The 141,011-nt window shown below is 56.9% G+C and overlaps 1 protein-coding gene and 2 long non-coding RNA genes across 5 annotated transcripts; all 3 read right to left on the bottom strand.

Moving 5' to 3' along the window:
* Window positions 1–21,535: 21,535 nt before the first annotated feature.
* On the bottom strand, window positions 21,536–33,001 carry LOC123330984. Of its 2 annotated transcripts, XR_006547357.2 has the most exons (5): window positions 32,602–33,001; window positions 31,613–31,685; window positions 31,001–31,121; window positions 24,035–24,269; window positions 21,536–23,700 (listed from the first exon to the last, which is right to left on the bottom strand). It is a non-coding gene; the product is annotated as an uncharacterized LOC123330984 (long non-coding RNA). The 2 variants fall into 2 exon arrangements; XR_006547356.2 differs by lacking the exon at window positions 21,536–23,700 and having other exon boundaries at window positions 23,758–24,269.
* Window positions 25,228–29,023, bottom strand: LOC123330985. The gene is made up of 3 exons (XR_006547358.2): window positions 27,681–29,023; window positions 26,709–26,776; window positions 25,228–25,856 (listed from the first exon to the last, which is right to left on the bottom strand). It is a non-coding gene; the product is annotated as an uncharacterized LOC123330985 (long non-coding RNA).
* A 2,177-nt stretch (window positions 33,002–35,178) lies between the features above and the next one.
* Window positions 35,179–127,354, bottom strand: NUP210 (nucleoporin 210). 2 transcript variants are annotated; one of them, XM_044934250.2, is made up of 40 exons: window positions 127,305–127,354; window positions 111,230–111,366; window positions 109,220–109,351; window positions 104,814–104,910; window positions 100,524–100,674; window positions 97,832–97,964; window positions 92,455–92,613; window positions 91,835–91,903; window positions 90,799–90,905; window positions 89,742–89,882; window positions 88,786–88,923; window positions 87,676–87,831; window positions 85,536–85,734; window positions 81,994–82,139; window positions 79,621–79,842; window positions 78,955–79,128; window positions 75,931–76,123; window positions 75,346–75,452; window positions 74,687–74,791; window positions 74,496–74,597; window positions 65,941–66,069; window positions 63,741–63,868; window positions 63,507–63,642; window positions 61,928–61,990; window positions 61,592–61,771; window positions 59,814–59,894; window positions 57,950–58,081; window positions 56,592–56,750; window positions 52,829–52,920; window positions 50,906–51,080; window positions 48,943–49,118; window positions 46,731–46,951; window positions 45,411–45,547; window positions 43,211–43,334; window positions 41,726–41,872; window positions 40,058–40,308; window positions 38,589–38,805; window positions 37,936–38,031; window positions 37,772–37,855; window positions 35,179–36,557 (listed from the first exon to the last, which is right to left on the bottom strand). In XM_044934250.2, the coding sequence occupies exons 1-40, from the start codon at window positions 127,316–127,318 to the stop codon at window positions 36,457–36,459; spliced, it is 5,511 nt and encodes a 1,836-aa protein (XP_044790185.2). In that variant the 5' UTR covers window positions 127,319–127,354; the 3' UTR covers window positions 35,179–36,456. The 2 variants fall into 2 exon arrangements, with proteins under 2 accessions (XP_044790185.2, XP_025128545.3); XM_025272760.3 differs by lacking the exon at window positions 127,305–127,354 and adding an exon at window positions 125,496–125,739.
* Between the last annotated feature and the right edge of the window lie 13,657 nt (window positions 127,355–141,011).

Below are 141,011 nucleotides of genomic sequence, written 5' to 3'. Positions count from 1 at the left end.
CGCCTGCACCCTCAGCGGGGTCGCTGCCTCCGCGAAGCTCCAAACCCACACAGCAGCCCCGAGTCCCGGCCGCGAGAGCCCTGGGAAGCGAGCTGATAAGCAGAGCGGCGGAGAGCCTCCGTCACCGTCCGCCTGAGGGCCTGGCGGGGCGGCTGTGGGCTCCGGGACGGGGCGCCTTCTACGGGGGGTGGGTCTGTGACCCTTGATGGCGCAGGTGGGGTCAGGCTGACCAGATCCAGCAGGGAAGGGAGAGAACACCCAGCCACCCACCGTGGGTCACTCAGGAAAACTACCCAAGGGCCTTCTGTGTGCTGGCTCTGGGGGCTTCAAGACGGAGCCGATGGGAGGAACAGGCAGGGGATCCACACGCGCCCAGAACAGGCTGTGTGCAGGGCCGTGCAGGGGACAGCAAGGTGCAGGACGGGCTGGTGGGTGCTGGCGTCTTGGGGCCCTGGAAAGGCAGGGAGGGACCGGCCACACACTAGTGGGGCTCAGAGCTGCCCGTGGAGGGGGGCATTGGGCTGCCCTGCCATCCCCCCGGTACTAGAGAACCAGCACCTCCCCCGCCAGTGCTGTGGGGCTGAGCTCCTGGGTCTGAGAGTCCACGTCAGCACACGACCCAGCACCGCCACCGCCAGGGGGGAAGCAGGGCTTCAGAGAGTCACGCGCACCCCGCGTCCACGGCTGCGTTATCGCAGCAGCCAAGAGGAGGAAGCAACCCCAGGGCCCTGACAGATGGATGGATGGACAGGGTGGGGTCCAGGCCGACAGCAGGAGGCTAGGCAGCCTTAAAGGACGTTCTGACCGCTGCTACGGCACAGGTGGACCCGGAGGACGCCACGCTCCGTGAGACGAGCCAGTCACAGGGGATGTGATCTGTGCGGCTCTACTTACAGGAGCTCCCTGGAGGAGTCAGGCTCACAGAGACAGGACGTGGATGGTGGGCGACCAGGGACGGGGCGGGGAGTTGTTGACTGCGGACAGAGCTTCATTTTGGGAAGAGCAGGGTCTGGAGGTGATGGTGCGGATGGTTGCACAATGTGAGTGTACTTACCGCCACTGAAAAGCATACTTAGAAATGGTTAAAATGTAGGTTTTCTGTTATGTACATTTACCACGATTTTTTTTTTTTTTTTAAGATAAACAGCCTCCTTCAGGAGGAAAGGGCTTCCCTGGTAGCTTAGTTGGTAAAGAATCCTCCTGCAATGCAGTAGACCCCAGTTTGATTCCTGGGTCAGGAAGATGCCCTGGAGAAGGGATAGGCAACCCACTCCAGTACTCTTGGGCTTCCCTTGTGACTCAGCTGGTAAAGAATCCACCTGCAACGTGGGAGACCTGGGTTCGACCCCTGGGTCGGGAAGACCCCCTAGAGAAGGCAAAGGTCACCCACTCCAGTATTCTGGCCTGGAGAATTCCATGGACTGTATAGTCCATGGGGTGGCAAAGAGTGGGACACGACTGAGCGACTTTCACTTTCCTTTCGGGGGGTGGGGGGAGAAAAGTACTTTTGTACATAGTAGGTACTCAAGTAATACCTGTTTCCTGCCAGCCTCCCCTCGCCCTAAGGACAGAAACAACTGCCCGCCGCAGAGACCCAGGCCTGGGCTCGCCAGCCAGCGGCACTGGTGAGCACTCAAAGCCCGTGTGGGGGGTGGACAAGGAGGCCCTTCAGGCCAGCCCTGCTCTGCATTCAGCCCTCGTCCCTGAACTGCTGGTCAGCATGCAAGAGGCCAGCACGACGCAGGCTTTGGAAAGGATCCTTGAGATCAGAAGATTTGCTGGAGTGGATATAAATAGCCCAAAGCTCCCAGCCCAGCTGCTGAGCCGGCGATGCAGGCCAGGCGGTCAGGGGGACTCCCTAAGCCTGGGTCCAAATTCGCCTTCGTGGAGCGGCCGCCCCGCAGTCTCCTCTGCCCTCTGGGTCCTGTGCCCCACCCCGACCCCGCTGTCTGTCCCGGTTCCTCTCTCCAAACGGAAACTGCTTCCGAACGAAGGCAGAATCATCCGCGGGCCCCTGGTTTGCTGTGGATGGACTCAAGGAGCCAAGGGCAGGGGGCACGCATGGGCAGGGACGCCTGGGGTGCTGGGGGGTACAGAGCTGTAAAGACACGCCCTGGTGTCTGTGACCCCAGGCCAGGGCCAGTCTTGCTTTCGCCCGATCCCTATAACAAATCTCACTAGTCCCAACATCAAACTGCAGATACAGCACCTTCAACACCAGTGAAAGGCATTTTCTGACAGGTACACAGCACCCCTTCTCCTCCCAGTGCCCGCCCCCACCACCTCCCATCAGATCTGCGTCCCCCTGGGGGGGCTGACCCCCTGCGTCCCCCTGACCCTAGCCTCTCCGCTCCAGCATCCCCCGCACTGTATAGGCTGGCACTTATGAGGCTTGGCAAATACTAGTTATATGAATGAATAAACGATGAGCCTCTGGCGAATTCAACACATGGGGGAGAGAAGAGACGGTCTGTGTCCCCGTCTGTCCCTCTGTCTTGTCTGTCTCTGCCTTGTCTGCCGGCAGCCCAGGCAGTACCCTATCTGTCACAAGACACACACCATCCCCGGGGCTCATAGTCCAGGGGCGCTTGCCCGACCCACCACCTCTGTACCTCACACTGTAAGAAGTAACCAGCCCTCGTGGCCCATGTAGGAGTCTGGAGGTGAGCAGTCCAGGCCTTGTGGGGCAGTTCTCCCCACGTGTCAGGGCCCTGGCGCCTTCTGGCTCACTGGCCCTGCCCTCCCTGCCGTGCAGCCATTGTCCTCATGGTCCAGAATGGCTGCGTGTGCTCCAGCCATCACCTCCTCATTCCAGCCAATAGGAAGAAGAAGCAATGGGAAAAGGAGCCACCTCTTCCTTTTAAAGACACTTCCTGGAAACTGCACACTTCTGCTTACCTCTTACTGGCCAGAGCAGTTACACAGCCATATCTAACTACCTGGGAGGCTGGGAAAGGTGTTCTTTATTCTCCCTGGCATGGTGGCCATATGAAAACACAAAACACACCAAAAATGAGAAGTTTTAATAAAGAGAAAGCAGATACTGGGAGGCAGCCATTTAAGTCACACATCCTCCCCATCCAGGCCAAGGTCACCCCCTTTCCACCTCCAAGACCTCTTTCACCATCTTCCCCACAACCTGCCAAATAATAAGGCCTGAGAAGTCCTGTTCAGGGAGCTCTCCCCGTCTCCCATGCTGTGCTGACCAGCTCTGTCCCATGAGAAGGCCTCTCTCCTTAGGTCCACTTTTCCAGGTGAGGAGGAAACCTGCCAGCCTGCTAGGATGAGGCCAGGACCCAAACCCAGGCCCATGTGCTCCCAGCTCGGCAATTTGTTTTAATCAAACCGCACTTGGCAAGCTGCGGCATGAGCGGGCCCCCAGCCACCAACCTCCTCACGGGATGGAGCAGCCTGAGACGCACCTGCCCTGGAGATGGCCCTGGAGATGTCCCAGCTGTGAGGACTGCCCCCGTGCAGCGTGGGTCTGACTGCACCAAGGCCGGCCTTTCACAGACAGAGAGCCAATCTCCGCCTGCAGTGTGGCCGGGCTGGGCTGAGCCTGCGGGCCCCGGGCGGTCCAGACCCCGCCTGGGGTCCCTCTCATTAAACCAGGGGCTCAGGCGCCCCAGCTGGGTGCACAGAGAGGTCCCCACGAGCTTGCGAGCTGGAGACGGCGCAGTCTGCTTCAATCAAACGAAAGCAGAGGAGAGCTATTCAGGGAGAAAACCGGTGAGCTCTGGCTGAAGCTGTCACCTTGAGAGACATCAAACACCAAGCCTTCCTAGAGGGACACGCAGAGCCCCGAGGGCTGTGCAAGAGAGAGATGCGCCCACCTGGGGCTGGCTGTGCCCGCCCCGACACCTGCCCCCACGCCCTGCATGGGGCAGAGGGGGCACCTGCTTCCCCAGAGGCAACGAGGCACCTCCCTGCACCACTAACTCCCCAGCCCGCACACGTCTGCACATAGCAAGGCTCTGAAACTTGCTGGATGGAACCTGGAGTGTGGGTTCAATGGAGAGGGAAAGACAGCCCCTTCAGACTCAAAGCAGTCCAGGCAGAGGCGGCAGGCCGAGGTGAGGGCAGAGCAAAGGCAACTCCCCCACCTTCATCCACCCTGGTCTCCTGCAGTGCAGGGCACAGGGCAGTTGGCATCTGGTGAATGACAATCCAGGGAGATGGCCATGAATGAGCTCCTCCCCAGCTGCCCTCTCCCTCACAGACCAGAGTCGGCAGGCTTCTTCATAAGGAGGTCGCGCCCCACAGATGCCGGTCCTGCTCAGCACTGTCCTGCAGATCCACCCTCACCCTCTGTTCCTGGCCCGGAGCTCTCAGCTCTTTGGGGACGGGAGAAAAGGGGCTCCCAGAACCCTCCCCACAGGAAGGGGCCCCCGCAGGCCTCATCCGGACCACTGCCAGCAGGACTACCCTCCCATCACCGCCACTGCCCGGCCCCTGGGCAGAGCCCCAGGGCACGGCCGGTGCTCGTTCTCAGGACCACAGACACAGAGCGGAACAGAACATGGGTGTGGTCTCATCTGGCCCGGCCACTTCCTAGCTGTGCAACCCTGGGAAAGATGCTCCACCACTCTGAGCCTCAGTTTCCTCATCTGTAACAGGGGGAGGGGGGCACACAGATTTAAAAAGGGGTCAGGGAGCACACAGCACGCACTCAGCCCACCTCCCAGCAGAGACCGCGTGCCCAGAGAGCCACCAACTCCAGGAGACAAGCAGGGAAAGCCCAGCTGCAGGTGAAGATGCCAGGCACTAGGCTCTGCTGAGTCCTCCCTGCCCAAAGAGAGAGTGGGCACACGTCCACATCATAACTGCATCCGCATGTACTTACTAATCATGTGTGAGCACAACCTCAGTAACATCACACGTGTCGCAAAAGATTGCCCCAAAAAGACACTGAGGAAGAAATTCAAGGCTCAGTGGAAACAGAAGTCCCCTGTACCTCCAAGGATGGCACTGACTGCCCCTGGGCTGCACACACTCCTTTCTGGAGCCCCTGGACTTGTTCACATGTCGACTGTGGGCTTATTTCAAAGGTTCTTCTGTTTTCTTGTTTAGCGGCTCAATCACGTCTGACTCTTTGTGACCCCCTGGACTGTAGCCCACCAGGCTCCTCTGTCCATGGTATTATCCCAGCAAGAATACTGGAGAGGGTTGCCATTTGCTTCTCCAGAGGATCTTCCCCAACCAGGGATCAAACCCATATCTCCTTCATTGGCAGGAGTGGCTTTACCACTGAGCCACCTGGGAAGGCCTCATTTAAAATATCTCATCTGAAACATAAGTGATTTGCTGGGCAGGCACATGAAGGGAGCCAGGATCCGGCACGGCCAGCCTGATGGAGGGGAGAGGCAGGGCTCCCAGCAGGGCAACGCCACAGCAGGTCAGATGGGACGCCCCAGGGGACCCAGGCCTGTGGCACATGCAGAAGACAAGACCCATTCTAACATGGATCAGAACCACGAGGAGTTCCAAGACGGTAGCCAGTCCCTACGGAACACAAGGGGTCTCCAGGGGCAGGAACGAAGCAAGTCCAGGCAGAGGGACCCACGAGAGCCAAGGTACAGAGCGTGAAAACTGCATGCATCGGGGTGAGCAGCAGAGGGCAGTGCCGGCGGCCACCCCATCTGGGGCAGCTTTGGGAGCGAGAGGGAGCCTGCCGGGAAATGCTGTCTGGGCCAAGATGTCCCGGGATGGGGGAGGAATGGAGAGAGAGGAGGGCCGTGCTCCTCGGGCTCCCTGAGAGGCAGTCAGGGGCTCCGCATACCCCTTGTGCATGATCCCGGCCCCCACAGGCTGGCGGCCCCCTCCCCAGCAGGAGTGAGGCTGCTCAGGGTGCCCGCGAGGCTGGGGGAGCAGGGGTGTGCTCTTAATTACCGCGGTTATCACAAACGCCTCAGCCGTGATCAGTTCCTCCAGACCACCCCCCACCACCACCGCCCTCCTCCCTGGATGTTTTGGCGGCTCCGCCATATGGCGGAGTTAAAAATACAGCTCAGAGTGAGGGGGTGCAGACAGGAGTGGGCAGGTTCCCGGCATGGCGGGCGGGCATCTGGTCAGGCTGGTCTGGGACGCACTCTGAGCCCAGGTGCCTGGCTCCTGCTGGGCTATGGCTGGACAATGCCCATCAGACACCTGGCACCATGGACAGCGACCCACCAGAGGCCGGACCGGCGCCAGAGCCCACACAGAGAGTGACCCTTTTGGCCTGGGGGGAAGTGACAGCATGGTGCCTGGGGACCCTGAGTGCAGGGGGGAGGAGGGCTGCAACTCCTTGCTCCTCCTCCCAGTGAGGGGCGTGTCCAGTCCCCTCCCGCCTGAAACTGGCCTTGGGATCTGCTTGACCAATAGCAGGTGGCAGAAGTGACCTCGTGGGATCCCCAGGGTTGAGCCACAGTAAACCTCAGAACGTGGCATTCCCAGCCTCCCTCCAAGCCTCAGAACCCCGGCTCTGGGGTCTCCAGACCCCCGAGCTGGAGAGGCCAGGTGTGGACACTCTGGTCCACAGGGCCAACTATCTGCGTGTCTCCACTGGTTCCCAGATCCCCGAGGAAGGTGTTCTGGATGCTCTAGACTAGTGCGTCCACTATTTGAACACCACTGAGTAACTCCCAGCAACCGCACAGGGAGCAGAAGACCCAGCCGTACCAGCCCTGCCCTGCAGAATCTCAGCTCTAAGGAGGGGGCTCGCCTTAAGCCTCTAGATTTTAGAGTAATCTGTTACTCAGCCACAGATAACTGGAACACTCATTCATTCACTGACTGACTCATGCATTCATTCAACATGTATTCATTAACATCCACCCCCAGGCAGCCACCCAGGGGAGGCAGATGTCCCTGCCTGGGCTGCTTCTCTGGAGGGGTGAGTGAGGGATGCTGGAGGCAGGGTCCAGGGGATCAGCCAGCCCCACTCTCTCACCAGTCCAGAGACACCACAGACAACACAGGCCAACATCTGGGCTCCTTGCTGTTCAGTCACTAAGACGTGTTGGACTCTTTGTGACCCCACGGACCGCAGCACACTGTCCAGGCTTCACTGTCCCTCACCACCTCCCGGAGCTTGCTCAAACCCATGGCCATTGAGTCGGTGATGCCCTCCAACCGTCTCATCCTCTGTCGCCCCCTTCTCCTTCCGCCTTCAATCTTTCCCAGCATCAGGGTCTTTCCCAATGAGTCAGTTCTTTGGATTGGTGGCCAAAGTATTGGAGCTTCAGCTTCAGCATCAGTCCTTCCAAAGAACACCCAGGACTGATCTCCTTCAGGATGGACTGGTTGGATCTCCTTGCAGCCCAAGGGACTCTCAAGAGTCTTCTCCAACACCACAGTTTGAAAGCATCAATTCTTCGGTGCTCAGCCTTCTTTATGGTCCAACTCTCTTGTCCATACATGACTACCAGAAAAACCATAGCTTTGACTAGATGGACCTTCATCTTTCTGGTTAAGCAACGAGCTCTCCCTTCTGTCTGGACAGGCAGTTGGGGGATTAGACAGGATGGGGCTTGTTCCTTTTATCCAGAACCGATGTGCCCGGCTCGCCTCCAGGACCCCCAAGTCCTACGGCATCTTCTGCAGCCCCTGCTCACTGGTTCCCCCTCCCGGAGCCAGGTGTCCTGTCCAGCGCCCTCCCCGGGGGCAGCCCCCTCTGGGGACGCCCAGTGTCTCCTCCCAGCACCCCTCAGGGCCTCTGCAGCCGCTGGTTCTGCCCACCCACCGCCTGCAGCTTCCCCGCTCGTCTCCCTCGCTGTCCTCTGGGTCCCTCTGCTGCAGACACACCAGTCTCCTCACAGCACCTGGACCACGCCAAGTACACTGTCCCCTCAGGCAACCAAAAGGGAGACCCAGTGACCGCTGTCCCCACCAGAGACAGCAGTGCCAGGGCCCCGAGAGAGTCCCCTCACCCTTCAAGGGGCGAGCAGGAGGGGCAGGGCCTCACCCCAGGCTGACCTCCCGGGCCACCTGCCCATCCACAGTCCTCCTCAGGCTGTCAGGGAGCCCTGAGGCCTGTCCTGGGTCTCACACCCTCACCCATAAGGGCCCTGGTGCCATGGCCGTCCAGGAGGACACTTGGGTTTTACAGGGCACCTCGTGCCAGCCCCGCCCGCTGGACACCCAATGGGCATGACCAACCACGAGAGCCAGGTCTGCCACCAGGACACGGGTTGCAGGAACCCCGTCTTCTGCCTGCAGCAGGCCTTGTCCCCCAGGAGGCAGAGGGCTGCCCAGGGGCCTCAGGGTCCATGTGGTCTGACACTCTCTGTGCAGAGCAAACAGGCTCCTCCAGCCAAGAAGATGGGGGGCAGAGGCAGGGAGGGGCACAAAGGACTGCATGCCCAGTGTGTCCCGAGGGTCAACACGCCGGAGAGGCCTCAGCGGCAGGCCAGCACGTCCTCGCCATGTGCTTGGGAAACGCACCAGTCCAGCTGGTGCCTGACAGCTTCAGAGTCCCTCCCCTGCACACGGCACCTCCTGCCGCCACCACCCCCATCATTTTGCAGGTAAAGGACTCGGGCTCCTGGTGGTAAAGTAACTTCCCCAAGGGGACCAGAGCACGGCAGAGGCCAAACCCGACACTCAAAGGGAAAAGGCAGGGCTGTGGCAGGATGGACGGTGGTGCTGGAGGCAGTCCTGGCTCCTGGAGCCAAAAGCCTGGGTGAGCCAACCACGCACAACCGGAATCGCCCCAGACACTGACGCCGCGCAATGAACAGGCCTGGCGCGATAGTGCCCGGGTTCTGGAGGCAGACAGACCTGCATGCGAATTCTGCCTCTGCCCTGGCAACCACCGGCAACCTCTCTGAGCCTCAGCGTTCACATCTGCAAAATGGGGTGATGGTAGCCCACACGTGTCATGGCGCTGGAGCACCAGGAAAGGCTTCATTATTACCAGGGCTTTATCGTCATCAAAGTGCTCCAGAGTCTGGGTGCCCAGAGCCCAGGATCACTGCCTGCTCCTCTGTGAACCTCGCTTCCTCCAAGGAAAGCTGAGCGTCTCGCAACGAGGCTCAGACAAAGCTCAGTTGAGGGTGAGCGGCCTTGTTCCCCACCCCCACCCTCCAAAGCTGACGTCAGTTCTCAGCAAGCACCCTGGGCTGTCTGTGCCCACCCGGGCCTCGCCTGGCACACTGTCCCCACTCCCAGGCCCGGCACGACCACAGGCAGCACGTCCAACCCCAGACAGCTGTGCGCCCACTTCCTGTCTTGGCGCCCATGTGTGTTGTCTGCTGCTGAGAGAACATGCTCTCTCTCGCTCGTCAAGCCTGGCCTCAAACGCCACCTCCTCCAGGAAGTCTTCGGAGGCTGACTCCCGAGGCTGGCCATCTGCCTCTTGCTGGGGGCTGCCCGCACACCACTCAGCCCCTCTCTCACCCCGGCCCAGGGTCTATGTCCCTGCCCACGTGGAGGCCATGGGGGAGCTGCTGATCAAGACCAAGGATCAGGCAGGGCTGAGTCACCAGGAGCAGTCAGAGGGGACAAGGAGATAGTGGGTTCGCGGGGCCCACCTCAGCTCCTGCCTCTAACTGGTTCCACACACCCTCCTGGATAGACAGGCATGTCCTGAACAAACTACAAAGCCTTCGCTGGAGAATCGGGGGGGTGGGGGGTGGGCGGTGTTCTGCCTGGTTCAGTCCTTTCGACGTTTCCACAGGTTTGGAAATTTCACAATAAAGCAACCCTCAAGGGCTCTCTGGGTACCCCGTCCCTCCCCCAAGCCAGCATCCCTGGTGTCCTGCAGCGCCAGGCAGCCTGCAATCCCGCAACCTGCTCTCTGGAGCAGGGCCGCCTCCCCAGCCCACTGGCCTGGGGGCACCCGGGGCAAAGCCTGTCTTACTCCATCTGTCCTCCCCCTGGGAGGTGCCCGAGGCTGACGGGTGCCTGCAGACCCGAGCAGGGCTTAGCAGCTGAGGCGTCATCATGGGGCCGCCCAGAGGGTCCCTATGAGGCCGGGGAACGTGGATTGCAGAAGGTGTTTAATAACCTCAAGGCTGCGGCTCTTCACTCAGTAAAGCATAAGCACTCAGTATCCCTAATAACTGGTGTGGCATCGCCCGTCAACACGGCACTCCTGGAAGAGCAGGATTCGGACACTGAAGGTCCACGGCCTTGGGGATTCCTAGCAAGGCCGTCGCTCTGGGAAGCTTGCTCTGAAGTCAGGGCAGTTTCCGCTGCAGCCTGCCTGTGTCTGCATGGTGGTGGGGCGGGGGGTGGTGGAAGATTCGAGGCCCCTTGATTTCCCGGCTGCCTCGCGACCTCCTCTGTGGCTTCTGCTCCGTTTCAGTGAGGTCAGCTCGCGTCCCCCTCCCAGAGCCTGCCTGACATCCGGCCGGTCACTTTGTTCCTGCTGCTCTGTGGCCAATTACCCAGATGACACCCTGACTCTCTCAGAACGGTGCCCTCCCCAAGTCGGGCAGAGCTTGGCTCTTTCTTACAAAAGCAGAAAGCAGGGAACAAAAAAAAACCCAAGATCAGCTGTCAAAACAATGTCATCGACAAAGCAGCTGACAAGCAGCCATACCGCTGACTGAAACTGCCCCTGACCCCAGACTCCTGAGTGCAAACCTCACAGGCATGGCCCTGAGACCTCCGCAGACTCGGAGGCCTGAACCAGATTTATCTCAGGACTTATCCTCCAGGCTGTAACAGAATCACTGGCTTAGCGTGTCGGACGGCCGGGAGACAGCGTCAGAGAAGCATCTCCTTGTTTCTGCGGACTCAACCATCTGCCTGAGAAAGAACGGCTCGCCCCGCTCCCTGGGATGTGACCACGTGTTCTTCAGCCGGACTGAGGCCCTGCAGGCACAGAGCAGCCCGTTCCCAGCGGGGGGATGTCCTCCCCAGCACCAGCTACTCGGCTGGGAGAACAAGAGCATCATTGACCGAGAACGGGAGCCCAGTATCTCCCTTGGCCGCCCCCTCCGCCCTTGCAGATCTTCCGGCCTGTGTGAGGCCCCAGAGGTAGAATCAGAGGCGGCCGGGACCTCCGACCCTGCGGCCCGGGTCTGGGGTTCCCCAGCCACTCTGAAGATAAACGTGCTCTCGGAGGCTCCCAGCCAGGACCCGCCCTGTAAGGTGCTCGAGTCCCCGCCTCCAGCCCACCCCTCATCACTGGTCACCCTCGAGCGTCACCCCTTCCCTCTCCCCCGAAATTGATGCGCCCTCGTCATGGTTAATGTCAGCACAGACCGGAGGAGCGCCTGTTTGGAAAGTCAGCAGAGACTGAATGCCATTGGAAACCTCCCCCGGAGTGAGTCACCAGCTCGCAGCTCCAGAGAGACGTCCTCTCCTGTGAGCTGACAGCCCTCGAGGGCTGGAGGGGACGCGGGCGCCGAGGGAGGCGGCTCCATCGGGCCTCCCAGCCTTGTCAGGCCGAGGCTGACTTCTGCCGGAAACTCAGGAGCAGAGGCTGGGAGGCAGCGTCCCATGCCACCCTGGGCCCCTCCGCACGGCAGCCTTGGGCTATGCTGCAGACCCCGCCTGGGTATCAAGGGCCCAGGAGGCACGACAAGCACCATGCACGCTGGGCCTCCTCCAGTGCTGCGGGCTGGGAGTCACGCAGGACCGACGGAAAGATGTCTGATTACGGGGGAGCGTGAAGGGCAGATGTGGGTGGCGGGGTGAGAGCAGGGTCCCCCACTCCTGGATCCACACTGGACAGGCGGGAGGGCCAGAGCCAGTCCTGGGACCTCTCTGAGCATCAGTCTCTACATCTGTGAAACGGGAGAGGCCACCGTCCCCGCCTTGTGGGAGCGCTGAGCCCACAAAAGGAGCTGGTAAGCATGAAGACCCGGAGCAGGGCGGGCGCATGGGGCGCCCTCGTGGACGCCGCAGCGACGGCCGCACCTGCTTCCCCCGCGTCCGGGTCTGCATGTTCATCGGCACAGCTGCACCCACGAAAGCCCACACTGACTTTCTAATGGAGAACACACGGATCCTAATCAAGCCCCCCGTGTTCAGCAGGATCTACCGAGCATCTATTATGAGCCCGAATTCCTGGAGGGTTGGGAGGGGCCGGTTCTAGAAACATTAGGATGGAGCTGACTGAACACTGGATGTGAATTTTGATGTCACCAAAAAAAAGCAGTGAGACGCCCAACGGAACCAAAGGCGTCCCATTCCTTCCCCGTTATTACCCTGTTTTCCCCAAAGCTGAGAGACTCATGATGTCAACCTTCAGCAGAGATGGAACGGGGACTTCCTGAGAAAGGGGTTAAAGGTCTCTGGGTGGAAAGGTTTCCCCCACACCCAGGAACTCCCCCGAGGACTGCCTGGGGGAGGCGGTCCAGAGATGACCGGCGTCCAGTGTGAGCCTGTCCTGCGGCCTCCATCTGTTCATTCCCCAGCAGGACACTGTGCCTGCCAGGCATGTGGGGCACCCTGTCCAGCGGCCAAAGGGCCAGGGGTTGCTGACTCAAGCCAGGCCCAGCCAAGCCTGCCTGCTCACTGGACCCTCAACCTCAGGGGCCCCAGTCTGCAGGTGGGGGGCAGGGCTGGGAGACACTGGGGGTACTAGCGCTGCAGAAAGTGGAGCGGGTCCCCCAGCAGGAAGCAGTCTCAATGGTGTGGACTCGCACTGCCCGTCGGCTCGGGCCAGCCAGCTACAGACCTCCTGGTCTCTACCCCAGGGAGCCGACCCCCACCCCGCCCCACCTTCTGGACCATCTCCTCCAGGGTGCTGTGCCCCCACTCCACATGCCCCAGAGGTCTCACCCGCCGACCTGTGCTCACCTGGCTCCCCAAAATGAGAACCTGCCTGACAAGGAAAGAGTGTGCCATGCATTACGCACCTACTGTGCACACTTCCTGCGCACCCTTCATCTGCTCTTTATCCTCAGAGCCTGGTGGCAGCTGTGTCACCCCGTTTCTGTGAATTAAACACCCCGAAGCTAAGACAAGGGACCTGTCCCGCAGCCCCTGGGGCCTGGCCGCCTGCCCGTGCTGTGTACCCCCTGGTTGCCTTCTCCGCTCTCCGTTTTGGGTCGCCAGCACATCACCAATGGCTCCGCATCCAGTAGGTGCTGAATAAAAGCCGGTTGCTCTCAGGGGGTTGGTTATCCCCTTGCTCCTTAGGAATAAATCACCTCTCTCCACGGATGGGCAGGGGCCCCTCAAATCTGGGCTGGAAAAGCAGCCCACAGCTCACTCCCCCCACACTGCAGGGGCCGGAATACACCCTCCAGAAGGGAGAAGGCACGTATGTGCCACCAGCCCAGGGCACGGGCCCCGTGGAGGGGGGCTCCGGCGCCCTCTCTCCTCAAAGACTGGGGAGAGACACGGACAGGGAAGTGGGCCCCCAGTCCTGTCAATACTCTCGAGCCTGCCAGCCTGACTCCTTACTCCTCACGTGTGGCCCCAAAGCCACAGCACCCCCACCCCCAGGAGTTTGTGAGACCCTCGGGCCCTCCGCCGCCCCGCCCCCAGACCCACTGGTCAGCATCTGCTTCTTAGCACCATCGCCAGGCCCCTGTGTGCACCTTCCAGCCCGAGACGCTCCCCTCCACCCAGAACTCGGTGTCGCCACCGTTCCTCTTGAAAAAGATGCGACCACAGGCTCTGAAGCCACGCTGGGGACGCTTGACACAAGCCCCACCTCAGCACCCCCAGCTCCCTCCCTCCGAGCCCGCCGCCCACACCAGCACTGGGGGTGGGGGTCCCCAAGCAGGCTCACAGCACCCTCCGGCCACACCTGGTCACTGGAAGTGACTGTGAAGGGGAAGAAGGAGCGCTTGGACGCTGCCGCGGGGCACCTGCCAACATTGGGCGGGCGGCCGGGCCACATGGCCCCGGGGCCCTGCCTGCCGAGCCGCTGGCGGCTTCCTCTGGGCCCGGCTCTTCCATGAGTCCCTGCCTGGGGGGGTCAAGGCTCAGGCCCTGCAGCCAGCACCAGGCGACCACAGAAGAGACAGAGGGACAGAGGGCGTCTAGGAGATGCCGGAGAGCCAGGGGCAGAAATACAGAAGCGGCACGGGGGGTCTCTTCCTTCTCCAGTGACCCCAGCTGAGAGCTGTTCCATCCTGCCTCTGCCCTCCCAGCACACAAACAGAAAGAAGAAGTTTGCCACTGGCCTGGCACCGCAGAGGCACCGGGCTCACCCGCGCCTTGACCCACCCAGGCGCCCCTCCTCCTCCAGGGCCCACTAGAGCCAGGAGCACGGCCAGGTACCACGCAGGAATCCGGGCCGCAGGGAGGCTTCTCTGTCCCCTGACTACAGCCTGCACAGCCCGGCCAGGGGAAGAGGCACACCGGGTCTCAGGTGACCAGAGGACCAGATAGCCACACCTGGATGCCTGGGAATCAGTAGACCCTCCTCCGAAAGACTTTGGAGTCAGGATAACTCTCCTCTCATCATTTCTGCCCACCCCTAACCTCCCAGAAAACCTTCCCTGAAGCTGCGTACCAAGGGCATTCCACCCTTTACCCCAAAACCCACGCTAACAGTTTCTCCTCCGCCCCAGTCCGTGGTGTGTGGGCCAGGCGGTCCCAAAGACACGGGGACCGAAGGGTTAGACAGGGCGCAAAGCACACAGGAACCCCACCCCCCAGGAAACCCGAGCCCCAGCGACCCTGAGCCCCGCGCTCCCCGCCTCGCCCAGATGGGCATCAGGACTTGTGCGGAGCAGGGCCGCGCACACGACTTCGGACCCACGGGAGGCAAACGCGCGGCAGGGACTCCGGGCCCCGCGCGGCCGGGCAGTCCTGCCCCATCCCGTCTCCGGCTTAATCCTCGCTCCGAAATAGCCCCGGGTAATCCCAGGGCCGGGCGGGTATTAACCAGGAGCCGCGAAGGAAGACACGGAGGCGTCCCGAGGGAGGAGGGCTCGGCGCGTCCTGGGCTGGAGGCAGCAGAGAGTCCCTCCCCGAGGGAAGCTACCCGCGAGGGACCCAGGCCCGTTCGAGGGCGGGATCTGCGCCTGCGGCGCCCCCGCGCTCCGGGTCTGGGGTCTCCGGGTCAGGGGTTCCGGACTCGCCACCCAGAGCCCCCGGTGCGCCCGGACAGCCCTCTGTGGCGAGACCATCCCGCATCCGAGCTCCCGGGTCGCTGGAACCCGAGTCCCGAGCCGGCCGTCCTTGGAGAGCCGGGCGCGCGGGAGCGCCGGACAGCGCCCCGGAGCCCCTTTCCCTGGAAGCTCAATCCCGCAGAGACCGCGTCCCAGGGCGGGCCGCGACCCCGCCAGGGGTACCCCGAGGTGCCCCCCGGCTGGGCACCCTCCACGCCGAGCCCTGAGGGGCCCCCGGGGGCCCCCAAGAAGTTCGCGCGCTCCCGACACGCCCGCCGCCCCCGGTCCCCACTTACTTGTCGCGGTGGCCGCCGAGCTCCGGGGTGGCGCCGAGCGGCTGCGGGCCGGGGCCGGGGTCGGGGCGGTGGGCGCACGCGGCCAGGTGTCGCCGGTGCCGCTCCAGCAGGCCGGCGTTCTCGCGGCTCAGCCGCGCCACTTGGCGCTCCAGCTCCTCGATGCGCCGCCGCCGGCGCGCCAGCAGCTCTTGCTGCGCCGCGACGATCCGGGTCAGCTCCTGCAGGTACTCGGCCGCCTGGCCGGGGGGCTCGGCGGCGCTCGCCATGGTCCCCGCCTCAGGCGCGCGGGCGGCGGGGCGGCGGCGGCGGCGCGGCCGTGGCTGCGCGGCGGGGACGGCGGCTCTGCGCGGCGCGGCGCGGCGCGGGGCTCGGCCCGGGGGGCGCGGCGCGCGGGGCCCGGCGCGGCCCCGCCTCGGCGCCCGGCTCCCGCCTCCGCCCGCGGCCCTGCGGCCGCACCGGAGCGGACAGGGCGCGGAGCTGCGGCCGCCGCGGGCGGGCGAGGAGTTTGCAAAGTGCCGGCTGCGGCGCGGGCGGAGCGGGAGCCCGCGCCCGGCGGCCGGCGCGGGAGGAGCGGGCGGGAGGCGGCGGCGGCGGCGGCGGCGGCGGAGGGAGGGCGCCGCCTGCCGGCCTCGCGTCCCGCGCCCGCCGCCGCCGGGGTGCGACTCGCGCCTCCTCGCCGCCGCCTCGGTCGCTCTGAGATGCTAATCTCACCAAGAAATTCGGCAACACAGACGTTCCTACATATTGTCAGCCGACGACTGGGCTGTGAATAGCAAAATAAGGAGCTCAGAAGCGCTCTGGCATTTTTTACCAAGTGTGATAAAAACGCGGGGTTCGTTCTGTTGCCCAAGCACGACAAGTTTCCTAGGCCGTCCGTTGTCCTAGACGGTTCTAGGCGGCTGGCGGCCCCGAGGCCTCCACGATGCGGCTGTGAATCAACTCCCAAGGCCCGGGCAGGGACCTTCCTTCACACCCCGGGTCTGGTGTGCCGGGCCTGCAGTCCCAAGACCCGCCTCTACCGCGGCCCTGAGCCTTTCAGCGGTTCCTTTCGTCTCTGAGCCTCAGGTTGCCCAGCGATCGTATTTTCTATTTCTTGACTTTTAATAACCTTCTATCCTTTTCATGCTCTAAATTTCCTTAGGACTAACCTTGTTCTTTTCCTGCCTTTGGGAGAGTTTAGTTCTTTCCACTGTTTGTTTTCTGGCAAATGTTATAAATTTGCCTCTGGGTAAAGCTTTAGCTACATCTCATGACTTTCTAAAAACCTTGTAATAATGTACATTTTGATGGTATAGTGTGTCTTTGTTAAGGCTGGCGTCACACTGGCTTCGATAAAACTTGGTTTCCCACACCCACGATTGTTGACACCCCTTTACCTCGAGGAGATGATGGGCCCCACCTAGAGAGACCCCTGACCCTCCAGGGCCCTAAGGCCTCCTTGGGTGGCCCCTGGGCATGGCCTGTGAAAGAGAGAATGGCAGGAGGAGCTGTTTCGAGGTCCTCAAACTCACCAAGTGCTTTTCCTAGGCTACTTGTGATGTTGTAGAAATTAATACTGTTTTTATAAATCCTGTAATTATTTTCTCTAGGGCAAAATTACATCCTGCTTGTGTGTGTAAAATGTGTTTATCGCTTCAGTTTATATTTTGAAAATATACCAACATCTTTGCAAGCCGGTTCTATAATATTTCCTCCCTTTATAAAGATACCAGGAGCTTTCCCAAAAGGGATACGACCTTGGCATCTAGTGAGTTATTTGGGAGACCTGATCCTCGGGCCACACATATGGGGGTCTCTGCCAGTTTGGGAATGAAGGAAACTCAGGTGTAAATCCTGGGGCACTTGAGTGAGGAGTGGGGGTGGGGAAAAGCTGATGGGGGTTGAGGAGCAGCTTCCCACATCCCCCCACCCAACTGCCGTATCCTGTCCCCACCCCCACCCCAGCACCCTCTTGCAGCAGTTCTGGGTTGAAGCTGACCTCATGGTTCTATCTCCATGCTGCCTCCCCCGGGCCCCCCAGATGCAGTGAGCTAACTGACCTCCCTCTGGATGAAGGACGAGACTCCGGACTCTTAGCCACCCAGACGTCCTTTACAGTCTCCCCACGCAAGCCGATGATGTCAGAGCATTGATGGGCAAGGTGGCAGATGGTGGAGAAGAGAGGTAACCCAGGGTGCTTTAACACACCTGCAAAATGAAGCAGTGAACACACACACAGGGCATCCCGTTGTGACACTGCCTCTCGTGTGGATCCCCGCAGGGGACAACAAAGGAGGCGTGTGTGTGGACGCCGCGGCAGCCGACAGGACCCCGCCCCAGGACGGGGCTCTCACCCGCCACCCGCCAGGCACGTCGGCATCTGACAGCTCAGCAGTGTCCCTCTTTGGATACTGCCCCGTGCCCACGGACTTGACCGCATCCAAAGCTACGTCCCTGCTTCCCTGAGGCTGTGACTGGTCCATGCAGGAGCTCAAGAGCCCAGCGCCTTTGTCCAAACTTGGCCAGCTCTGCAGGGTGGTCCCAGCTCCAGAGCCACTGACGGGACTTGCAGAGGCCTCTGCTGGGACGGGCCCGTCGGCCGGCCCTCCTGCTGCCCGGGCCTGGTGCTGATCCTGAGAGCTCGGCCAGCAAGCCTCCTGCACCAGCCTCACATCCCCACCTCTCCTGACCCTGTGTCCCCCTCGTGAACATCCCCTTGCTTTGTGTGGGGAGATTCTAAACCTGAAAAGCCAGTGATAGGCTTTTCCAGGGTTATCATTACCTGAATACAAGGCCAAGGGGCAGAAAAAAAAAAAAAATATATTACTATTAGCTGTAAAGAAAAGAGAGGTACACAAGTTTGGAGGAGAGAGGGGAAAGAGAGGCATGTTATAATCATTTATTAGCTTTTACTATTATTATGCACATTCAGCTTCTGAGTGAGACCATCTATCTTTTAAATATCACTCTTTGTTGTAGAATCTTCATTTTTCTCCTTAAAAACCCTCGTGAGAGCTCTCTGACTCACCGTTCTAACTTGGCCTGGTACCTCCTTGGCCTGCTATGTGGCTATCATCGGCGATTTCTTGGCATTTCCCTCCTGGATTGGATCCATGCTTTCTTGGATTTTATGAATTCTCTTTCTTGGATTAATTTTGTATTCTCCTGTGAACGTCCTCTAGCAATTCTCCCAGAGACAGCCTGTGGGAAGGTCCCAGAGTCCTTGGCTGTCTGAAATGATATATTTTGCCCTCGCACTCAATTGACAGTTTTTCTGGGTATAGAATTCTAGGTTAAAATCCGTTTCCTCAGAACTTGGAAGGGTTTCTACCATTTTCCTCTATCATTTAGTGCTGCTGATGCTAATCTGATTCCTCTCCCTTTGAGGAAGAAATTCTCTTGGAGGGGGGTGGTACTGCCCCCAATCACAACTTTTGGAAATCTGGTGGGGGGGTTTTTTGATCATCACAGTGACTGGGTTCGCTCTGGTATTCAGCGCAGTAAAGTCTCATCTAACGAAAGCTGCTCCATTCAAATTGCCAAAAAGAGCAAAGATGGAGGGGCATGCTGAATGAGCTCAAGCGTCACTGTGAGGAGGGAGCAATCAGAGCAAGCGGCCCTGGGCAAAGCTGGACAAAAAGGCCAACAGAAGAGAGGAGAGGGTGAAAAGAGACCCCAACACATGTGGTCAACTGGTCTTAACAAAGATACCAAGAAGCCTAATAAGGGGAAGGATAGTCTTCCAACAAATACTGCTGGCACAATTGGATATCCACATGCAAAGAAATGAAAGCTCACACTTGCAGCATCTACAAAAATTAACTGGGGACAGAGCATGAACCTAAATGTGCAACTTAAGTGTATATACCTTCTAGGGAAAAAGCCCCATGAGAAAGTCGTAATGGCCTTGAGTTTGGCAAAGATTTCTTAAGTATGACACCAAAAGCGTGAACTCTAAAAGAATAAACAATCAATCCATTGGGCTTCATCATGATGGAAAGAAACACTGTTAGTGGTCTTTTGCCCATCTTTTGATTGGACTGTTTGTTTTCCTGATATCGAGTTGCCTATTTACAATGGAATATTACTGAGCCATAAAAAGAACAAATTTGAGGTGGATTGTTCCAGTGAGGGGGCTGAACCTAGAGCCTGTTATACAGAGTGAAGTAAGTCAGAAAGAGAAAGACAGAGTATATTAATGCATATATGTGGTATCTAGAGAAACAGTATTGATGAGCCTATTTACAGGGCAGGAGTGGAGACAGAGACGTGGGAATCACTTGTGGACTCTGCGGGAGGGAGAGGGTGGGACGAGTGGGGAAAGCGGCATCAGCATATACGCACCAGCGCGTGTGGGGCGGAGAGCTGGTGGGAAGGTGCTCCATGATGACCCGGAGGGGTGGAATGGGGGAGGTGGGGAGGCTCATGAGGGGAATGTGTGTAGTTGTGGCTGATTCGAGTTGTGTGGCAGAAACCAATGCAACATTGTAAAAAAAAAATTTTTTTTTAAGACACTTAAGGGGATGTTCCTGGCAGTTCAGTAGTGAGAGGCCTCCTAGCCTCCACTGCAGGAGGTTTGGGTCTGATCCCTGGTCAGGGAACTAAGAGCCCACATGCTGTGTGAAGAGTCCTGCATCCCGGTAGACGTGCCTCAGGTCCAGGTGATGGGCCCTGCTCCCAGTCGCCGCCCTGGGTGGGGACGTGCTGGTCAGCACTGTGCCTTCTCTGACCTGGGTCAGAGCGGTCAGTCAGGGCCCCCGGCTGCAATGCTGCTGCTTCTCAGTCCTCACCTGGCACCACAGAACCAACCGCTGCTGGCTCTTCAAGACTGCTTTCCCTTGGAGTTTGCTTTGAAAAGGAAATCCTCTACTTAAACAAAAAAACACTGTTAAGAAAAAGAAAAGTATGGGAACAAATATTCACAAAATGTACATTCAACAAAGAACTTGTGAGTAGACTGTATAAAGAACGCTTACAACTTAATAATAAGACAAACAACCCAATTAAAAATGGGGAAAAGATGTGAACAGACATTTTACCAAAAAAGATATATTAATGGCAAATAAGCACACAAAAATATGCTCAGCTTCATTACTTGCTAGGGACATGCAAATCAAAATCAAAATGACTTATCTGTGAAACCAAAACCATCAGGAGGGCTTCCCAGGTGGCACAGTGGAAAAGAATCCACCTGCCAATTCTTCAAAGGACATCAGTCAAGAAATTGAAATGACAACCCTCCGAACAGGAGAAAATTTTTGTGAGTCATACATTTGATGAGACTTTTGTTTCTAGAATAACTAACTTTTTTCACTCAACAATCTAAAAAGACAATCCAGTGTAAAATGGGCAAAAGCTCTAAATAGACATTTCTCAAAAAAATATAATAAGCACATGAAAAGATGCTTGACATCATTAGTGATCAGGGAAATGTAAATCGAAACCAAGCTGACATACCACTTCACCCTTACTAGGTTAGCTAAAATTAAAAATACAGAAAATAATAAGCATTGGCAAGGATGTTGAGAAAGTGGACGCTCATACATAGCTGGAGGGAATCTAAAATAGTACAGCTGCTTTGCGAAATAGCCTGGAAGTTCCTCAAACATTTAAGCACTTATATGATCCAGAAATTCTATTCCTAGATATATAGCGAAGAGAGTTGAAAACATACATCCTCGCAAAAACTTGTACACAAATGTCATAACAGCATTGAGCAAAAATATGGAAACAAGTCTATCAACTGATTGATACAAAGCGGTCTATCCACACAATGAATACTTCAGTTCAGTTCAGTTCAGTCACTCAGTCATGTCTGACTCTTTGCGACCCCATGAACCACAGCACGCCAGGCCTCCCTGTCCATCACTAACTCCCGGAGTTCACTGAGACTCATGTCCATTGTGTCAGTGATGCCATCCAGCCATCTCATCCTCTGTCGTCCTCTTCTCCTCCTGCCCCCAATCCCTCCCAGCATCAGAGTCTTTTCCACTGAGTCAACTCTTCATATGAGGTGGCCAAAGTACTGGAGTTTCAGCTTTAGCATCATTCCTTCCAAAGAAATCCCAGGGCTGATCTCCTTCAGAATGGACTGGTTGGATCTCCTTGCAGTCCAAGGGACTCTCAAGAGTCTTCTCCAACACCACAGTTCAAAAGCATCAATTCTTCGGCGCTCAGCCTTCTTCACAGTCCAACTCTCACATCCATACATGACCACTGGAAAAACCATAACCTTGACTAGACGGACCTCTGTTGACAAAGTAATGAATATTTACTTGTTAATAAAAAAAGAATACAATACGGACCCCTGCTATATGGACGAACCCTGAAAACATGATGCTAAGTAGAAGAAGCCAGTCACAAAGGACCAGCTATTGCAGGGCTCCACTTACACGAAAGGTCCAGAATGGACAGATCCACAGAGAGAGAAATCGGCCAGCGGCAGCTGAGGGGAGGGGGTGGGTGACTGGTGGGTAGATGAAGATTTCTTTATGGGGTAATGAAAATACTCCAAAAGTGATTGTAAAACTCTGTGAATGTGCTGAAAAAGCATTGACTCGTACACTTTAAAAGGGAGAATTGTATAGTATGTTAATTATGTCTCACTGAAGCTATTAAAAGGAAAAACACTCCACCATATCTGGTAGCGCGGCTTCAATTAAGGAGTCTGACCGCTCTTCCCGAGTCTTATCTGAAGCGGGGCGATGCGGGTGGGTGGCCGGGAGGTGGGTAACCAGCTTCTCCAGGCTCAGCATGCAGCCCACCTAGGAGCTCCCCACCCCGCCGGGTTGGGGCCTGTCTCGAGGCTCTTCCTGCTGCTGTGTTTAAAAGACAGTCTTCAGTTTGATGGCGCCCCGGGACGACGTGCGCTAAGCCTGTCACGGCTGGGGTGGCAGCGGCACGCGCCTCGGAGAACGCGCGCCTCTGAAGGCAGCTGGGACTGGAACCCTCCTCCACTCACACGCACAATTCCAAACTCAGGGGTTTGTCCCACAGTAAACCCACTCACGAGCTCCCAGGCATCATGGACAGTGCCTTTCATGGAATGTCTGTGGCCTCAACCAAGGTTGTTCTCTACGGACCAACAAGGGTGACCTTCGGGATAAAGGAAGTGATGAGGGTCAGGCACACAGCGGCAGGTGTGGGTTTCTCCCAGCAGCACCAAAACACGAAGGAGTGTGCAGAATCGTGCGCTTGAATTTGTATAGACTCTTTCCACAAGGATATGCTCCAGATAATGCCAAAGGTAGGCACCGCTGGATTTTTTATACCTCCTCACGTATATTTTACCTTTTATATAACGACATCATCCTACGGGTGGAGAGAAGGCTGACTCTATAGCCTTTTGTACAGTTCAGATATTGTCTTCCATGCATGTATCACCTTTTCAAAGTATAGCCATAATAATAAGGAACAAAGAATCTCCAGGCCCTGTTTCCTCTGCACGGCTCTCTCTCGCCTCGCCTGGATGCCTTCTGATCCCCGAACCATCCCCCTGCCAGGAACTGCCACCAAGAGGCGCTCAGCAAGCATCTGATGAATGAGTGGCAGAGAGAGGCAGCCACCCCCCCGAACCAGCACAGTGGTCCTCCCTGGAGCATGTGGGCAGGAAGGTGTGCCCCGCCAGGGCTCAGTGGGGCTCTCAGACACCCTGAACCCACTGGCAAGAATCAGGCACCAGTCAACCATGCGGAGGGCTCTCCCCTCTCTCCCCTGCACACACTCAACTCTGACTCTGTCTTCATACTCCAGCTCACTGGCTCTTTGTTGAGGAAGTACAGACAAGTGGTGAACCATACAGACAGACAGACAAAAAATGGCAGAAAGAGCCAGGACTTAGAACTCCTGCTTGGCCACCCACTTGCTGATAAGCCCTGGACCCCCGTCTTCGGCTCTTGAGCGTCACTTAACTCATCCATGAATGGAAGGACGAATCCTTCTTTCCAGGCAGCTCTAAGGATAAATAAAGGTCATACACGGAAACAGAGACAGTGCCTGGCACCTTGTGCGGCCCCTCGCCCACTCCCTAATCCCTGCCTCGGGGATTTATCAGCTTTCACAAAGACCAGGCTGGAACAGAGATGCTGTTAAACAATAAACATTATTAGAAAACTAAGTATGTGTGTTGAAAATATACAGTTATTCACTAGGCAAACAGAGACAGAAGGCATAATTTTCAAAGCAGTTGAGGGGGGAAAATGAAATAGATAATTTGATCAATGAAATCATGATGAATTAAAATAAGATGGCCAAGTAAGTCTAAATAAACCAACAGTACAATAAAGGTTAATGTCTTCCACTCTCCTATCAAAAGGCAGAGACTCAGGCGGGAGGGTGCTTACCTGGTGGTTCAGTGGGTAAGACTCCAAGCTTCCACTGCAGGGGGCGTGGGTTTGATCCCTGGTCCAGGAAATAAGGTCCTACACGATGTATGGCGTGGCCAAAAAATAATAAAAAGGGCAGAGACTCAAACAGGACTCCCAAGAGGTCCAGGAGCACAAGTTTACGAGAGTTAAGGTGTCTCAGGAGCTCCCTGGGGATTGGAGTCTCTGCTGACTACCTCCCGGCCACCTCACCTGTCCTGATGCTCCACGTTGCTAATCCTCAGAGATGGCCATCAAGCCTCTCTCTTTCTGAGTAGCTGAGGAGCAATTTGTGGTTCTTCTAGATAAAGCTGCTTGGTGATTAAAGTCACCGTATCAATCACCTTGTTTCTGCAAATCAGGAAGGATCCTCTTTCCTCAGTCATCTCACCTTGCAGGAGCAGGTGGCTGGCCTGGAGTTGGTCCTACAACATTGCTCCTTGCAGTGACTGAAAGCACCTGTGCACAACTGCCGTGGAACTGAAGCCCTTCACCGCGTTTCTCACCCCCAGTGCCAGGCTCCTGGCGCCTGCATGCACAGAATGGAATATCAGGACGTGGGCCTGTTCCTCCACACGCCTTTGGTCCACTGTCTGCTGGACCTGTATGGCAGATGTTGACCTGCTCTTTAAAGAAGGGGAAGACAATCAGAAAAAGGAATCTTTAGTGTTAGATCCTTAGCACTGGACCTTGTCTGCATTAGCAATCCTTATCAGGAATGGGACGGCCCAGAGAGGTGGACTGACTTGTCTGAGGAGACACAGCAGAGGGTGTGCGGATGGTTGGATGGCATCACCAACTCTGTGGATGTGAATCTGAGCAAACTGGGAGACAGCGAAGGAGAGTGAAGCCTGACGTGCTGCAGTCCACGGGGTCGCAAAGAGCCAGACACAACTTAGCTCCTGAACAGCACACGGCATGCTAACCGCAGCCCAACCCCATGGAACCCTCAATTTGGCCATTCAGATGCGGCCTTCACGATGGCCACCATTAAAGAGTCTACAAATATTAAGTGCTACACTGTTTGTGGGAATAGCCACTGTGGAAAATGGTACAGAGGTTCCTCAGAAAACTAAAAACAGCATTGCCATATAACCTAGCAATCCCGATCCTAGACATATATCCAGAAAAAATTACAATTTGAAAAGATACATACATATGCAGATGCACCCCTATGTTCACAGCTGGGCTGTTTACAACAGCCAGGACACAGAAACAAGCTAAATGTCCATGGAATGGATAAGGAAGGTGTGACATGTGTATACACACAAATACATGCAATCGAATGATACTCAGCCACCAAAAAATGAAGTAATGCCCCAGAGATGATCATACTAAGCAAAGCAAATCAGACAAGAAAAAGACACACGCCACATGGTATCAGTATGTGCGGAGTTTAACGCACAACATACATGAGCCTGTCTGTGAAACAGGAGCAGATGCGTGGCTGCCGAGGGGAGAAGAGGGAGGGATCGGGAGCTTGGGATTCGCAGAGGCAAACTGTTACACACGGCACGGATAAACATCACGGGCCTCCTGCCGAGCGCAGGGACCCATTCAATATCCTATGATGAGGCCTAACAGGAAAGAAAGTGAGAAAGAATGTATACGTATGGATGACTGAGCATTTGCTGTACAGAAGAAATTAACATAAAACACTGTAAATCAACTATACTCCAATAAAAAAAAATGTTTAATGCTGCCTTCATGAATTTTGCTGTTACTGGGTATACACGAAACACATATTTAATTTTTTTCTTTACTGTTTTAAACAAAAATATTTTTAGGGGCGTTCCCTGGTGGCCTCGTGGTGAGGATTTGGTACGTTCACTACAGAGGCCCGGGCCTCCCTGGTGGCCCAGCAGTAAAGACCACACCTGCCAGTGCAGGAGATGCGGGAGATGTGAATCCAATCCTGGGTCAGGAAGATCCCCCAGAGCAGGAAATGGTAACCCACTGCAGTATTCTTGCCCAGGAAATCCCATGGACAGAGAGGCCTCATGGCCCACAGTCCAGGGGGTTGAAAAGAGTCTGACACGACAGAGCACACACCCAGGGGGGCGTTGAAGACCCGTCAGCAGCTCCTGCTCACGGTCAGGACTGAAGGGTAACGGGCCTGCCCCCAGGGTGAGTGATGCACTTCGGCCCACACCTCCTTGGGCAGGCCAGGACCTCCCAGGGCTGTCCGCACCTCCCAGCCTCTGCCTTTCCACCTGTAAAGTGGGGATAGGAACAGCCGCTGATGCTGGCGCCCCCAGCAGTCAATGGCCCTGTGAGATCGGCAGGGACTCTCACCCCCTGTCTCTGAAGGAAGCGGGAGGGCTCTGATAAACCTCCGCATGGGAGGACGCACCCAGGTGGTCACCGCATCCACCGTCCCCCTTACAGACGGGCTGGGGGGGTGGGCACTGCAGCCCCGAGACAAGGCCACCTGCTTAGCCACGGGGCAGAGCATCAGTAGCCGGGAGGCTGTCGGGGGCCCAGCAACGTTTTGCAGATGGGGGTCGGGGGGTGGAGGACAGAGGAAAAGACATACTAACGTGTCAAAATGAATAAATGTTCAATTAAGTGTCCACAGAACAGAACCTCAGTTGACTAGTCCATGGCATCTCCACTCATTGCCGTGTCGTTATATAGAAATTCTATTTAATGAGGCACGTGGGTGCCTTTTAATCTGTTTGCTGTGACGTGGAGTGGAGGCGCCCACACAAGGCCTAGGGCGAGGCTTAAAATAGCCCAGCCATGAGAAGGAGGGGGTGGCCAAAGTGCCCTCCCTCATTCATTCTTTCTTTCATTCATTCATTCAGCAAGCGCTGAGCCCCAGGGGGGCCAGCAGAGCCCGCATGAGGGACCCAGACGCCGCCTCTGGGAGCCTCTCCGGCAGCTGACTCTGCCCCCATCCGTCCCCCAAGGCCCACAGGGAGCAGGGCAGGCCTGACGTCACGGACTCTCGCTGCCAGCTGCAGAGCAGTGTGCACACCCAGCCCCACCGCCCCCCTCCCCGTGCCCCTCCTGGGCACACAGCATCCCCTCAGACCCTCTCCCGGTTCCTCGTGAATGCGTACGTGGTAGATGCCCCCTTCCAGAGGGCTGCAAGGAAGCCCATTACAGATTCCTAGGGCTCCGACTGCATCTGTAATTAGGAGAACACAGTGGTTCTAATTTTAACATCACTCCCACTACCCCGACCGCCTCCCCTCCCTGTCGTTTCTGGGAGGGATGCAGCCTGAGATCTAGTCTGTGACTTGCGATGAGTCATCTTTTGGAGAATTCTCCATACAGCGAGTGGCCCAAACCTCTTGTTCCGGGGTCCCTGACAGACACCTTCCCCACTGAGCTGCAAGCCCACCCATTTTAGTGCCTGGGCCAGCATGCAGGTTGGAGGCCTCAGCCCTGTTAACCCTGATCCTTAGAAAGAAATCCAACCACCTCCCCAGGCCGGCCAAGCCTCCATCAGGCTGATGAATCACTCCCCCCACACACAACTCCTCCCCCGAGCGTAGGACTGCCAGATAAAATAGAGGTTCCCAGTAAAATCGGAATTTCAGATAACAACAAGTGACTTAGGCAACGTTTGGAATACACTTATATTAAAAAATCCTTTTAACCAAACCAGTGAATCCTAAAGGAAATCAATCCTGAATATTCATTGGAAGGATTGATGCTGAAGCTCCAATACTTTGGCCACCTGGTGCGAAGAGCTGACTCATTGGAAAAGACCCTGATGCTGGGAAAGATCGAAGGCAGGAGGAGAAGGGGACGATAGAGGGATGAGCTGGTTGGATGTCTTCATTGACTCAATGGACATGAGTTTGAGCAAACTCTGGGACATAGTGAAGGACAGGGAGGCCTGGCGTGCTGCAGTCCATGGGGTCACAAAGAGTCGGACACAACTGAGCCACTGAACTACAACAAAAAATCTTTTGCTGTTCAGGACTTTAACTGGGTGCCCTGCATCCTCGTTCGTTAAAACCTGGGACCCTACTCCAGGCACGGGGCCCCTCTCCGTCCCACAGTCAGGCCCAGAGCGCTCCTACCTCAGGGCCTCTGCACATGCTGTTCCTCCGGCCAGAACACTCCTTCCCCGTCTCTGCCGATTCCTTGGCTCTGAGATCTCGACTCAAACGTCGCTGCAGAAAAGTCTTCTCTGACCACCAAACAGAAGCAGGGTCCCCTCCGCCATCATCCTGTCCCCTCCCATCTTGTCTGGTATTTCTCGGGGTACTTAGCACTATCTCTGCAACCGTGCTGTCTGTTTATGCTTTTTCCGTCTCCCCCACTACAGCGCCAGCTCCACGAGAGGAGCCAAGCCTGCCAGGCAGAGGGCCAGGCACATGCCCGTCTGCTGGCTGCTGAACATTCACAAGCAGCCCTGCAGGAGAGGGCGGCCCTCACCGCCGCGGAGGAAGCTGAGGCTCAAGGCAGTGGGCCACCTGGCCTTGGGCTCCAGCTGGCCCCTTACACGCCAGGAACGCTTCCCAGTACTTTCCACGGATTCCCTCATTTAATCTCACATCCGCTCAAACGACGGAAGCACCGCTGTGGCCTCCATTTGCAGGGTAAGGAAACTGAGGCACAGATCGGATGCTCGCAATAAAACAGCACGTGGGAAGTGGAGTCAGAATCTGGACCCAGGCTTTCTGACTTCAGAGCCCGCTCCTAGAAAACAGTGGCCTGGTCCAGCCTTTGACTTCACTCGCTTCAGTGTTTACAGCAGACCCACAGAAGCCCTGTCTGAGCCACACCACCTCAGCCCCCTCCTGACCTCGGCGATGCCCTTCCCTGGAACCGCCGCTGTCTGTTCAATGCAGACACACAGACACACCCACCCCCCACCTCCTGGTTCCCTCTGGTCATCTTTGCAAGGGCTGTCCCCTCCTCTTGGTGACCCTTGCCAGATTAGGAGTTTGGGATTAACATTGAATCCAGGGAACTCTACTCAATGTTCTGCAATACTCTACATGGAAAAAAGAATTCGAAAAAGAGTGGGTATGTGTATAACTGAATCACTTTGCTGTACACCTGAAGCCAACATAACATTGTAAACCAACTAAACGCCAATATAAAATAAAATTAAAATAAAAACAAAACCCTTGGGAAGAAAGCAGGGCAAATTGAAAGCAGAGTCAGCAATCAGCAGAGGGGCTACAGGTGAGGCTGCAGTTTGCCACTTTAATGAACTGATTACCCTGTAATTAGAGAAGTGCACGAGTCACCCGGGGGGCTTGTTGAACTGCAGGCCCTGACGCAGCAGGGCTGGGGTGCGGCCTGAGAGTCCGCATTTTCTCACAGGCTCCTGGGGGGCACCCATGCTGTCCATCTGAGGACCAGAGTCTGAGCAGTGAGGCTGTAGGGTGTTGCGGGAGAAGGATGGGGAGGAAGAGGAGAAGGATGGGAAGTGGGGGGAGGCCAGGGGGTGGGGAGGAGGAGGGGGAGGGGAGGGGTGCAGGAGGAGAAGAGGAAGAAGGGAAACTGCGGAAGAGAGGAGAGTCCTGCCCTGGAGCAGGAAGTCAGGCTGGCGGAGAAGGGAGACGAGAAGAGCAGCAGGGCAGGCTGACGGACCAGCCCAGGCTGCCGGGAGCATCGCCCCACTTGGGGTGGGAGGAGCCGAGGCAGCTCAGGTGTTCTGAGTCAGGCAGGAATGCGGAGCGGCTAGCACTGCCCTTCAGGGCCTCGCTGTGCCATGCCATGCCATGCCGGTTAAATCAGGCCGCGGTTGGCAGAGGAACCGGCCTGCTGGGCTGCCCAGTGCACCCCCCTCTGCCCGCCACCGCCGGGGCCTCTGCAGTTCCGTCTCCCACCTGCCAAGAGCGTCTCCCACCTGACAAGAGCAGGGCGGCCCCAGGGTGGCAGCTGTGCTCCCTGGGGATGCGGCTGCAGCGGGCAGGTGGGCGGGCAGGGCCCCGGCCTGGGGTCTGCGCCCTTGCTAGACCCGCAGGCTTTTGGAGCTGGGGCATCTAATCAGAGCCAAGGGGGACACTGAGGCCCAGGGAGGGGAAGGTCCTGGCTGGACAGTCAGGACCGGAAGTCTGGGGGAGCCTGGCTAAAGGGCCAAGGGGCAGAGGTGAGGGGAGGGCACGTGTTTCCTCCAAACACGTCCCGTCCACTCTCCTTGGGCGGAGCAGTCATCCTGCCAACTGTCACTGGGGGTACTCCACTCACACACACAGTGACCCCCAGGTTACCCCTCCAAGCAGCCGCTGGCCACGACATGCCCACTCAGGCACCTGCCATATGGGGGGCAGGCTCCCCACTGCACACAGCGGGACTCACAGCTCTGGGCATGCTCCCTCAGAGCATCTCGATAAAACTCAGGGCCCCCAGGCTTTCCAAGGTGACATCTGTGGTCTTTCATCCTTGGTTTAAAGGTATACGTTTATGAGTAGGACATAGAGCATATTAAGCACTTTACAGGTTGAGATACAATGAGGATTGACCCATAATTAGAATATTTTATACCATGACTTGATATAATAGCTTTTAACTGTCATATAAAATAAGCTACTCAGAATCTGAAATTATGTGAAATTGTACTGAAAGTGGGCTTTATCCATTTTGTCACTCAAAAAGTGAGAAACTTAAAAAAGTAAGATCCAGTTAGATTGGGAAGAATTAACTTTAGAAGTTAATTAACTGACTTCTCTCCAGGTGTCCTAAATTCAGAACATCTCAACCCAGCCACGCACGCCCCTGGGGAATGCCACAGGCCTGGGGGACACAGGAGGCCTTGTTTGAATGCACTGACCCATCACCCCAAATTGGCACTTCCCTGCACCCCCTAGTTTCGGAGCCGAGAGCTTTTTATACCCAGAACAATAGGCCATAACTCTGTCCCAAATGGGTGAGGATATGAATCCAGGCCCCAGCGTTCCTTCCCACTGCTCAACACTGCCCCCAGAGGACGCTGGGAGTTTCCGATATGCCTGGTCACTCAGCCATGTCCGACTCTTTGCGACCCTTTGGATTATAGCCCGCCAGGCTCCTCTGTCCATGGAATTCTCCAGGCAAGAACACTGGATTGGGTTGCCATGTCCTATTCCAAAAGCAGCTTCTGACCTGCGGCTCATACCAGCCCCTCTGACAATGTCCCACGCCTGGTTCTGACTACCCTCCTCCTAGGAGCCTCCTCCAACCCAGCCGCGTCCCTCCCCTGAGGCTGCAGCACGCCCCACCCACAGGAGCAGCTCTGCGCCTTGCTGGGTCTCCCCCTGCCCCACCGAGAGAAGCCTTGTCTGACTCATCCCTCCAACTCCCACCCTGCCAGCTCCTGGGGAAGCAGAGCGTTGACAAAGGCTGCCAGAATCTCCTGGAGGTGGTAACAGCACCTTACCCCTCCCGGCTCAGGGAACAAAATTACCGGCTTGACAGCCGACAGGAGTCTGCCTCCAACTTGGGCGCCTTGATCATTTTCCTTTGATTTAGACCATGAGCTCCTGTTCTCCTCCCCCACAGGGGGGCGAATGGCGTTTCCGTGGTTCCTGAAAATAAAGTATTATGTTTACACAAACACCCTACCTCTGTCCATCAATGCCCTCCACCTGGACCCAATGGGCAGTAGGGGCAGGAAGTGGGGCCTACATCTTCTGCATTTTAAGATGCTTCGGTCCCAAACCTATACTTTTGAAGAAAAAAAAGACACACTCCAGCACACAAAACATCCTTCATCCAGTGCCTCTGTCTTTGTCAGCTGCCAAAGAGAAGCTGATCCTTTCGTGTCTGGTTATGAGTGAGCTAAAACTAGTCCTTTCCTGCCTCTGAAATGAGTGGCTTGGGAGTAGGTTAGTGGGCAAGGTGGGACTCCTCACTTCTGTTGATATCAGCTGACTGGCCGTGGCTGCCAGAATGCTGGACTGTAGGGAGTCCAAGGCAGAGTCCTGCCTGAGCAAGAAAGAGAGTTCTGGGAGTGATCAGCAATGTCTGCCAGGGACACAAGAAGGGGCCGGGGGCAGGCACGTGCCAGAATGCTTACTGTTCATGGAGCAACTCAGAGACTGAAAGCTGGTGGCCTGAGAGGTTTCTTGGGCCTCCACAAGTTGGTTTTTCTAAAAAATATATATATATATTAAAACTTTATTACCAATATGTATACACGGGAAGGTTTTACCTCCCCCGAGCTGGAATTTCAGAGTCTCTAGAAAACCAGAAGAACGGGCCAGCAGGGCTCTGCTCCCACCTGGCAGGTGAGCCCAGTGGGCGAGGCCACCCACCCTCAGCCCCGCACTCTCCGGGCCGCGTGCTGGGCTGTCCTGTGGTTTGTGAGCCTGCACCTGCCTGTGATTTGACTCCATCGGCCTGGTGAGCGGCAGCAGGGACTCTGGCGGGGAAGGTTTCACAGCCCCCAGGAGAGCGAGGGCGGTTGCCTCCAAGCCCCAGGGAGACGAAGCTAGAGCAGCTCACAGTTACTGAGCGCCACGCGCTTGCTTGCCAGCACGCTGGGGGTCTAACACAGCAGCTCCCGGAAGCCACACAGCGCACCGTGGAGGAGGAGGCTGCGTGACTACTGCCACTTTGCAGATGGGGGAACTGAGGCTCCGGGAGGTGACAGGGCGTCCTCAAGGTCATGGCCGCCTGCTGGTGAGCGGCAGAGGCAGGCGCCCTGCGGTGGCCGGGCCCGTGCCTCAGGCCCTGGGCTGCTGCCCTTGGCCTCCCGACACGCCCCACTCCGTGGAGAAGGACCCAAGGGGCGAGCCACCGCCACCCCGGGGCGACGGTCCCTGGGAACCACGGAGCAATGGGAAAACGCACCTCCCGGTGCTTGCTGTCGTCTCCATTTGCTTTCAGCAAATACTCCCCACGTGAAAGTGGTCACGTCATGAGTCTGCTGATGAAATCCTCCCCGCAGGAGTTTATGTGCGCCACTTACATACAACATAAAACCCAACAAGAGAACAGACGATCCCCAAACGCACGGTTCTGGCTTTGTTTTCTTCCCGTCTCTCTTTAACTGAGATCGCTCACCTCATGTGACATTAAAATTGGGGCTCCAGACGGGCTCCTTGAAGGTTAGTCGTGGGGGAAAGGCCCCCGCCATCCACCGATGAGTCCTTGTGTCCTGGGTGGCTACTCCGGGTGGAGGAGGAGCAACCTTGACCGTCAGGAGAAGGGCCTGGTGTACTACCCGGGGGAGGAGGGCCCGCTAGTCACTTTCTGTCTCTGGGCCTCAGTTTTCCCGTCTGCACGATAAGGGAGTTGAACAACAAGAAAAAGTACAACTCATGATTGTTCTCTGTTAATGACCTTGACTCTTGACCCCCTCCTCTCACACCGTGACTTTGCAGCACCCCCCAGCCAAGGTAGCCTGTCCCCAAGCCTTGATTCTAGATTCAGATTCATGACTCGCTTTGTTCAAGAGACTGGAGAGCAGCGGCTCGCAGCCCAGCCCCGGGGGCGGTGTGCGTCCCCACCTCCTCTCTTGGTCCTGGTCGTCACCTGGCCCACTGGGGTGATGAGAGCACAGAAGCCCAAGGAGGAGAAAACCAGAGCTCTGGGGAGGAGGGCCCTGCGTGGTTACCTCCACGGCGCCTGCCCGAGTGCCTGGTCGGGGCGCTGACGCGGGGCACGCTTCCCGCTCCTGTCAAGGCCACCAGGAAGGCCTGTCAAGCTCCAGGCAGAGCCCAGGAGCGAACAGGCTGAGGGGAGGGGTCCGAGGCCACAGCCGCGTCACTCAGACTCTGAGACAAGCGGTGGAAAGCTGCCCCACCGGGTTCAGCCAGAAGGGAGTTCATGCCGTGCTTTGTAGCAGTCACCTACTGCTGCAGTAACGCTGCCCGACAAGCCGCCCCCAGTGTCGGTGAGCTTGTAACCGCCGTCACTCACGCCCGGGCCAGGCGGCTGGGGGTGGGGACGCGTGTCTCAGGTGCCCTGGGCCCCCCTGTGATTCTGTCAACGGCAGAAGCACACGGAGGGTCAGGGGAACTGGTGAGGCCTCTAAGCCCAGGCTCTGAATGGACACGTGGCCACCTCCACCCACATTCCACTGGCCAAAGCAAGTCACGTGACCTCCACGGCGGCGGGGTCATGCATTCAGCCTTGGGGGAGGCGCAGGGAGGCGGAGGGCTGGGAGGAACGTGCAGCCCATGTACCGCCTGTTACCCTGGTGCCACCGCGGGCTGGCGGGTAGGGAGGCCCCCCAGGTGTTAGGAAGGCCGCTCTGCAGACGGGGGAACATGAGCCCCTCCCACCGCAGACAGTGGGCCTGCACCTCGGCCACCTCATCTGTAAACCCCGTGCCTTTCCCACCCACCTGGACGCCCAGGCTGTGGTGTGTCTCAGAGCTGGTGTCTCAGACCTTGAGATGTAACATGTCTAATACGGCCCCCTCCCCGCCCCCAACACACACAGACACAGAGAAACAGGAGGAGACAGAGAGAAACAGAGTTATTTTTTGGCCAAACTTAGGAATTCTAGAGGGGAAAAAAAACCCTATATGCAATACTGTATTTTTAGCACGAAATGGTGCTGAAAGCATTTTTTGGCACCCTTGAGAGAGTGAAAGTTGCTTGGTTAGCTCGGGAACAGAAAACGGAGGCAAGTCACCGGGTTTTGTCAACGCCCTCGCCTCCGGCCGGGTCTGGTTGTTTCCAGTAGCACGTGCTTTAAGATGATGGTGACGTCTGGGGAAAAGAAAGCCCAGACCTCTCGGCCATAGGCCCAGGTGTCCGTCCAGCTCTGTCAGGGGTCAGAGTGCCTGAGATGAGCAAAGGGAGGAAGACGCAGTGATCAGGGAGGAGACCAGCTGGGCAGACCCTGACACATTTCCATTTTCATCTGAAAGAAGTTGAGTCATCCGTGGCCCTCACCTCCAGGGGCTGGGAAGGGCCATGGTTGCAGACTCTGGCCAACAGGTAAGGTGGGAGCTGTTTGCTGAGGAGCCTTCCAGAAGAGAAGCCTTCAGCCCTTAGAAAGAGACAGGGAGGGTTTGTCTCTGCGCTTCTTCTTCTGGACGCTGCCATGTCCAGTCGTGATGTGATACCTGGATCCTGGCAGCCACCTTGTGCCACTGAGGGCCGTGCCTGAGAGCTGTGCTGACTTGTACTGAGTGCTGCGTGCCAGGCGGGCCCTGTGCTGAGCATGTGTGCGTGTGTTAGTCACTCGGTTGTGTCCAACTCTTTGCAACCCCATAGACTGTAGCCCGCCAACCTCCCCTGTCCATCAGATTCTCTGGATGATCTCTCTAGAGGAGATTCTCCATTCTCCTCTGTCCTGGGTCTCCCACATTGCAGGCACATTCTTTACCGTCTGAGCCACCAGGGGCATATGGTATCATTACATGCTTTCTAGGTGTTCCTGTGGACCAGACTGCAGAGACACACCAGGTCTGTTCCCATCCTCGAGGCTGGACCAGCCAGGGCGGGGCAGTGGGGCTGATGATGGTCACAGAGATCCCTCAGAGGGGAGGGAGGCCCGGGTGTACAGCCAGAGGAGAGGCCCATAGAACAGACCCACTCCCCATATTCACATAACGGGAAGTGGCAACACCGGCCTGGGTGGGCTCCAGGCAGGACGCAGGGGACTCCGGCAATAATCACACTCGTGTTAAGAAATTAAATCGAGCTTTATTAAATAAACCAAGTAGAAATGTGCCTATTTACATCCAAGTTGTCAGTTTGAGCTCAAGTAATATGCCAAGGCACAATTCTTCCTGTCTCTAGCTTTAAAAAAATAAATTGCGTGGTCCAGCCCCAAAGGACTGAGGCAGATTCAGGCATACGGCTCAGGTTCAAAGCTGGAGGCCCCACGGCAGGGTCCACGCGCGCCGGGCTCTGGGGCTTCCTGGGGGCAGCCCGGCTCCCCGGCCACGGGAGGGCCGTGTCCTGGAGGTCTCAGCTGCCACATGGACGAGGGCTGGGCAGGAGGCCGTTTTCCGAGCTGCCTCTTCCCTGGCCCCTTCTGGGGAGCTGCCTTGAGGGAGCCTGTCCCGCAGGGCGGCGGAGGCTCAGATCGGCAAGGTGCTTCGTACAGAAGGCGGGGCGGAGAACGCGGGCCTGTGCGTGGGCAGAGGACTGAGCACACGGGCAGTGCCTGGCTCCAGGTCAAGGACACCTCCCTGATTCCAACTCTGAAGCCCCTGTGCTGATAGTGAAGCCGGGACAGGCAGGACGGGCTGTCCCCCGGGGCGGAGGCCAAGTTTACCACCGGGGAAAACAAAGAACCACAGAGGACACTGTCCGTTCACAGCGGCCCTCGGTGGGGGCAGGAGGAAAGGCTCCCAGCTCCGGGAGTTTCAGGAGCCCCTGAGGCTGATCTGGGCGCCCTGGCCCAGCCCTGAGGCTCCTCATGTAGCCCTGGGGTGGCCCCGGTCACTTGCGCCCATTTGCTCCAATCATTTCCCAGCAGGAGCCAGACGGGGGAAGTGTCGGGTTTCCAGAGAGAAAAGAACTCACACAAATAAAAAACATCACTGACAAAGTCCTTTCCCTGAGAACACTGCTCTCGCAGCATCTACAGAGCCCTGGTCCACAGACGGCCGCCTGCTCTAAGCCTGAGAACGGTGTCATTCTAGAGACCCCAAAATAGTAAAAGCTGCGTGTGCTTCAAGAAGCCCCAGACAACAGGTCGAGGAGGGAGCCAAAGTCTTCGCCTCTGCAAGACTCAGTAAAACAAAACAATAAAAACAAAACAAAACAAAAAACCCAAACAACAAACTTAAATTCCTACATGTAAGACTGAGCTCGTGGGCACAGCCTAGACTCCAGTTACAGGCAGGGGGCGGCGGTGATGGTGGCAGGGGCGGCTGGGGCCGGGGCTCGCTCCAGGCTGGACCCTGCAGGCCCGTCCCTGGGGGCGGTGGGGCCCGGGGTCTCGGCCAGCTGCCTAGTGGGACGGGTACCATGGGCTCCACAGCCCCGAGGCGGGGCTGGTTCGGCGGGCAGGAGGGAGTGCGTTGAAAGGTGTTGGCGATGAGGCAGCAAAATCTAGGCAGGAAGAGAGACGCGGTCAGCTGAAGGGAGACCTCAACGCCCCTGGACTTCGCAGGCCCGCGCCAGATGATGGTCAGGAAGCGGCCCAGGCTCCCGGGCCGGTAGGCGGGGTCCACAGGGGCCTGCTGAGCTGCACAGGCAGAGGCCTGGGCCACAGCCTGACCTCCCAGAGCGCACAGCCTGCCGGGCAGAGACTCAGGATCTCAGGACCACGTCCCATCCAGGGGGCACTCGGGGAAAGGGGCCTGTCCATCTGGGCAGTGAAAGCTATAGGAACAGAGTCCAACGTGTGTGGGTGGAAGGGTCTGGGGTGCTCAGGAGGCAAGGTGAAGCCCCCGGCACGACTCCCGCAAAACAGGGAGGCGTGTGCTGGGGGATGCGGGTTGCAGGGCGAGGCCCACTGCAGGACAGCTGATCAACAGGACAACGACAGTAAATAACAGGACGACTCTGTGGTCAGAGTGGACACAGGGAAGCGAGCTGCTGAGCAGTCCACGGCCTCCCCTGGGCGTCACAGGCCTGAGAGCTAGCCTGGACGAGGGCTGTGATTCTGGGGTCCAGGACACGTGGAAGGTCTTGTTACCCAGCAACATGCATCTATACAGAAAGCTGTGTCCTCTTCCAAGAAACTCACAGGCCCCTTGAAGCCAGGCCATGCCCCCATGTAGGTCAGTAGACACCCCCTCAAGGATTCTTTGTGTCGAGGAGAGAACCCTTGAAAGGGAATCGGGAGACACAGGGCCGCCATGTACAGCGGCGCAGGTTGCACACTGCACAGCCCCAGGAGACGCACTCGTGGGGTCACCAGGGCCTCAGGACCGCAGAGACAGCTGGATTACGAAGAGGAGTGAATCATGCGATTCTTCTCTGAGCATCATCTCCTCGGGACCGCCCAAACCCTCACCTCTGAGTCAGCCCATCCGCCCCTTGCTGAGAGCCCTAGGAAGCGGCTCCAGTGGGCGGGAACCAGCTGCCCGAGCACACCGGCAGACCCAGGGTCCCTGGCCCCAGCCCCTCTGCCTTCCCTGGTCTGCCCCAGGGAAAGCTCTCCTTGCCCAGGACTGACGTCCACCAGCTCCCGTTCCCCGGCCAGCGCCCGGACCTGTCCTCTGGGGCTCACACCCCAGCTTCAACTCACGCCCGGGGCCGGGCCTCGTGAGACCCAGGGTTCCCCCACCCCTGGACCGCTCCGCGGGGCGGCTACTCACAGTGAGGGTTGTGCTGAGGGCTGGCTCTTGGGGAGAGGGCTGGCGTGGCGGGGGCCTCCCGGGGCGCGCAGACCGCGTGGTAGGCTGAGAGAGGCACAGGCGGCTATTAGAGTCGGGGCGGGGACGGCAGGGCAGACGGAGGGGGACGCGGCGCGCCAGCTCACCTATGATTGTGGCCGCTGTCCCAGCCAGCAGGGCGAAGAGTGTGAAGAACATGGCCTGGTAGGAGTCCAGGACACGCTGGAAGAGCCCGGCGCCATCTGCAGCCCAGGACACAGTCACCAACGCGCCCACAGAGCCCCGAGGGCTGTGCCCACGCTCGGGGGGAGAGGCCGGGCCCGAGCCCAGTCAGCCCAGGGCCCGCCCTGTCCATCTCCTGAGCCCACCCCCTGGGCCCAGGGCCCACCCCGTCCATCTCCTGAGCCCACCCCCTGGGCCCAGGGCCCACCCCGTCCATCTCCTGAGCCCACCCCCTGGGCCCAGGGCCCGCCCCGTCCATCTCCTGAGCCCACCCCCTGGGCCCAGGGCCCTGCCTCCTGGAGCAGGGAGGAGGCTCAGCTTCCGGCCCTTCAGGGGCATGGTGCCCCGAAAGCCAAGGCCATGCTCAAGGGGTACAATTCAGTCACATTTAACAAGACCTCCGGCTGCCCTGTGAGCGCAGATGGGGGTGAGGGGAGCAAAGCCCGCCCGCCAGTGACTCGGTCACTTGCTCGGGGGGGCACGTGCGTTTCTGCTCCTCCCGCCCCCACACTCCCAGTTCCGCTCCTGGCTGGACCACACTGACCGCCCTCCCCCGGGGCCCTGTCCCGTGACTCACGAGCACCCGGGCCTCGGCGGTCCATCACGAAGGCCACGGTGACTGGGATGGTGACAGCCTGGTCAGTGCTGGGGCTGGAGAAGGTCAAGGTGGTGGACAGAGGCCCCTGGCTGCCGGCCGCGGGGTCGGAGATGCCGACTGTGTAGGTGACGAAGCTTGGCAGCCCCAGAGACTTCTCCTTCATGAAGGCCAGCACGGCCGGGGACCCCGACTTCACCTGGGAGACACGTCAGGGCTGAGGATGTGAACGCCGGCTCAGTCATGTTCGACTCTCCGCGACCCCGTGGACTGTAGCCCACCAGGCTCCTCTGTCCGTGGGATTCTCCAGGTGAGAATACTGGAGTGGGTTGCCATGCCCCCCTCCAGGGGATCTTCCCGACCCAGGGATCGAACCTGCATCTCTTGCGTCTCCTGCATTGGCAGGTGGGTTCTTTACCACTGCGCCACCTGGGGAGCCCCAGGGCTGAGGGCACACGCCCACTTCTTCCTGACACTCATGGTGCCCTGCTAGCTGGGCATATCCAGCCGACAGGCGCGCAGCCCACAGAGTCAGAGGAGCACACTGTCTAGGCTGGGTGTTTTTTAAAAGGACACATCAGTACCACGGAATTCTAATCAACAGCTCCTTTTAAATAATGCTGTGCTACGTGAGCCATCCCCAAACTCGCTTCCCGAGGGGGCAGCCGGAGCTCTGTCATTGGGCTGTCAGATGCCAGCAGCCCAGCCCAGGGCCCAGCAGACGCTCCCCCGTCAGCAGCCAATTCATCTCTGCCTCACTCTGCAGCCAAGGCTGCCGCAGCGAGACCAGAAAAGGCCGAGGAGATGCCGGTGAGCCCTGCACACGGCGCCCCGAGCTCCTCCACCCTGCCGGCTCCGGAACCCCCGTCCTACACCACCCTTCTGCACGGGGTGGCCCAGGCCCAGAGCTGGGGACCCGCTGTCGGCAGGCGTGCGGGATCTGCGATAGGAGAGGGCTCAGAGCTGCTTGCCCTGCTCTTGGTCACCACGCATCCTGCCCTGAACTCACTCGCGGACACGTGACGTGCTTGCTGAGCATGTACTGCGGAGGAGAGGAGCAGCCACGCCCCTCACACAATCATACGGGCCGACAGACAGCGCTGGGAAGACCCTGATGCCCGGAAAGACAGAGGCAGGAGGACAGGGGGAGACAGAGGAGGAGGTGGTCGGATGGCATCACTGACTCAATGGACATGACTTTGAGCAAGCTCTGGGAGACGGTGAAGGACAGGGAAGCATGGCGTGCTGCAGTCCACGGGGTCACAGAGTCAGATACGACTTAATAACTGAACAACAATAGACAGGGATTCTGCTCTGGGGAAAAAGAATGGTCAAGAGCGTCCAGCTCTGTGCTCATTTCCAGGAGAGGTGGCCCAGGACTTCACGGCTGCAGCTGGTCCTGCCCGCCTCCCTCTCCCGGGGGCCTTGGCTCCCGCCTGCTCAGGGCTCACCTCCAGGTGCTCCAGAACCTCCATGGTGCCAAAGACCTTCACCTCGGAGCTGGTGTAGTGGTTGCTCAGGAGGATTTCGGCCTGGTCTGCGTAAAGCCCCGGGCTGAAGGGCACCTCGGCCCCGACCTGCTCCGCCGGGGAGGGGCTGCCCGGGAGGCTTGCTGTGACCAGCAGCGCCGTCCGCTTCAGGCTCAGGTGCTTCAGCTGCCGCTCCGTCAGCGGGAGCATCGTCACGGAGCACAGGTACCGGCCTGCAGAGACAGGGGCACCGTTCCGCCCGGGCCCTTCCCCACCCAGGCCCTGCCGCCACCCCTTCCCCCTGGAAGCACCCGGGTGAGGCATGCCGTCCTCCAGGGGCCTCCTGGGAAGGCCCTCTTCAGTGTCCCCGCCCGCTGTCCTGGAATCCTCCGTTCACAGACTCCCCTGGGGCAGGAACGCCAGGTCCATCTCTGAGTCTTGGGGCCCCACCAGGCTAGCTCAGAGCGGGGGTGAGGGACGGGTGAACTGACAGCACGGCCCAGCGCTGGCTCCACGCCCAGCGGGCTGACTCTTCCATAGCCCGCGCCCCGGGTGCTGCAGGAGGTCCCACGGCCGCCTGGCTGGGACTGTTTGGAGTCCATACCTGGTCCACAGCAGGTGCCTGGGCTGAGTGGCCACTGCTGAGGGTGCCTTGGGAGGCTCAGTGAGCGGGGACCAGGGTGCCTGGGATGGGTCCCCCCGTGCTCCTGCCAGCCAGGCGCCTCGAGGCCAGTCCCTTCCTTTCCTCCTCCCCCACCGCCACCAGCTGGGAGCCCCCAGCGAGTCAGCATCCTGGCTGACTCTTTGTCCTTCAAGTGGGGGTAACATCAACCCCGTGTGGGGCCGTGCGGGAGAATCCACAGGGCCTGGGACAGCTGAGGGCCTACTCTGTGCTAAGCCCGAGCTCAGTCCTGCACACAGCATGCCCGCAAGTACACCCCTGGATCCTAGACAGCGGCCAGAGGGACAGACACAGAGTGGACAGAGGGCCTCGCCTCGGCCTGAAGCCAAACTCGCCGGGTGACGCCAGGCCGCGCGTCCTCCGAAAGAGCCGAGCAACGCGCTGCACGCCCGTCCACGGAGACTCTCAGGACAACACTGACTCGAGCCGGGCGCCGAGCGGGCTCATCAAGGGGACCAGCTGTCCTGGGCTGTTGCAGCTCCTGTGACTGCGGCCCTCCTCTCAGAGCCACCCTGTGGGGCCGGCCGCCAGCTCCCTGGCTCCGGTCAGCAGGTCTGTGCAGCAGCTCCACTCCAGAGACGCCCGGGACTCTAAGAGTGAATAAGGGCCCTGCCTCCACGGAGCCCCCCGCCAGAGCCTCATCATGCGGGCGGCACAGGGCACCACCCCTCCTTCCCAGGTCTTGAGGGGACCAGCTCCAAGCTCTGAGCTGAGAAGACCAGGAAAGGCCTTGGACCAGGTTTCTCAGCTCAGAAGCGCGTCCTCTCCCCGGGTGGAGGCAGCCGCTGGGGGAGGAACACAAACCCTCCCGGAGGTTGCAGTGACCCGGACGCCAGGATGACCACATCCGTCCCCAGGACAGGCTCCTGACAGACACGAGCCCCACGGACAGACCACCATCGTGAGCCAGACACACCGCAGGCACACCGGAGTGCAGGTCATGTCCCCTTCCAGACCCGCAGGCTCACCCAGGGCAGCGTCAAACTCGGGCTCCACGGTGAAGACCTCTCGTGCCGGGAAGTCGAAGACATCCTGCTTGAACTGCAGCTGGCAGCCAAGGAGGGCTTCTGGGTGCAGGGCTGCGATGCCTTCCGCCTGGCCGGGGGAGCACTCGCCTGCAGATGGGGCGGGGGGCGGGGGTGAGGGGCGCCACACCCAGGCCCCCGGGGCCCCCGCCTCGGCCCTCGCCCGCGGAGCCCAGCACAGGATGCCAGAGCAGACCACGCGGGGGCCGGCTGCTCCGAGAACCAGACCTGCGCCATAGCCCTCTTGACAACCACAGCTTATAAAGGCTGAGGGAACGGGCCATGTCAGCGTTTGCTCAGAGCCTGCGTCCAGAGAGTGTCCAGAGGCTGGGCAGCTGGGTCTGCCCCTGGCAGCACGTGTGTGTGTACACGTGCTCGGCCGTGTCTGACTCTCTGCGACCCCGTGGACTGTAGCCCGCCAGGCTCCTCTGTCCATGGGGATTCTCCAGGCAAGAACACTGGAGTGGGTTGCCATGCCCTCCTCCAGGGGATCTTTTGGACCCAGGAATCGAACACTCGACTCCTGCGTCTCCTGCATTGACAGGCGGGTTCTTTAGCACTGAGCCACCAGGGGAAATGGGCAATTCATCCCTGGACACCGGTTCCCCATTGGCGCCCTGAGCACTGTTCCTGCCCACGTGCCCTGGAGCGGGGAGAGGCCGCCACGATGCAGTAAAGCTGCCGCAGATTGACGGCACTGGCGTTTAATTCTACTGGGTAAGTGGTGTTTTGTTTTGTTTTGTTTTTTTAAAAAAAACAACCTGTATGGATGCACTTGGGTTTCCCTGGGGGCTCAGCTGGTAAAGAATCCGTCTGCAATGCAGGAGACCCAGGTTCGATCCCTGGGTCAGGAAGATCCGCTGGAAAAGGGAAAGGCTACCCACTTCAGTGTTCTTGCCTGGAGAATCCCATGGGCAGAGGAGCCTGGCGGGCTACAGTCCACGGGGTCGCAAAGAGTTGGATGCGACTGACCGACTGAGCACAGCACAGCCCGTGGACACACTTACTTCCGGCAGCTGCTGTCCAGGACTGTCGTGGGCAGGGGAAGAGGTTGACTATTCCACGCAGGACTTGAATTACGAAAATCAGAATGAACAGCGAGGCCGTCTAGGCCAGCTTTTCAGGGCTGTGTGGTGGCAGGGGGAGGCTTTCTCTAGTTGGGTGCCCGGGGCTGACATTGCATCGCCAAGCCCCAAAACAGGCAGTTTCTCAGCACTGGGCCTTCAGAAACATCCCTCACTGCTTCTGCCTTGGAGGACTCGAATTTCTCAAGAGCTGGAAGGGGTGTTAAATGGGCCAGCCAGGGTTAAATGCCCTTCCAGGAGATGGGGAGGCGAGTCTGAGCAGGAAGGACATAGAATCCGATCTGAAGGGCCTGCTGCCCAGCCCAGCAGGGCCCCCTAGGCCTCCTAGCCCCTCACTCCCTACCTCTCAGGTTGGAGCTCCGGTCTCCCACGGTGACCATCACTTTGGAGGCTGAGGCCTTCTGGAAGCTGCCCTGGACGGGGCGGGCGTACCGGGCCACGATCCTCTGAGGCAGGCTGACCACGATCTGGAGAGGAAGCCAGGGCAGGTCGTTGAGCGCCCGGGAGCAGGTACCGCCCTTTCAGCGGTACAGGGGGCAAGGCTGAGGCTCCGTGGCCACGTGATTTGCTTGGATGGGGCAGAGCTGGGCTGGACCCCATGCTGGCTGGACGCCCCCACGGAACCAGCTGCCTCTCCCAGCACGGGGCAGGGTCGATGTCAGGCCTGAAATCACGTGACCTCTTCTCTGAATGTCAGCTCGGTTAATTAATCTTTCAGCAAAGAGAGAAGGACCTGTTTTACTTCAGTGCCATTTATTCAAGAAGAACCAGCCTGACCAAATGCAGGCTCACACGGGCATTTTGAGGGGTGGTCTCTCCCCGCTCACCCCTCCCATGCAACGCCTCCTCCCCCGCCCCGGGGAGCAGCCCCAGGCCCAGCTCCACTCGCTCCTGCTCTGGGAGGCCCTGTGTGTTCCCACCGCCTCTAGGGCTGCAGACCCCCCACACCCCCCACCCTTTGCCGTCTCCAGCGTTCAGCCCTGGAGCTCCTAACACAGCTGCCCAGCTGCGTGGTCCCCAGCCCTGCCAGGAGGAGCCACAGCCACCTCAAACCCCCATCACCCGCCCCCAGCTCCACCCGTCCTCCCTGCTCCCCTTTGCTCCCCTCTCATCGCCCAGGCCAGACCGACACTCACTCCCAAGTCTTCCTCCTCCTAAATGGTCACCGAGCTCCGATGACCCTCCCTCCTGAGTGTCTCCAAACCCTTACTCTGCCCCACCTAGGGGCCCCAGGCCTCACTGCCCCCTCCCTGGGGCTCCTGGGCCTCACTGCCCCTCCCTCGGGCTCCTGGGCCCCACTGCCCCTTCCTCGGGCTCCTGGGCCCCACTGGCCCCTCCCTCAGGCTCCTGGGCCTCACTGCCCCCTCCCTCGGGCTCCTGGACTCGGCCAGGTACCAGGCAATCTTTCCAAACGTACCTCAGATCGACATCACTCTTTGCCTTAAAAAAATTCTCTGATGAATCCCTACTGCATCTGGCCTAAGTTACAACATCCTTACCCTGAACAGCAGCAGCTCATGTCCGTGCTAAGGGCTTCACACCCGTGAACGGCTCATTTATTCCACACAACAACATCAGCCCCACTTTGCCAGTAAGAAAACTGAGGCACAGAGAGATTAAAGGATAACCCGAGGTCACACTGCCTGTCCGTGTCCAGCCGGGATTTGAACCCACACAGCCTGGCCCCAGAGCCCACACACCTAACCACGCTAGGAGCCTGGAATTGAACGCATGTTCTGATGGGCAGGGAGGCCTGGCGTGCTACAGTCCGTGGGGTCACAGAGTCGGACACGACTGAGCGGCTGAACTGAACTGTGATCGGATCGCAACGCCAGCCTCCGCTGCCCCAGAGCTGGCTCTCACAGCCTGCACACATTTGCTGGGTGGTGCCCTGCTCTGCCAGCCCCGCCCCTGCCCCCACCGCCCAAGCCTGTCCAGCTGCCCCCCGGGGCTTCTCGGGGTGGGGGGCACTGCTCTGTCGGTCAAACGGTGCCTCTGTCTGCACTAGCTTGCCCCAGCAGCAGCGCTGAACACGCCTGCTATTAGGTCACACTGCTGGGTTCCACAGAGCACACGCTGCTCAGAGAATGAGACAGACGCGTGGAAAGCAGCCAGACTCCGCTCATTGATTCATTCTCGGCTGGAGATAGACAGGAGAGAGCGCGGTCTTGTTCGCCTCCACAAAGACTCGAAAGGTGACTCGCTGGGGGAGACTGGCTTTGCCGGTGATGCTAAATCGATGCACGGGGCCGCCCACGGCTGCCACGCCCGGGGGGACGCCCACGCGGACAGTCCTGCCCACGGGGCTCTGTCGAGGAGGCGTGGGCACAGGGATGCCTCCAAGAGGCTGCCTCTGTCCTCCCACCGCCGTGGACGGAGGGGCCAGCAGCCTGCGAGGAGGGGCCAGCCCCCCAGGAGGCTCGTGACCCCCAGCCAACTGCCTCGCGAGGCACTGGAGCTTCTTACATGAAGAAGAGAAGCAGTCAGCAGGGAAGACGAGCTCTCTACCCCCTGGGAGTCAAACACATGTGCCCGAGGCCCACCTCCTTGTAGGTCCTCAGGTGCCCGGCGACTTCATAGTAGACAGTCACGGAGCCTGGCTGCCGGGCCACGGCCGTGCCCGTCTTGGGGTCGACGTGGAGGACGCTGCTGGCTGATGAGCTCCAGGTCCCGGGGACTCCTGGGAGGGGAAACTGCACGTGACCTCTTTCCCACGCCTCACACTCCAGTCGTTCCCATCGCTCCTGGCTCACCGGGCAGCGTCCCCACTGCCCCAAGCCTGCCGCCACCCCACCCCAGGCTCCTGGCCACGCCACCTGCTCCCTGAGTGCCACCCCGCAGGAGCATGCCACCTGCTCCTGCCCAGTGCCTCCCCGCTGGGAACCTCACAGTCATTTCCCATTCTGGGATGACCCGGGCGCTGGTCCTCCAGGGCTGGCCCTCCGCGTGCCATCCCCCAGCATCGCCCCCGCCCAGCCACCCTGCTACGCGATCCTTTTTACACAAACAAAGCAGGTGGCAGACTCTGAGCTGTCACTAGACGGCGGTCCTTAGCGAAAAGCCAACCTCGTTACATAATACACACGATGAGAACATTCAACAACCACCCTCTATTTGCGGCAAATAATGTTTGCTTTTCTTTAAAGGCAGTGTGTAACTTTGTTTTAAAATGCGGTTGTTGTTATCGTTGTGGCTCAGACGGTGAAGCGTCTGCCGACAACGCAGGAGACCTGGGCTCAATCCCTGCGTCGGGAAGATCCCCTGGAGCAGGAGATGGCAATCCACTCCAGTACTCCTGCCTGGAAAATCCCATGGACAGAGGAGCCTGGGAGGCTACAGTCCATGGGGTCGCCAAGAGTTGGACACAACTGAGCGACTTCACTTTCACCAACTCTTTTGCAACTCCCTGGCCCATAGCCCGCCAGGCTCCTCTGTCCATGGGAGTCTCCAGGCAAGAACACTGGAGTGGGTGGCCATGCCCTCCTCCAGGGGATCTTCCCCACTCAGGGATGGAACCCACGTCTCCTGCATTGCAGGCGAATTCTTTACCATCTGAGCCACCAGGTCCCTGTAAAGGGCCAGATGGTAATATTTGGGGTTGGACATGCCTGACCGTCTCTGACGCTGCCACTCAGCACGCAGATGAAAACGGCCGCTGACACGGGGAGCTGGACGTGTAGCCGAGCACCAGTTATAGCCCAGTGCAGAGAGAGGCCGCAGGCTGCTCCGGTCGGGACAGCGGTTTTCCAATGCCCGCTCCAAAACCCCACCAAGCTCCACATGCACACCGGCCCCGGGGGGCAGAACAGCCCTTCCCGCCTCCCAACCCAAGACACGCGTCCCTCGGCTGGAACCCCTCGTACCTTCTGGGCTGACGAGGACCGTGGCCAGACAGAGTACGTCCCCCACCACCACCGCCCCGGACAGGTCGGGGGAGATGGCCTGCAGGACGGGCAGCGGGACGAAGTCGGAGAGGCCGCCGTGCGCTGCGTCCCACGCCCTGAGCAGCGTCAGGCCCACGCTGACCGTGCGGATCACGCAGGTGTTGTTGGCGACGCCCTTCCCAATCTGCACGAACTCGTCCCTGCAGCACGGGAGACATGGCTCTCAGTCTCGGGAGCGGCCCCAACTCCCAAGGAGGGGCTGGCACAGGTTTCTGGCTGGGCCCTGCACCTGCCCACTGCGCCCTGATGCCGCCCGGCTCAGGTTTACGGAGCAGCTGTTCTAGGTGAGGGGCCTCGGGCCATACCAACCAGACTTCCCCACCACCCACGGCCCAGACAGGACGCCCAGCTTCAGCACGCCCACGTCCCACGGGGAAGCCGAGGCCCAGAGCAGGTGATGAGGCTGTGCTCCCAGCCCGCCTGAGCAGGGAGCCAGGACACTCTGGGGGCACGGGTGGCCCTCAACCGAGTAACTGGGACAAGGGCATGGCCCCCGCCCACCTGCTTTCTCATCTGCTGAGTGAGGCTGACCATGTACCCACATCACAGGCTTGACGTGAGCAGCAAACCCGGTCAGCAGCTGGAAAGAGCTAAGGTCAGCGCCAGGCATGCGGGCACACGCGGGCACTCGGGAACGACAGCCCCTATGGGCTGGGAGGGACGGCTGGGCTGAGCAAGCGGAGGGTCAGGGCCCAGCTCCATGGCCTCCCTCCCCACGCCCCCGCCTCCCAAACCCTGAGCGCTCTCTTGGAGACGGATGCGCCGGCCACGGAAGGGCCCATGTGACTTCCACAGGGGAGTTGGGGGGCTGGATGAGGGGCGGCCTGTGCCCCAGACCTGCAGATGCCCTGCTGTGTGCACGGAGCACCCCACAGTCCAGAGGCCCTCGTGACCACAGCCTCAGCTGGTGGCCCTGGGGACGAGGCCACTTTCCCACATGACAGATGTAGACATGGCAGCCTGGAGGGGTGACCCATCCATCCAGGCTCACAGGCCCCAGAGAGGGCAGAGCCAGGCTTGACTCAGGCCCGACTCCAGACCCTGCTCTCCCAGTGCCTGGGCCCAGGTGTGCTCAGCGCAGGGCACACGTCTGCTCCAGGGCCCACGGGAAGCCCAGGCTGAAGTGGTCACCAGCCCCTGGTCATGACCTGCTGTGCCCGGACAGGGCACGCTGGAGCCCTGCTGCCTCCTTCCGGGTCTGAGGCTCCTCTCAGCTCCTCCTGGCTTGGCCTACATCCCCTGGGATGGTGGTCCTCAGCCTTGACAATCACCTGAAAGCCTTGTTACACCCAAGTGTCCTGAGAACGTGCGTTAAGGGTTCCCAGGCAGTGGTGATGCTGCCCTGTGGGGACCACACTTTGAGAACTGCCGCTCCAGCGCACTCACAGGTGGGCAGGTCTAGCCTGGGGCCACAGCTCTCTTTCCTGGAGACCACTCCCCTCTCCCTCATATCTGGCCTGAGGCTGCAGTTTTATTCCGGAAGTGTCAGCCGAAAAGAACTGCCCTTGCAGCGCAAATGGGACCTGGTATTCAGACCCTGCTCTCTGGCTGTGTGGCCTGAGACACGTGGCCTGACCTCTCTGGGCCTCTACAAATGGGCAGCAGTGAGGAGTCAGCGAGACGGCACGTAGGCAGGCCTGCACACAGCAGAGGCCAGTGACCATCGGACACCATCCTGGCCGACCCCTGAGCGTTGGAAGGCATGCACCTTCTCCGATCAGCTTTTGCAGAGGGAGCAGCGAGCGCCGCGCATCCACTGACTGCAGGGCCGGGGCTGTGTGCGTCTCCCCTGCAGCCCAGCTCCCACAAGGGCTTAGCAAAAACCTCCAGCCACGAGCCCCGACCTCTGGGCTCCGCTTCCTGGGCGTTAGGGGACGTCCCTGCCGAATGACTGTGTCTCATAATAAAGACTCTCGGTAACGGCCCCTCATGCCCGCTGCCTGGCCGAGCCTGGTGCTTCTCCCGGGGTCTGAGAGTGGGGTGAACGCCCTGCTCTTGGGAACCATGAGTGACGAACTCATCCTTCAGCAGCGCTGGCTTCTCTGCGTGGTCATCAGTCACTGTATGAGTCAGATCTGGATCTGATGGAGACGTGACTCCACGTGGGGAATGCGGGGGGCCAATCGCCTACCTGTTAGTTGCAAAGTTGAGGATGGAGTTGTGAGCGTGGAAGACATCTCCGGAGTTGTCGTGGAAGTGGACAGTGAAGGTCACGGTCACGCCCAGGGGCAGAGCCGCCAGGGCCTCCTTGTTCCGAGTGTGCAGGGCAGGGCTCATGGAGATCCTCAGGTAGGAAACAGGGGACACCTGGGGATAGCAAGCAGCTGCAGTGACGTACCAGGGACGCCCCCCAAGAGCCCCCCGAGCACGGGCGCCACTCCAGCTGCTCCCCAGCGCACGGCGCCTGGGGGCGAGACCGACTTGGGTCTTGGAGAGACTGGCCCAGCCCAGATGCCGGCCCTCCTCCTCCCTGCGGTGGCTGGCCTCATTCCGAGGAAATCTAACCCACAAGAGTCAGAGTCCATGACTGTGAAAAATTAGATCATTATTCATGTTGCAAAAACATCCCCTGGGCTTTGAATGCTGGGCTGCGTTGGAGGACCTGGCTCTCCAGGCATTTAAAGTAGAAACAATGTCCGCACGGACGGCGGTGGTATCTGGGGTTCACTGCATGCTGCCGAGGTGCCTGGAGCTGCTCCAGGGAAAGGGGGATGGGAAAGGAAGGGACGACAGCTTTCAGGAGCCTGGGAACCCAAGGTCCTTAGAGAGCCGCCTTGGTTCTCTGTCTCCAGTAAAATCCATTGTGGCCAAAACGCCAGCCCCTCAAAGACCCCGCTTCCAGGGATGGGCACACAGCTGGCACTCAGTACCATCTGGTGACCTGAGACGAGTCCTCAGTCACTTTCGGTCACTTGGAAACTAGGGTTGGGGTTCCCTGCTAGACGCCCGCCTTGAAACAAAAAGATACTAATAAGGAAAGACGCCCAGGACCCAAGCAGAGTCTAAATATTAATATTCAAGAGGTCATGTATTTGCTCGGTCAGCAAGGATTACACTGTGGTTGTGATGAGATGTGCAAAGAAAATTCTGTTCAGGATAAACCCCGGGACCCGATCAAGGGGCCTCCCAAGGAGAACATCCCGTCTTCAGGAGCAGAGAGGCAGGGGACACTCGGGAATGCTGGGCATGGTGGCGGGGGCGGGGGGACCAGGGGGCACCAACCCGGGGCAGGCCAACGTGGGCTGCAGCCCAGAGCCTGACTCCCAGCCCCTGGCGGCCTTGGCGACTCAACTGCCTCACCTGAGAGATGGGCCCCCTCACCCTCTAGGTGCTGTCTGTAACCGAGTGCTTTCTGGGCCAGGACAGCACACGCTGAGTTCATTGCGCTTATGTGTCTGCTGATCCAGGCACTGCTGGCCAGTCAGGACACCGGGGTGCCAGTCCTGCAAACCTCATATGGCTCTGGGCCACAGTTATTCATCTATGAAATGAGCTCATTGCCATCAATCATGTCCAGGGATCTTTGCTCTGATACCCAGGAGATGCTTCAGCTTTTCACCTATTATTGCTGTTCAGTCGCTCAGTCGTGTCCAATTCTCTGCAACCCCATGGACTGCAGCATGTTAGGCTTCCGTGTCCTTCACCAGCTCCCAGAGTTTGCTCAAACTCATGTCCATTGAGTCGGTGATGTCATCCAACCACCTCATCCTCTGTCGTCCCCTTCTCCTCCTGCCTTCAATCTTTCCCAGCATCAGGGTCTTTTCCAATGAGTCAGCTCTTTGCATCAGGTGGCCAAAGTATTGGAGCTTCAGCTTCAGCATCAGTCCTTCCAATGAATATTCAGGACTGATTTCCTTTAGGATGGACGGGTTGGATCTCCTTGCAGTCCAAGGGACTCTCAAGAGTCTTCTCCAACACCACAGTTAAAAAAATCAGTTCTTTGGTGCTCAGCCTTCTTTATAGTCTCACCTAGGACCTTTAATAGTTTCTTACAATCTCTTGGTTAGAAGGTGAGTATCTTTACTTGCACACCTGCGAGGGGAAAACAGTACTGCCACTCTTATTATTCCAAAAGGAGGCAGACGAGGTCCTACCTTGACAGCAACAATGATGGTCTGGTTGGCCCCGAAAGCTTCTTGGGCAGTCACTTCGACCATGGACGTGCCGATCATGGACCCCGACGCCAGGAAGCCCTTCTCGTCAACATGCACAACGGGAACCTTCTCTGGCCCGTCCAGGACACGGTAGGTCAAAGAGGCAGCGCCATCCCTTGGGAAAACGAAACACACCCATGCTCGCAGACAACAGCAGCAAGATGGCCACGGGGAGGGGCCTGGGGTTCGGGAGTCCTGCTGCTCAAGGAGAGAAAGCAGCACAATGCTGGCCTCACGACGCACCGGGCCGCCATGCACAGCCTGTCAGCTCACTGGCCACCGATGGGAGACCTCATTTGGAAAACCAAGGGTTCCCAGTAGGGCAGCACCTTCCACAGCCAGTCGGCGGGAAGCATGTGGGAGCTGAGGGTCTCATGAGCCACACGGACGCTTGCAGTCAAAAGATCCTTTCATTTCAAGGCTTCCCTGGTGGCTCAGTAGATAAAAATCTCCCTGCCAGTGCAGGGGACACGGGTTCTAGGCTGGTCCGGGAAGATTCCACGTGCCACGGACCAACTAAGCCTGCACACCATGACTACTGAGCTTGCGCTCTACAGCCTATGAGCCGCAACTACCGAAGCCTAGAGCCTGTGCTCTGCAACGAGGGACGCCACCGGCATGGGAAGCCCCCGGGCTCTGAGCCGGATGGAGCCCAGAGGCATTCCCAATGGCCCACCAGCAACTGGGTATCTTCAGACACACAAGTCCCCTCTCCCGGCCTCGGCTTGCTCAGCTGTGAAACGGGAGCGACGGCCTGGCCCCATCCCATTTCCACCAATAACTGGATAAAAACGGGCTGTTGCTATAATGAGAATGTGGTTCGGAAAACTACCGATAACGTGCACCAGAGAGGAGACAAATGACGCAGTCTCTTTTGCTCTTTTACATATTCATGATGTTACAAAGAAAGGAAGGAAAGAAAAGCTCCCAGGCCCGCCCTCCAGTCACCCTCCGTGCCGCAGCCCCACAAATCCTCCGCAGATGACTCCTTAAGCAAATGTCACCGCTTCTGCCTCAAATTCCTGCCCCCTCCATCAACACCCTCCTCTTAACCTGCAGGACCCCTGCGCATCCTGTGAGACCCGACTCCTGCATGTCCACGGGGGCCGTGCCTCCCCAGAATCCCGGCACGGAGGCCCTCCTTTGGGCTGCGGCTTCGTTCCGTTACAGGCCTTCTCACAGGACACTCCCGTCTCCCCCACCAGACTCCTCCAGGGTACCGCTGTCATCCGACTGGGACCCAGAGTCCAGCTCGGAGCCGGGCGCTGACACTTTTGGCTGTATGCCCACCGTGTGTGTGTGTGTGTGTGTGTGTGTGTGTGTGTGTTTCTCCAACGTCCTTGCAATTCCCAGCTTTGCAACTGCAGTTCACACACAAGGCATCGCTACCCAAAGCACCGCCTTGGAACACAAGGCAGGAATCTGGTGTGCCCGCGGGCTTCAGAACTCGCTTCTCAGCCTTCACAGGCCTCTCCACCACCCAGGAGGGGCCGAGATCTGCATTTTTCATGTGCCCCCTCCCCCCAGCTGATGTCCCAATTCCCAGACTACACTGAGTGGCAAGTCTTAAAGACACGGGGCATTTGAGAGACTGAACCCCTCCAAGCTGGCACTTTCCTGCCTTTGAAGAACTGGATTTGTGCAGAAAGCATGAGACGTTCTGGGCCGTGGGGAGGAGGAGAAGGGCCCAAGGGGAGATGCCGCAGACAAGCAGGGGCCATCTCCACGGCCGGGAGGAGGAGGAGGACGGCAGGGTGGTGCGGCTGGCCCTTGGCACTCACAGCTCCTGCCGACGTTGACAAATGAGCCGTCGGACGTGAGCGCAGCCTCGCAACCCACATGGAGCTGCGCCGAGGCACGTACCTGTTTGTCTGGAGCTTGATGAACGAGTTTGGTGACATGAGCACGTGTTCCGCTTCTACTTCAGGGCTCAGCAGCCGCAGCTTTTCAAACACCTGGGGGAGAGGGCGATTTCTGCTCTCCCTTGATCCCCAGAACCTCGTGCAGGGTTGGCGTGCCTCCCGTGGGCCGAGACACCCAGGTGCCACCCCGCTAGGAGCTGGGGTGTGGTGGCGAGCGCTGAGGGCGTGCTGGGCAGGAGCAGCAGGTGCGCTGGGGAGGCCCCCGGGGCTCTTCATGGGGCGGGGGCCGTGATGCCCTGAGCTCTCAGGGTGTGCATGTGAAAGGCGGCACACTCAGCGATGGGGTCTAGGGTGTGCATGTGAAAGGCGGCACACTCAGCGATGGGGTCTAGGGTCCTGCCTGGTGACAGTGCCAGGCTGGGGGGCTCTGCCTGAATTCTCCTTCCCCAGCCAGACATGCTCTCCACGTCGGCCCCTCCCACAACCACCCCCAGGGACCCCCCTCAGCCCCACCTCGCACCCTCTCTGCCTGCCAGGCTCCTGCTGAATCCCACAGAACCAGGACAGGGTGCCTGGTGACCTCCGGCCAGTGACTGATACAGCTGACGATGTCGGGGGGATCTGACCCTGCCCCGCCCCGGCAGCCCCGAGCCCACGAGGCAGCCCTCCCCCAGGGACTCCAGACTGCTCTCTGCACGCAGCCCACTGCGCCCACACCCTTCCAAGGCACTCTCTCTGAGGACCCTCAGGCTGCTGGCACCCCTGACACTGAGCCTGGGTGTTGAGCACACCTTGGGGCTCCCCACTGGCTTCTGATACGATCAGGCCAGCTGGACGCTCCGAGGGCCTGTGTCTAAAACCAAACGGGTGATTTCTGAAAAGGAAACTGGCCTACGTCCCCTCCCTCCCAGCAGCTGCCCTGACCACACACTCAGGTGCGCCTTCCTCATCAGTAAAAAGGGTCCCGAGGGAAGCATCCTTGGTGCGCTCACCTCCCAGAGCTGGGGACGTGCAGGACACTACGGAGGGGCAGGGCTCCCTACACGGGGCACGGCCTTGGGGACTGGACCGGGTTCCGGAGCCAGGTGAGCCCATCCGCTGGGCCGACGGCTCCCAGAGCGAAGCTGCCTCACTGGCTGTGCATCACATGGGAAACACACGCCCAGACAGGCCCCTCCTACTGCTCCGGGCAGGTAACCCGAGGTCCCCCCGACACAGCGCTGAAGGCACAACGGGGCCTTCCTCTCCGGCCCCGTGACCTGCCGAGGAGCGCCAGTGCCCGCAGCATGGGGCACGGCCCCGGGGTCAGGGCAACGAGGGGGCCTGGGGGCTGTGACCTGGGGGCTCAGCTCTATCACTGAGGGGCTGTCTCATCTCCTGCCGGTTTGGCCGGTGGCATCACCCAACGTCTCCAGGATGAGCCGCACACTGGGCTTTTAGACAAAATCTTCCTATTTTTCAACGTTGGCAACAAATAAAAGACTGTTTCAAAGTACTGAGTGAGCCAAACAAAACACCTCTGTGGGCTGGATCCAGCGTCTCTGAGTTTCCAATGCGCTTGAAAGTTACCTGCTGCCAGCCAGGGAAACCGAGGCGCAGAGCTGCTAAATGACCCGACTGAGGTCACAGAATTCGGAAGACGCAAAGCCCTGTCTCTAATTCCAGGACAGGGTCAGAGCTCACTTCACTTTGTTTTCAGCTGGGAAGAGCACGTGCTTGTGTGTGTGTGTGTGTGTGTGTGTGTGTGTGTGTGTGTGTCTCTCTGTGTGTGTATGTATGTGTGTTTCTGCGTGTATTTGTGTGTCTGTGTCTGTGTGTTTGTGCATATATGAGTCTGTGTGTGTCTGTGTCTCTGTGTGTGTGTCTGTGCCTGTGTGTTTGTGTGCATATGGGTCTGTGTTTGTGTATGTGTGTGTCTGTGTTTGTGTATGTGTGTGTATGTGTGTATGTCTCTGTGTGTGAGTCTGTGTGTATATGTGTCTGTGTGTGTGTATGTATGTGTATATGTCTGTGTTTATGTATGTCTGTGAGTCTGTGTGTGTGTCTGTGTTTGTGTGTGAGTCTGTGTATGTGTGTGAGTCTGTGTGTGTATGTATCTGTGTGTGTGTGTATCTGTGTGTGTATGTATCTGTGTGTGAGTCTGTGTGAGTGTGTCTGTGTGTGTATGTATCTCTGTGTGTCTGTGCCTGTGTGTGTTTGTGTGCATATGGGTCTGTGTTTGTGTATGTGTGTGTCTGTGTTTGTGTATGTGTATATGTCTCTGTGTGTGAGTCTGTGTGTATATGTGTCTGTGTGTGTGTATGTATGTGTATATGTCTGTGTTTATGTATGTCTGTGAGTCTGTGTGTGTCTGTGTTTGTGTGTGAGTCTGTGTATGTGTGTGAGTCTGTGTGTGTATTTATCTGTGTGTGTGTATCTGTGTGTGAGTCTGTGTGTGAGTGTGTCTGTGTGTGTATGTATCTCTGTGTGTGTGTGTCTGTGTGTGTCTGTGTCTGTTTATGCATGTGTGTGAGTCTGTGTGTGTGTGTGTGAGTCTGTGTGTGTGTGTGTCTGTGTGTGTATGTGTCTGTGTGTGTGTGTGTCTGTGTGTGTGTGAGTCTGCGTACGCACATGCAGGCAGGTGTCAGGGGCGGGGGCTGGGCAGACAGGCATTTCTCTCTGAAACGTGCTTCTTCACCCTGCGTGGGGTATGTGCCTGACCTAGGATTGGCTTGTTTCCTCTTGAAGAGGGGGTTTGAAACTGTGTCTTTCCTCATGATATCTAGGAGTCACTTTCAGTCTTTCTTTGCAGTTTAGGGGGACCCAGATATTACATTTAAGGGATTCCTGGATGACTCAAGTGATAAAGAATCTGCCTGTGATGCAGGAGACCTGGGTTCGATCCCTGGGTCGGGAAGATTCCATGAAGGAGGAAATGGCAACCCATTCCAGTGTTCTTGTCTGGAGAAGTCCACAGACAGAGGAGCCTGGCGGGCTACAGCCCATGGCATTGCAAAGAGTCAGACACGACTGAGCACATACGCACGAGGTCAGGACGTTACTGAGTCTCACATCAGCAGAAGAGGGTCCCTAAAGCTAAATGTGCTCAGGCCAGTGGGGCTGGAGAGAGCCGTGGGCCAGGCCCTGGGTGGACAGCTCCACCCTGCCGCTGCCCCCTCGAGGGGCTCTGAGCAGGCCGGCTGCTCCCGTCCTGAGGCTCGGGTCCCATCTATGAATGATGGAGTCACACCCTGTCTCCTGGGGCACAGCTCTCGAGGCCTCCTGGGACCCTCCACTGCCTGCTCCCTGTGACCCCCCTGCCCTGGGGGTGTTTGCCTCTGTCTCGTCCTCCACGAGCGCTTGTGAAATACAGGCAATTAGATGCGTGCCCGGCCCAGATTTTCCAGCCTCTTCCCCCTAGAAGGCACCTGACTCCCAGCTCAGAGTCAGCTCCTGCTCTGGAAGTGCATCGAGCTACTGTAGACCTCCAGGCCTCTGCATCCACGGGCCAAGTCCCCCACCTGCCCCCGCCAGGCCCTCCCAGCCCCAAACGCCTCCCCTCCACGAAGCCCAGGGTCACCCCAGCCCTGGACTCCCACAGCACCTTGGAGCCCCAGCTCAGGCCCTGCCAGCCTCACCACAGCTCCCCACAGGCCGAGCACCCCCCAGGGCTGGTCCCCAGCCCCCAGCACCCTCCACATGTCCCTACACGCCCCGGGGGAGCAGCGCCCTGGGCTGGCCAGCACTTCCCCGCTGACAGCGACTCCTGCCCACCCGACCCTCACCTGGATCTGGATCTCATCAGAGAGCTCTTTGGCGAGGCCCAGCAGCTGCCCGGCAGTGGGGTCCAGGGCCTTGACCACCACCCTCAGCCCGGTGCGGCCCTTTGCCCGGCCGAGCACATTCATGGCAAAGTTGTATTGCGACGGCAGCCGGAGCGACGCCTGCAACAGACAGAACCGAACGTCCCGAGGGGCCCGGGCCCGGCTCCCACGCAGGGCAGGCACCCCAGATCCCCTGAGCCGCCCGCCCGCCACCCTGCTGCCCTCTCGCCCCGGTGGGGGCCTGCCAACCCTGGCACGCGCGTGGGGCACTCCACGCTGCGATTCACGCCGTTCCCAGGGCCCACGGGAGAGGAGGGCCCCGCCGCTGTCCTCACGCAAGACTTCTCAGAACCTTGGCCGCGGGGCTCAGGGCGGATCACCCAGACGACTTGGGCTTCGGGTGCTGCCCACAGAGCCCTTGTTATGGGGTATTTGTGAAGAAGTCACATGCCTGGGTACCATGGGGATGGTGTGGGGACAGGATCTGGTCCCATGGCGACAGGGGACCGGGGGTACTCGTCTTGCACTGTATGAGCTTCAGGCAGCCTCTAAGAGACCCCATCCCCCTGTCTGACTCCCTCTCCAGGCCCCCACTGTCCACAAACAAGACAAGGAGAGACCCCGGGAAGCAGCCACACTCAGGGCCCGCGTGACTGAGGCCCACCTGGGGTTACTGACTGGGTCACCCGGGTGTGTCCACCCTCCCCACACACGGCCTTCAGCTCACACACACGGGGCGGTGTGTCTCTCCAGCACCTTCCAGCACAGACCTGGGGAGGGGCCAGGGCCCCCCTAGGGAGCCTAAGGGGACGGGGTAGGGCCCTGGGACAAACCTGGAGAAAACTCCAGGGCTGCCAGAGGCAGGTGACATCTTAGAAAGGGGGTCAGACGCTACAGACTGGGAACCCCCACCAGGACCCCGTGACGTTCTGGGGCCTTCGTGACTTTGCCACCAGGCTGTTGTTTCTGCTGCCCTCCACCCGCAGGTTGTCTCTAAACCCCTGGGTGGTGCGGCTGGTCAGCAAGAATGAGCTTAAGAGGAAAAGGCTGCAGCCTGTCCTGGGGCCCACAAGAGGGGAGCTGAAGGCCGGGTTCCTGGACACACGAAGGGCTGGAGGGTGCAGGGACCCCAGGGAGGGACAGGGTGGCTGCAGAGGAGGAAGCCTCACGAGGGCCTGACCGGCTGTCGTCTGGGATGGAGGGCGGGGTCTCGGGGGGGTGACAGGCTGTCATCTGGGATGGAGGGCGGGGTCTTGGGGCGGGGGCGGGTAAGAACCCTCCCGCCTCACGTCAGGGTCTCTGGGGCGGGGGGTGAGTACCTCGTGGTGCCGCCCCCGGACATCCAAGACGTCTCGCTTGGTGACAGACCAGTGGAAGGTCAGGCCCGGCACGGCGTTGCCGAAGGAGAAAGGGTTCTGGTTGTTGGTGATCCCGGTGACGTAGACGGGCATCTGCAGGGAGAAGCCAGGCTCGTGACCACCCGCGTCCCATGGCCGGAGCCCCCTGACGCCCTGAGACACAGCCTGCAGTGTCCCCCAGGGCCCGCTGCCGCCCTTGTCTCCTGAGGGCAAGGGGGGCCTCGATCAAGTCCTTCCGAGTCGGAGGCCGGCCCGGCACAGCGCCAGCCCCTCCTGCCCGTCCTTCCGGGGCCGAGGGACCCCGTTCTTGAATAGCCGCCTAGAGCTCTGAGGGGCCTGCAGCCCCCCCGGCAGGCCGGCTCACCCTGTTCCCGTCCCTCTCAGTCTAGTGGGGGCCCTGCTCACAGCGGTGGGCTTGGTCTCCTACACTCTGGATTTACCAAGCGCTGATCCGAGGGCAAACGGACATGGAGGCACCACAGCAAGGGGCTGGGGTGGACCTGAGTCCAGCTGCGGGTCAGCGCCCAGTCCCAACGCTCACTGGCTGCGTGGCCTCAGCAGACGCCCTAAGCCTGCCACGTGTGCACCTCCTCGTCTGCGATGCGGAGATGACCCCGGAGCCACCCCCGGGGGTAATGCTCTCCACGTGGACTACAACATACAAAGCACGAAAAACGTGCATGCCATCCAAACACCAGCTGCTGGGAGGCACCAGGTGCTACTCCAGGTGCACGAAGGCGACAGACCGGCACAGACACGGCGTCACCCCCGCAGGACTGCAGGGGTAGGCGCCACACGTACGGGAGCCGGCGCCCGGGGGAGAAGGACAGGGAGCCTGGGCAACGCAGCAGGAGAGGCGGGAGTGGAGCTGGACCCAGAGAGTGAACAGGTCAAGGGGCTGCAGAATCACCCCAGAATCTGGGTCAAGGGGCTGCAGAATCGCCCCAGCAGAGGAAACAGCGTCCTGGGAACAGCTCCCCCAGGCTCATCCTGAACCAGGTCTCAGAGCCTGACACCTGCTGGAGGCTGCTCCGAGCACACAGACAGGAGGGGCTGGAGAGGTTCCGCCTCATATGGGTCCACGCCCCCATCCCCGAGATGGGAACCTCCCTGGTCCTGCCCCCATCCCTGTGATGGGAACCTCCCTGGGTCCCCCCATCATCCCTGTGATGGGAACCTCCCTGGGTCCCCCCCTCATCCCCGTGATGGGAACCTCACCTGGGTCCCCCCCTCATCCCCGTGATGGGAACCTCCCTGGGTCCCCCCCTCATCCCTGTGATGGGAACCTCCCTGGATCCCCGTCCTCATCCCTGTGATGGGAACCTCACCTGGGTACCCCCTATCCCTGTGATGGGAACCTCCCTGGGTACCCCCTATCCCTGTGATGGGAACCTCACCTGGATCCCCCCCTCATCCCTGTGATGGGAACCTCCCTGGATCCCCCCCTCATCCCTGTGATGGGAACCTCCCTGGGTCCCCCCTCATCCCTGTGATGGGAACCTCCCTGGATCCCCGTCCTCATCCCTGTGATGGGAACCTCCCTGGGTCCCCCCTCATCCCTGTGATGGAACCTCCCTGGGTCCCCCCCTCATCCCTGTGATAGGAACCTCACCTGGGTACACCCTATCCCTGTGATGGGAACCTCCCTGGATCCCCACCCTCATCCCTGTGATGGGAACCTCCCTGGGTCCCCCCTCATCCCTGTGATAGGAACCTCACCTGGGTACCCCCTATCCCTGTGATGGGAACCTCCCTGGATCCCCGCCCTCATCCCTGTGATGGGAACCTCCCTGGGTCCCCCCTCATCCCTGTGATGGGACCTCACCTGGGTCCCTGCCCTCATCCTCGTGATGGGCGCGCGGATCCTCACAGCCTGGAGCAGCAGCACCTCCACCTCCACAAGATCCTGGAAAGACAGCTTTGGGGCTCAGCCCGGCAGGGCTCAGGGGCTACGTGCCAACAATGGGTCCCTGCCCGAAACTCCCATTTCTGAGGCTGCAAACCCTTTCTGTAGAGAGGAACGAAGTAGGCCCTCCCTGGTACTTAATTTTACTCTCAACACGCCTGGTACTTTCTTGTTTTTATAAAATTGATAGACTTGAAGTATCCACCCTGTGACTCAAAAGGACTTTGCGGTCTGACCAGGATACTTGGAGAGACACTGGAACTGCTGGGAAAGGCGTGAATCAATGAACTCCGGGCCAGATAAAGGTCAGTCCCACCCACTCCAGGGGGTCCCAGCATGCAGAGCTGTGTGCTTAGATGCCCTGAACTCAGCAGGGCTCCTGGACCACTGTCAGGGACCCAGTTTCTGTCCACAGTCACATCACCCAGAAGGAAACACTCTCTTAGAGCTGGGGCTCCTGTGTGGCCAGGCCACCAAGTGGCTGCTCCTCCAAGTCACTGCTGGCCACGGACATGGGGCAGAATCCAGGCACCTTGAGCCCTTCCCAGGAGGGGACACGCTCTGCTCTATCCTTCCCAGAGGCCCACAGAAGTGCCCACTCCAGGAAAGAAGGGAAAGAGCAGACCAAGACACCCCCACCACCTGCTTGGGGCCAGAGCCACCACATGAGGTTGCGGGGCAGGGGGGCAGGATGGGGGCCCCTCCTGGGTGAGGCCCTCCTGACTCGGCCTCCAGCATCTCTACCGACCCAGAAAAGCTGCTAGGAAATGTCCCCAACTCCGGCAAGGAGGCCTAGGGATAATTTAACCTCTAGCTGAGCAGATACTAGCGGCTGACTCAGGTTTTCTTCTCCTAGAAATATCAACCCAGTCTGAAATACTACTGGTGCCCAGTTACCCAGGTTTATGGCAGCCAAGCCAGCATGTGCCTCTAAAAACACACACCATAAGCTCCCCAGTGCCCACAGCATCCCAACTCTACTGGGAGAATGTCTGCAAGCCCTGCTGGAAATGAATGAACTAAAGGCGGGAGGGCTCTGACGTGGGCAACACCAGCTCAGGCCTAGAACAGCTGTGGATGGCCGTGGGTGAGCTGCGCCCAGGCAGAGCAGAGTCCTGAGAGGAGCCACGGCGGCACGGAAAACGGCGTCTGCCGTCACAACCGCTACACCACCCTGCACGGCAATGTCCCCAAGGCGGGAGAGCTTGGGGCCCCATCCCTTAAGGAGCCAAGAGATCAGCTGGCAAAGAATCTGCCTGCAATGCAGGAGGCCCCGGCTCGATTCCTGGGTTGGGAAGATCCGCTAGAGAAGGGATAGGCTGCCCACTCCAGTATTCTTGGGCTTCCCTGGTGGCTCAGCTGGTAAAGAGTCCGCCTGCAATGTGGGAGACCCGGGTCCGACCCCTAGGTCAGGAAGATCCCCTGCAGAAGGGAACGGCAACCCACTCCAGTATTCTGGCCTGGAGAACTCCATGGACTGTATAGTCCACGGGGCCGCAGAGAGTCGGACACGACCGACGGCTTTCACTTTCAGGGACCCTCAGTCTGGAGAAGGGCGACCGAGGTGGTGCAAGTGCAGGTCTGGCCTGGTGAGAGGGGAGGGCGACAGGCAGGTGCCTCGGGCCCCGAGGGCAGAGCAGGACCCTGGGAGAGAGGTGGTCCTCAGGTCCTGGGGAGCGGAGCGCCCCCGCCATTACCTGAGACACGACGACCAGCTTGCCGGTCTCGGCGTCCACAGCCTGCACGACCCCCGACACGGCGCCATGGCCCACCGCGAGGCCCCGCACCAGCCCGGCGCCGCTCACCAGCGCCACGCTCTCGTTGCTCATGGAGAAGAGGATGTTGGACTGGGGCTGGGGGCCGCCCTCAGAGGTGATCTGGAGGGGGAGGCAGCAGGACCCGTCAGCCAGCTCCCCCGGGTGCCCACACCCCACCCTCCGGGGCTGGGGCGCCGACACCCCGGAACACCCCTGCACAGCCCGCTCTGAAGCCCCAGGTGGTGGTGGGGGTAGGGCGTGGCCTTGAACTCCTACCTGCATCGTGGCCCCAATAATCAGCGTCACCTTCCTGGGGATCAGCCTAAATGGGGGGAAGACCTGGGCGTGGAGACACAATAGGGAAACAGGCCGCTGTGTTCCAGGCTCACATGGCTGGGCGCGGTCACCCTTTAACTCCAGGGATGCGGGAACACGGTGCACAGATTCCTGCCTCTGAAGGGGGCCAACGAGGGCCTGGGGTCCCGGCCAGCCCTGGGGGAGACCTCATGCACCCTGGGCCTGAGGCTCCGGGGCTCTCAGGGGCGTGTTCTGCCCTGGTGGGGTCGGCAAAAACGCCCACTCCCCGGCCCGCCCGGGACCTGCCCATCAGAGGTGGGTCTTGCCGTGTGTTTCAGCAAGTCCCCAAGACAGTCTGGCCCATGCCCAGGTTTCCAACCCTCTGCCTTCGAGGTTCCCCAGCTTCCCTTTGGAAGGCTGACTCGCAGTTTCCAGATTTCTACTGAATAATCACCTAGAATAGTTCTCTACTCCCGTGGTCTGCATATTTTCCAGATGAGGAAAGGGGGCTTGGGGGGGCAGGGCGAGGAGGCCCTGTCTCTGCAGCAGGGCAAAGCCCCTGCATCCTCCTCCTACAACCCCACAGTCCCCGCTTTGCCCAAAGACACGCCAGTCAGCCCAGGGGTGACATGTGCGTGAGGCGTGGTCTCTGAAGCGCTGCCCTGAGTATAGGCGCAGAAGGCTGCCTTCTCACCCGGAGAAGAAGGGTGCACCTCCATCCTGAAGCACCACCCACACCCGCCGGCACGAAGCGCCCCAGCCCGCAAGGCTGAGCCCCCAGCGGACGCGGCAGGAGCAGTGTGCTGCCACCGATCGATAAGCTCCGACACGACTTCCCGGCCCTGGCGGCCGTGGGCTCCTGTCTCAGCCTAACGCCGTGGGGGCACCAGGTCCCAGCCGAGCCCAGGTGGGCCCCGAGCTCCCTCACCCAGAGCTGCTGCCCCAGGGGCTCCCGCGAAGAGCCCACTACCTCCAGGGCCCCGCCACCAGTGTGTGCTTCTGTGAGTCCAGACCCACCCGCTTCCCCCGCTACTCCCCCGTCTGTGACAAGTCACTCTCCTCCTCTGAGCCACACCAGGCCCCCTGAGTCCCAGAGACAGTGAAGTGACCCAGCCCTCTCACTCCTGGGCTCCCAGACCCCCAGGACCAGGGAAGGCCCCCTTCCAATCAGAGGACCCTGGAGAGCAATTTAATATGGCCTCTCCACGTGGGGCCTTCCCTGGTGGCTCGGATACTAAATAATCCACCTGCAATGCGGGAGACCCAGGTTCCATCCCTGGGCCAGAAAGAGCCCCTGGAGAAGGGAATGGCTTCCCACTCTAATATCACTGCCTGGAGAATTCCATGGACAGAGGAGCCTGGCAGGCTACAGTCCAGGGGGTCAGTTGCAGAGGCAGACACAGCTGAGCAACTAACACTTTCCCTTTCCACGGGGCTACCTGGGCTGCCCCTAAAGTCCCAGCTGATCACAAAAAATGCCATATCCCACCCCCACGGGGCCCTGGCGTGCCCCAGGGGCTGGGCCGGGCCCACGAGGCGTGAGGAGGAACCGCTCTACCTCAATCTGCTGTGGGGCTGAGTTGATTCTCTGTCCGGCCTTGTCGGTCACAGTCGCGGTGAGGCTGGTCTGGCCGATGGCCACGCCGTGGACGCGGAAGGAGGCGGTGTAGTCGTCTGGGGCCTCATCGAGCGCCCTGGAGCACAGGGAGGGGCTGGGACCTCTCCCCCAGGCAGACCCGTTGCCGCTGCCCCCAGATGCCCTCCTCCGACCCCCGACCCCATGAGAACTCACACCAATGTGACAATCTGGGAGGCTGCCCGGAGCTTCAGGTCCATGAAGGCCAAGTACTTGGCCAGGAAAGGCTTCTTGTGGAAGTCCAGCACGCGGACATGCGCCTTGACCGTCTTCCCGATCTCCACCTACATCGGGGGGGACAGAGACTCCGGGTTGGCCTTCGGATGACCAATGCCACCACCTGTGGTACCCCAAGCTCACACCCAGAGGCCCACGATGACCTCCAGACGCTCAGCCTCCCAACAAGCGGAGTGTTTACATGCTTTCCGTGTGCAGGGGGCCTCGAGGGGGTACTCCGGTGCTTTGCCCGAAGCATAAATGTGACATAACGGTCACATCCCACTCTGAGAGAACTAACATCTGGGAGAGGGATAAATGAGGATGGGATTAACAGATACACATGACTACATATAAAGCAGATAAACAACAAGGATCTACCAATAGCACATATCTTACAATAACCTATAATGGAAACGAATATATATACGGGCTTCCCTGGTAGCTCAGCTAGTAAAGAATCTGCCTGCAATGCAGGAGACTCCGGTATGATTCCTGGGTTGGGAAGATCCCCTAGAAAAACTACCCACTCCAGTATCTTTGGGCTTCCCTGGTGGCTCAGAGAGTAAAGAATCGCCTACAATGCAGGAGACCTGGGTTTGATCCCTGGGTGGGGAAGATCCCCTGGAGGAGGGCATGGCAACCCACTCCAGTACTCTTGCCTGGAGAATTCCATGGACAGAGGAGCCTGGCAGGTTACAGTCCATGGGGTCACAAAGAGTAGGACACAACTGAAGTGATTAAGAAAAGTTATGACCAACCTAGACAGTATATTAAAAAGCAGAGAGATTACTTTGCCAACAAAGGTCTGTCTAGTCAAGGCTATGCTTTTTCCAGTAGTCATGTATGGATGTGAGAGTTGGACTGTGAAGAAAGCTGAGCGACGAAGAACTGATGTTTTTGAACTGTGGGGTTGGAGAAGACTCTTGAGAGTCTCTTGCACTGCAAGGAGATCCAACCAGTCCATCCTAAAGGAGGTCAGTCCTGAATATTCATTGGAAGAACTGATGCTGAAGCTGAAACTCCAATGCTTTGGCCACCTGATGCACAGAGCTGACTCATTTGAAAAGACCCTGATGCTGGGAAAGATTGAAGGCAGGAGAAGAGGACGACAGAGGATGAGGTGGTTGGATGGCATCACTGACTCAATGGACATGAATTTGAGTAAACTCCTGGAGTTGGCGATGGGCAGGGAGGCCTGGCATGCTGCAGTTCATGGGGTCGCAAAGAGTCAGATACAACTGAGCAACTGAACTGAAGTGAAGCGACTAAGCACAGCATATGTGTCTATAAATATGTATAAAACGGAATCACTTTGCTGTACGCCTGAAACTAACACAGCACTGCAAATCAACTCTACTTCAGTAAGAAAAAGAACTAAGGACCTAGTTAGAGAGCTAATCCACAGCTTCAGATAGCAACAGGCATACAGTGGGGGTTTAATAAGTGCTCAGCAGTTCACACCTGGCAGCACATACTGCACACGGCGAAAGCTTTGGGAAACACGAGTCAGAGGTGCTCAGTGAAAGAACACAAGTCTAGAAGCAGCTCACCAGCGGAAACGAGACCAGAGAAGGCATATCCGAGGCTGAGAGAACAGTGACTTTGAAGGAGTCCACGCTGCATGAATGCCCCTTCTAATGACCAGCCCTTCTCGCCCTCGGGAAGACCAGACCCTGAAAGCATTCCTCTGGAAACCGCTGCAGTCACTTCGTGTATTCAAGTTACATAAAACCCCTCTTCACATTAGAGAAAAGCCTAGATCTATTATGTATTCATTTTGCAGAAGCACTTGGCGTTAGGACGCTTTATTCACCTGCCACTGAATCTCTGAGAATCCAACAAGTACAGACAGGGGAGAAAATTCAAGCTCTGGCTGGTTAGTCACCTGCAGCAGCCAGAGAATAGGAATCCCTAGGCCGGGGCTAACGTGAGGACAGCTTCCAGGGGGATTTACTGCCGGTGTCAACCGAGATGAAGATGGACACCCCCAGAGGCCGCCCTGTGCTGAGCCCAGGATGCCAGGTGAGACAGCACCGCGAGGGGTGGGGAGATGCGAGGAAAGCACCCCCCACAGCCCCACCGTGCTCCTGGCTCCTGTGCAGCTAAACAGGGAGCGTATGGGGAGGCTGACACTGACCTTGTCCACCACGCGGATGTACAGCTCCTGAATGTCCGAGACGTAGACGTCGGCCTTCGCGGGGGCAGGGAACGCTAAGCACAGGTCGTGGATCATGATGGTGGAGGTGCCGGGGAGCAGAGGGTGAACCTGCAAGGTGGGAGTGGGGTGCGGTCACACAGCCGCTCAGGGCCGCAGCCTCTCGCCTGCTCGGAAAACCCGAACCCAAAGGCAGCCCTGCCCACCCCTCGCCGTGAGCCCCCACTGCCAGCCAGGCAACGGGCTTGGGATGTGATATGTTAGTGCTGGGATAGATTTCAAGGAGCATTTATTGCAACCTGGCACAAATTACAGAGAAGAAATGGAAGCTGCTCCAAGGAGGGGTGGTCAGAGCTCGGCGGAGAGAGGATTCACACCCAGGATCCCATATCGCTTGTCCAGGCCACCTGCTGCAACTTCCATCAGAGTAGAGCATCCTGTGGGGTCTCCTCTGATGCTGGCAGGGTGTGAGGCAGCTGCTTTCCACATGAAGCCCTCACTGAGGAATCCTAATCTGGACCCACAGACTCTCAGGACCTGGGAATAGGCCACAGAGGCCACCACATCTTCACTGTGAGCTCCTCGAATCTCACCCATCTCTACATTCATCTCTACCTCCACTGTGTTTGAGGGCTCCCCTGGAGGCTCAGACAGTAAAGAATCTGCCTACAATGTGGGAGACCCAGGTTTTGATCCCTGGGTCAGGAAGATCCCCTGGAGAAGCGCATGGCAATCCACTCCAGTATTGTCGCCTGCAGAATCCCATGGACAGAGGAGCCTGGTGGGCTGCAGTCCACGGGGTGGCAAAGAGTCAGATGTGACCGAGCGACTCACACTTTGACACACTTTCCCTATATTAGATGTAGAGCCTGTGTAAAATGTTCAGAGTGGATGAACTAATCTGAGCTCCTGTCTTCCAAGCTTTCCTTGCCAAAGACCCTCTTTAAAGACCCTCTTGCCAAAGACCTTCTTCTCTCTCTACTTCCTTCCAGGGATCCCACTTCCAGAACCCCTCCCCAGACAGCCTGCATCATCACCACTTTCTCATGCGGCAGGTGGACTTGCCGTGATTTGTTGCATTGCTTAGACGTGCATCTCTGCTGGGTGGTCTGGGGCTGGGCGGGTGGAGGCGCGTCGCGGAGCCAGCAGGGGGCCTGTGGTGCCTCCCACCTCTATGTGGCCCCGCTCTGCTGCCTGCAGTTTCCGGCCTACATTCACCAGAGGTAGGGGTGGGTACAGAGAACGGTTCCGTGTTGGCAAAGCTACAGTTTTAATGTCAAGAATGTGTGGGGGGGAAAAAATGTCAGGAGACAACTAAATAGGTTAAAAGCCTTCAAAGGCCACCCAGAGTGAGTTTTATGTTCTACGAGAACCTGGCGTATCTGGCCCCTGCCCAGGGCTCTGACGTCACCGCAAACCGCGTTCCCCCACGGCCGTCACCCTCCGGCCAGCTGGCGCCCGCCTGCCCCTCTCAGGGCTGCACGATCCACCCCTGAAATCTGGGCTCCTCCCCTGCGTCCACCTGCTGGCTCTCTCTGAGCCTCAGCCCTGTCCCAAGGTCCCTCTCTGGCCAAGTCTCCCCCGGTCCAGGTGGGAACCTTCGCCCCTCTGCTCACTTCTCCTGAGGCAGCTCTGCTGCTCCCACCTGGTCAGCAGGCAGACCTCCTGTGTATCCGCCCCAAGGCTGCGGTGGCAGCTACCGCCACCTCAGGGCTGCGCCTCGAGTCCAGCCTAGCCCCGCAGCGTGTATGTACACTGAGATCCAGGGGCACCGCTGCAAGGTGCTGGTTAACCTATGGGGACCCGCGCTTCCACCAGCTCGGCTTCGGTCCTGCCTTCATCGAGACCAGAATTCAGAAAGAAGTCTGCAAACCCCAGGGACCCTCATCTATCTGGGAAGCGCTGATTCTAGTCCACACACCCCCAGTAGACATACAAAGAGACAGGCCCACCCAGGGTAGGAACCCAGCGTCAAAGGGGTGCTGCTGGGGAGGGAGCACAGTGCCTGAGCCGTCACTTTAGGGTGCCTTCTCCCACACTCGGCCACGCCCGAGAGCCTGACGCCACCAGCAGCCAGAGGGAGCTGTCGGGCAGGGGGCTGGGCCGGGCAAGGCCCAGGCGGGCAGACGGTGCCTGCAGCGCTGGGCCCAGGGCTCAGGGGCACAAACACAGGCGAAGGGTGCTCAGCACGCTTCACGTGAGGACCCAGGTCGCTCAATAAAAATCCCAGAGCGGAAACCCCACCGGCACCCCGAACAACGACCAAGCCAGCCTGACACCACATACACCGAGGACGGGGGTCAGGGCCACGGTCTCCAGTTCTGTGGTGGACGAGTCACCTGGCCGATTACATGTTCCCAAAGAGAACCCACTTAAAAATCCCAGGAAGACGCAGGGGCTCCGACCTGATCCCCCAGCAAACGTCACCACCGTCGGGAGCGGCACGTCACTCAGGAGGCAGAGAAATGATGGCTCGCTGCACCCACGGGGAGAGACCTGTGAGGCGGGGGTGGGTGTGCAGGGGAGGTGTTTTTGTCTCTCCTTCAAAAGAGCCATTTTGCACGTTTTAAACAAAGGTAACTGACAGTGAGAAAATCGGTGTCTCTCCCACTTGATTTCCCAGCAGCTGGACGTCCAGGCACCTCCCGGGTGACAGGGCGGAGGACGGCACCCCACAGAGAGACCACATGACCTACCAGGCTGCCCACACGTCAGCCCTGCCAGCTCACCCGACGGTGAACGGTGCCCACGGGTGAGCCCGCCTGCCGCTCTGGAGGAGGCGAGGGGCAGGCTGGCAGGTGGCATGGGCTGGGGTGGGGGGTCCTGTCCCCACCCCACTGCACAAGCATTACCACCTGCTTCTCCAGGCTCCACACCCACTTGCCTCTTGAAGGACGTGCAGGGGGGACGCGTGTGCAGGAGGGGAGGTGAGCGAATCCACCCCCAGAACCAATTCTCCTTCCTCAGGGGTGACGCTGCCCCCTGAGAGCTCCGAGGAGGCCCTGTCATCTCTCTGGAGCTGGGGACACGTCACTGCTCATAAGACGCTGCTGTGGAGCCAGGGGCAGCTCTGCTCAGGACGTCTGCCCACGTCCACCAGGCCCCGAGGTGCCAATGCGTCCTCATGGCTTCACGCTTCCCAGGCCCATCACACGTCATGCTTGTCCCTGACAAGCAGCATCTGTAGACGAGTGAGGACCCTGTGGATATCTCTGCATGTGACCGGTGCCATCAGCTTGCCTCCCATGTGTGCCCAGCAACGTCTCGTGGTGGCCAGGCCCACGCCAGAGGTGAGGATTGTGCCCCCCGCAGATACGGACCCCCTTGAGGCTGGTGGGGGTGGCCAGGGTCACACTGAGGTGAGAAATGCCATCCAAGGGGCCCTGCCCAGCCCCCAGGCTTCCTACAGGGCCAGGTTGGGGAGCGGTTCCTCTGCCCACTGTCCCCTCTCAGGAAAAAGGTGGGACACATCTGAGTTCACGTTGCCCAGCAGCCACCTACCACCCATCCATCTCAAGGAAGGACCCCCCACCCCACCCCGCCTCCCGCTGCCATGAAGCACCTCCTCAGAGGTACAGGATTACAGGGACCAGCCCACACCCCAGGACCCAGGACAGGGGTCAGCTCCCAAGAGCAGGGCCCCTGGTTGACTGCTCCCTGCTGAGTCGCCAGAGCCTGGCCTGGGCTGGCGCATGACGGGAACCCGCCTTTGCAGAGTGACTGCTGGATGAAAGGCCTGAGTGCTAGGCTCCTTCCCACTGCCCTTAGAATTACTACATGGCTTCTGCAAGGAGGGAGCATATGAGCTGTAAAGAGGTGATGAGAAGAAAGAAACCTGAGTTTAAGTCAGGTAAACCCTCCCGTGCATAAGCCAGCCGAGAAGGAAACAGAGGCGCCTGGCAGAGGGTGTGGGGCTGTGTAAGCCTCTGCAGCCCTGGGACCGTCGTGTGGGCACCATCGCCCCGCAGCAGCCCAGGTGCGCCCGCGCCAGGCCCCCGCCCGGAGATGCGCGGAAGCCGACACACACCCACGAGCCATTCTTGCCTCTGAATGGGCCTCAATAGCGAAAGAAAGAAACATTTCCTCTGAGCTAATTGAAGAACTGTTGTGGGCTTCCTTGTCTCTGTGATTAAGGGAAATGAGAATGCTGCTAATTAGCAGCTGGGAGATGCCGCAGAAATGTGTAAATGTCCTTCAGAAGGAGCGCTCTGAGACGCCGCGAGGACCTGTCATCGGCTATCAACACTCCGTGAAAAATCCCTCCTGCCCTTGGTGGAGGAGGCAAAGGAATCGGCGTCCGATTGCATCTGGAGCCACAGGGGCGTCTGCAGGCTGAGGTTGGGGGAAGCAGAGACCCCCAGGGCCGAGGCCCCTCCGGGACACCTTCTGGGGAACGCGATCCTGGTGGGGCCTGCCTCATCGGACTCTGCTGGCATGCCCCACACACGGTACTAGACGGGTCACGGGGTCATGTCTGCAGCAGGGATCAGCCCCTCTCAGCAAGAGCCACGGAAGATGAGACGTGGGCGACGGCTTGTCCACCACGCGGAGAGAGAACTGCTCCAGCCCTTTTGTTGTTCAGTCACCAAGTCGTGCCTGACTCTTGTGACCCCACGGACTGCAGCACGCCAGGTGTCCTGTCCCCCACCGTCTATCTGGGTTTGCCCAAGTTCATGGCCATTGCATCGGTGATGCCATCCAACAATCTCACCCTCTGTCGCCCTCTTCTCCTCCTGCCTTCAATCCTTCCCAGCATCAGGGTTTTTTCCAATGAGTCGGCTGTTCACATCAAGTGGCCAACGTATTGGAGCTTCAGCTTTAGCGTCAGTCCTTCCAGTGAGTATTTGGGGTTGATTTCCTTTAAGACTGACTGGTTTGATCTTGCGGTTCAAGGGATTCCTCACTGTAGCTCGAGCTCGAGCTCTCTGGGACGGTCTATAAACGGGGACATCATGCCTGCCTTGGCAGGGACAAGCCTAAAGTCTGCTGCCTACAGGGACCGTACACCGTAGGACATCGCAGGACATCGCAGGGGTTCGTAGTTCTGGGAAGACTTGACTCTGATGCTGTAATCCCGTCTTGAGTCTTTCAGACAAGTGTGCCAGCTTGAATGCCTCCCTGGACAGGGAGCTCAGTATCTGAAGCAGCAGCCTAGTCCATCACAGACTCTTAGAGGCTCTTGTTCCTGGAAGAAAGGTCTCTCCCTGGCCCCTGGGCTGCCCTCAGGGCTCACTCAAAATGTGTGGTGCGAGGTTAATTGTGAGTAAAAAGGAGTTCAAGTTTTCTTGGCACAGCACACATTTTTCTGAACTGGACACATCCCTCTTCTAGATAACAAGGGAGTTATTTTTAATCTCCAGAGATAAAGCAAAGCAAGGCATATTTCAAGCAGTTGGAATCATTTACAATTTGAGGTTTTCCTTTCAGTGGGAAGGATCTGATGGTGACCACTCATTTACACGGAAGAGGAATGGGCAGGGGGTTATCCTCTCTTGGACGAAAGGAATGACAATGCCTCGGGGGAGCTCCCTATGATCTCAGGCATCCAGCTGCCCCCAGGCTCCCTCTAACAACACAAGCTCGTCCACAGGTGCCAAGGGACAGCTTTTTCTTGCTCTGATTTACGGTGATAAACCCAAGAGGCCCTGACATCCGCGATTCTGCCTCTGAGAAAAACATGCCTCCTCATGCTTCGCTGAGGGGTCCACAAGTGATCTAAAGACCAAGGTTGCCCACTGGGGAAAAGTAAGAACATGTCAGAAAAACAATGTAACAAAAAAACAATCCTCCTAGAAACTCCCATGCTACCAAACTGACTCAAAAAGAAACAGTCTGAACAGACCAATCAGAGGTGAAGAGATTGAATTCCTATAAAAAACTACCCATGTGGAAAGCCCCTGACAATCTGGCTTCACTGGTTAACTCCACCAAACATTCAAGAGTTTGGTAGAATTGTTACCAGATTATTTGTTACCAATTCTACACAAACTCTTCCAAAAATTAGAAGAGGGAACACTTCAGAGTCATTCCATGAGGCTGACATCCTGATACCCAAACCAGACAAAGACACCACCAAAAACCACAAACCAGTATCTCTCGGGAATATGAACATACACTCAATTAAATACCAGCAAACTGCATCTAGTTACACATAAAAAGAATTACATATCATGATCAAGTAGCATTTATCCCAGAATGCAAGGTTGGTTTGATATCTGAAAGCCAATTAATGTATTATATCATATCAACAGAATAAAAAAAAAAGCCCACATGATTATTTCAAGAAACACAGAAAAAATATTGGACAAAATCGATATACTGGACTTCCCTGGTGGTCAGTGGTTAAGAATCCATCTGCCAATACAGGGGACATGGGTTCGATCCCTGACTTGGGAAGATCCCACAGGCTGAGGGGCGACGAAGCCTGTGTGCACAACTACTGAGTCTGTGCTCCAGAGCCAGGAGGGCAGCTCCCGAGCCCACATGCCCAAGAGCCTGCACTCCAGAGCCAGGAGGGCGGCTCCCAAGCCCACACGCCCAAGAGCCTGCGCTCCAGAGCCAGGAGGGCGGCTCCCGAGCCCACGTGCCCCAGAGCCTGCGCTCCAGAGCCAGGAGGGCGGCTCCCGAGCCCACGTGCCCCAGAGCCTGCACTCCAGAGCCAGGAGGACAGCTCCTGAGCCCACGTGCCCCAGAGCCTGTGCTCTGCAACAGGAGAAGCCCCTGAGAGGAGGAGCTCACGCACGGCAACCAGAGAGTAGCCCCCACTTGCCGCAACTAGAGAAAGCCCAAGTGCAGCAACAAAGACACAATAAATTTAAAAATCCAACATACTTCCATGTGTGTATGTGTGTGGAAGAACAGCGAGGTGATTATTATGGTTTTTTTTTTTTTTGAGGTGCTAAAATACTCTAAAACTAACTTTGGTGATGTTGCCTTTATTTATGAATACACTAAAACCCACTGAATTGTGACTTTAAGTCGTGAATTGTATGGTATGTGAATTACAGCTCAATAAAGCTGCTACTAAAAACACTAACGACTGAGGAGCGGTCACAGCCGTCGCTGAGCCAGTCTCTGCTCTCTAGTTTGCCGCAGTCCGCACCATGCCCTAATCACCTGCAACACTACAGCTAAGCATCTGGTGTCGGCTAGCCCAGCTCCTCCCAGCGTGCTCCTTGCATCCTGCTCACCTGCCCCACTTACTCAACACCCGTCCCACTTCAGAAGCAACTGATGCTGTGACCCTTGCATCAAGAGTCATCGGACGCAGAAAGTCAGAGAAAGGGACCTGCAGGGAGTTACGGCTGAGAGAGCGAGGTGTCCAGCTAAGGCACGAATGTACCGCACAGCTGAGGGCAAGGTGCCGGGCTGTGTTTCTGAAGGAGCTGGTGGGACCAGGTCTCTGTGAAGGCCTAGTCCAATGGCACCCTTGCCCAGAATTCGTGTTTCATGCTCTTGCCAGTGGCGAGGGCTCCCCCGCATAGACGGGCAGTGCCAAAAGCAAGTGCAGACGGCAAGACTGCAGGCGAACCTGCCTCAACCCCCACCACACACCAAGCACCAAGTGCCCGGCCTCTCTCGAGTCCGGGACCAAGGCTTGCTTGGTGCTGGGATGACTGTAAAACCCCTTCAACGCCTGGCAACCAGCCTGCACCAGGGGATGCAGGTCACAGGCTCTGAGTGGTGCAGAGCTCACAGCAGAGCTGCGATGCCAGAACACCGCCCGGTGTCGTGGTCACGACTCACATCAGGGGTTTGACACACTCCATCCTGAGGGTTTCCTTTTAGACACAGGTCAGTTTTCGTGACCGTATAATAACTCACTGTGCTGATGCACAGACAGCTAAGACATTGGGTTGCTCAGCCTTTACTCTTTGTCACAGCCATAGGAAGACCTTTTATTTTTTTGTATTTTTTGACTTCACCACATGGCATGCAGTGTCTCAGTCCCCTGACCAAGCATTGAACCTGTGCCCCCTGCGTTGGAAGCATGGGATCTTAACCACTGGACTGCCAAGGAAGCCCCATAGAGAGACTTTTTAAAAATTAAAAAAAAAATTTAAGCAACTCAAACTCGCCACAAGGAGAGAATGCCTGAGTACGAACGATTGCCAAAAAATAATAATAAAAATCATCACCATCACCACCCAGCCTACAGAGCAATATGGAGCAAGAGAAAACTTGAATTAAAGCCCTGATGAGCGTGGAAGGCTCAGTTCTTCCGTGGTCACGGCTGGGTGGAGGTCAGGGAAGGAACACGGAGAAACAGAAAAAGCCGATGTGTCCGTCAAGGCAACAGTCCTTCGGGTTCTTACAGTGTCGCTCATGTAATAATATTTCCATCTTACCCGAAAGGCCGACTGAAAGGAAACCATTAGGTAGCTAACAGCGTGGGCAGCTTGTGGAGACTCGGTACGGACCACAAAGGCAGCTTGAGGGTGTCTGCTGTGACCCCTGGGAGACTCTGAAGACCCTGCGCTGTGACCGACATGACCCACCGCTGACGGCAGAGGCAGGCAGGCGGAGCCCACACTCACCGTGGCGACGCCCCGGGCCTCCTGGTAGGCCACACGGACCACGTCGGCGCTGCTGGTGTTGAGGAAGAAGTAGCCAGAGCCTTCTCGGACGTGCAGCTCCGCCTGCGGGAGGGGCCGGGCTGGGGTCAGAGGTGAGGGGTCCTCGGGGGTCGCGATAGGGGGCAGTGGGGTGGGGAATGGGGCGGCTGTACCTGCACATCTGGGTGGTTGTAGATGGTCAGCTCTTCCGGGCTGACCCTCACGTCCTCCACCAGCATGAGTTCGATGGAGGCTGACACAGGCGTGAGGCGGTCGTGCTGAAGGGGCAGGACCACGCAGTCAGAGCCAGGGGGCCAAGGGCCAGACCGGCCCACAGGCGCCCCCCACGGAACAGCAGCCCCAGGCGCTGCCATCACACCAGGGACCCCGCTGTCTCGGGGACACAAGCCCAACAACATTCGTGGAGCTTTGAGCCGCGTCCCTGTGAGGCCTCCCCTAGTCCTGCCAAATCAGCCACCCCTTGACCTGCCAGGCCACGGGCTGGACTCCCCCCACGTGCCCCAGGGAAGTGGGGCGGTGTTCCAGGCAGTGGGGGCTATGGGCTGAAAGGGACGGGGCTGAACCACCCGGGCACGCTCAGCAGGGGCTGTGAGGCGGGAGGCGGGGGGGAAGAGTCTAGATGGGTGAGCCCCTCTGCCTTTCAGCTGGACCCCCTGTCACCTGCATGCAGGGAGCACAGGAGGAGAGACTGAGGCATGGGGGCCAGCGAGGAGGCACCCCCCGTCAGTGGGCCAGCTCAGGACCCCGGGAGCACTGGGCAGAGCGTGGGGGAAGCGGGAGGACGGCCCGCCCCGGGGGCCCCGATAAGTACCGGCTGCTTCACTCTGGCCACGTCCAGGTGCGGCTGCTGGTAGCCAGTGGCGGTGGCAGAGATGGCCGTGGTGCCCGAGGCCTGGTGAACTGAAATGGCCTGCAGGCCTGAGAGCGAGAGGGAAGCCCACTGTGACGCAGCCCCGCCTTCCCTCTACCTGGTGTGTACTTGAAGTCTCCCTCCGCCCTGAAAGTGGGGGACGGGGCACACCGTGTGGATCTCTGAGAGCTGAGGGGCCCTGAGCAAGCTTCCTAGAGCTGCTCAGAGGAGCTGGAGGGGACGGCTCAGGTCCTGGCCGCTGAGGGTCTCCAACACAGCATCAGGGTGTCTCGGAGCTCGGAGCAGCCGGGTCTGGGCTCCAGCCTGGTCCGTGCACAAGCTGGGCCTTGAGCTCGGCCGCCGTGTGCCCTGAGCTGCTCCCCACCTCCCACCCAGAGTCTGTTCCTCCCTCGCAGACGTGTGAGGACTAAAGAGGATGCTGACGCTCCCCGGGCATCAGTCCTGGACAGAGGGGGTCCTGGCCCCCCGCCCACAGCCGCCTGCCCCTCTCTGAGCCCAGCTCGCCGGTCGGGGGCCGCCGCTCACCGTGCAGCTTCTTCTGGCCGCTCCCGTCGTCCTGGGACACCAGCTGCAGGGGCGGGGCAGGCTCGATGCTGGCCAGCGACGGCCTGCTGGACTCCCACTGGATGCTCAGCGAGCTGAAGTTGTCGAACCTGCGGCCCTGCTGGTCGTAGGCGGCCAGGTCCAGCAGCGGGCTGCGGTGGCTGGAGACAGGAACCTGCAAGAAGCCAAGCTCACCCACGGGCCACACCCCGGGCTGGGCAGGCCTGTCCCTGACACACAGCGCACCGTGTGGGCTCACGGGGGTCCTGGTGAGCTTCTGGGGGTGACTCGCTAAGGGATGCTCGCTACCGCTGCTGTCAAGGTGCCCTTGACAGTCCTACACAACCAGGCCTCCAATTCCAGCCCATGCTCCTCGACGGGGATCTTGATGTCTGGAAACATTTTTGGCTGTCACGACAGTAGGGGGTGCTACTGGCATCCAGTGGGTAGAGGTCAGGGTGCTGCCTAGCGCACAGGACAGCCCCCCAAAAAGGAAGGATCCGCCCCGAAGGGTCGGCAGTGCCGAGGCTGGGGGACCAGGCCTCAAGCACACTTGCAAGTTCCCTGGTCCTGCAATGGCAACAGCAGCCGCAAATTCACGAACGGGGAGGCCGAGGCGGCTCAGAGATGCTGAGCCTCTCGCCCACGGTCACGCAGGGCCTGCGGTGGACCGTCTGGTCTGAGTGTGAAGCCCATGGGCCTCCCTGGACGCTGTGCAGCCTCTCCCCCGCTGTGCAGGAGTCAGGCAGTGGCTCCATCCGAGCCCCGGCTCGGCACTCCGGGCCGACGCCCAGCTCAGAAGCCCGGGCTCAGGCTGGAGCGCGGCCCCCGTCTGTCACTGTGGCAGGTCAGCCCTGTTTCAGCGCCTGGTGTCACCAGTGATTTACTCTGCAAACACGTAAGGGCGGCCTCTGGCTCCAGAGGGGCATAAAGCGAAACTGACACGGCACCGGCATACATGGCAGGGATCTATCCTCCCCAGGTCCCTGCGAGACCACAAATCACAGGGGCCCTGTCTGCCTGGCTGCGGACTCTGCAGTCCCAGGGAGGCTGGATCTCCGGGCAGTTCTCTGTTCAAGCAAGATCTATGACACACGAAAGTCCACGCAGAGCCATGCTCGCTGTCCTGTCGCCGTCTTTCAACCAAGAGACAGCCCTGGGCTGACCCTGAGGTCACTGCTGACCGACGGCCAGACGCAGCCCTCTTGGCGAGCAGCCAGTGCTTATGGATAGGACGGATGCACGGGGATCTGATTATCTTATTCTCTGAAACTGAGGCGGTCTGGCCAGCCTGGCGGGGCACGAGCCGGAGTGAGGGGGCTTTGGAGGGGCATCCACTCTCCACGCCTGACCTCTCCCAGCCCTGTCCACCACGCCTGGGTTCGGGGTCCCCAGGCACGTGAGCCTGCAGAGTAAGAGCAGAGGGCGGCAGGGACACGAGCCTAGAGGGGTGGGGGGGTCCCCCGCCTCCCAGCCCCAGCCGGGCCCCGCTCTAGAACCACAGAGAGGGAGACGAGCAGAGGCGCAGCTTGGAACGCGCCGAGCCCCTCAGAATCTGTGTTTTCAGAGGTCAGTGGCTTGGAGGTCAGGGCAGCCCTGCAGAGAGCAAGCCTGTCAGGGCCAGTTTTCCAGCAGCATTTGTTCGCTTTGCGTCTCCGGGTCACATTTTGGAAATTCTCAGTGCTTCAGGCTTTTTCATCATTACTGTCTGTATCTGTTAGGGCATCTGTGATCAGGGGCCTTTGAAATTACTACCACAACTCACTTCTGAAGGCTCAGATGGTGGTCAGCGTTGTTTAGCAATAAAGTACTTTTAAATTAAGGTCTGTACGTGGTTTTCCTTAGCCGTAACACTACTGCACACTTGACAGACTCCAGGATGATATAAACACTTTTAAATGCACCGGAGAACTAAGAAGTTCACGTGACTCATTTTATCACAACATTCAAGCTGTATTGGGGGGTCTAGAACCAGACCCAGGCTATCTTTGAGGTCTGCCTTCCTGCAAATTCTACAGCATTAGGATGTCAGGTGCCTGGGGGCAGGGGTGGGGGAGGAGGAGCAAACCAGAGGAGGAAACGCTGGGGTCTCCCGTTGTTACCCTTGTTTAGATCCTCCGTCATTGCGACCCCACGGACGGTAGCCCACCAGGCTCGTCCGTCCATGGGATTCTCCAGGCAAGAATACTGGAGTGGGTTGCCATTTCCTTCTCCAGGGGATCTTCCCAACCCAGGGATCGAATCTGCATCTCCTGCAGATCCTGCATTGCAGGCAGATTCTTTACCACTGAGCCACCAGGGAAGCCTGGGGACACACATTAGATGGGGTCTAAGGCTGAGGAAGGCCCTCCCAGGAGGTAACGTGTGAGTGAAGAGCTGAGGGAGGCAGGAGAGGGCCTGGGCGTTCAGAAGGAGACCATTCCAGTCAGGGAAGAGCAAGCCAGACCACGGGGCCGCCCCAGCTCCGAGAGGGGACAGAGGTGGGGCAGGGAAGGTGACGGGCGGTCCCGGGGCCTGTGGGCCTCAGGAGGCGGGGGTGTGAGTCTAGCTCTCGCTCTGGGCGCACAGGAAGCCACAGCAGGACGGAAGCAGGGAGCAAGGTGAGGCGCCTAAGGCACCCGCTGAGCACCAACGTGAGTGCAGCTCCCCTTATGCCTTTAGTAGCCCTGGAGGCCGGTCACCCCATGTCACTCAAAGGAGGCGGACACACGCGAGTCAGATCGGGGCTGGGCCTGCCGCCCTGAGGGCCCCTCAGCTCCGGCCTCACAGTGGACCCAGCGGGCCGGGTCTTCCCAGAGCCTGGACTTACATACGTCGCTCTTGCCACAGGGGATGAGAGCGGCGGCTGAGTCTGGCGTTTGAGAGGTTCCCTTTCTCCTGACATTGCCACAGCACAGGCCCCTGGCACCCCACGGCACCCCCAGACAAGCGCCCGCCGGGCAGGACGGGTGTGCCGACGAGGGAGGGGCAGCACCGGCCGTAGCCTGGCCCTCAGAGGCCACTCACCACCTGCTTGTTCTGCTGCAACAGCGGGCAAGACAGGTCCAGCTGGGGGCTGGCGTAGACAGGCGTCAGCGTGAGCCGGGAGGGTGGCGCACACACGAACTTCACCACGGCGGGCTCCAGCGCCGGGAAGGGGTTGGTGACGCTGGGCTTGTTCCCCACTGTGAGGGCGATGACCTGGCGGGGCGGAAGATGCATCGCACATCCAGGCTGAGTCCCCACTCCACTGGGAACCCCTGGACTCACGGTGCTGTTCTGCAGAATGGGGATGGCTGTGATAACCCACCCCAAGGGCTTACAACGGTCCAGGGATACGTGGATGGGAGATGGACGGACCTTCCGGCAGGGGCCCTGGAGCCCCCTACAAACAGGACAGAACTGGGCCTGCTCCAAGAGGAGGGTCAGGGGATGCCGTGCAGCTTCCCAGGACTGGCCAGCACGTATCAGGGTCCTGCCCCCTGCTCGGCCTGCCTGGTGTTCAGTCAGTCACCCCCTGCCCTGATCCTCAGTCTGCCTGCCTGTGGAATGGGTACAATGGCCGCAGCTGTGTCTTAGGACTATCTTGAGGATTAGACAAAACGAGGGTGCGAGGCACAGCAGGGCGCTCGGGGACATGACTGTCCACCCCTCCTCTGGCCAGGGTCGGCCTGGGGGTGGCTGCCTTCTCACCTGTTCACCCAAGACCTGGCAAGTCACGAGGATCCAGTGTTGCTGGTAGTTCCGGGAGGCAGGGGGCCCAAAGAGAGCCAGACTGATGCTGTCCGCATCCTCTGAGGTGACGTTGCGGAAGAACTTGGAAGGCTCCAGGACCCAGGGTCTGGGACCACCCTCAAAGAGCATCTCCTTCGAGGAGCCAAGGGTCACCAAGGCGACAGAGGAGGGGTCCACAGCCTGTGGGAGAAAGCAGCAGAGTCTGCGTGGCTCCTGGAGGAGCAGGCCCGCCGGGCGGGGGGCTCACTCTCTGGTCCTTGCCCCACGTGATGCTCTCCATCCTGCCAGGAGGATCTGTTTGGGTGTCTGTCTCCCCTCCTGGCCTACGGGCTCCATTAAAGGAAGAGCATGTCTGTTTCCCCTCATATCTGTAGCGTGATCTCAACCACGTGAGAAATGAAACACCATGTAGAAAAAAGTAAAATATTTTAAGGAGAGCAAATCACAACTACACTGGATACTATTTCTCTGCTGTCTCATCAGCAAAAATCAAAAGTCTGAGTACATACACTGCTGATGAGTCTGTAGCAACACATGCATTTCATTTATTTTTTCTTTGGCTGTGCCAGGCCTTGGCTGCAGCACGTGGCGTCTTTAGCTGTGGCACATGGGATCCAGTTCTCCAACCAGGGATCAAGCCCAGGGATAGATGTCCTGTGTTGGGAGCACAGAGTTTTCCCCACCAGGGAAGTTCTAAACACATACTCTTTCATAAAAGGAAGCTGTTTTCTTGAGATGTGATTGACATATAACATTCTATGAGCTTTGTTAGTACAGGACAGTGATTTGATGTTTGCACAGATTGTCAAAGATCACCGCAGTACGTCTAGTCAACAGCTGCACCGCAGAAAGTTACTAATGTTTTTTTCTAGGATCTACTCTCTCAGCAACTTTCAAGTACAGTATCATTGAGAAATGTGTTCTCATATCCTGCTGGGGAAGATAGGAAAATGGCACAACCCCAACAGGGAAATTCAGCAATGTCTGCTAAAGTCACAGGCCTATTCATCCCCTGTCCGAGCAGCATCCCTTCTAGGAATGGACTCGGAAGATAGGGCTCCATGAATACACGAACTGCAGGCACAGAACTGCACACTGCAGCATTATTTTTTAAGAGGGGAAAGCGTGGGAACAGCCCAAACAGCCGTCAGCAGGGTGGTAAACTGTGGTCTATCTTTATGACCAAATAGCAAGCAAAGCCCTTCCCGTGTGTATGTGAAGAGATCTGCAAGTCACCTTCTTTGTTTTTCAAGTAAAGGAGCAAGGTGCAGGACAGGGTATAGAGGCTGGTACCTCTGAGGACAAGAGGAGCGGGCAAAAAGAAAACCCACGTGACTATGTGTGGTGATGGGTGTTAAATAGACTCGTTATGGTGATGGTTTCATAGCACAGACAAGTTTCAAGTCACTGAGCTGCGCTAATGAAACCACACAACATTATCTGTCGATTACATCCCAACAAGAAATCCAAACAACCCTGGGCTGCTGTCTGCCCTGCATCAGACACTGTGCCCAGGGCCAGGGGTTCAGAGATGACGGTTTCTAATGTCCCTGAGCTTGCTCCTGGTGGGGCAGGGGAGAAGGAAACACACCCCAAACCGACAGGCCCAGAGGCGCAGACGCACCCTGCTCGGGTCTCTGTGTGAGGCTGCACGACCGCACGTGAGAGGAAGGGCCAGGCCCTTCTCGCCCACAGGCTAACTACTAACCCTACTGAGCATTTGCCACCTCCCGGGCATGGTGCTCAGCCCATCTGGTTTTGCTCAAGTCCTCCTCCTCACTACAATCCTGTTGGCAGGTGCTGTATTAACCCCATTTGACAGGCAAGGAAACTGAGGCCCTGAGAAATTAAACCAAAGTTGCAGAGTTGCTGTGGGACCTGGATTCAGGCTCGGGAGTTGGTGTCACAGCAAAGGCAGCGTGCTCTGAGCGGGAACACGCTTCACGCCTTCTGCACGCGTGTGCACAGGGGACCAGACGCTGACATTCACCTGGCATCAGGTGAGGGGCACGTCCAGACTGGACCCAGAGCCCTGAGGCCCCAGGACTCATACCATGCGCCAGGGCCACTGTCCCCACCGTAGGGCCCTCTGGAGACCCTGCGGGGTGACTCCAGAGTGGACCTGGAGCCCCCCGTCTGGATCCCTGTGGGGTCACTTCATCCACATGGATGTCAGCACTCACTGTCCGCCCTCGGGCAGGCCCTGCTCTGTTACAGGCTCCCGAATCCTGACTGAAAAGCGCCTCTGGAGCTGCTCCGATTTAATGCACATTTGCCAGAGCGGATGGGTAATTCGCGCCGGGGAGGAGGAGGGCGGGGCCTGGGGCTCACCTTGAGGGGCAGGTAGGCGGCGATGGTGACGCGGGCGCTCAGGTGCACGTGGCCATGCCTGTAGCTGACGAGCAGCGCGGTGTAGCCCTGGGCCTCCGCCCTCACCGTGACGCCGCTGCAGTGGTCAGGCCCCGGCCGCAGCCTGCCTGCAACGGGAGCAGCAGAGGTCAGCGAGCACACGCCTGTCAGGGGAGACCCGACGGGCTGACGCCCTCTTTCACGCCGGGCTTGATACAAATCCAATTTTTTTAACTTACCATTTTCAAGTATAATTCTCATACCCAAAAGCATTCGCATGTCGTAAGCATACAGCTCACCATTTTTCCCCGCAGACTGAACACGCCTTGTTTCTAGGACTGGGATCAGGTACCAGCATTACCCACTGGTACCCTCCCCGTGCCCCTCCCCAGAGGAAAACCTAACCACTTCTAAGAGCAGAGCCGAATCCTGCAGGCCTTGGAACTCAAACAAAGGGAACTGCTAGGCAGAAGTCCTTGGAAACTGGCTCTCTCCCGCTCAGTACTGGCGGTATCAGAGTATTTTTGGGGCTCTCTGTTCTATTTCACCAATCTCTAAGTCTGTGCAACCGCCACTCTGATTCAATTACTATAACTCATAATAAGGACTTTCCCAGGTGGCTCAGTGGTAAAGAAGCCACCTGCCAAGCAGGAGATGCAGGTTTGATCCCTGGGCCGGGAACATCCCCTGGAGAAGGAAATGACAACCCATTCCAGGGTTCTTGCCTGGGAAATCCCATAGAAAAAGGAGCCTGGTGGGCTACAGTCCACGGGGGGTCACAAAGAGTCGGACACGACTCAGCGACTGATCAACAGCAACCTGAAGTAAGTCCTGAAAAAGGGAAGAATGAGATCTCCCAGTTTCTTCTTTTTCAGCATCGCGTTGGCTATTCTGGATCTTTCGGATTCCACACGAATACTATTTCTCCACATTCATTTTACTCCTGAGAGGCCTTTTCGGTGGAACCTTTAGGGTTTTCACATATTAAGTCATTTGCAAACAGATAAGCTTATCCCTTCCTTTCCAGTTTGGGTGTCTTTTATTTGCTTTTCTTGCCTAATAGCTCTGGCCAGGACTTCCGCTACTGCGTTGAGGTGGTGGCAGCAGATGACCTTGTCTTCCCGATCTTAGGGTGAATGTTTTCAGCCATTTACCCGGAGGATGATGTCAGTTATGGGTTTTCATATACGGCTTTTATTAAGTTCGTGGAGTTTCCTTCTATTTCCAGTTTGTAGGCTGATTTTATCAGAAAAAGGTTTTGAGATTTGTCCACTGATCTCTCTGCATCCGTTGAGATAGCGCCGCAGTTTTCTTCCTCTATCTTGCTACCGTGGTGCATCATGTTAATGTTAGACCGCTGAGACACTGCATCCCAGGAGCACATGCCCCCTGGTGCTGGCGTCTAACCCTTCTAACGCGCCATTGGCCGTGCAGGGCCACAAGGGCACACTGAGCTGCCTCGAGCACGTGCGGCATTTTTCTGGGGATGCACTTCAGCGTTTCTATTGGCATCCCACAGAGAGCGGGATTTCTTCTCTGGTCCTTACTGCCTGGGAGTGTCTATGCCCAGCTTCATCACCTTCGCCAACCATCCTCCCCAAACGGCTGTGTTGACTCACGCAGCCGCCAATCCGCAGTATTTTCCACCTGTTTGGAAAAAAAGCCATTCTGGTGGTATTTTACAGGTTTTTTCCCAAACATTTAGAAAGAATGATGCGGTGAAGCTGCACACCCAGCCTGCTAGATCCCACAGCGAACATTCGTTTCTGCTCCTCTGGCTGCCTGTCTACCCACCCAACAGTCCGTCCCATACCATATGCGTCTAGAAGTGAGCCTCAAGCATCGGTGCGTTTCATCCTGAATGCTTCGCACACATGCAGTAACCACAGGTCAGTATTTCTTTAGGGTTCTTTTTTCCCGAGGCGGATGTACACACGAGGAGGTGCGCAGATCCGGAGGAGAGCTCGTCGGCAGTTCTGACAAGGGCAGCGCTGGGACCAGGACCGTGGACCCCACCTGTCCTTCTCCTCAGTCCCCCGGAGCTCGCGGCTGCAGCCCCCCAGGATGCGTGGGGGCGGGGCGGGCCGGCGGGCCCCTCTCCTGCCATCACGAGGACGGGCCTCTTTCTTCTGCGCTGATGTTTTGTTGTTGTTCAGTCGCTCAGTCGTCCAGCTGTTTGTGACCCCATGGACTATAGCCCGCAAGGCTCCTCTGTCCACAGGATTCTCCAGGCAAGAACACGGGAGTGGGTTGCCGTTTCCCCCTCCAGGGATGAAACCCAGGCCTCCTGCGTCTCCTGTTTTGGCAACCAGATCCTGTACCGCTGAACCACCTGGGAAGGCCGTGCTGATGTCTGCTGCTTCTCTGAAGACACAGGACCCATAAGGCCTGGTTTCCCCTGGACAGTCTGAGAAGATGCAACCGCAGCTATGGGGAAGTATGTGAACACGGTGATGTCCCGGGATGTGCCATGACATCCGAGCAGCTTTGCCTTCAAACAGCTCTGTGAATGACCACAACCACGGTGGCCCAACGGGCAAGCCTACAAACACCTCTGACTGTCAAGCTTCCTAAACCCTGCCAGGATCCAGGGCTCACTCCTCTGCTCAGAAACCAGAGGTGGCCCCCAGTTCTGGCCACTTTGAGGTCCACGTACCCCAAAGCCCCAGTGATGCAGGGTTTGACAGGTTCCGCAACCTCAGGCCTCCGTGTGTGCACACGGCCGACAGGCGTGCTCATGAACACTGCTCCCTGCCCCTCACCCTGCCCGGGCTGTACTCACCATCAGTCCTTGGTTAGCATCACCCGCAGCCCTAGGGCACCCCGTGGGCCGACTCCCCCAGGGGGCCCCGTTTCCCGGGCACTAAGACTCTGGGTGAGTGCGGCACACACCCAGCCTTGCATTCCACCCTGAGGATCTGGCTTTGGGCCCTCGGGGGACCCTGGGCAGTGACGCGGCCTCGGTCTCTTTGTCCAACACGTGGCCTGACCGCAGCCCCTCCTCCCACAGAGGCTCTGAGTCTGGCGGGGTCATGCACGCCACGGGCACGCCCCACAGCAGCGGGCTGACACTCTATAGTGAGTGCCACCGCACCGTCACCACGCATGCCACCACCCAGCCATGCAGGCGGCCTGGCGCCAATGGCCCTGGAGGGGCAGACCGTGGCGTCACAGAGGTGCTGCCGTTCTGTCAGAACCGCTGCGGACAGTGTGTTCCAAGCAGCGGCCACATTCCAGGTGCTGTGACAGGCACCACAACACGCGAGTCTCCTTAGGATGATGCCCATTTTACAGATGTGGAGACTGAGGCTCAGAAAGCCGAGCGACATGAGGGCCTCGTGGCAGAAAGGTGCAGAGCAGACCATAGCTGGGGGTGGACAGGGGACCCTCCCATTGAGAAACGCCATTTCTCAACCCCTCCACTGGCTCAGTTCCCGATTTAGGAATCTGGGCAACCCGCGCTGAAAACTCAGGTCATCGGCAGTAACCCCACCAGTCGGCGGCCACTCACAGCGCTGCGTTACCTGGGAGTGGCTGGAACACGCCCTGGTTCTCCACCTCCACCACCAAGTCGAAGTGGGAGCAGTCGCTCAGGGTGACCACGTCATCAGCCCCGCCCGGCATGAGGCCGTGGATCCTGAGGGGCAGCTCCAGGCTCTGGCCCACACGGGCCTCCACTGGGCACGGGCCGAACTCCATGCCGCTGGGCTCGATCACGTACACCTGCAGGACAGGGATGGGGGTGTGGTCAGCCGGTCACACAGAGGAGGAAGAGCCACTGCTCAGCTTTCCTGATTCCTGCGTGTGGGCGCTCAGGACCCGCTGGTGAGAAGCCTGAGCTTGGTGGACACGACGCTTTATGCAGGGGGCAGAGAGATGTTCAGGGCAGAGATGCAGAGAAGGCTTCCCTGGGAAGGTGACGTATGAGCTTGACCTGGGAGCGTGTCAGAGACGGCCGGACCCAGTCTGGCTGAAGAGAGGGTCTGCGCAAAGGCCCTGAGGCATGTATAGCTCAGCACGTCGGAGGGAGGTAAAGAAGAGGGGAGCGCAGAGTGAGAGGCATCACCAGCGTCCACACCCAACAGAACTGCCCACACGCCAAGCTCCGTTCCAAGAGCCGGACGAGCGCACCCCATCCTCTCAGCCTCCTTGTCAACAAGGCCACCAGTGTCTCTGCCCTACAAGGAACCTGCTGTGGGGGTTGAGAGCCTGCCTGGCTGCAGCAGGGTCAGTCTGGGCCAGGCAGACAGCCCCGGAAGCCAGGCTCCGACCACTGCACACACTGCTGGGCTTCGAGTGGGCTCTGGGCTCCGCGGGGGTGGGCGGGGCACGTTCACCGAGATGAATCAGCCTGTGCCACAGATCATCCAAACACTTGGAAGCGATGCTACAGCTTAGTTGTCTCGGCTACAACCCTCCTTACGTGCGAGTTAGGGCTTCCCAGGAGGCGCTAGTGCAGGAGACATAAGAGACACGGGTTTGATCACTGGGTCGGGAAGATCCCCTGGAGGAAGGCATGGCGACCCACTGCAGTATTCTTGCCTGGAGAAACCCATGGACAGAGGAGTCTGGCTGGATACAGTCCATGGTGTCGCAAAGAATTGGACACAATAGAAATGACTTAGCATGCTCATGAGAGTTAGATGGATCTTTAGGTAGGTGTGTGCGGATGGAAGTAAAAAGATGAGTACGACCTGTGCATTAATGTCCCAAATAGTGTAGAAGGTTGGGGCTGGACACGCTACGTATGGCCCTAAATGAGTGATAAAAGCAGCTGAGGTCAGGGTCAGGCGGTCAGGAAAGAGCTGGGGTCAGGAGGCCACCAGGCGGGGCTGTCCAGGGGGTCACGCCCACCTTCGGCCGTCGCTTGGGACGTCACTTGGGACGGACGCCAGGTGTAGGGTCCCTGTCAGGGGGACTCCTAACTTGGATCTGAACAGGAATCACAGGAAAGGAGCAGGCCAGTCTTGGGTCTGGGGGCTTCCTCTCCCTATGAATTTACAGCCCAGTACCCAGCAGCCTTTCTGATGCAGAGTCCTAGCTTTCGGGTCACGGGGCCTTCTAGAACGACTCCTTTGAGTGTCTCGTGTTTCTGAATTCTCTGACCTCCCTTTGGGATCCCGGTGGTCCCACCCCTGCCCGGTGTGGGATGGGATGGCTGTCTCCTGGGTCTGTCCATGACCTCAGGGGCCAGGCTGGACCTGACCCCTGACCCCCCTCACCAGAATCCCAGCCAAGGTCAAGACTGATGACTAAAGGGTGCTTCTGAATTAAGCCTGAGGCTGGTTAAGACAGCAGCCTGATCACTCCCCAAGCCGCCCTGCGGCTGCCCCGACCCGGGCCTCACCTTCATCTCGCCCTGCGGCCGCCCCGACTCGAGCCTCACTTTCGTCTCGCCAGGGCGGCCGCCCCGACCCGGGCCTCACCTTCATCTGGCCCTGCGGCCGCCCCGACCCGGGCCTCACCTTCATCTCGCCAGGGCGGCTGCCCCGAGCCGGGCCTCACCTTCATCTCGCCAGGGCGGCCGCCCCGACCCGGGCCTCACCTTCATCTCGCCAGGGCGGCCGCCCTAACCCGGGCCTCACCTTCGTCTTGCCAGGGCGGCCGCCCCGACCCAGGCCTCACCTTCATCTCGCCCTGCGGCCACCCCAACCCGGGCCTCACCTTCATCTCGCCGAAATGCAGTGGGTTCTGCACGTCGTGTGCCTGGATCACACTGACCCCTGTGTCACTGCCTGTGGTCATCACGCCCTTGACAGTGACCGTGGCCACCACAGAGCTCGAGGAGGACCAGCTGAAGTTCCCGCTGCCGCCGTGGGCCTGGGGAGGGAAGGCATCATCGGGTCAGCCCGCCTGCCCTGCCCCTACATCCCTCTCCCTCTCACACCCTCGGTCGCACGCGTTGGCATCAAGTCACCACGTGGAGACACAAGGCATCAGCCAATGTCCGGCTGCACCGCCCCCACCCCTCGTTCTCCCCACCCTGTCTCCTTCTGGTCCTCGTATTCCATGGACCTCTGACTGACACACACGTGTATGCACACATCCCTGAGAGTGGCCCCAGGACCCAGGGGCACCTCCTGAGCTCAGGCTGCAGTGGGAAGACCCCAGTCACAGGGTCGTGACGTCCCTGCCCCTCCTGCACAGACCCTGCCCGCTCCAGTTATCTACCGTGAAGTCAAGGACAGCCCAGCGGCCTCCGCATCAGGGGCCACCACCCCCGAACCCTAGAGGGGCCGGGAAGGTGACACAGCTGAGGGAAGGGACAGTGGGTCCCAGGGCACACGCAGGACACTGTCCACACTGCCGGGGACAGCGGGGTGGATGGAGCGCGGCCCCCACAAACCCCAGCCCAAAGGGCCCTGGGCCCTGCCACTGACGCTGGGGGCCACGTGAACTTCAGAGACCAAGAACACCAGACGTGCGATGGAGTTGGAGACGACTCCCCCGCCAATTCCAAGGTTTTCTCTAAAGATATTTACACTGCTCCCAGAAAGCAATTATTTTTACAAAAAATAAAAACCACATGTGAAAGTTAAATCCATGCTCAGGACTTTCTTCATTGTGTTTTCTTTTCTATTTTTCAAGGTTTTTTCCTAATTACCAAAATACCCTGCTGTGATAGAAAACCTTGGAAGATACAGAAAGCATAAAGACTTTGATTTCAAATTCTTTCAACCAATAGAAGGTAATTTAACAGAAACAGAATGGAGTTAGAGCCCCAACACATGGAAACACCCAAAGAAAGTCACCCAGACGGGGTCTCCCAGTTACCTTTATCGTGTACTGATAGGCGCCTGCCTTTGGTTGCCATGGAAACGTCAAGATGCTCGGATGAAGGGTGATGGGGCTGTGGATTTCCACCTCCTGCTGGTTCCACACAGGCACCCGTAATGTGTGGACCCCTCCATCCTGCAAGGGGGCGAGGAAGCCACACGCCAGCATGACAACCAGACCCCCTCCCCTCCCCTCAGACTGTGGGGGAGTAGGAAGGAAGATGCCAGGTACCCTGCAGCCTTCTTCGTCTCCATGGAGACGGCTTTCGGTGGCTCTTCAACAGCCACTCGAGTCAGCACTGCTTGGCTGCATCCTTATGGCACATCCCATGGCCGGGTTGGTCATGGTTATCCCCACTTTACGGATGGGGAAACTGAGGCATGGGACATGAAAGCCACTTGCCAGAGCCTCCAAAGGAGAACTGGCCACTTCGGTAGGAATCTCTGCCTGGTCCCCAGGCCACAGCGGCCTCCACTAGGCCCAGGAGAGGTGTAGTAGGGAGATGAGAGTCCCTGCACCAAGCTTCCCATCAGTGGAATCTGCTCCCACTGAAACCGACTGGCCTTTCAAAAACGGGTGAGAATTTTAAAACTCTGAAGGACCCCAAACAGCCACAGAAACACTCATGGGTCCCAGTCACTGCACAGCTGGACACATGGGCCCCAACAAGGGTTTCTAAACCCAGTCCTAGAGGTGAGGGCTTGCTTTTTCAGGAGTCAGCAAGCGTCAGAGGAAGGGGGCTCTGGTCCACGACAGGGACAGAGGACAGGGGACAGGAAAAAGCCAAAGCCCCTACACCTGATGCCACCGGGAGCCTAGAGTAGGAAGGACCCCCACGGCACCCATTACAGCACTGAACTCTTGGGGCCCCGACTCCTCCGGCTCATGTCCACCCTGGGTTGGCATTTCTGCCTGCAGAGGGCCTGGGGTGGCCCAGGGAGGTGCCAACTTGCCTGGTCCACCACAGAGGTGAAGGCCGCCTCGATGACCGTCTGGCCCCGCTTTGTCGCCCTGACATGATGGTAGGACCCATTCTGGGAAGAAGCCAGCACCTCGAAGAACTCCACTGGTAGCACAGTTTCGATGCGGATGTTCTGGAAGGCAACGCAGGATGGTGAGAGGAGATTCAGGGACAACTCAGGGAAGTCAGGACGCGGCAGAGAAGCCACGTGGCCCCCAAAGAGCAGTCGGGCCAGACTGATGAGCCGCACGAAGCCCGGGATCTGAGCTCTGAGCCCCGAGCCTCAGCCCCTCCATGCATGACCGGATGAGCCGGGCTCAGGAGCACAGAGCCACAGTGGCTCTCAGACCCCGTGGTCCCAACAAGGAAACCACCAAATACAAAGAACAACAACGGAATCCCTCAGAGGTAACATCCCCCCAGGACGGTGATGGAGTGAGCCTAGTAACACAAGGAAGGTGGTGGCTTCTGCCAAGTAGGCCGAAGGGAAACCTCAGGGCCCACAAGGAAGGTCTGGATATTCTCAGGATCCTGGGAATTGCTCACAAAGGAACAAATGCGGCCAAGACGCCTCTCCGTCTGCCTGTTTGTGTGAAGCTCTTTCCAGAACCAGGAAGCTACTGGGCTTGGTCTCAGTCGAGGGGCCTTTGGGCAGTTCACAGGCACTTCTGGCCCTGAGCTGCTGTAGGGCCGGGAAGGATAGATTCTCAGGGGTGAGGTCCCCGGGCTAACAAGGAGGGAGCAGGAGGGCAGATGGTAGACGCCACCCCCGCACCATCACCGCCTCTGTGACCCTGCTGCCTGCGGCCTCCTCTCCCGGCTCCAGCCCTGATGGGAGTGCGGCCTTAGGGTGCAGACTCACAGGCTCACAGGGCCCTGAGATGCCCGAGGTTCCCCATCACAGGGTTTCCTAGGGATCCAGCAGTACTGTAAGAAGCCCCCCAGCTAAGCCCGCCTGCTAGGGGGCCCTGTGATTTGAGGCGGCTCTTCAGGCACCTTCTCCAGGAGATGTACCCCTGCACCCCCAACCAGGCCCGAAGGGGACTCACATCCGACAGGTAGACCTTGTTGCCGGACTTGTCAAGCACTTCGACGGTGATTTCGTACAGACGGCCAGTCTCGAGCACCCACCTGCCACCAGGGTGGACCATGAACCCTATGGAAGAGGCAGGTACACAGAGTCTCAGCACTGGGGTCACAGGGGCCTGCAGCTCAGGAAGAGGGCAAACCAGGCCCTGTGAGCACCGGGGCCACAGCCGCTCCGCTGCACACCTCCCAGGGAGGGACCAGTGCCCGTGATTGGCAGATCTAATGCCCGCAGCAGCCCTGAGCCCTCAGAAACCGAGCTGACCTCAGATGCCCCGGACCAAACCTGAACATTCACTCCTGGTGGCTCCAGGGCCCATTCAAACTTGACCTTATCCATGGTGGGCCCAGCTCTGACCCACAGATAGTCTGCACTCTGAGTCCACAGTAGGTCTGCACTCTGAGTGCACAGTAGGTCTGCACTCTGAGTACACAGTGAGTCTGCACTCTGAATACACAGTACAGCCACACTCTGGGTGCACAGTAGGTCTACACTCTGGGTGCACAGTAGGTCTGCACTCTGAATCCACAGTAGGTCTGCACCCTGAATCCACTGTAGGTCTACACTCTGACCACTGCCCCTGGGCAGCCCCTGGGCCCTGGCTATGCTCCTCTGGGTCCTCTGTGGCTGAGAATTCCTTCCCTCCTCTCTAGGCCTCCAGCCTTCCCCTCTTTCCCTCCAAGACATCTCGCCAGCGTCCGCAGCCATGATGCGCTCTGTGCAGAGCCCAGGTATAAAGCCAGGAGACAGAGCCCTCCCCACTCTACTCTGTCCTGCTTCTCTCCCTGAAGAGCTGGCCACCTGCTGGAATTTGGCCCAGCCTCCCTCCACTTGTCCTGTACACAGACGGGGGAAGAACGGGGGTCAGAGTGGGAGCTGATGTCCCAGGCCTCCCAGCCGGCAGATCTGGCCAAAGTGAGGCCATTTTCTGGGGGGCTGTTGCTTTTATCTGACTCTACCTCCTGTAATCCCAGACAACCCAGGACACGCACACTCACCGAGGTACCCAGGCTCCACCACGTAGATTGTGCTGTTGGGTAGCCGGGAAGCTCCCTGCATGCGGATGCCTGGATTTTGAATTAAGGAGCAGTGAACAGGCCGGCAGGCTTCGGTTTGGCTCCTGCGGCTCCGTCATTGTCAACATCACACAGGCAGAAGCAAGGATGGAAGGGCCCCCGCCCAAGGCCTGCAGAACACAGGTCTTTCCAGGATCGGCGGCCACAGGGCACTTCCTCCACTCAAAAGGGGGCCTCTATAGGGACCCTGGAGACCACCTGGGGCACGTGAACCAGTCCGGGACACGTGACAGCCCACACGCTGGTATGGGAACAGCCTAGACCAGGCCCCTAGGATGAGACCAGAGAACGTTCCAGAGGCGGGGAGGGGGGCTCAGCCCCAGCCACCGCCTCCACCTCGGCGCCTCTCCAAGGAGCCCTGCACAGAGGTGAGCCATTCTGCTCAGACACGGTGCTATTTTGGTCCTTTTGATTTTCAGACCTTGAGGGGAAACGGCTATTTTTAGCCTCACCAAGGTTTCAGGGAGGAAAGTGACTTGACTTCCAAACAGCACGTCTGTGCAAGACACACAGGTGCGGCACGCCATCCGGGAAAAGGATACTCTTGTGGCCGAGGACCAGGCTACTTTGTCCCAGCTGCATGGCGGTGACCGTCGACGTGTCCTGGGCCAAGACCGCCACAGGCCGGCCCGGGTCTCCCTGTGGGTCCCAGACGTTGTTCAGAAGCTGTAGCTCGTACTGATCGGAGGGCATCGCGAGTTCTGGCCACCCAGAAACAGGGATGAGCAAAGCAGGCGGAGAGAGTCAAGACAGGAAATGTTAAAAGTCAACGTCATTCTCACCCACCCCCACCCCCACCACTGCAATCCCTGGACCCTGCGGTCAGTACAGCTGCTTGATTTTTTTTTTTTTTTTGCCTAATTTTTTTCAACACTTTCCATTTTAATAGTATTCTGTGTGCCTGTGGACAAAGCTGACACTCTCCATGAATCTTCAGAGGCAATCAGTTTTCTGTGGATGCCATGAGCAGCTTTTTTTTTCTTTTTTTAAATTAAGCACAGCCTCTGACTCAAACTGCCAGCGTCTGGCAGGATACCAACATCAGAGCCTTTTCTGCTTGTCAGGGAAGTGAGTGACGCTGCCTCTGCACTGAGGGACCCAGGGCAGGGCTCACTGGACCTGGCCACCTTCCGGAGGTCTGCAAAGAGATGCTTGTCCATGGTGCCCCATTGGGTTTCAAGAGATGGGTCTATAATTTGTAAAGAATTCTCTCTCTTGCTGTCCTGACCATCCTTTGGTGTTCTTCTCTGTGTCCCATTGTGGAAGAGAACTCACCCAGTCTGGGCCAGGATGGAAAACAGTTTCCCTGGGAAATAATGGGTTCTACAAACCCATAACCTCAGGGTCTAACCTTCACATGCACCTCACCCTTTTCATCCCACGACGCCCCTGAAACCCTCACGTGAGCACTGGGGGACCTGCAGAAATCAAGACTGGAAGCTTGCTAGGGGCCCCTCAGCGGCGGGCAGCAGACGTGGGAGGCAGACCACAGGGAGCAGGACCACGCGGACACGCCCTCTCCCCCGTCTGTAGGACTTCCTATCAGATAGCCCACTCCCCGAGCCTGTGTGTGAGGCCCCGCTCCAGCCCTCCAGAAAGGGACCACAGTCAGCTTCCCCGCTCACCACCGCGTCCCAGGCGGAGGCTGCCCCGGGAGGCGCCCAGGACAAGGATCCGAGAGGCGTTTCAACCAGAATACCCTTCAGAACTCCCAGGAATTCTGAAGGGGGCGGGGGTGGGCAAAGTGCCCATCTCCTGCCCTGGGGTACCAGTTGTGTGTTCCAATAAGTCCCCAGGAATTTGCCCTGGAGCAGAGTGTTCTCAAAGTGTGTTCCCTGGACCATCAGCATCACCTGGGAAGCTGCAAATAATTGGTCCCATCCCAGGCCCACTGAACCAAACTCAGGGAGCAGGGAGGAGTTGGGGGCCAGGCAGGGAGGAGATTGCAGGGGAGGACCAGCACAGGCCTGGCAGGGGATTCTGACAGGCTGGAACAGAGAAGCCCTTCTGGTCCACATGGCCCACTTCTGGTCCACACAGCCCACTTCCGGTCCACATGGCCCAGCGGTGGCCGAGAGGCTTGCAAATGACACACCCAGGGATCAGAGCACAGCCGCAGGGCGTGGAGGGCTGCTGCTGCTGTTTAGTCGCTGAGTCGTGTCCAACTCTTCTGTGACCCCATACGCTATAGCCTGCCAGGCCCCTCTACCCATGGGCTTTCCCAGGCAAGAATACTGGAGTGGGGTGTCATTTCCTCCTTCAGGGGATCTTCCCAATCCAGGGATTAAACCCATGTCACCCGCATCAGCAGGCAGATTCTTTACCGCTGAGCCACCAGGGAAGCCCCGCATCAAGGAAGCATCGTAACAAAAGAATAAGGCAACGCTGCTCCCTGAGCAACATCACTTGGTCTACTTTAGAAGCACCAGTGTGCTTCCTTGTTTAAGGTTCTCCAAACGGAAAAGGCCCTTTTTGGGAAATAAATAAACTGGCTCTGGAAGGATCTTTCACAACAAGATGTAACCCTATTTACAAAGCCCTAAGACAACAAAAATGAGGGGCTTGCCTGGTGACCCTCTTCAGGCACCTCCTCTACCACAGGACCTTACTACTCGTCAGAGCTCCTGAGCAGGGAAGGCTTTGCGGACGTGAAAGGTGCCTGTCCGTCCACAGGCGGAGGAGGTGGCTCCTGGGCCCCAGCCCAGCCCAGCTACCACTGCCGAGGGCATGAGGCCAGCCCCGAGGGTGCCGTTCCATGGCCAGGAGGGCAGCCAGGCTCTGACCCCCCTCAACCCTGGCTGATCCTCCAGACATGCTTCTGATCGCCGGAACCCCCACCCCCACCCCGTGTAGGCTGCAGGGATGACCACGGAGCTCCTGGGGAGGTGGGTCCGAGCCCAGGACGAGAAGCACACGGCCCTGCCTCTGAGCCCAGCCCTGCAGGCAGCCCAGTGTGCACTCGCTCTGGGCAGCCACAGCTCAGGGTGCACTGGGTCCTTTAATAGCTGCGTCCTGGACTCAGGAACCCCTGCTCCACACCCATCCATCTTTCAACCTCAGCCCAATTTACCCCAGGAATTTCCAGCAGTCCTGTCACCGAGGTCTCCTCAGCTACCCCGTTCCTCAGCCAGCACATCCTCCCCACGTCTTGTTCTCACAATTGGTCACTGCGCCAGGCGAGCCTGGACACCAGCATCATGCACTGAGGACCAAGCAGGGCCTCACAGACACCCCTCTTCCGGGCGCCTCGCCCCCTTCACCTGCCGCACTGCAGGCCATCACTGGAGCCCAGGTGAGTGGGCCCTGGGCCACCCCCCAACCACTGTGGTTCCCCCAACAGTGCCCACAGACAGAGCAGGGGCTCCATAAACAAACAGGCTCATGAGAAAGCAAGCCACCACTCAGCGGAGAAGGGAATGGCCACCCCCTCCAGGATTCTCACCTGGAGAGCCCCAGAGTCGGACGTGACTGAGCGACTAACACCCTCGCTTACACTGTCACTTAACGGAAGGCAGGCGGATGTCAGGAAATGAAAATAGGAAAGAAAAGGAGGAACATTACATTTTGAAGGAAGAAAGACTGAGAGAAAACCTGAAGAACGGATTTGGGGTAACTGCCCTCTGGGTGTCATTCTCTGAGCCTTCGGCGGGACACCATACAAGACTGGGGCTCGCCGAAATCCAGGTCCCCTGTCACGACACCGTCCCCGACTTCCCTGTCTGGCAGCCCGTTAAAAATGACAGCAATGTGAATTCTATGTCAATTAAAAACAACCCATCCAAAAACAAAAAAATGGGCAATGCGTTTCCACCCAGATGTCTTGTTCACAGTGGCCCGGTGCTGGCTCCTCCCCGTCTGTTCTCCCCGAGCATCTGTCTGGAAAGCACGCCAGCCCGGGCGCCTGGTGCCATCAATCATGCAGGTGTGTTTATTTTTAGAGGCATTTTCCATCTCATTACCCTACAGATGCAAGGGAGGCAGCTTAACTACTTCCTCTCCAGGGCTCACTTTCCCGGGTTCCATTCTTTGATTGCTACCGGAGGTCAGTGACCAAGCCCCAAAGTCCTCTGGGTGTCTTGGGATGCGCTGTCCATCAGACACTGAAGGGTAAGCTGTGAAGTCCGCTTTATTAAATCTCCCCCAACCTCCCTGGTGGGGGCACGCCTCTCCACCCTCATCCACCCTCACCCGCCCTGCCCTGGGAGGACAGAGAGCTCCCCCGGGGCCGGGATGCCCCGAGCCTGCAGGCATGGTATTACAGGCGAAGGACTGGCAGCCCTGTGACTATCGGGCGTCTGTGCCTCAGCTTCCTCATCCGTAAAACAGGGTAGTACTGAAACCCCCGTCACAGCGTTGTTGGGTCATAACGTGACGAGCATGGCACCAAGGAAACGCGTACCATGGTCAGACGTCTCCAGACCGCCTCCATCCGGTCACAAGCTGCTTCTCAACAGTGCGCAGGGGAGGCAGAATCGTCAGGAAGCCCCCCAGGTGCCCTCTGGCCTTTCGACCTGTTCCCACGGCGTTCCCCCTGAGCACTCAGGGGCAGGATCCCGAGAACTCCGCCCCTGAGCCATCTCCCCTTCAAGAGTCTCAGAAGGCCACACCTGGGTCCTAAATCTGGGGAGCACGCCAGCCTCAGGCCAGGACCCCGCCCAGCTTTGTACACACCCCGCCTCCACACTGACACACGCAGAAGAGCCAGACGCTGAGCGCCCAGTGCTCGGGGATGCTCAGGACCCCCAGTCTCCTGCCCTTCAGCAGGGCACCCTGAGTGGGAAAGAGGTGGACCCAGAGGCCTCCCCAGGCCTGCAGCGCCTGCCACACGGTAATGACGGACCAGACCCACCGCCTGATCTGCAGACCCAGCTGCGGAACAGGCCCGGCTGCTCCGACGCTGGAGCAGCGACAGCTTCTTAGCTGCTGCCCCGCCTCACAGGCAGGACGCCAGCAACTGGGGCAGGCGCCCGCCCGGACACGCCTCGCAGCCCGCAGGCCTTGAATGGGACACTCTCATACCCACGAGCCTGGATGCCCTGGGCTGACCATGAAACATGTATAAACTAAACAAAATGATGATGATGATGATGATAATTCTTAGCAGGCTTGGTGATGCATTAAGAACACTCACCACCAAGAACGCATCACACGTACACAGCGCTTTAGAGTTTCCGGAATAAATCCACAATAATTCACCCATCGTGCCCTCGACACAGGCAGAAAGGCCCTGAGGGCTCCAGCAGAGACACTGAGCCCTAAAGCGGGGCAGTGCCTCGTCTAGGTCGCCCAGAAGTCAGTGCCAGGCCAGGAACAAAACCCGGTCCGGCGGAAGCTCGTGGCTTCTGACATTTTTCAAAGGTATATAAGCCCCCAAGGACTGAAAGCAGGATCTCAAGGAGATGTTTGTTCACCTGGGCTCACAGAGGCACTATTTATAATAGCCAAGAGGCAGAAGAAACCAAGTGCCCATCAAAGCGTGAATGCCCAAAATGTGGTCTATACAGACAGTAGACCAGTACTCAGCCTGAGAAGGAGGGACATCGGGACGCCTGCCACAATCCAGACAGACCGTGAGGATGCTCTGCTCGGTGAAATAAGCCAGCCACAGAAGGACAGACACTACACGACTCCACTTCCATGAGGTCCCGAGAGCAGTCGGGTTCATGGAAACGGAAAGTACAAGGGTGCTTGTCAGGGGCTGGAGAAGGGGGCTGGGGAGTTAGTGCTTAACGGGCTCAGGGGAAGACGAGGAAGTTCTGGAGATGACGGTGGCGATGGCCGTACAACAATCTCTCGATAAATGTAATCATCGTCACTAAAACGCACACTTAAAAAGTATCTAAAACAGCAAGTTCCACGTTATGCCTATTTCACCGCGATAACAAGGCTGCCTGAGCGCGGCGCTGAGCCGGGACCCACCTGTGATTTTCCCTTGCCTGATCTTCTGCACCCTGTAGCGGATGGACGTCCCCACCAAGAGGTAGACGTCATAAGCCGGGTTCAGAAGGATGTTCTCCAAGATCAGCAGCCTGACCTCCGCGGGGTGGACATTCTAGCGTGAGGAAGAGAGAGAAGCGGAGGTGAGCCCGAGTGGGGGTCGGTGTGGGCGAGAGACAGAACCTTTAGGGCTTTTCAGTCTGTTCACTGAAGGCAGCTGAGGCTGAGAAACCCAGGCATCACCTTGGGACGCCCCAAGCCCCAGGGGGCCCTGTGGGAGTGGGGCAGGCAATCAGAGGTCATTGCCAAAATACACTGAACACAGCACTTTACAGGGCATAGCCTTCAGGTCAGTTTTAAATAGTAAGAAGTACAGAGAAGAACAAGAAGCCAGGAGCGATGGCCATGGAGACAGAGGCGCCAGGGGCCCGGGGGCTCCACGCAAGAGCCCAAAGGCCGGGGAGGTGGGGAGCCCGCTCGCAAACCCGAGGAGGAACAGCCGTGTTCTGACAAGCACCCCCTGCTCAGGCCACCCCCCGCCAGCCTGCCTCTCATCCCCACCCAGACTCCCTCCTCAGGGAGCATCATGACAGACTCTGAAGTCGGGGGCAGACCACCTGCATGGAGTCCGGGGCGCCCCCGGGTGATCAGACTCTATGGGGCCTGCACCTTCCGCTGTCTTGGAGCTGCTCGTCACCCTGCAAGTTGGGAAAAATGGAGGGCAGAGCAAGGGATCCTTGTCCACAGAAATGCAGACATGTGTTCCCTGGAGGACAAGCAGTGGTCATCCCTGGACGCAGGCCAGTTCTGCGTCTGTCTGTAGATCTCTTTGGATTTTCTACTGAACCAGCTCTGACATGTTACATGCATCCTCGCTTAAGAGGAAGTTACGGTTCCTGTTGAGGTTCCTGCATCATTCCTGGTGATGATGTAGGAAGACCCTGCGCTCACCCCCTGCCACGGACACACTGCATCTACAGCTACATATGCAACAATTTCCTCTAAAAAAAAAAACCCTAAAAACTGGCAAAGCAACCGCTTCACATAGGACAAATAGCAGGGAAATCACATCAAAGCGACTAGGATCCCAGGACAGTCTCATCATAAATCTCACCCCTCGTAGAGACCACATTCACAGGGAACCCAAACCCGAGGCTTCTCCCTGAGGAGGGAAGGGTTCGTATCTCACATCAGGCTCCCCACCTTTTAAGACCAGTGCCTGAGAGATGAGCCTCCAAAACATCTGGTCTTAAAGACCTGAGTCGGGGGCTTCCCTGGTGGCTCAGTGGTAAGGAATCTGCCAGAATCTGCAGGAGACACGGGTTTGATCCCTGATCCAGGACTACCCCACATGCCACGGAGCAACCAAGCCTGGGCACCACAGCCACTGAGCCTGTGCTCTAGAGCCGGGGAGCGGCAGCTCCTGAAGCTCACACACCTACAGCCCGTGCTCTGCAGAGAGAAGCCACCTCAGTGAGAAGCCTGCGCACGGCAAGCAGACAGGAGCCCCAGATCTCTGCAACTAGAGAAAAACCCGCACAGCAGTGAGACCAGCACAGCCAAAAATCAATACATGTAGCTATGAGAAAAAAAGACCAGAGGGGCTGTGGGGACTGGCAGACGTCCCTGAAGGGCCCAGCTGTGCAGAAACCTACCGCCCAGGGCCCAGAGCAGGTACAACCCGTGGAAAGTGCTCAGGGAATTCCCTGGTGGTCCAGTGGGTTAGGACTCAGCACTCTGGCTGTCGAGGGCATGGGTTCAATCCCTGGTTAGGGAGCTAAGATCCCACAAGCCGTGTGGTGGGACCAAAATATCAGAAAGGAAGGAAGAAAAGAAGAAGAAAGGAAGAAAGAAGATGCTCAGATGTGACGTGACAGAGACTCATCACCCACTGGACTCGTTCCCGCCAGCAGACCCTCGCTCAGCCATGCCCAGGAGCTCAGACCCGCCCCCCGGTGGCCTAGTTCTCATATCTCCACCCAGCTTTGTAGCTACCACCCAGGAAACACGCCAGATCACCGCATGCTGGGGGCTGAGGTGGGGGTGCTGAGCTCCTGGGCCCCACGGGACTGTTACAATTGGAGAGACCATTCCTGGCAGGACCCCAGCCCAGGGCATGCACAGACAGCAGACCAACACGCCCAGCCTTCCTGGGAAAGAGGCCGGTCGGCCTGCCCAGAGGGGCCCCCAGAGAGCTCTCGGGGTGGGGGGTGGCACCGCCACACCCCAGCCTCAGTCGAGCCCACCTGACTCTGACAGAAAGGGGGGAGCACCCATCTCCGGGCCCCTGACTTTGGCAGCTGCTGCCGGACGACACGTCTCCATGCCCGGCTCTGGTGCCCAGACACAAGCTCTCAGGTTCCACGAGACCAGAACCAGCCGAGAAAGTTCTTAACCGGCCACCACCCCCAGCGCACAGCAGGAGGCAGCGCACCCCGGAGGCTGACCTTTCTGGAGAGCAGCCAGCGGCTGGGGCTCAAGGCCGGGCACAGGGTGAAACGGAGGGACCGCCTTGGGGGTGCGGCAACGGCGGCATTGGCTCCCCGGCCACCTGTTCCCAAGCACGGCTCACAGCAGACCCTGGTCCCCGCACGGCATCTCCTCTCTGCTAGTAGACACGCCAGGGGCCCGTGCGTCCAGATGCCGCCCCGGAGCCAGGGCCGCCCGCACCCACCTTGTACACGGCCTCCTGGATGCGCGCCTTGAGCTTGGAGCTGCCGGTCTTCAGCCCGGACACCAGGATGGTGTCGCCCTGCTTGGCCGCCTTCTCCATCTCTGAGATGTATGAGGGGGGGATGTAGGTGGACTCCAGGAATGTCAGGATGCTGGAAAAGGAGCGTGTGCTCAGCTATGACATGTGGAGCCAGGAACCTCACACATTTCCTCTAAGTGCCTCCTCTAAGTGCCTCCTCCACGTGCTGCCAGGCGCCACAGAAATGACCCAGTGGGTGTTGCCTAGAAAACTGTCCCCAGAATGTCCTGTCTCAGAACTTCCAGCGTCCCCGGAAACACCCGGGCCCTCAGTCCCTGGCCCGGCCCTTGGTCTGCACCTGGGAACCTGCATTTTATACACATCCAGCTGTGATTGTGATCAAAGGCAGCACTGAAATTTGAGGACTGCCCACTTAGCTGAGGGCTTCCCTGGTGGCTCACAGGGTAAAGAATCTGTCCAAAATGTAGGAGACTTGGGTTTGATCCCTGTGTTGGGAAGATCCCCTTGAGGAGGGCATGGCAACCCCACTCCAGTATTCTTGCCTAGAGAATCCCATGAACAGAGGAGCCTGGCGACCTACAGTCCATGGAGTTGCAGAGTTAGACACGACTGAGCGACTTTCACTCACTCAGTCAACTTTATGAAAAGCTTTGGTCTCACGGACATGAAAGGTGAGCCCCGGGACCAGAGGCCCAGCGTGGGCTCCCCACTAGTCCCAGTCTCCTCTCCCCGGCCAGCTCCTGCATCTGGGAAACGGTTCAACGATGACCCCTCCAGTGTCAGGAAGAAGGGATCACGTTGCATCCTACCCCGGCCCTACGGTTAAGCTGTGGGAAGAAGGGAGGGAGAATTTGGGATGGAGTGGGACCCCAGAGTGCAGGCTGGTGAGTGGGCCAGCCTGAGTCTTTCCTGACAGCCTGAGATCTATAAATTAGCCCTCCATCCCGCCCGAACGGGAGCAGACACGTTCATTCTCCCCAAGGTCTGCCGAGAGCTGCGGTGACTCATTTCCTCGTCGTTTCACAAGGTACTGCGTGCTGAAATCCTTTTTCTTTGCATACAGAAGAGCTTTGGTTCTTTTTTTATTTATCATTTTTTTATTTTTCAGAGGGTAATTACTTAACAATATTGCGATGGTTTTCACCATACATCCGCATGAATCAGCCGTAGGTGTACATACGCCCCCTCCCCACCCCACCCCTCCAGGTTGTCACAGAGCACCACGTCTGGGTTCCCTGCATCTGACGTCATGACTCCCACTGGCTATCCACTTTACGTATGGTAATGTATATGCTAAGTCACTTCAGTAGTGTTGTTTTTGTGACTCTGCGACTCTATGGACTGTAGCCCACCAGGTGCCTCTGTCCATGGGATTCTGCAGACAAGAATACTGGAGGGGGTTGTCCCCTCCTCCTCCAGGGGATCTTCCCCACCCAGGGATCGAACCCGCGTCTCTGACATCTCCTGCACTGGCAGGCGGGTTCTTTGCCTCCAGCGCCACCTGGGAAGCCAAAGAATGCTGGAGGGGGTTGCCACGTCCTTCTGCAGGGGATCTTCCCGACCCAGGGATGGAATCCGGGGCTCCTGCATCGCAGGCGGACTCTTTACAGCCTGAGCCACCAGCTGCATCTGCGTATGTTTCAGCGCTCTTCTCTCACACCGTCCCGCCCTCCTCTTCTCCCCCCGTGTCCACAAGTCTGTTCTTAATGTTTGTCTCCTTTCTGTCCTGCATGTAGGATCATCAGTACCATCTTTCTAGATTCCATATACGTGTGTTCATAGACGATATTCGTCTTTCTCTTCCTGACTCACTTCACTCTGTATAATAGGCTCTAGGTTCATCCACCTCATTAGAACTTGACTCAAATGCATTCCTTTCTACAGCTGAGTAATATTCCCTTGTGTGTATGTACCACAACTTCCTTATCCATTCCTCTGGCGATGGACATCTAGGTTGCTTCTATGTCCTACTTATTGTAAATAATCACATGCTGAATTGAATAAAAGTCCAGGACACTCTGGTTCCAACGCTCTTAGCGCTGTTGGACTTGGGTCAGCACTCGGCTCACGTCCAGTGCTGTCAGGGGCCGCTGTCAGGGCAGGAAACAGGGCTGATGGAGGGGGGCAGGCAGCCAGCAAATCCTGAATGCCTAGTATGTGCTGGGCCTGGCGATGGGCTCTCATCCCGTCAACGTGCTCCTCACTCGGCACCCCTGGAGGCGGGCACAGCAACGCCTCCATCCGCTGGAGGAGGAAGGTGGTGCTCAGGTGGTCACAATCCTTGACGACGGCCACAGGCAGGACACGAAAAGGCCAGGACTAGGCGCCAGGTCTCTGTGACCTAAAGCCTGCACCCTGGGCTTACAAGACAGTGGGAGTTCCAGAGCTCATCATTCAGGAGATGGAGGCTGATGGCCCAGCCCCCAAAGAGCTCTGAGCCAGGAGGGCAACTGGCTTACACGGTGTCAGGGTGTGAGGGTGTCTGCTGTGGAAATGGCCGTGAGCTGAGCCCCAGTGCTTCCTGGAGCCCTGAGCTCAACTTTTGAAAGTGTAAATAAGAGGTCAGACTCATAACTCCCCATAAAAAAAGTTATTAATTGCAAGGGGGTAGAAAGCGACTTCAGAGTGGGGGACCTGGCAGACATCGCCCTCCCCGAGGGATGACAGAAAACAAACTCAGTGCTGCTTTATGATAAGATGAGGTGAGAACGTGGAATCTCGCCTCTGGTGATGTTCCTGCAAAGATGCAGAGCTCTGGGTCTAATCAGAGGGAACGTCAGATAAACGTGGAATGGGGGAAGTTCTACAAAACATCTAGACTGCCATCTTCACGAGTCCCACCTCCCAGGAGTCAAGGAAGGACCAGGAAACTGGACCAAGTCCCCAGGCTGATGGAGACGAGGAGAGACAGGACAGCTTGAGGCAGGGGGCCCTGAGCTGCGTGTTTTGCTACAAACTGGATAAACTGGCAAAACTTGAATGAGGTCAGGCATCAGTGTTAATTCCCTAACTGTGATGCCTGTCTCGTCGATACGCAGAAAAGTGTCCTAAGAGGTGGTAGACGCACACTGAAATAATCGGGGTCACAGCCCCCGGGCTGGCTGCTTGCTCTCAAATGGTTTGGAACCCACTTCCTGTACTGACTTGCAAATTTTCTGCAGGCTGGAAATCGCTGCAAATCTTTAAAAAATAAGTCTTCCTCCCCCCAAACTGTATTTAATATAGCACAGCGCAATGCAGCATTTTGCTGTTGTTGTTTAATCGCTCAGCCATGTCCAGCTCTTTGTGACCCCATGGACTGCATCACACCAGGCTCCTCTCTCCAAGGACTCTTCAGGCAAGAATACTGGAGTGGGTTGCCATTTCCTCTTCCAGGGGATCTTCCCGACCCAGGGATTGAACCCACATCTACGCATCTCCTGCATTGGCAGGTGGGTTCTTTACCACTGAGCCAGCTCCTATCCGGGGATATTAGCCCAGACTCCTGGAGCGCAGGAGTGCCGGCCAGCAGAACCTTCCACTGAGCCACCTCCTATCAGGGGATATTAGCCCAGACTCCGGGAGCACACCAGTGCCGGCCAGCAGAACCTTCCGCTGATGGAAACGCCCTGTCCGCCCTGTCCAGTAGCGGGCAACACCGGCCACACAGCTAACGAGCACCTGGTGGGTTCAGTGCATTGGGGACCGGAACCCCCCGTCTTCCCTGGTGTAAGTGCGAACGGCCAGGGTGGGGCCAGTGGCCGCCAGGCAGCACGGTGAGGATTCCCACAGTCCAGAACAGTTCAAGTCCAGCTACACCCCTTACCAATCCAAGGCGAGTGGACAGGGGAACATCAGCCACACGGCTGTCGGGAGGACTGGCCAAGTCAAGATGGGGAGCAATTCCATCTCACAAGGCGTCCATCTGTCTGCAGTACTGGCCCCCCGCCTCCAGCCGGGACTGTTTCCCACTCACCCCACCCTGGGGCCCCTCCCCACCCCTCCAGCACCCCGTGACAGCCCCAGTTATCAAGATGAGCTTTCTCTGCCACAGCTGGACAGCCCAGCGCCCTGGACAACAGCCCCCCAGAACACACCCCGGGACAAGGCCCCTGCACAGCTGCGCGAGCTGAACACTTTGATCAGTCCCGGGGCACGTCGGCCGGCAGCCTGGGAACCATCCTGGGCTCCTCGCTGACGGGGCTGCTAACAGCGACGATGAGGGTGAAAGCCCCCAGCCCGCCCTCCCTCCCACCTCCCCCCGCCTCTTACCGGAGCGCGTTGTGGGTGTCTGAGTAGCCGTCAGCCTCCGTGTCCTTCACAATCGTCCAGTCAAAGACCAGCCCGGCCAGCGTGCTGAACGTGTTTCCTGCAGGAGCGGAGCAGGGGGTGGGGGGTGCACCGAGTTAACCCCCTGGGGCCAAGGTGGGGGGTGGACTCGGCACCACCCCCCACGGAGGAGGGGGCACCACCTCCAGCCTCCCTTCTGGAGGGGAAACCGAGGCGTAAGGGATCAGGGTCACGTGACCGAGTGGGGCTGCACCCCGGGACCCCAGGTCTCCCGGGGACATACTGTCCCGCCTGTGCACCCACCAGCCGTCGAGTGGGTAAGCGCCTTTCAGCCTAGACAGCGGCTCCTGAGACTGTGAGTCAGCCCCCCATCCCCTCCCCATGCTGGGAGAGGAACCCCGGCCGTCTGGTGTCACGTGCCCATCCTGTCTCCTCCCGAGATGCCGAGACCCCCGGTCCCGGGTGGAGGAGGTGGGCCTCACACAGCTGGCCTCTGCTCTGAAGTCCTGACTGCCGTCGGCACGCCTTGGGCCAGACGTGAGAACAGGCGGAGCCCAGCACGTGAGTGGGCGACGCTTTCTGGAGGAGCAGGACCCAGGCCGGGTCTGAAACCCTCTGTAAACCCCTTCTCAAGGTGAGGGCAACGCCTAGTGCCGCTGCACAGACCCAGGAGCGGGGCGGGAGACGAAGCCTGGGGCCAAAGGCCTGGCCTGCCCGGGGCTGCGGTCGCCTTTTCACGGGTGACTTTGATCTTGCCCCTTTCCACTGGTTCCCATCATTTCAAATGAAGAAGCGCAACGTATGTATCCAAGTTCACAAGTCCGCAGATCCGGCGGCCCAGCCCTTCTTCCTCTAGTGGCCTGCAGCTGGCCCAGCCCCTCTGCCCGACTTGCCACACGCCCCAGCACACGCTCCTGCCTCTCCCGCTCCACCTCAATCATCTATGGATATTCCCCACCCGGCCAGCCCCCAAACAGAGCCTCGGGGGCCTCGCAAAGCTCTTTCTACGGTGCGAAGACCAAGGCATTTGGAGTCAGACAGGCCTGAGAGTCTGCCCCAGCCCACCTCTGAGGTCTAGGGCTGTGGAGAAGGCCGAGAGGAGACGGCCTGCTGAGGACAAGGAGACAGAGTCTGGGGCAGGCCTCCCAGGGTCTCTTAACCTGGAATTTGGCGACAGGAAATCCCTGTCTTCATCCATTTCAGTGGCTACGCTTGGAGCTCTGTTTTTCAGCATCAAAATCCCTTCCCGCCTGCATGTTCAGATGTGAAGGGAGGGATGACTGTGGGACCGTTCCTAGAGCAGAAAGCATCCGTGGGCTTCTGGAAGTTTCGCCCACGTGGGGAGGTGCACACACAGGGTCAGTGCCTGGTTTGCAGGGCCCTGGTTCGCTCGGGGCCTTCATCCCAAAGGGAAGGCACCAGGAGGCAAGTTAGACTTGGGGCGGTTGGAAGGAGGCAGAGGCAGCCCCAGACACAGGGCCGGATGAAGGGGCTCCCTGGAAGGGCACAGATACCCCAACGTGAGTGCAGACCCTCAGAGGCACCCAGAATCCCTGTCCTGCAACTCGGGTTACACACGGACATGCCAGCTACTGGGGTCCCCCCCTGCCAGCTGCTGAACCAACACTCTGCATCCTGGCTGAGCATGCCCCAGGAAACGGAATCGGCATTTCCCCTTCCCGGCCCCCCGACCCCCATGCTAAACCTCTAAAGCTGTGCCCAGATGTGCTCAGAAGCCAGGAGAGGCCAGGTGAGAGACTCACTCTGGCCAAAACGCAGCCACTGGACCGGACGGTCCTGGGACAGGAAAGGCCTTAGCTGTGCTCCACCCGAGACACCCTGTCATGCTCGCGCCCAGCCCAGGGGGATGGAAGGCGGCCGTCGTCGTGAGACAAGGACCACGACGGAGAGGCCCGACAGAATCCAGGACACCAGAGGACAGGGCACAGGAGGCAGGGAACCCCGGGGGCAGGGAGGGGGCAGGGAAGCGGCATCTCAAGTCCCCGAGGCTCCAAGTCCCAGCGGACCCCACTCACCACACACAAGCGCGAAAAGAGGTGCGTTAAAATTTCAAGACGGCAGCAGTGGAGCGTTAAATCAAGCCCGGGGCCCTGTGGCACACACAGCCCTGCGTGGAGCTGGCCCTGACGTCTGGGAGACGGAAGGAAGCCACAGGAGACAGCAAGCAGTCTCAGAGCGACTTCTCAAAGCAGACAGCGAGCAAGGGCACCTCCCCGCAGCACAGGCTGCAGGACCCACACGATCAGCAGGAGTTTGCAGGCTTGGGCGCTTGTCTGTTTCAAAAGTGTCTATTAGCCCTACTGTGTGCCGAGTGCTCACAGTAACGAAGAAATGCCGGGACCCAATCTCTGGAGCTGGCACCGCACCCACCCTGGTCTCAGGAGGGCAGCTGGTAAACACTAAGCAAATGTTAATGAACATTTGCTGGACCAAAGTCCAGCACCAAACGTGCTGGCATGACCCTGACCCTGTCCAGAGGCAGAGAGAAAAGCGCCCGCACCCCAAGGCTGGGCTGGGAAGCGCTGGGGGTCTCACAGGGGAGGGACTCGCCCCCACCCCGGGAGCCCCAGGACAGGATATCACGGGGAGGCGGGGGTGCGGGTTGTGACCCGAGGGGCTCGGCCTCTGAAAGCAGAGATCCAGAAGTGGATGGGAGGTGCTCTGAGCAGAGCCTGGGTGTCAGGACGGGGGTGGGGCGTCTGGGGGACCAGGGCCACCCAGCGCTGCCCAGGCACCAGCTGCTGGGAAAGATCAGAAAACCATGAACCCAGGACAGGCACCCTGCAGACCGCCTCAGGCCAAAAAATTAGACCCCAGACCCTGGCGCAGACCCCAGCACCCAGGAAAATCTCAGCAGGAGACGGCATGTGGCCCCTCCAGTTTCAGTCTCAAGGATGAAACAGGGTCCCGGCCTGGCGGACCCCACACCTCTCAAGGCTTAAGCATCACAGCTTCTAAGAAACTCTCCTGACCTGTGATCTCCACATCCCGCCTCTGAGCCCCCTGGGGTGGCTCCCCAACCTGTGGACCCTTCACCCTTTGCCCCCCGTGTGATTACAAACAGCGCCTGCTGGGGTACACGTGGGGCCTGACCTACATGTGCACTCCCAGCCTGAGATGTTCCCCCAGCCCGGCTGCACCCCAGTACCTGGCAGAACTCCGGAGGCAGAACCCACCCCACTGATGCCTAGCGGACTGAGCACCCACCGCACACCAGGCGGGGCGGGACCCTTCACCTCTGCTCACCAACGAGGTGAGCATCACTATGTCAGTCTCGCCAATCAGAGGGCAGTTCAGAGAAGGTGGGCAGCTCACCAGATGAATGATGCAGAGAGGAAAGATGGCTTGGAGACAGTCCAAAACAGACTCTGACCCCAAAGGACATTTGGCAAAGGCTGGGAGAGAGCCTTGGTTGTCTCAGCTCAGGGGTGCCCCTGGCATCCAGGCCAGAGACCCGCTGCTGACCACCTGCCGTGTCCTGTGCAGCCCCCACCACAAAGGATTATCTGCCCCAAGTGTCAACCCCAAGAGCCCGAGAAACCCCGATCTGGAAAAGTGTTTCTAAAAGCAGGTGCTAGAGCGTTCAGGGGAGATTTCAAAGACAAGGTGAGACTTGACTTGGACTGCAAGTTTTAGAAGCTCCTTTGTTGAAAAGATGTCTTTGGGCCTGACCTACTTTCTTCAACAAAACCTCCACTTACAAATACTCCCTTTGTTCCCTGACTAAGAGGTCGGGCTAGAGCCGGGGCAGTCTGCCACCCAGCAAAACAGACATTGTGAGAAGAATCCCAGCCCAGAATAAGTCAGTGCTCTCTTACAAATGGAAGGACGGTGCATGGGGCTGGCAGCATAGACACACTGCCCACAACACACACACGCGCACGCACACACACAGGCACACACACGCATACGCGCACACACACGCACACACGTGCCTGCACACACACGCGTGCACGCGCACACACAGGCACACACACGCATATGCGCGCACACATGCACACACGTGCCTGCACACACACGCACACACGCACACACACATACTCAGTCTGCAGTCTGGACCAGGAAGTCAAGCCCAGCCCTCAAGGCCTCTGCGGATCACGGCACAGACCCTGCGAGCTGCTCTCAGCTCCCACTGCTGCGCAGACGATGCTTCCCAAAGACACGCTGTAATTTCCGGGTCCCTCCAGGCACAGGGCTGATCTCCAGGCCCTGTGGAGTCGTGGCCGCGGCCTTGCTGCCTCCGGGGGCCTGGGGTCCATTCAGAGGCGGTCCTGACCTGTGGCCGATCACCCTCCTGGCCAGAGCAGCACCCCCAAGGGGAGGGCGGGCCACAGGCAAAGGGAGAGCGGACAGCCCGGTGGCCTCACCTTCCGAGTCCAGGGCCTGGATCTTCAGCTCCAGCGGGGCGTCCTCCAGGTAGAGCTCGCGGGTGGTGGAGACGATCTGAATGCCATGGATGAGGTCCACGATGGCGTCACAACGCAGGACCTGGCCGGTGGCTGCAGGCAGGAGTGCGTGGTCAGACAGTGGGGGGCCCACACCCCATCCAGCGCCTCGTAGGGTGGGCAGTCTCTTGCTTTGGCAAAGACTGGGGGTGACCAACGACCCCAAAAAAACAGGTCTGGAAGAACCAAGTCACCCTTAAGAGCCTCACTCGGCCTGAGAGTAGCCCAGACATCCAGGAAGTAAGGGCTTTGCGGGCACATTCATTGTCCGTCTTGTACTTTTCCACCCTGGGCGCCAGCATTTAAAGCTGTGGCAAGGGGCTTCCCTGGCAGCTCAGCGGTCAAGAATCCGCCTGCCAGTGCAGGAGACACAAGTGCGATTCCTGGTCCAGGAAGATCCCACATGCCGCGGGGCCACTAAGCTCAGGAGCCACCATGACTGAGCTCACATGCCCTGGAGCCCGAGCTCCACAACAGAGAAACCACTGCACCAAGAGGCTGGGAGCAGAGTGACCAGAGGGCAGCCCCTGCCCGCCGCAGCTGGAGAAAGGGCCGACCAAGGCCCAGCGCAACCCAGAATAAATGAGTGAGCACATGGATGTTTAACATTGTGGCAAAACAGTTGCTAGACTTCCTAGTCTTGCTCAGGCTGTGACCACTGAGTCCCCGACAAGGGCTCTGGTATGACGAGTTCGCACCCAAAAAGACAACGCTGCTCTGAACGCCTGTCCCCGCCCTGAGATCAGGAACTACACCCAGAGCTTGTGCATCTGCGAGTTTGTACACTGTTTCTGCATAACACTATCAACCACGTGCTAAGTTGCTTCAGTCGCGTCCGACTCTTTGCGACCCCATGGACTGTAGCCCACCAGGCTCGCCTGTCTGTGGGACACTCCAGGCAAGGACACTGGAGTGGGTCGCCATGCCCTTCTCGCTGTACTGTAAAAGAGTGTGTGCACATCCACACAGAATTTTTTACTTGCTCCATCAATAAGACACATAAATGGTGTTACCTGGAGAATCCTCTAGGGTAGAAAAATAACAACTTGTGATAAAAAGTCATTCCGACTGTTCTCCAGGCATCATATAAAACTACCCATACACGCTTAACTTTCTGAGACAGTCATTCAGCCTCATTATCAAAAGCCTTAAAAATATTTACATAGGCTGTGACCCAGTAAAGCTGGGACTCCATCCTTGGCAGGAAATAACCTGAAAGAACCCAGAATCGTTGGTTTGTGTAACATGAGTTTCTTATGTAACACAAAACAAACATCAGAAAACAGTCTTGATATCCAGTACGGGGAAGGCTCATTACTCAGCCACTAAAACTAATCCTACAACAAAATGGGAACCTTTTCATGCCATCTTAGGCGGGGGGAAAGCACAATGGAAAATTCACTGTTTTCTGAGCACTCTTTGTGGCCCCCTGGACTGTAGCCCGCCAGGCCACTCTGTCCATGGGATTCTCAAGGCAAGAATCCTGGAGTGGGGTGCCATGTCCTTCTCCAGGGGATCTTCCCGACACAGGGATCAAACTGTTACGTCTCCGGAGTGGAGGGCAGGTTCCCAGCGCCCCCTGGGAAGCCCCTTATGACCACAATACGGTAAATTAAAGATGGGGAAGTGAATGCTGCACAAATCTCTTCATTTTGAATCACTAAGAGTTATTTTGGTAACAAATAACAACTTAGAATGGAAGCCCCCCTCCACAGGAGGGAAAGTGGGACACGGCGCTGGCAGGAGGGAGCAGGCTGGGTGGTGCTCACTTGGTGACCCCCACCCACTCTGCAGGCATCCTGCGACCCAACAAGAGAAGAGGAAGTGTGCCCAACCATGGCTCCACAGCCCCAGCGGCCCGGGGTCTCCGTAGGGTGTCCCTGCCTCCCCGCCTCCCCCATCCCCGCCAGGGCCAGGCCCGGAAGCCCTTACCAATGTCCTCTGCAAAGATGATGCTGGTCAGGCGGGCGGGCTGGGACAGGCGGGCCTGTACCACCGCCCTCCGGGAGCACTGCTGCTCGTCCTGGCCCAGAGGCTCGATGCTGGCCACCTCCGGCCGGGTTGACGACCTGCAGCCGGAAGACAAGAGCGCGCTCCCTGGAGCCGCTGGAGAGGCAGGGCTGCGACCCGAAGCCAGGGCCACGGCCTCCGTCTGCCCCAGACTCACAGGAGAGAGGGGCCGGGCTCTGCCAGTTCAGACTCGGGTGAGCTGGGCGGCCAAGCCCCTCTGCTGGGAACAGGCTCCGCCCACCCTGAGCTCATCCCACAGGAGCCGGGACACTTGGAAACACCCCTACGGTCAACAGTCCTGACAGGATAATTCCCTGGAACTGGAAATAACTATTAGTGGAGAAAGTGCCTACAGTCCCCAGGGAGGACGACAGGCCAGGTACCCGCTGATCTCTAGGCTGGGTTGGGCACACGGCAGCTTCCCAGATGGTCACCTCTGTCCCCAACGAGCTCTGCAAACCCAGAGCCTGCCCACAGGACCAAGACAACAAGCACAACGGCCCTGCACTCAGGGCCAAGGTTACATGAAGGTGGGCAGAAGGGCAGGTAGACATTCAGACGACGGATCCGCAGAATCCGTGACTTCCCACGGGGACTCGGGCCTTGGAGGAACCGGCTGATGGAGCCCAGCGTCACACTCAGGACCAAGGTTACATGAAGGTGGGCAGAAGGGCAGGTAGACATTCAGACGACGGATCCGCAGAATCCGTGACTTCCCACAGAGACTCGGGCCTTGGAGTAACCGGCCGAAGGGACAGCGTGATGAGCAGGCACCCAGGGTTAGCGTGAGGTTTCTCATCTGAGACCTGGTGTAGCAGCAGTTTCCAGGGGAGTGAGATGCAGAGAGTGGGGAGGAGCAGAGTGGACGCTGCAGTACCGGGTAAGCACAGCCACTTGGGAGGTCAGAACATTGATGCTGATGTCAAGGTGCTGAGGTCGGGAAGATGGCGATGCTGAGGTCGAGGAGACGGGGTGCTGAGCTCAGGGACCCGGGGTGCACAGGGCAAGCAGGCACTGGAGGCCACAGGAAGGAGCTAAGATTTATTCTGAGGACGATGACCAGCCCCTGGGCCATCTTGAGCAGGTGAACGTTCTAATCTGATCCCCACTTTTCAGAGCACAGTCAGGGCTGCCCTCCGTGTGCTCTAGGCGGGGAGGCCCCAGGGAAGGGCACCCGTGGTCCCCAGGGCTGCGTGCAGCAGCGTGGTGCCCAACAGGGAGTGGGCACTCCCGAGTCATGGCTGCCGCCCCCGCCCTGGGCTTTCACTGCCTGGAGCCTCAGTGTCCTGGGTTACTCAGAAGGAAACTTGTACAGTCTGCTGTTAAAAGGCAATGGTGTGAAATATACCCAACAGACATCTCCAAGTTGATGCAAGCCTCTCCAAGCTCAGCACGGATGCTCAGACAGCGCAAACACCCAGCACACAGCAGGATGTAGCAACGCCTCCGCTCTGAGAATGAACCTCACCCGAGGCTGAGGGAGACGAACGTCTAAGCCCCCAGGGAAATGCATCTGTGGTCCCCTCACTAAGGGACATCCCCTGAGAAGAGTGCATTTCAGAGACCAACGGAGACAACAAAGATTGAGCCCAGACAGGGAGGAGCGAGCAGATCCTGGGCACAGCCTCGCCCCACACCACAGAACTGCAGAAGCTTTGTTATTCCAAGATGATTTCAAAGGGCATCAGACCTCGCCACACGTGCACAGAGACACACAAAACTGATGTGGAAATTAACACAACACGGTAAATCAACTATACTTCACTTTGAAAAAAAAAATCTGACATGGAAACAAGAATAGAAAACATACGGAGATCAGATCTGAGAGACCAAGGAGACAAATGTGATGGAGGGCGCAGCTTGGATCCAGGGGACCCAAGGGTAGAAAAGGAAGCTCAGTGGACACCCTGGCGCAACCTAAGCCAGCTAGACTTTAGTCAACTCCAGTACCGGTGCCACTGGTTCCCTTTCTCAACAATCCTGGTCTTGAAGGATGGTAACTGTAGGGGAAGCTGGGTCAAGGTACAGAGGAACTCTCTGCATTATCTTTGTAACTTTCCTGTAAATCTAAAATTGTTCCAAATTTTAAAAAAAATTTTCAATGACAAGGGGAGTGAGGGATGAATAGGCTGAGCACAGAGGATTTTTAGGGCAGCAAAACTATTCTGTATGATCCTCCTCTAACGATACAGTCGCACACGTTTGGCTGGCTACAATGAATCGGTGCCGACTGTGGACAGTAACGGCACACACATGCTGATTGTAATAAGGTGTCCGTGCAGGTACAGCTTCCCAAGCGGCGCCAGTGGTAAAGAATCTGCCTGCAGTGCAGGAGACCTGGGCTTGATCCCTGGGTCGGGACGATCCCCTGGAGAAGGCTGTGGCTACCCACTCCAGTATCTTGCCTGGGAAATTCCATGGGCAGTGGAGCCTGGTGGGCTGCAGTTCATGGGGTTGCAAAGCGTCAGTCACGACAGAACGCGCGTGCGCACGCACACACACACACACACACACACACACACGCAGGCTCATCAATTGAGACAAATGCACCATCTGGTGGGGGATGTTGATGGTGGTGGATGCTGTGGGGGGAGGGGGTATATACAGGAAACTGCTGTAATTTGGGCTCAATTTTTTTAATAAACCTAAAACTGCTGTTTTTAAGAGTCTGTTTAAAAAAAGTAAGGCCGCTCATCGTCTTCTGCTTCTAACTTTGAGAAACAATGTGGGATGCCTCTTGTTCGGTGGCCCTGGGAGCCAGGAATCTCGACTATAAATCCCTCCCCAACCCCGAATCTCAGGCTCCTCAAGAACAGGAATGACAAGCTCTTTCCACACTCCCTCAGGGCGGTGAATTAATCTCACTCTCCCAGTAAAGAAGTCAACACAGATAAGAGCAGGCTGCCCTCATTTAAGTCCCAGAGGCCTGAAGTCCTCCTCCCACACCCAGGCCCTCCATGAGTGGCCCCTGAGATGCCTGCAGCCCCCTGAGCCTGGCTGGGAGCACCCCACCCCGCATCCAGGGCCCCCAGGGCTGCGGGGCTCTGCTAGGTACAGGGACAGCCCTGAGCTGCCCTGTCCAACAGAAATACACAGCAAATCACATTTAAAATGTCCTCGTTGCCTTACTAAAAAGCAATAGGTAGGGACTTCCCCAGGCCCAGTGGTTAAGACTCTGCACTTCCACTGCAGGGGGTGAGAGTTTGATCACTGGTTGATCTTAATTTTAATGACACGTATTATTTCACCCCAAACATCCCAATCATCCTTATGACCCAGGGGCCCCTGCATTTTGGACATAGTGAATGGCCCCGGGGCAGGCCTTCACGGGGAGGAGAGCCCTGCAGATGGTGTCTAATCCCAGCCTGGCTCCCTGGGCTCTTAAAGAAGCCCCTCCTCTTCGCACTTACGGTGGTGCAGCCTGGAGACAACACAGAGCAGCCAGTGCAGATACCCACCCCCCACGCACAGGGGAGCTCAGGGCAAGGGAGCCACGGTCCACCCTCACAGGGAGCTGGGGTGCTGGAAAACACACCCCTCACCACCACCCCCTCTCACCCGGCTCTAGAACCCCACATCTGAAGCTGGCGGGCTCATCCCAACCACCTAGAGGGCTTAAGACAGGCTGGAGGGGTGTCTCTGTCCCCCGCAGAGGGTTGTTCTTGGTCACCTTGGAGGATGCTTGGAGGCCCTTGTGCTCTGGCTGTGCCTTTAAGAGCAGAGAGCCCAGCAGGGGCCTGGTGTCAGGTGTCCCTGTCACAGACGGCTGGTGTGAGTCAGTGGAAAAAGCACTTTAGAAGGTGCTCGGGGATTTGAAAGGGAAAGGGACCCCTGGAACCCAAATTCAGAGTGGGGATTGGAGGCGGGGATGAAAACTAGGAGCAAAGGGGGCAAAGGGGGCTGCGGCTCCACCCACAACGTCTCCTTACCGGAAAAAAGCCGAACCCTAGCCAAACACACAAACTGCTAACAAGGCCCAATCTGACCCTAGGAATGTGGTGTTCACTGTGTTACTCTCTGTTCTTTTCTGTATTACTCTAACTTCTAAATAACAGTATTTCCCCGTCAACGTTAGATGTAACTTAGAGAGCTGCTGTGCCCTCATTTTACGGAGGAGTGAAGTGTTGCCGTGAAAGTGTTAGTCGCTCAGTCGTGACCCTTTGTGACCCCACGGACTGCAGCCCGCCAGGCTCCTCTGTCCAGGGGATTCTCCAGGCAAGAATCCTGGAGTGGGGTGCCATTGCCTTCTCCAGGGGATCTTCCCCACCGGGGGTCCACCCCAGGTCTCCCGCGTTGCAGGAGGATTCTTTACCATCTGAGCCTCTATAGCCCCCGGAGAGAAGATGGGCTGGTTTAGGGCCTCTCTGAGGACCAGAGAGGGTCAGGACACAGGGGTCCAAATCCAAACGTGGATGTTTCCTGCCGTTCGAATCACGTCTCAGTCCCTCAGAAGTGTTGTGTCTGTGTCTCAGAGCTCTGGGTCACCCTGAGAGCTGCCCACAGAGGAGCCTGGCTCCCTCCTGGGCTGCAAAGGGAAGAGCTGACCATGTGTGTGCAGTTCTGGAAAGCTGCTGCCTCCGGGACCTGGCAAGAGAAGAATCACCTCCTCCACACAGGGAGGACGGGCCATCCTTCACAGACACGACGGCTAATCACCCTGCAGCCCAAGCCAGGCAGAGAAAGTGGAGATACGGGGGGATGACAGGCAGGAGCCCCTTGCGTGCTGCAAACACAGAGATATCCAGACACGGTTCTTTTAAAAACCAGAAGTCTGCTGGGGGCGTGCGGGGGCTCATGTCACGTGTCAGTCTGGCTGGGACATGAGGCGCCAGCTACTGGGTCAGACATTATTCTGGGTGTGTCTGAGGGTGTTTGGGGATGAGATTAGCACTTAAACCAGTAGCCAGTAAAGGAAATTACCCTCTCCCGTGTGGGTGGGTCTCACCCATTCAGTTGAGGCCTGACTAGAACAAAAAGCCCGCGCTTGTCTATGCTAAGTCACTTCAGTCGTGTCCGACTCTTTGTGACCCTGTGGACTGTAGCCGCCAGGCTCCTCCGTCCAGGGGATTCTCCAGGCAAGAATACTGGAGTGGGTTGCCGTGCCCTCCTCCAGGGGATCTTCCCGACCCAGGGATCTAACCCACGTCTCTACGTGTCCTGCTTTGGCAAGCGGGTTCTTTACCACTAGCACCATCTGGGAAGCCACGTATATATCTCCTATTAATTGTGGGTCTCTGGAGAACCTGACCAATAGAGGGAGGGCATAGAAGATAATGAAAGGCATTGTCTACCCTGTGTTAAGCCCAGAGCTAAATCCTTCGATCCGTCAGATTACTTAACCCTCCAGCAGACATGTGTGGATAAAGCCAAACTGAGACTCAGAGAGGTTGAGTAATTTCCCCAAAGCCACACAGCCATGAGTGGCAGGGCCAGTGGTCATAGCCATGTCTGTGTGAGCCCAGATCAGACAGTCCTCACACTACACGAGTGCTTTCCCCAGAAACACACGGCACCACAGAGCAGCGAGGCACAGATGAACTATGTTTAGATTGAGTCTTTATGTCTTTTAATTAGCACACATTCATCTTTACTGTGTCAGGAAAAACAACTGTATCAAACGTATGAGCTCCTAAATGTTAATACGGAGGAGCATCTCCAGTGTTCACAAAGGTAGTCATTTTGAAGGAAACAGTTCTAGTACAGGCAGGACATTAAAGAGGCAACGCGGGACAGCGGCCAGGTGGCTGCAGTTTGGGGAGGAAATACCAGCCTACATTCCTGGGGCAGCTGTGAGGGGCGGGCTCTGTCCATCAGCCGCCATCTCCAGGGTATCTCAGACAAGGACCGAGCGGCCTCCACAAGGCTGGCCGGAGCGCCAACAACCAGACTGTGCTCACGCTGCTTGGGGAGGACCCAGGCGAGGAAGGCAGGGAAAGAGGGAAAGACACCATGTGGGCCTCAACGGCTTCCCCGGCCTGACCCTTGCGGGCTTAGAGACGGCTGGGCACTTGACAGAGAAGACAGGGTCCGCGTGGGGCAGAAGGCTGAGAGGCCCACGTGGGAACTGGCCCCAACAGCCAGGTCATTTGGATACAGCCTCGTGTTTGCCAAAGAAGCAGGTTCAGGTTCAACGGCTTTTCTGCACAAGAGCCTTCCTCTGCCCCCAGTTTTTCTGTTTGCTGTTTTAATTATTAAAATTTTTCTATTTATTTTATGTTGGCTGCAGGTCCTTTGTTGCCTGCGGGCTTTTCTCTAGCTGCGGCCCACAGACCGTGGTTGACCCGTGGCACGTAGCATCTTAGTTCTCTAACCAGGTAATCATACCCACGTCGCCTGCATTGGAAGGCAGATGCTTAACCACTGGACCACCAGGGAAGGCCCTGCCGCCAATTCAAATGCACTGATGCCACTGCTCAGAAAGGATGAGAGCTGCTTCAGCCTGTCCGTCTGTCATTCTGTGCATCTGAGCCAGAGGTCAGCAGGCCTGCCCACCCTCCCTGCTCACTCACTCGCCCCAGGGCCCGCAGGAGGAGCTGGAAGGCCCTCCCCAGGCCCCAGGCACAGGCGGTGCTGGCAAGACGGCCCTTTTCTCTGCTGAGAAGGTGAAGGCCTAGGACAGCAGGGCGCTGCCACACACCAGCTGTGTGACCTTGAACAAACAACTCAACCTCTCTGGGCCTCTGTTTCTGCATCTGTACAATGGGAAGAAAAATGATACCTGCTGCAAAGGGTCGGGGTGGATTAGCTAGGATGATAGACACCTTATCACAGGGCCTTGCACAGAGTAAGCTCTCAAACTCAGGAGCCAGGAGCAGGTGCCCAAATGAAGCACTTGCGGCCCTGAGGCGTTTGGCGAGATTCCAACCACAAGAACTTTTGATTTTTAGAGGGAGGAAGAGAACAGGGGTCTTTCTAGATTCTGATCACTGATGCCTGACCTGTCCATCCACTTCCCTGAGTGAAGCCTGACCCTGATACCGGCTGGCAGGGCCCCACCACCAACCACAGACAGCATCCTCAGAAAGACCGCAAACATTCGGGTCAGAGGTGGGTTTCTCAGCTGGCGGGAGCCTGAGGCTTGACTTCTGCTCCAAAGTGCTCCTTCCCCCCAGTTCCGCTCCCCCCACCATCCCTGAGCTTATGCTGACCCCACAGCCAGTTCTCCGTGGGGTCCCTAATGAACTCATTCATTCATTCACGAATCCATATTTATTGGGTTTTGTGCAATGTTCCAGGTACTTCCAAGGCACTGGGAACACAACAAAGTACCAGCTAAACATTAACCCCCCGCTTCATGGAGCTTACTTTTGGGGAGGAGGAGGACAAGAACAGACAAATGAGTGCGAGAAGGTGAGCTCTCAACCAGGGCTGTGGACACACAGGAGGGAAGGGCTGCGGCTTCCACCTGGGTGCTGAAGGGAGCCTCGCTCAGGCGGGATGCGTGAGCAGGAGGGGCCACCACCAGGTCCCTGAATAACTGCAAGAAGGGCATTCCGGCAAAAGCACAGGAGAGCACAAAGGCACCGAGACCACGGCAGGCATGACCCTCCTCCCCGTCAGACTCCCTCGGAGACCGAGCGGAAAGACAGAGTCCACAGCATGCTCATTTCTTGCCCCCGTTGCACGCAGCTAAGACCCTGGTGCCAGTTTTTACAGATGCCCATTAATAGGTCAACAGGCTTCCCTGGAGGCTCAGATGGTAAAGAATCTGCCTGCATTGTGGGAGACCAGAGTTCAATCCCTAGGTCAGGAAGATCCCCTGGAGAAGGAAATGGCAACTCACTCCAGTATTCTTGCCTGGACAATTCTATGGAGAGAGGAGCCTGGTGGGCTACAGTCCATGGGGTCGCAAAGATTTGGACACGACTGAGAAACTAACACTTTCATTTCATTTTGTTATGGAGTCTCTTCTACTCCAAATTTGCCGCATTTTCTATCATAAGTGACTCTTGAATGCTCTGCACATATTGAGACCATTATATGGCTTTTCTTCTTCATTTGGTTGATAGAAGAATTGTTTGTTGTTGGTCAAGCAATTACACTGATTGGTTAGTATTAAACCAACCTCGCATTCCTGGGAACCAGCCCCAGTTGGTCATAATACATTACCCTTTTTATATTTTTCTGGATTTGATTTGCTATTTTGTTAAGGAATCTTGAACTCTGGGTCTGTGCATTTCTTTGTCTTGTAATATTTGTGCCTGGTTTGCAATCAATGTAATGTTGGCCTCATAAAAATAAGCTAGGAAATGACTGTTCCTTCTCTCTTTCCTGAAAGAGTTTATAAAGGATTTGTACTATTTCCTCCTTAAATGTTTCACAGAATTTACAAGTGAGGCAACGTGGGCTTGCAGTTTTCTTTATGAGAAGGTCTGTGACTATAAACTTAATTTTACCAAATGTCCTATGTGGACAAGAACCCTCCCCTGAGTGCTGCACAGGACGGGGGGTGGGGGCGCCCCACAGCTGGGGGAGCCTGGGGTGCAGCGCCGGTGGCCTGCGGCAGTGTTGCTTCTTTTCCTCTAGAGTTTCTCACCCACATTCCAGCAAGACCACCCCCACCCCTGCCAGATCACAGCAGCTCCCGTCAAGGGCCCCAGCTGAGCAAACCCAGGGTATACACGCCATCCCCACCCCCCCCACACACACACACAGAGCCGGGTGGTATCATTCCTGCAGGGGACCCGTGTTGGGTTTTGGCTGCCCAGCCTCCGCCCCCTCCTCAGTAACAGCACCCAGCTTTTCTGTGGGTGCTGCTCTTCTCCACCCTCAGACCATGAGGTTCCGGGCACCCATGCTCCTGGGACACTGGGAGGCCTGGTCAGTCAGCAGTGTGAACCCTGGGCTGGAGGGGTGTTCACACCCAGGGCGTGCCTCGCCAGCCCTGACTGGGTTTGCAGGGCTGGAACTGCTGTCTAGGGAGCCCCAGGCAGAGGTCCAGACCTAGGACCTCAGACCAGGCTCTGCTGACCTCACTGAGCCCTGTGTGCAGCCTGAAACAAACTCTGCCAAAACAGAGTTTATTTAAACTTTACATAACTTCAAAGTTTATTTAAACTGTATTTAAACTATTGTAGTTTGAGTTTCCTGTCACATGCAGGCAACTCAGAAGAGTCTAGCCAAGTGAAACCCCGATTGAATTCTTCAAGACATGTTGTCTCATTTCATTCAAACTATTGGTACTATATTTTTTAAAAAAGAAAAAAAATGTCATTTATTATGTGCTTATTATGTGTCAGGCACAGAACAAAACACAGCACAAATATTTTATTTGCCTCCCAACAATCCAACTGAAACTTCCATATGACACCCATGGAAACAACAGCATGGATGGGTGTAACTTGTCCAAGGATACATTCCTAGAAACACCTCAGTGAGGCTGGTCTCTAGACCCCTCACCCGGACACTTCCCTCCCCTCTTGTGATAAATGCACCCAGATTGTTCAAGACAGAGCCAGCAGACCCCTTCTACCTGCAGTTGCCCACAGGAGCGTCCAGCCCAACAGACCTCAGTGAAAAACGACTCCATGTCCTCAATTACCCGGACCCCACTTACATCCTTAAGCCTGCTTCTCAGTGTGCTGTCCACTTTCCGAAAACCATCCTGAAGGAACCTGAGTGAAACAGCCATTGATGAGAAGGCCTGGCACATTTCCTGGGCATCCCAGGACTGAGAAGGCACAAGTCTGTGACTTGTCCTTCGTTTTTTGAAGTGGGCCTTTTTTTTTTCCCCAGTCTTTATTGAACTTGTTACAACATTACTTCTGTTTTATGTTTTGGGGCATTTTTGGCCAGGAGGCATGTGGGATCCTAGCTCCCCGACCAGGGATCAACCCCACACCCCCTGCATTGGGAAGCAAAGTCTTAACCACTGGACCGTGGGGAAGTCCCTGTGACCTGGCTTTGAACTTGGCTCTGCTCAGTTCCCTATTTGTGCAGTGGGTGGTCACTCTTGAGGTGTTTTGTTTTCAGGATTGAGTGGAGACTAACACGCAAAATATGCAAAGGAATTAGCAGAAAAGCTGGTTCTGCTCTTTGGCTGTCTCGGCTGCCCCCACCTGCGGTATTCAAGCCCCTGCCTTTGGACCTGGGTGTCTGGCCACCCACCCACTGTGGCGGCTGCCTGGACACTGGCGCCCTCCCCAGTTCCCAGCCCCTCTCTTTCTACATCCAGTTATATCCAAGTTACCCTCCTATCATTTTCCTACTTTAAAAAAAAAATTGATTCTTCTTTATTGAAAAGTTACTTTAAAAAGTTTTAAAGTACCACGCCCTTTAGGCCACGCCCTGAGGCATGTGGGATCTTGGCTCCCCCACAGGGATCTACCCCACACCCTGCAGTGAAAGCGCAAGTGGTAACCACTGGACCGGCAGGGAAGTCCTGCACAAGTATTTAAAGAGGAAGCTGTCTATCCCTAGTGCAAACAGAAGGCCTATATGGCTTGCCATCCGTCTGAAGTAACATAAAAACAAACATGAGTCCAAACACTGTTGCTACTTCCAGGGATGGGGGTGAAGAAGGAAACAGGCTGATATCACCTGGTGTTAAGGAGACTAGACTGTGGATTTCGGGGCTGGAGGCGGGGAGGAGCGTTAGCGGACCAGGACTCAGTCTCAGTTTGGGAAGATGAAAAAGTTCTGGAGATGATGGAGGAGATGCTGCTCAACAACGTGAATGTAGCTGATGTCACTGAGCTGGACACTCAAAGACGGTTACTTTAATATGTGTATTTCACCAATTTAAAAAAAAAGAAAGAAAGAAAAAATAGAAACATATTGGTGCCAGAAATGAAATTTATCTTCAGGGTGTCTAACCGGACATGGGAACCCAAGGACAGGGGAGGTCAGGAGTGGAAAAAGGAGAAGTGATGGTTGTGCAAAGAAGAGGTGGGTGGGGGCAGAGGAAGACACAGCCCCCCTCCACCCACTGCCTAACCGTCCCCCCAACACACACACACACACACACACACACACACACACACACACACAGGCAGAGCTCACAGGGCGGAAGTCACCGCGAGAGCAGAGTGGGGTGAGGGTCAGGGACAGGAAGGGAAGCAGGAAGAAAGCCACCCGGGAAGCAGGTCCACTTGGTAAACACACTTGCCATCACCTTCTTCTGTGGGTCTGGGAGGGGGGACCCGAGCACCCATGGGGGAACCAGGACCCGTGGGCCGGGTTGGATGGGAGGGCCACAGCCAGGGTCACCAGCCCAGCAACCCACTCCAGTACCTTTGCCTGGGAAATTCCATGGGCAGAGGAGCCTGGCACGCTACAGTCCATGGAGTCATAAACAGCTGGACACGACTCTCTGACTGAGCAAGCACCCAAGCAATAACATGAAATATCAAAAAAGAATCAGGAACTTGTCACAAAACCAGCAATACTGGTGTGATGGGAGGGGTTCAGTCAGGTCTGGCCAATTAGCCAGAGGCTGCACATCCCCAAAGAGCGTGGATCAGAAGGCACCACTCCCTGTCCCCTGTCCCCTTCCGTGGGCTCTTGCTCGATGGAGACCACCACTCAGTCCCCCAGAGCACCTCCCTCTCGAGGCTCACACTGACATGTGAACAGTTTTGACTTGATAATCTCTATAGTTCTCACCTTAAAATTGCCTGAGTATTTGATGCTATAAAATCAAGAAACAGGAAAAGTAAACTTGAAGCCTCTGGCTCAGGTATGCAATGATCCAGAAAACTGGGAGCTGGGCTGAAAATTCAAAGGATGAGCAAAAACTCCCCCAGGGTCCAGGGGCGTTTTCACGTTCTCTGTTCTCCACCTCACAGACTTCACAGTGACCTCCTTGGTGAAGAAGAAGGCGGATAGAAAGCTTGCCTGCACACCCACTCTTAAAGTTCCAGAAGAGACTCTTCAAAAACTAAAAACAACACCTGACTGGACTAGGAAGAGCGGACTGAAAATAAACATTTCCAACGCTTGAAGAACAAGATTTTCCTGTGATGTTAAGGGAGAAATCACAGCACCAAACACCTCCGAGACACTTAAGCAGTCACACATTTGCTAAAAAAACTATGGATCAGATTCAAAACAAGTTATAAGGTACTTAGCACTCCTCTGATGCATCAGAGATTAGGAATTTTGTTGTTGTTTTCCCCCTTCCTCCTAAGAAGCTAGATAGGTAAATTAAAATCCATCAGTTTTTCCAAAAAAAGCCGTTAGGGGGGAAAAAAAAACAGTTGTTACTTCAAAAACAAAAAACACAGCTCTAGAATCTCAGGAAGTAGCACACAAGGACATCCAAGAGGGTTCATTTGAAGGCAGCTGTTTGTAATAGTCGGCTTCCTTTTCCTTGCCCCCACATCAAGAGAAGAGACATCCTCAACCAGAGAATGAGCACAGTCTCAGGCGAAGCCTGGCCTGACAGCTGATCCCCCAACACCAGTCAGAGCCCTGGACAAGGATGTAGAGAAGTTAGAGCGAAGATCAGCCTCTGATACCAAGCCAGAAACACGACCCACCAGGTGCAGCAGGCACTAGCCTGAAAATGCATTTAGCTAACCTGGACTGTCATTCAGGAGGCGACCTTCAGAAAACAAATAGGTACTAGTAATGCATGCATGGGGGCTCCGTGGGTAAAGAATCTGCCTGCAATGCAGGAGATGCAAGAGATGCTGGTTCAAGCCCTGGGTTGGGAAGATCCTCTGGAGGAGGGTTTGGCAACCCACTTGAGCCTTGCTGCCTGGAGAATGCCATGGACAGAGGTGCCTGGCGTGCTACAGTCCATGGGGTTGCAAAGAGTCGGAGACAACTGAAGTGACTCAGGAGAAAGCAGTCGGAGCTCCAGCAGCATGCTTTCTCGATGTGCACGCACTTCTGGCCCTACAGACTTAACACACGCTGGACTCTGTAATGCGATCACACCTGTTACAGTCTAGCCTGGAAACAGGCAACCAAAGGAAGGAGCAGGGTGTAGCAGTGGGCGGCACCCCTCCCTTTCATCTCCAGCAAGGTGGCAGGGAGGTGTGGTAGGGCCTCAGCCACACCCAGCACTCAGCACCCCGCTAGGAATAGGAGTGGAGGCCACTTCAGGCCGCCTTCTTCTCCATCCGAGGGATGGAGCGGCTGGACCGCATCACCCAGCCACCTTGGAGTGAGGCGGACCCCTAGTCTCATTAGCTCCTGGGGTTCCCAGATCACACCCCCCACAAGGTGCAGAATTCCTGAGCCCCCAGCAAGCTAGGCATCCAGGCCAACCCTGCTCTGTGGGCAAGCTGGGGTGAATCACCAATCATTCTTTTGCATCTTTCATCTGTAATGTAGGTGTAAGTAAGTGTTAGTCGCTAAGTCCTGCCCGAGTCTTTGTGACCCCATGGACTGTAGCCCACCAGGTTCCTCTGTCCATGGCATTCTCCAGGCAAGAATACTGGACTGTGTTGCCATTTCTTTCTCCAATGTAGGTGTATCATGTGTTTAAAACCAAGGGTTTGTCCGAAAGATCTCTCAGCAAAGGCTTACATTCCTTCCCAAGACGCCGCACTGCTGACTTAACTCCCACGCACACCTTCCCGGCCTGCCCACAAGCCAGGTTCCCACACCAGTCCGGCGCCAGGAACGAGTCACCAGACAAACTCCAGCGAGCTGCCTGGGTCCCCAACCCAGGGCTCTGCAGGGCGCCGACTACCCCTCCCGGAGCCTGAAGGAGAACGGGGTGCGACCACGTGGACGCGCATCCCGGGCCGGCAGCTCTCCTCTGCGACCCTCTCCACCAGCAGAGGGTCCCTCCGGAAGGCCCGGACCGACAGGCCTTCGGAGGCCCTCAGCAGCGCCCGCCAGACGCCCTCCGCGAGTCCAGCCTACCGCTGGGCTCCCGGCCGCACCCCCGCGCCCCGGCAGGCCCCCTCCTGCCCGAGCGCGCCGAGGCCCGGGCGGCGCCATGCGCAGTGGCGGCGACCCGCGCGCACGCCGCCGGGTCACGAGCGGCCAGTAGCCGGGGCAGTGGCCGATCGGCCGCCAACCCAGGGCCCGAGAGCGCGCGCCGGCGCACCTGCTGCGCGGGCCTGCGGGGGAGCGCAGCTCCCCGCCTCCCGGCGCCGGCCCGGCCCGAAGGCCGCGCGCCGCAGGCCCCGCCGGACCTGCCCGGGGCCGCGGCCATCTCCCCGCGCCCGCGCACCTGCAGCGCGCCCGCCCGGCCGCCCGCGTCCAAGGCCCGCGCCGGGCCGCGCCTCACCAGCGGTAGCAGCCCTCCGAGGCCTCCAGCGTGAAGTTCACGCGCGTGGCCCGCGTGAAGGGCAGCAGCACCTTGGGGATGTTGAGCTTGGCCGCCAGCGCGCCGGGGCCCAGCGCCAGCAGCCCCGAGAGCAGGAGCAGCAGCGGCCGCAGCGCCCGGCCCCCAGCCGCCATCCTCGCCGCGCTTCACCTCCCGCGACCCGGTGCCCGGCGGCCCGCGCGCTCCCCTCGCGCCCTCCGTCCCCGGTCGCGCGCGCCCGGCAGGCAGGTGATAAGCGCGGGAGGGAGTGGGGCGGGGCGAGGGCCGCGGCCCGGGGCCACTTCCTGGGCCCCGGCGGGACCTGAGCGCGGGAACTGAAGGGGCCGGGCTCCCAGCCCCAGCCCCGGGCCCTGCGGGGCGGAGCGAGGGGCTGGGGCGCGTGCCAGGGCCCCGCGGTGGGTGGGTGAGTGGGATGGGGCGTGCTCCCGAGTCACCGCGGGCAGGGTAAATACGGCGCCGGCCTGCAGGCCACCCCTCGACCACGCGGGAAGCGCTGCACGGTTTCCTGGCCTCCACGTTCGGACCCCTGGTTTCAGACCCCTCTCTGCCACCTGCAGCCATTCACTGGGCCCCGTGCAGCGCCTCTGGCCTGTGAGCCTGGCCAGGGCCCGACAAACAAGTCAGCTGGGCTCTTGAGACCTCGAGCTGGGTCGGAGGAGACCCCCATCAACACGCGAAGGAACAGGCTCCCAGGAAATCCGGAATGTGGACGCATCCTGGCCTGGGCATCCAAAAGAGGCGCCCAGTTCCGCAAGTATAAGCCACCTGCCGAAGTCCTGGACCCTTCTACCTCCCCCCAGGGAGGCACTGTGACCCCCAGTTCTCAAGGAGAAACAAGGTGAGTTGGCCTGAAGGCCGCTCAGCCACAAAGGACAGCGCCGAGGCTCTCAGACCCCAAAGCCCAGTTCTCTGCGCTGCACCCACTCTCTTCCTTCCGGAAGCCATGGGGAGGTTACTCAAAGGGCAGATTTAGGGGCCGACACCACCAGAGCACATCCTGCCGCTCCTCTGCCCCCAACCGCGCGCGAGAGAGGGAACGCTCAGCGTCAGTGAATTCTGGGCGCAGAAGTCTTCGATCTTAAATTCAATCTACAGGTTGTGCTCTGGGTTTGTAGTTAGTGGTCTTTGTCCGGACTTACAGGAGGAGAGGGCTCAGCATGTACCCTACTCCCAGTTAAGATGCTAATCTGCTGCCCTGCGGGGAGGCCCCAGCCTATGGGAGGTCAGGAAAGGGCGGAGCAAGTCCCCAGGGGCCCCGTGTGTGAAGGGTCCAGGAAGTGTGCCCTGAATTGTAACCCTGGAGGCCCCTTGATCCCCTGGAGGAGGGCATGGCTACCCACTCCAGTATTCTTGCCTGGAGAATCCCATGGACAGAGGAGCCTGGCGGGCTGCAGTCCATGGGGTCGCAAAGAGTCAGAAAGGACTGAGAGACTAACACTTGGACTTTTCAGGCCCCTTGATGACCCTGTCTGAGGGTGGAGGGAGAGGCTGAACTTCAGTCCTGCTGGGAAAGGCTTCTAGGAGGAGGTGGCCCCTGTGTTGGGCAAAGACATCTCACTGGGTCTCAGAGAGGCCCCGATGGCCTGAGCCTGCTCTCAGGGGCCAGCCAGCTTTGCGACAGTAGGGAGGAGTATTTGGGGATCACCCTCAAAGCCTTTCCTGGCAGCTCAGATGGTAAAGAGCCTGCCTGCAGTGTGGAAGACCCAGCTTCGATCCCTGGTCTGGAAGATCCCCTGGAGAAGGACATGGCAACCACCCCAGTATTCTTACCTGGAGAATCCCATGCATGGAGGAGCCTGGCTGGCTACAGTCCATGGGGTCACAAAGAGCCGGACTCGACTGAGCTATTTCACTTTCACTTCCACTCAAGGCCTAGAGGCCCAGAGATCTCTGTGAGCTGGGCTCTTCCCTGTGTGAAGCCCAGGGCTCTGGGAGGGGAAATTCCAGTGGGCTCTCTTATGTAAAGAAATAAGAGTTGTATGAAAAAAAACAGCCCCCGAGTGGGTATCTGTGAGGAATTCTTAGTCTTCGTTTGCATATTTTGCTTCGTTTTTTAGTAAATAACGGATGGTTTAAGCTAAAAAGGCTGAAAAGAGCTCATAGTAAAAGTGACTCCCCCCTTCTCCCCCTCACCCAGCTCCCTTCCCAGAGGCAATCAGTGTTTTCTATTTGGGTATGCTTCCAGACAGATTTTATGCATACATAAGCAACTACATGTGTGTATACATTTGAAATTCATGATATAACTCGTCATGTTCCAATCTGCCCACTTAAATTGGCAAACCAGGAGCCTTGCCCAGCAGGTAAGTAAATACAAGGGACTCGGCGGGCCATCAGGGATCTTAAGCCCATCTGGCCCATGGGAAGCATGAGTCCCTGTGACCCCACCTTTCCAGATCTTCTGATTACTGAGGAGCAATCAGTGATGTCGATTCGTAGATAAAACATCTTGACTGTAAGTGAATGTAATTTATCTTGGACATTTATCCCAGGAAAATGAAAGCTTAAGCCCATTCATACAAAAGCCCACACATACAGTGTTCAAGGCAGCTTTATTCAGAACAACCCAACATTGAAGACAGCATAGGAGTCCTTCCACGGGTGATGGTTAAACAGACTGGTCAATCAACCCCATGAAATGCTACTTGGCAACAAAGGAAAACAACTGATACGCTCAGTAACTCGAATTGGAAGGAAATTATGCTGAGTGGAAAAAAGCCAATCACAAAAGGTTACATATGGCGTAATTCCATTCATATAACATTCTTTCAAATGGAAAAATTGTAGAAATGGAGAACAGGTGAGTGCTTGACAGGGGTGAGAGCCAGACAGGGGAGGGATAGGTGGTGATGCGGCTGTAAAATATGAAATCTTTGTGGGGATGGACATGTGTCTTGACTGTGAAAAAGTGAATGTGTTAGTCGCTCAGCTGTGTCTGACTCTGCGACCCCATGGATTGTAGCCCACTGGGCTTCAATCAAAGGGATTGATTGAAGCGCATGGAATTCTCAAAGGCAAGGATACTAGAGTAGGTTGCCATCCCATCTCCAGGGGATCTTCCCAACCCAGGAATTGTAGCTGGGTCTCCTGCATTGCAGGGTAAATCCTGGTTACAATATGTCCTGTGGGTTTTTTTCTAATTGACACATACTTGATTTATGGATACAATGTTGTCTTAGTTTCAGGTATACAGCAAAACGATTCATTTTTTTTTTTTCAAATTCTTTTCCATTCTAAATTATTACCAGATATTGAGAGAGTTCCCTGTGTGTCCTATGGTTCTGCAAGAAGTCACCATGGGCGGGGAGGGGACTGGGAAGAGGGTGCGCAGGATCTCTCTGTCTTAAACATGTCTCTGTGTCTTGAAACTGCATGGGAAGGACTTTCCTGGTGGTCCAGTGGCTAAGACTCCAGGCTTCCAATGCAGGGGACCCGGGTTCCATCCCTGGTCAGGGAACTAGATCCCTCATGATACAACCAAGACCCAGCACAGCCAAATACATAAATAAACATTAAAAAAAGGAGTTGCCTGTGAATCTATAATTACCTAAAAAGAAAAAAGTTAATTATGCAAACGGAAAAGCAAACGTACAAACAGGCCTAACAAAATAATCTGGGTAGACACAGCTTGTTGACCACCCATATGCTTACTTTAAGGCAGTCAGGAAATTTCCCCTGAGGAAACCAGCCAACCGGGAAGCAACTAAATGATGGACAGAACATTTCCCTCCGCTCTTTCTTTTGCCCTTAGCCCTGCCCACCCCAGCCCCGCCCAGCTGCCCGCGAACCTGGTAAGGGGCGGCGTCTGGGTCCCAGACTCTAAGCAGCACCTGCCTTCTGTGTGTGGGCTGTGCACGCGCCCTGCCTCTCGGTACCTTCTCTGGGAATCGAGTGCTTTATCTGAGTTTCAGGGGGATAGGGGGCCTGGCCTGAGCAGGACATGCTGCCCCAGGCACAGAGAGCCCTGGGGAAGGAGGGGACCCCACATTTGTCTGCCTGATAAAATGAGATAGGACAGTGACTTCTATCAGTATGCGCCATGCCTGTCGTCTCCCACCACTCAGAAAAAATGTGCAGACCTGAGGACCACTGGTACTGGTATTTCCTATTTGTCTTCAAATCAAAGCTTCACATTTATTTAAGAAGGAGACTTTGTCAGTTCTGTAAATAGGAACGCAGCATCAGTTGCTCAAATAGTAGCCATAAAATAAATACAATGAGACAATAGGATGCCATGATCTACCAGGAGACACTGCTTGCAGAACCCAAGGCCCACGCTCTCTGTTCCTGGGCAGAGGACCAAGCCCCGGCCGACAAGGACCTTTCTCCAGGAGCGAATGAAGGTCAAGAGGGGATTTCAAAGGCAAGCAACCTGCTTCTACTGGCATGTTGTCATATTAGAATCTATCTCCCACCTTTTTGCAACAAATACATTTTTTAAATGGTGCAGTGGAGAAGCTGAAGCATTCACAGCAGTTGCTAGAAGAGCATAATGAAGCCCCCGGCGGGACCATCCACCCCCACGACCACGGCTGTGGCCAGCCTTGCTCCTTCTGCAGCTAACCCCAGCCCGTACCCGTCTCATTTTGAAACAAATCCGAGACATCTTACCATTTCATCTGCATTTCAGTGCGTATCGCTAAAAGATAAGAACCCTTTTACATGTACACGATAACCACAAAACTATCACATCTAAAAAACGACCAGTAATTCCTCAGTCATAAAATATCCAATCAGAGTTCAAACTTCCAACTGTCATAGGTTTTTTTTTTTTTTTTTTTTTTACAGTTTGTGCTTTCAGAATCAGGATCCAAGTAAGGTTCACATGTTGCAAGGGGCCGAAATGAGCTTTTAATCTGCAGGTTCCCTGTCCGGCTCTCTCTGCCTCCAGGCATTGTCTGTGTTCCTCTTGTGAAAACAGTTCTTTAGAGCACCCTCACTCACGCCTGCCCACCCCCATGCCATCCATCTGTGGGACCTGCCCAGCAGCAGTGGTCTTCCTGCAGCATGAGGCCACAGCTAGCTTCTGGTCATGGTCCCAGAGGATTAAGGAAAAGGTGGGGGGTCCCCACGGTGGGCCTTCAGCACCGTCTCTGAGCTGGAAACCTCAGCATTTAGGGAAATAAAAAATAAGAAAAAGGCTGGCCGCAATGGAACAGCTTCAACCCCAGCAAAAAGCTTTCTAAAACTTCAAGGGAATGGCACTGTTTAATTAAGCAGAAATTGCAGCTTTTTACCAGTGCTCAGACATGCTGCCTGCTCACGGGATCTAGTTGTGATTTGTGCATTCGTGCTCACGAGGGACGGTTTTCTCACACTTGCCACTTCCATCCCCTGCCAGATCAGGGAATGCCTGGGCCAGTCCTCTGTCCCTGGACCACCGAAGCCCTCATGCTCACCCCCTGCTCTCTTCTTCCCCGAAGACCTCACTGTGGGACAGTGGAGGCAGGAAAAGCTGGCTGAAGCACCACACCGTCAGGCCCCTCAGAAGTGCTGGCACGCATGCTATCCCAGCCGCCAAGCCTGACGCCAGCAGCCCTGGAGGGACACACGGGGTCTCAACCTCACCAGGCCGCTGAAAACTGGAGGACGGGGGACTTCCCTGGTGGGCCACTGGCCAAGACTCCGTGCTTCCAAAGTAGGGGCCCTGGCTTCGATCCTTGGTCAGGGAACTAGATGCCACACTCCACAACTGAGATCTTGCATGCCACAACAAAGGTGGAAGATTCTGCACAGTCAAATAAATAAATCTGAAAAATACTGGAGGAGAGTATGTCCCAACCCTGGCTTCCCAGATGGGCCCTGCCCACCACCAGGCAGCGGACGCTGGTACCAGAGTGGTCGACACAGACCACAGTACACACCTGCCTGGCCCACCCTGCAGAGCCCCCGAGATGCCTTTGGCAGAAGAGTCTAAACTCCTCCGTGATCTTCAGGCCCCTCCAGGTATATCTGCTTCCCACTCAGCATCGCCTCTTCCATCCACCTCTCAGGCCCTCTCCTCCAGTCTGGACACACCTGGCTATTTCAACCTCTTAGGGACAAACATTTTTTTCTAACACTCCTTTATTAGACAAAATTATTTTTTTGATTTTTTAATTTAAAAAATTTTTTTAATTAAAAAATATTACAGCCCCAAAGGGAAAGGTAATAGATTATTCTTTTTAATTATATCAGCAGTAGCAGCAGCAGTATATTTTTTAAAAACATACTTACATATCTGCCTGTTGCAGTAATAAATAACATCAGGGTGTACGGGTCCATTTACTAAATAAGAATGCAATTTAAAAGAAATTTGCAGTTTCGGGGGGCTTCCCTGGTGACTCAGTGGTGAGGATTCCACCTGCCAATGCAGGAGACACAGGTTCCGTCCCTGACATGGGACAATCCCACATGCCGCGGGGCATCTAAGCCAGTTCAGCACTGTTGAGCCTGAGCTCTAGAATCTGAGAGCTCCAGCTACTGAAGCCTGCATGCCCTGGAGCCTGTACTCTCAAAGAGAAGCCACCACACTCAGCAGCCTGCACACCGCAGCTACAGAGTAGCCCCCGCTCACGGCAACCAGAGACAAGCCCGTGCAGTAAGGAAGACCCAGCACAGCCAAAAACACATAAATAAAATTATTTTAAAAATCATTAAGATGATAAACTTTATATGAAATTTACCACAACAACAAAACAACGATTAAAAAACCCTCAACAGTAGCCACAGTAACTCTTTAGAACTTAAACCTACGGAGGCTCTCGGGCATCTGTGTATTTCATCCCTGTGTGATGAATTAGAAACATATGGTGTGTCTTTTATCACTGACATTAATATTGCCTGTGCATGGTGGTTAAAGAAACCAGACAAACTTCAGTGCATCTTGTTACTGTCTTCAGCATCTCTGGACAATGCACCTTCATGCTGTGGGCAGCCCCTAGCCCATCCTCGGGCACAGCTTACTCTGAGGCCTGTGCATATGCTGGTCGGATGCCTTCCCTGCTCCCTGGTGGCTGCGTGGCCCTGAGAAGGTAACTGGTTACACCTTCATTGATAACATGGAGTTCTTCATGGTCTCCAAGGCACAGAGATTCCATTGACAGGACATGCAGCCTTAGCACAGGGCTTAGGACACTATGTAGTAATCGACTAATTACTTTCTCCACAAGGAGGACATTCCTCTTCCTCAGACAGAAAACACTACCCAGATTTCTTCCCTTCAAATTGCTTCCCAATATTTAACAATCAGGTTTTTTTTTTTTTTTACATAAAATCTAGCTTTATAATTTCTTTCAAAACATCAGAAGTTTAAAAAAATATATCAGAAGTGCTGGCAACACAGGACTCATCTTTCCACAGGGTAATGACCTGCCAGAGACGAGTGGCCAACATCTTTTGAAAGAAGGATTTTCAACCTCCGCAGTCTGCCACAGTCCCCACCACTCCCTACTCATCCCAGTGAGCTTTACATTATACATAAATAAAAATTCAAACCCAGGAAACAAGATACATTAGGAAACTTTCGTTTCACCCAGACTTGCCAATGCAGTGCTCAGGAGGAACTTTGGGTTTTCCCGTAACTTTCCATACGTTCACTGCGAAGAAGCCACAGTCTGTTAGCCTTGCAGCAGGCCTCGGATGTCCGCCCTCGGGCCCAGACGCCTGTCAGAGCAAGGATGACTTCCTGTGTGAAGCTGCGCTCTCCCTCCCCGCCCATCCAGCAGGGCACTTGTTTTCATTTCGGAGAACAGCCAGGCAGCTTTAGCTAAACTGTTTGGGGGGTTTTTTTTGTTTCTTGTTTTGTTTTTGTAACTCTTGCCCTGGGCATGTGGGATTTTAGTTTCATGACCAGGGATTGAACCCACGCCCCCTGCAGTGGAAGCACAGAGTCTTAACCACTGGACCCACAGGAAGTCCCTAAACTGTTGACAATATCACAATATTTACATCACAAAGGTGCACAGTAGAATGTGTCAAATCGTACTGTCCTTTAAGTCAGAACGTGACTTGAGTGAATAATTTAGCTTTTGCATCCATTAGAAAATTTGATGAACTCAGAGTTTAAGTAGCTGGTGGGAGTAGGGGGTGCGATTCTTTGTTCCCATTTTTACTCCGTGGGCCCAGAATGCTTTCTGCAGGACTGAGACAGGCAGTGTCTATCAGGGAGGGGAAATTTCCCTCTTCCCCCATTGAGTTCCTGTGGCTGAGCTAATAATAAAATGGACATAAGGCACATAAGTAAATAAATTTTAATTTGTGCTCATAGAGGTTTCATAGTAATGGGACCTAAGAGGTGGCCGAAGCAAGCAGCTTGTATATTTTTTTAGAGAAAGAAACAATAAATTTGAGAGGAATTGACAGGAAAAAGGAAATGAGGCTTTGGGAACTCTAATCAGAGTTGGGCCTTGGGGTGGTAAATTAAAGAAGTAACAGGTGTTTATATAGACTCTCCGCCATGGCTCCCCTATTTCTGGCAATAAGGGTTCCTTCAATTTCTAGACGCAAGCAGTGACCCTTTTACAGGAGAGATTTATTTCCTGCTTTCTGGAAGGCAGAGAGGAGGGTCACAGGTTGCCTCGTGTATTAACATCTATCTCAAGTATTAGTCTCTCAGTTGTGTCCAACTCTTTGTGACCCTAAGGACTGTAGCCCTCCAAGCTCCTCAGTCCATGGAATTCTCCAGGCAAGAATACTGCAGTGGGTATCCATTCCTTCTCCAGGGGGTCTTCCTGACCCAGGGATCGAACCTGGATCTCCTGCATTGCAGGCAGATTCTTTACCATCTGAGCCACCAGCGAAGCCTTAAGTAATTTTAATTCAAAATAACCAGTGTGCCATTAAGGCATATTTGGGGATGGGCTGACCTGGCAGAAACCATCTTTACTTGAGACTTCTTACTTTCTGTCCTACCATTTTTATCTCAGGGCAAAAAGAGAAGTTTGTGAGAATAAATTCAACTTCTCTACCAGCTGTAAATTAGAACTACTTGAATATGATGTTAGAGTCAGTTTGTGGAGAACTAAAGAAATCATTCAGAAAACGAAGATCATGGCATTCGGTCCCATCACTTCATGGGAAATAGATGGGGAAACAGTGGAAACAGTGGCAGACTTTATTTTGGGGGGCTCCAAAATCATTGCAGATGGTTACTGCAGCCATGAAATTAAAAGACGCTTACTCCTTGGAAGGAAAGTTATGACCAACCTAGATAGCATATTCAAAAGCAGAGACATTACTTTGCCAACAAAGGTCCGTCTAGTCAAGGCTATGGTTTTTCCAGTGGCCATGTATGGATGTGAGAGTTGGACTGTGAAGAAAGCTGAGCACCGAAGAATTGATGCTTTTGAACTGCGGTGTTGGAGAAGACTCTTGAGAGTCCCTTGGACTGCAAGGAGATCCAACCAGTCCATTCTGAAGGAGATCAGCCCTGGGATTTCTTTGGAAGGAATGATGCTAAAGCTGAAACTCCAGTACTTTGGCCACCTCATGCGAAGAGTTGACTCATTGGAAAAGACTCTGATGCTGGGAGGGATTGGGGGCAGGAGGAGAAGGGGACGGCAGAGGATGAGATGGCTGGATGGCATCACTGACTCGATGGACGTGAGTCTGAATGGACTCCGGGAGTTGGTGATAGACAGGGAGGCCTGGTGTGTGCAATTCATGGGGTCGCGAAGAGTCGGACACGACTGAGCGACTGAACTGAACTGAAAGAAATCATACTGAGACGATAAACATACAAACAGAGAATTCTCAGGAGAGAAAGTCCCAATGACCAATACACAGAAGAAGATCTGCCCATTCCTTGAGTCCAGAGAAAGGCAAAATAAAAGAGGAATGAGCTGTCTTTTCTCACTGATCAGATCAGCCAAACTTTTAAAGCCTGACTCTATCACGTCTGAGCAGAGACAGGAGATGAAGTCTCTTGTGCTGTTGGCGGAGGTGTAAATTGCTTCAGCCAATTGGAGGAGATTTTCAGTACACGTGTCTGAAAGTCCTTATTGAACATCTGAGACCAGATATGTTTCAGAAATTTTTTTAATAATGTTTATTTATTTATTTATTTATTTTTGGCTGTGCTGGTCTTTGTTGCTGTGTGGGCCCTTCTCTAGTTGTGGCCAGAGAGGGCAGCTCTCTAGTTGCAGCAGGCGGGCTTCTCGTTGTGGCGGCTTCTCTTGCTGCACGAGCTATAGGGTACAAGGGGTTCAGCAGCTGCAACCCCTGGGCTCCAGGGCACAGGCTCCGTAGCTGTGGCACACGGGCTCAGCTGCCCCGACGCACGTGGGATCTTCCTGCACCAGGAACCAGTCCCGTGTCTCTTGCATTGGCAGGTGGGTTCTTTACCACTGAGCCACCAGGGAAGCTCCTGTTTCAGAATCTTTTTGCTTTTCATTTAGTTTGAAAAGTAAAAGTGCAGAAACCCATTTTTGCATCACCACTCCCAGTGAATTCAGGAACAGCACCTCCTGTCCACACTTTGTTCTTAAATGAAACATCAGTGTTCACATGGAATGGGCAGAAGACTTTAAACAGTCTCAACCAAGTATGTCAGTTTTCCCTGCACAGGACTTTGATGAGAACGTACAGGGAAAGTGATATTAGAGGTTTTGGGGGTTGTTTTTTATTTCAGAATGGTGGGGAGGGATCTTGGATCTGTATTTAGTAAACCTGAACACAGACATCGTTCAAGACCTGGCAATTCATCTCATAAATATGTACCTGAGAATATGAGATTTGAACTTTTTTTCTCAATTATAAAAAGTTTTGAAGCCTAGTTGATTTACAATGCTGTGTTAATTTCTGCTGTGCAGCCAAGTGACTCAGTTATGAATAGACATAGTCTTTTACATATTCTTTCCCATTGTCGGGTATTACAGGACATTGAATGTAGCTCCCTGTGCTATACAGCAGGGCTTTGTTGTTTATCCATCCTGTATGTAACAGGTTGCACCTACTAATAGAATTTGAACTTTTCCGAGTGCAACCCACAGTATGAGAGACACCAGTCAGAGCCTTCCCGGCTGGTCCAGTGGTTAGGGCTCCGCGCTTCCACCGCCAGGGGCATGGGGTCGATCCCTGCTCAGGGCACTAATATTCCACATGCTGCTCAGTGCAGCTAAAAAAAACAAAGCAACACAACCATGTGTGACCCATTTCACAATACTCTGTGTGAGTGAAACCAGTTTCATGAAACAGCATTTACCTTCCTGCAGGTGACCATTCTGATATCTTCTGCTTTGTATTTCATCATTTGGGTGTTTAATATGTGCCAGACATAGTTCTAAGCCTTTTCCCTTATATTTCATTCTTTCAGAAGTTCTTGGATAACAACTCAATGATAAAAAAGCTGAATAACCCAATTTTAAAAATGAGCAAAGGGTCTGAATAGGTATTTTTCTGAAGAAGATACATAAACAGCCAATGGGAAGATGTCCAGCGTTATCAGCCACCAGGGAAATGTCAGTCAAAACCACAACAGATAGCATTTCACGTCAACAGGGATGGCCGTGATAACCAAAAAAGAGAAATACCAAGTGTTGGTGAGGGTGTGGGAACTGGAACCACAGGGAAGGAAAAACTTCCCCTGCCACATTAGGTTCAGTAATGGGGACAGATTAGCAAGAAGAGAGATAGACTTTTATAGGTACTGGAAGTTCACAGGAAATCTCTAAAGAGCTGAAGACTTAATAGGGGAGAAGGATACGGGGAAATGCTTCTGTGGAATAACAAATGGGTTTCCAGAGGAGCAAACGGGAAATAAGAAAGCCTGTGATGTTTGTTTAAGCACGCGGCGCTAGCGGTAAAGTACCCACCTGCCAATGCAGGAGATGCAGGTTCGATCCCTGGGTTGGGAAGGGATGGAGGTGGGCATGGCAACCCACTCCAGTCGTCTTGCCTGGGAAATCTCACAGACAGAGGAGCCTGGCGGCTACAGGTCCATAGGGTCGCGAAGACTCAGACACAGCTGAAGCGACGTGGCACAACACACGGGCAGCTACGAGGGTCTTCCAGTCTCTTCTTTCTGGCCCTAGAGAGGAGGTTTATGGCATCCTCACTCCAGAAGTTTCCACCTTTAATCAAATGAAGGAAGCTCTGAAAAGGCTCGTCCTGCAACTGTGACTCTCAAATCTCTTTCCTTTAAAATGATCTTTCTTTCAACTCTGGAGGCCTCATTGGGCCCCCAAAGGACCCTCACTCAGTGCTGACGGGAATGCAAAATGGTGCGGATGCTTTGGAAACGAGCCTGGCAGTTCCCGAAAAATTAAACGTAGAGCTGCCCTGTTGTTGAAAGTGAACGTCGCTCTGTCGTGTCAGATTCTTTGTGACCCCATGGACTACACAGCCCATGGAGTTCTCCACGCCAGAATACTAGAGTGGGAAGCTTTTCCCTTCTCCAGGGGATCTTCCCAACCCAAGGGTTGAACCCAGGTCTCCTGCGTTGCAGGCAGTTTTTTACCAGCGGAGCCACAGGGAAGCCCCCGTGGTGGTTCAGTCGCTCAGTCGTGTCCGACTTATGCACTGCAGCACGCCAGGCTTCCCTGTCCTTCACTGTCTCCCAGAGTTTTCTCAAACTCATGTCCATTGGGTTGATGATGCTATCTAACCGTCTCATCCTCTGCCGCCCCCTTCTTTTGACTTCAATCTTTCCCTGCATCAGGGTCTTTTCCAAAGAGTTGCCTATGATCCAACAATTCTGCTCCTAGGTATATACCCAAAAAGAAATGGAAACATTCCTCTACAGAAAAACTTGTATACAGGCATTCATTAAATTATTCACAGTAACCAAAAAGGGGGAACAACCAAACTGTCCATCAACTGAGGAGCAATAGGCGAGTGTGGTCTGTCATACAGTGGAATACTATTCGACAACAAAGCAAGGAAGCAAGTGTTGAGACACTCTACAACGTGAATGAACCTTGAAGGCATTGTGGTCAGCGAAAGAAGCCAGTCTCAAAACTCCACATATCGTATTATCCCGTTTATGCGAAATGTCCAGAATTTACAGAAACAGAAACATAGGTGAGTGGTTGCCTAGCAATGGGGGCGTGGGTGGAGAGCAGAAATGGGGGATGGTTGCTAATGGTCCAAAGGTTTGTTTGAGGGGTTCTGAGAATGTTCTAAAATTAGAGGGTGGTTTGGGACTTCCCTGGGCTTTCCTGGTGGCTCAGACAGTAAAGAATCTGCCTGAAATGCAGGAGACCCCGGTTCAACCCCTGGGTTGGGAAGATGCCCTGGAGAAGGAAATGGCAACCCACTCCCATATTCTTGCTTGGAGAAATCCACGGACAGAGAAGCCTGGCGGACTACAGTCCGTGGCGTCACAAAGAGTAGATCACAACTGAGTGACTAACACACACTTGAGACTTCCCTGGGGGTCCAGTGGTTAAGATTCTACACTCCCAATGCAAGGGACATTGATTTGATCCCTGGTTGGGGAATAAGATCACACACACCACACTGAGTGGCCAAAAACTAAATAAATAAAATTAAAACATTGTGATGGTTGTACAACTCCGAAATACCACGAAACACTGAATGTAAATGCATGAGTTTTTACGACCTGCAAACTGTATCTCGATAAAGCTATAAAAGAAAGTTGGTCGAAATCCGGGGCACTCTATGTCCCCTTTCTGATGTCTATGTCAGAAGCTTTCCCTGTCCTTCATACTTTAATAAAACTCTGCTACACACACACACACACACACACACACAACACAATTTTGGTCGAAATCCCTTACATTCATCTCTCACCCGCTTATAGGCTGTGACCCACAGTGAGACGAAATGGCTACAGAGAAAGTCTCACGTGTACAAGCAGATATGAAGAAGGATATTTATTGCAAGACTTTTTTGGTAAATATAAATAAATTGGAAGTGTCTCTAATTTCACTCAGGATAAAATACTGTACAGCAGTTAAAAAGGATGACCCAGACCTACAGACTGACAGCTTGAGATCACATCACAGCATTGCATGAAGCAGGCACGCTGTCAGGGAACACTGGGGCTTTCTGTTCTCAGGAATGTTCTTTTTCTTCACCTGACTGATGGTCCCATGAGTGTGCACTTTGCACCCTTTTGTGAAACTGAACACTTTTCTGTATCTGCATAATTTATAAATAACTTAATTTTTTAAAAAAAGAAAATGCGGAATGTTATGTACAGCTTGATGGTGTTTATGTATAAATTTTACAAACATGCCAATCAATAGCATTGTATCCATCCATGCCTGGTCAGGAATTTAGAAGTTGTTCAAGCTATATTGAGCAGAAAGGTATTTAATGTAAATAACTGTTTTCAAGTGTGTTGAAGGGGATGAACAATAGGAAATAGTACTCAGACATCAGGAGGCTGTCTGCCCCTGGACTGATGTCAAGAATGCACAGGTACCACTCACCCGCCAGAAGCCTTGCCCTCGACCATGAGCTCAGGGGCCCAGGGTCCTTCTCCTGCCACAGCTCAAAGCACCATCAGCCTGCAGAGCTGGCGCAGAAAGGAGGATAGCTTCTTTCTCTCTCCTCCCTTATGCAGGTGTCAAATAATACTTATTATTATAAAATAACCTTAATCTCCAAATGCAGAAACAAGGGGGTTAGGCAGATCGCTTGGAAGCTTCCAGTCCCACAGGTTAAGCAGAGAGCAGGCAAAGACGGAACAGGGCTGACAGACCTACAGGAAGGATTCCCACCCAAGTCACGGTAGTGATCAGAGCCAGCTTTGTTGTTGCTGTTGCTGTTCAGTCGCTCAGTTGCGTCGGACTCTTTGCGACCCCACGGACTGCAGCACACCAGGCTTCCCTGTCCTTCACTATCTCCATGAGTTTGCTCAAACCTGCCCATTGAGTTGGTGATGCCATGCTACCATCTCAGCCTCTGACTTCTCCTCTCCTCTTGCCCTCAATCTTTCCCAGCATCAGGGACTTTTCCAATAAGCAGCTCTTCACATCAGGTAGCCCAAGTATTGGAGCTTCAGCTTCAGCAACACTCCTCCCAGTGAATATCCAGGGTTGATTTCCTTTAGGACTAACTGATTTGAGCTCCTTGATTCCCACCCAAGTCATGATAGTAATCAGAGTCAACTTGATAACAGTTTATGTCTTTAATTTTATAAGTTAAATAAATACGAATGATTGTTGATTATGACTTTGGAGACAATGGGCACTTATTTTATTATTATGCATATTTTTCTACGTCTCCTTAAATGCTAAGAGTCTAATATATTCTAAAAATCTAACTTCTAAAACTTCAGTCAAAAAAGAACTTAATGAAAAAGAGAATATACCAAAACCACTAACGATTTTTCTGGTAGGGTGGTAACCTAAGGAATTTTTACCTTTTGTTTTAAATTTTTGAAGTATTATTTGACACCTGTGTTAAATTTATAGTGAGACATTATAGTAGGGATGGTCTTGACTTTTGCCTAATTTTACATGAGTGTAATAGTTTGGAGGAAACACCATGTCAAGAACATCATTTTAAGCTCTTGTAACTATATGAAAG

The sequence above is a fragment of the Bubalus bubalis genome, chromosome 21, assembly GCF_019923935.1.
Source record: "Bubalus bubalis isolate 160015118507 breed Murrah chromosome 21, NDDB_SH_1, whole genome shotgun sequence".
Lineage (NCBI taxonomy): Eukaryota > Metazoa > Chordata > Mammalia > Artiodactyla > Bovidae > Bubalus > Bubalus bubalis.
This window is presented reverse-complemented; position numbering and strand designations above follow the sequence as displayed.

Bases quoted from the DNA above. Each gene is read 5' to 3' on its own strand.
- NUP210 (XM_025272760.3), bottom strand. From the start codon at position 125,668: ATGGCGGCTGGGGGCCGGGCGCTGCGGCCGCTGCTGCTCCTGCTCTCG. The intron at 82,140-85,535 runs GTAACGCAGCGC...CTCCCGTTGCAG, and splicing joins CGTGTTCCAGCCACTCCCAG to GCAGGCTGCGGCCGGGGCCT. The intron at 59,895-61,591 runs GTAATGGCGGGG...CTGTCTTTCCAG, and splicing joins AGCTGGTCGTCGTGTCTCAG to GATCTTGTGGAGGTGGAGGT.